A 112245-nucleotide genomic window follows, 5' to 3' on the forward strand; every position below is an offset into this window, starting at 1 on the left:
CTCAGACGAATATTTCGAGTTGTTACCAACAGAATGACGAAATTAGTGTACCCCCATCCTATGGTGGAGGGTATAAAAATATTAGAAAATTTGGGACAAATATGAAACTTAATTTTAGTGTAAGTGTACCTTATTGTATCTACGAGAATTCATATCTAGTATCATTTAATTATATCAGACAAGCTTGCTTTACTGTTTAGTTGTCTTACCAATACAGTCCCTTTTAAAACTTGTATCGAAAACACACCTACAATACGGGTTGACTTTAATATTTACGTACTATTTCTATATATCAATATTTATACATAATTTAAAAGCCATCATCTGCTTCTTCTTCTATTATAAACGTTTTTAGTTACATCAATCAATTAATATACACAAACTATATTCGAGTAAATATCATTATATTAGATTACAATTCATATACATATACAAATGCTTAACAGAATATGGTGATATTGGTAAAACAAATAGTAAATAAATAAATGGAATAAATAAGTTAGTGAAGTACTCGTACATAATGACTGTGTTCACATATTGACCGAGCCTAACAAGCAATGATTATGAGTGGCTTACATTGCTACCGTAACAAGTGATGGGTTTTACGTATGAATGTATGTTTCGTTTACGAGTATTATTGGCAAATGGTGTTTGTTTATCTGAACAAAAAGATTGATTATAAATAATAAAAAAATTTTAAGAAAATAAATATTTCTTTTTTTTAAATACATACTAAATAACATATTGACTTTATGTAGAGGCAAATGATAAGTTTTTTGCATTCAATCTACGGTAAAAGGACCTTCTTTTGTGGTAAAATCAAAAACTCTTTAGTTGCAAAAGTGTTTCGATAGCCGCAAACGATGGTTCGTGCACCGGATCAATAATTATTCTCTGATGTCTCTCCTACCAAAGAGAAAGGGTGAGTATTTGAGCATGTAGACCAGTGGTTGGCAAAAATACTCACTCTTTTGTACATTACCTTGTACGTACACAAGAAAATAATCTCAAGCAGATCCATAGGCTAGCAAATAATTGCAATTGTGGACTTGTCACTGGTATAGATACATTCTCACACACAACATTTTTTCCTTTTTTGTTTTGAGTGAGCAAAGAGCAGTCAGTATATTGAGCAGCTCGGAAATTGACAACTTTTATAGTTTCGGTACAAAAATGCTGGTATGCCCAATGACAAAAATCATTAGAGCAACACACAAATGGCTGCCAGGTACAAGAAAAAATAATAAGAATTTTTACGTTGTTTGGTAATATTTACGCGATAAAGAAATATCCATCACAAAGTAGGTATTTAATTGTGCGAAAACAACAACATTTCTGTAGCATAACGAATACCGTAGATCATAATACAAACCAAAAATGGAAGGATTTAAATATAATTGTGTATTAAAACATCGAATAAATCCAAATATACTCCAAAAGAGTTTGAATTACCAACTGAGATCTCCTTATAATTGTTGAAAAAATTGGGTTTGAATTGTTACAACATTAAATTGATCTTGGCATCATTTTCAATATGCACAATAAATTATATATAGATAAATATTGGGTTGCAATTACAGAGTCACAAGCTGTGAAAAAATTTGTCAACACCGACTATATCTAAAATCCGCAATTACTTTTTGGGCAACCCAATAATATTAACTTCGCAAATAGACTGGTTGTTGGCGCCCGTGAATAAATGAGAATTATCTAAGAACATACCGCAAGCAGAATTGTGCTCTCAATGGCATGCAGTTTGCGTCGTTTACATTTTCTAAATGTGCATTTTTTCCTTTCCCGCGAAGGAAACTATGGCATAATGCACGTATAACCCATTTTAAACGTTTGAAGTTTAGTTAATTTATAAATAAAGAAGAAATAGTTGAAACCCCGAATAACATGTTCTATATATCAAGAATGAAAGGCATTGTCAGGGTAAAACTTTATATTTGTCACAAACTCTCACAAGAATTTATGGTAAAAAAATATACTTTTATCGTAAACAAAATCCAACGTTTTTCACAAAAGAACTTTACTTGTGGAAAATTTTCTTTGTGCAAAACGAATTATTTTTTTGCGTGTAGTTGGTGAAACATTTCAGTGAATGTGAATATGAGGTGTACATTTTTGTTCGATTAATCGGACACGAAATGTCCTTGTAAAAAATCAAACAAAGGAAAATGTTTGATTTTTAAGACAATAAATATTTTTATGCGGAATAACAACTGCATTGCGGCGCCTTGAATTCCTGAGTGGATGCTTTGACATTTAGCAATGGCCAATCTCAGCTAAAAGTTATCTAATATATGAGTGAAAATAATCTGCAGGCTGTGAACGGTGAAGCACTGGGAATACACCGAGAAAAAACATTATATCTGCAGTTCCCAACTTTATGTGTAGCATCAAATCACCATAAGAACGTCACAGCAACAACCAACAATACACTGATTATATAAAACAACTAGCTGTATCCGGCCCACTCTGCTGGGCCTTTATTAGAACCACACCAAAAATAAGTTTCTTACTTACTACCATATATCTCCCCAGTACAATTCGTTTATCTACTACCAAATACCATTTCTTGAACCCCATATAGCCATGATTGACAAATAGTCACATTTTGGTTGCTGTTTTGAGGGGTTCGCAGCTTCCTATCACATTAACCTCATTTATAATACCACATTTGTAATCTACTCCCGAAAACCTTTTATTTGAGTCTCATATTATCATGACCGTCTAAAATGCCCACTAGGGACGGTTTTCATTTTGGGTCGGTCAATGATCATATTCGTACTCTGCTCTCGAATACCTTTCATTGGAGTCCCATAGTTTTGTCCCCATAGGTCCACTTGACCAGATAAACACTCTCTATGCATATCACGGCCTAACTTAACGCATGTTTATTTTTTACATTCTCACCCATACTTATTTTATCGCTAGGGCATAACGACCAAAAGGGTCTTCGAGTGAACTCAACTTCATGGTGGGTTACCCATTCTACCTACCAGTAACCCAAGTCGGTAAGATCGCGAACAGTCTTGGATTGTAAGAAGGAAATTAAGGATGGTACGATCCGCATCGATTGGTTGCCGGGCCAAAGCGGAGTAAGGGGGAATGAAAGAGCAGACATTTTGGGTATGAAGGACTGCCGTCAATAAACATGGTTAACCCTAAGCCTTTCGGGTCGACGCAGTCCGAGATACGTGGTAGGACGACTGAAATCCTATGGGGAGATCCGGATGGTGAAAATACGAGGCTATAATTGAAAGGAAGAGGAAGGATGTCAGTATAGCTTTCGCTATCATAACGGGACACATAGGACTACAAGCTCACTTATGCAAAATCGGCGCGGCAAGTGATAGCATATGTAGGAATGTGGGGAGGATAATGAGACGTTGGAGTATTTCCTATGTTATTGCCCGCTTTCGCGGCTAGAAGATACCGGCACTTAGGTGGGGATGCAATACAAGACATGAACCAACTTGGAGGCGTGGTATGGAAAACATTTGGGGATTTTGTAAATACCACGGATTTCCTGACTTAGATTTTCTTCTTTTCGAGGCTACTTTTTATACCCACCACCGAAGTATGGTGGTATATTCATTTTGTCATTCCGTTTGCAACACATCGAAATATCCATTTCCGACCCTATAAAGTATATATATTCTTGATCAGCGTAAAAATCTAAGACGATCTAGACATGCCCGTCCGTCTGTCCGTCTGTCTGTTGAAATCACGCTACAGTCTTTAAAAATAGAGATATTGAGCTGAAATTTTGCACAGACTCTTTTTTATCCATAAGCAGGTTAAGTTCGAAGATGGGCTATATCGGACTATATCTTGATATAGCCCCCCATATAGACCGATCCGCCGATTCAGGGTCTTAGGCCCATAAAAGCCACATTTATTATCCGATTTTGCTGAATTTCGGACAGTGAGTTGTGTTAGACCCTTCGACATCCTTCGTCAATTTGGCCCAGATCGGTCCAAATTTGGATATAGCTGCCATATAGACCGATCCCCCGATTAAGGGTCTTAGGTCCATAAAAGCCACATTTTTTATCAGATTTTACTGAAATTTGGGACAGTGAGTTACTTTGAGCCCTTCGACATCCTCCGTCAATCTGGCCCAGATCGGTTCAGATTTGGATATAGCTGCCATATAGACCGATCCTCAGATTTAGGGTCTTAGGCCCATTAAAGCCGCATTTATTATCCGATTTTGCCGAAATTTGGGTCAGTGAGTTGCCTTAGGCCCTTCGACATCTTTCTTCAATTTGGCACGGATCGGTTCAGATTTGGATATAAAGCGCATTTATTGTTCAATGTCGCCGAAATTAGGGACAGTGAGGTGTGTTGGGCTCTTCGATGCTGATCTTTAATTTGGCTCAGATCGAACCAGATTTGGATATAGCTGCCATATAGACCGATCTCTCGGTTGAACAATGACTTGTGCTTATAAGCATTTGGTCTAAATCGTTTGATATGTCTATATAGCTGCTATGGGGCATAAGGTATGCATTTTTCACTGGATTTTGACGAAAGGTTGTTCACATATATACCCGAGGTGGTAGGTATCCAAAGATCGGCCCGGCCGAACTTAACGTCTTTTTACTTGTTATTATTTATATTGCACAACAAGTCGATTACTGACTTAGGTGTATGTCTTTAGTGGCATGGGGCGGATTTATATGCACACCCTCTTTTCAACCCAACTTAACCTACACCGAGATAAAAGTTAATACCAAAAGTGCTAATTTTAATACCATTCGGTATTAATAGTCAAGCAACTTCGTATGGCACAAAAACAAAACCGGATGATATGGATGAAACATAAAATGATTATTACCGTTTGGCACTAACTTTATTAACGAACTGGTTTTAATGGTTTTAATACCAATCTGTTATTGGTTTTAATACCAGACCGTTATTGGTTTTAGTACCAAACCGCTATAGATTATTCCAATTAATACCAAATGGTATTAAAAATCTTTGACTATGACGCGAACAAAATAATACCAGACGGTATGGGCAAAGTATCGTCATTTTAATATCAGTGTAACCTAACCTACCCAGAAACATATGACCGAAGGACCCAACCCGCCCAACACAATTGAGATCTAAGCATCAGACTCCCCAATCTATGTTTACCTACTGGGAGTAGGACTTCAATGTGAAAAAGAGACTTGTTCGCTCTTATTTCACTAAAATATACAAAAATCTTATCATTGCCAATACTTAACATAATAACATATTGCAAATTTTAATATCAACTTTAATAGAATAAAAGAAATGATATAGGGTTTTGTTGTTGTATTTTGGTTTTATCACATAAATAGTTTTTGTTTGTATTACTAAATACACTGTAGTTATTCTTCAGACTCATAGCTGGCTTACAAACGCATAGAGGAAAGTCTACATTTATTGATATTCCTAAATGTGCTTGCACATATCTCACACATATACCATAGTATGTTAGAGCTGTATGTGCAAGTGTTTCCTACTAAATATTGTGGGGTAGTAGTTGATAACCGTAGTAGTGGTCCTAGTAATAGGGACAGCTTGTGATTGTACTACTCTCCACATTTACTACTTACATATCGTCGAACTTCAATCGCTTTCATTGCTTCATCTCCATCTCTTTGTGGGAAAGCAAATTGAGATTGAGTGCACACCTCTCTCCCCCCTTGTTGCCTTCTCTGCTCTATACCCTTAATCCACTTGTGGCTTCGATGGTAGTGGTGATGGTGATGTTGGTATACGGTTCGGTTTTTGGCTTAAGGTTAACCGATACGATAAACTTGATGTGACATGCTGTGGGTTTTCGCTGTTACAGGCAGAGCGGGGGTGTTACTGCTTGCAGCTGCGCTACACATAATAAGCATTGTAGGGATTACGCTTCTCCAGACAGGGCAGCACACATTCGAGCGTATTGCGAAATGCTTCTCGAAAATCTCGATTAAAATAAGCATAAATGAGTGGATTAAGTGTTGAATTGAAATAACCAATCCAAAAGAGTACGGCCACCACGACATCGGGACAAGGACATGCAGGACCACACAGCGATGTAATGACATACCTATGGAAGAGCGTAATAGAGAAAGCATATAAGTTTATTAGATTCAGTGCAATTAATATTTAGTTGAGGGGTGAATACAGTTAAGATATATGTGAGTGTGAAGTGGTTAAGGGGGACACTTTGTATAATGGTTAACTTGATATGCTGCAGCGTTAATTGAAACCATTTAAAGCTTTTAGTTTCTATTACCAAATAAAAATTTATAGTTGTATTAATGGTAAGTTTGGAGGTTTCTAAAACCAAAATAATTTAAGCGCCAAATTCGATAAGCTTCAGTTATAAGTTGAAAACCAACTGGCCAAAATTCCGAGGACTACTCGGAAGAAGACTTGGGCAGATAATTTGGATTGTCCAAGCATAGAAGACATTGACGACAATGTCTACAGAATTACTGCAGAACCAGTGGAGTCTTTCGAAGATAGTTGTCCTCTTCGAGAAAGGAAATCAACTCAAGAAAAACCCTGGATGATCGGAGAGATTCGCAACATTGGAACAGAGGTCCGCTGACTTTATAACAGAGCACGTCGTAAAGAAGCGGAAGTATATTGGGATGTGTATGTTACACACAGCTCAAGGAATACAATAAGATTGCCAGAGCGGCAAAACATTCCTCCTGGGAGCTTTTGTGCGACCAGATCGAACAGGTCGATATCGTTAATGATGCTGCTAAGATGAAAAAGTTTCTCTCAAAAACCCATGTCCTAACTAAAACGTGGAAGTGAGAGCAGAGACAACGGAGGTCATGTTGAGGCATTTGATGAAAACGCATTTTCCACAGGATACGACGGGACTCCCGGTTACACCGGAATATTGGAATAATGAGGTTGGTCGAAGGTTTATCATAACGGAATTTATGGCAAAGGAAGCTTTGAGGAGCTTCAAACCATTTAAATCACCCGCATCTGATGGAATATTCTTTTTACTTGTTATACCCTACACCACTAATGTGGTACAGGGTATTATAACTTAGTGCATTTGTTTGTAACACCCAGAAGGAAGAGAGATAGACCCATTGTTAAGTATACCGATCGACTCAGCATCGCTTTCTGATTCGATTAAGCTATGTCCGTCTGTCTGTCTATTTTATTTTGTGTACAAACTACAGGTTGCAATTTTCATCCGATCGTCTTCAAATTTGGTATAGGCATGCTTTTTGGCCTTGAGACGAAGCCTATTGAAATTGGAGAAAATCTGTTAAGATTTGGATATAGCTGTCATATATATGTTCGTCCGATTTGCAGTAATACAGCAATAAAATGGTCATTTGTTAACCGAATCTCTCGAAATTTGGCAAGGAGGATTTTCTTATGACTCTCGACATTTCATTGAAATCGGTTCAGATTTAGATATAGCTCTCATATATATATCGCCCGATTTTCATTCCTAGAGCCACTACAAGCGCATTTATCGACAAATCTTCCCAAAACTTCGTACAACTCTTTTCTTGATGACTTCTACAATGTTTGTAAAGTTTGGTCAATATCGGTTCAGAGTTAGATATAGCTCTCATATACATATATCGCCCGATTTTAACTCCAAGAGCCACTACAAGCGCTTTATCGACCAATCTTCCCAAAACTTCGTACAACGCTTCTCTTGATGACTTTTTCAATGTTTGTACAGTTTGGTCAATATCGGTTCAGATTTAGATATAGCTCCCATATATATGTTCGCCCGATTTGCAGTAATACAGCAATAAAATGCTCATTTGTTAACCGAATCTCTCGAAATTTGGCAGGAAGGATTTTCTTATGACTCTCAATATTACTGGTGAATTTCATGGAAATCGGTTTAGATTAAGATATAGCTCTCATATATATATATATATATATATCGCCCGATTGTAACTTCTAGAGTCACAGCAAGCGCATTTATTGACCAATTTTCCCAAAACTGCGTAGAACGCTTTTCTTGATTACTTCCTCAATGTTTGCAAAGTTTGGTCAATATCGGTTCAGATATATGTTAGCAAGATATATGTTGCAATAAAACGGTCATTTGTTAATTGATTCTCTTGAAATTTGGCAGGAAGGATTTTCTCTTGACTTTCGACATTACTTGTGAATTTCATTAATATCGGTTCGATGTTAGATATAGCTCATATATATATAAAAATCGGGCGATATATATATATATATATATATATATATATATATATATATATATATATATATATATATATATATATATATATATATATATATATATATATATATATATATATATATATATATATGTATATATATATATATATATATATATATATATATATATATATATATATATATATATATATATATATATATATATCGCCCGATTTTTACTTTTAGAGCCACAGCAAGCGCATTTAATGACCCATCTTGCCAAAATTGTGCGAAACGCTTTCTTCGACGACTGCCCCTGTATCTGAGAAGTTTGCTCTAAATCGGTTCAGATTTAGCTATAGCTTCCATATATATGTTTGTCAGATTTTGGGTGATTTTCAATAATGTTGTATAATTTGTCAACCGTAGTTATTAAGGTTGGAAAATATTTACTCGAAATTTGATATGGATTGCTTAATAACCCATCTGAAAAAATTGCTTCAGAATTGGATGTAGCCCCCACATTGTACTGATACGATAGGTGTAGGGTATTATACAGTCGGCACCGTCCGACTTTTGCCTTTCCATACTGGTTTTATTTTGTGTCAATATTATGCAGAATCCATTGTGGTGAGTTTCAAAGATTCGGCCGGGCCGAACTTAGCACATTTTTACTTGTTAACACTACATCATGCCACAAACGCAAACAATTTTTAATCATTTCCCCCCCACTACCATAGCAAACTTCACACCTACCTGGACTCCAGCAAATTTATTTTGCTTTATTTTACTATTTTTGTTCATACTATCTATAGTCGATACTTACCATAGAAAAAATGGCAACCAACATAGTAGAAAAACACCCATAATGATGCCTAGCGTGCGAGCCGCTTTATGTTCCGCTTTCCATCCTTTAGTGGGTCTTACGCTGCCACCTGCAAAAAGGTCACAAATATAATTAATACAAAAGATGTTGCTTCAGAATTTGCACTTATTAAATCCCCCATCCTCTACCCAAACACTTCTTTTGTTTGGTTTTTATTAAAGCATCAGCTGGTAGAGGTGTTGTAGCATTTAATATTTTGTCGTTTTAGTAAAAGAGAAATGTGTGTGAACATCCTTTGGAAGGAGCTTTGTTTTTTCTACAATAGATAGCTTAGTACTTGATATAGTGTAGGAGGGGAAAAAATGTTTGCTGTTTGTACCAAAATAATTTTTTTTCTAAATGTTTATAACTATTGGAAAAAGTTGTTATTTACCTCCTATAGGGATTTTGTAAGCAGCATGGAATTCCTGATTTAAATTTTCTTTTCTGAGGTTACTTTTACAGCGCCCAACAAGCCGATTACTGGCTTTGGTGTATGTCCATAGTAGCGTGGCACTGCTAACCTAACCTACCTCCTATAACATAAATTAAAAATTAAGCTAGAAATAAGCTTTCGAATATATTCGCGGGAAAATTTACATCATTACGTCATTAACTGAATACGAGAATGCTTCAGAGGTATATACCCGATATCAATAAAATTTGGAATAGTGAGGTGCATGGTCATCTCGACATACTCACCCGATTTTGTCTAAATCGTACTGTATTTGGGTGTAGCTGTATATAGATTTCCACGCACGGCCCCTTTGTTTTTATGGAGGATTAAGAATCTCTCTTTTGTTGTAAAACCAAAAACTCAAAAGGGCTTCGATAGCCGTAAACGATTATTCGTTTACTGGACCAATAATTACTCTCTGGTGTCTCTCCAGCGTGGTGAGTATTTGAGTGTATAGACCAGTGGTTGTCAAAAATACTCGCTCTATTGCAAATAACTTGGAACGTACACAAGAAAACAATCTCAAGCAAACCCATAGGCTTACAAATAATTGCAATTGTGTGCTCGTTCCTGGTTCCTTTTTTGTTTGACTGACAACCCGGTTGAGTAGAATAATGATGGTATGTCCAATGACAAAAATCATTATAGCAACACACAAAAGCTAAGAAACAGGTGAATAAATTGTGTATCCCGTGACATAAATATAAGGGAGAAGGACACGCCACAGAGGGGCATTTTATCGCCACTCCTATGGGTGACCACCATAAATGACCTATTACGGATGCTGACTGAGGAGGGAATTGAACCCGTCTGCTACGCAGACGATGTTATAATACTTCTTAAGGGTAAGGATCTGAATGGGCCGTAGGCTCGAAATGGGGCCTGAATCCGAGGATGGTCCACTGGCTCCACTAACTGATACCCTCCTACGCCACAGTAGTTTGGTGGACTTCTATGAGAAGCCACCATAAATGACCTATTACGCATGCTGACTGAGGAGGGATTTGAATCCGTTTGCTACGTAGACGATGTTATAATACTTCTAAGGGGTAAGGATCCGAACGAGCTAAGCAGAAGAGCCGAAGAGTCTTGCATATGGCACACGACCGGGCTAGACCCAGGGGTCTTAATGTTAACCCAGAGAAGACAAAAATCTGCATGTTCACGAGGAAGACGAGGGTGGGCCAAATTGACGCACCACTTTTCCTCAATAGAATAATTTCGATAACTGACAAGGTCAAATACTTAGGTGTGATCTTGGACCGGAAACTGAATTGGAAGTGTCACATTCAGGAGCGTACCGAGAAAGCTCACAGATGTTGGGCATTATGTAGATGGGCCATAGGCTCGAAATGGACCATAGGCTCGATGTCGCCGAAATTTGGGACAGTGAGTTAAGTTAAGCCCTTTGACATACTTCTGCATTGTCGCACTGATCGGTCCAGATTTGGATATAGCTGCCATATAGACCGATCGCTTGGTTTCAGGTTTAGGGGCCATAAAAAGCGCATTTATTATCTGATGTTGCCGAAATTTGGGACAAAGAGTTAAGTTAAGCCCCTCCACATATTTCTGCTATGGGACATAAGGTATGAGTTTTGCACCGGATTTTGACGAAAGGTGGTTTACATATATACCCGAGGTGGTGGGTATCCAAAGTTCGGCCCGGCCGAACTTAACGCCTTTTTACTTGTTTTGTTTTCGATTTCGCTGAAATTTGAAACAGTGAGTAATATAAGGCTTCCCGAAATCTGACCTAAATATGGATTACATCGGTCTATATTTAGATATAGCTGCCATATAGACCGATCTCCCGATAAAGGGTCTGAAGCCCATAAAAGCTTTATTTATTGCCCAATTTCGCTGAAATTTGAAACAGGTGGTTGTTTAAATCCTTCTGTCATTTCACCTTAATATGGTTCAGATCGGACTATATTTAGATATAGCTGCCATATAGACCAATCTGCCGATAAAGGGTCTGAAGCCTATAAAAGCTTTATTTATTACCTGATTTCCCTGAAATTTGGAACAGTAGGTTATTTTAAGCCTCCCGACATCTGACCTTAATATGGTTCAGATCGGGCTATGTTTAGATATATCTGCCATATAGATCGATCTCCCGACAAAGGGTCTGAAGCCCATAAAAGCTTTAATAATCACCCGATTTCCCCAAAATTTGAAACAGTAGGTTATTTTAAGCCTTAAATATGGATTACATCGGACTATATTTAGATTTCCGATCTCCCGATAAAGGATCTGAAGTCTTAAAAAAGCTTTATTTATTATTTTATTTCGCTGAAATTTTAAACAGTGAGTTGTTTTAAGCCTTCCGACATCTGACCTTAATATGGTTCAGAACGGGCTATATTTGGATACAACTGCCATATAGACCGATCTGCAGATAAAGGATCTGAAGCCCATAAAAGCTTTATTTATTAACCGTTTTCGCTGAAATTTGGAACAGTTCGCAGTTTTAAGCCTCTCAACATCCGTCCCAAATATGGTGCAGATAGGACTAAATTAAAATATAGCTGCCATATAGACCTGCCGATAAAGCCCATATATCTTTTTTTTTATCCGATTTCACGGAAATTTGAAACAGTGGGTAGTTTTATATCTCCCGTCATCCGTCCCAAATATGGTACGGATCGGACTATATTTAGATATAGCTGCCATACAGACCGATCTCCCGATTTCGCTGAAATTTGAAACAGTAGTTTTAGGCCACCCGCCATCTGACCCACATATGGCAAAGATCGCACTGTATTTAGATATAGTTGTCATATATGCCGATTAAGGGTCTGAAGTTCATAAAAGCTTTATTTATTACCCGATTTTGTTGAAATTTTAAATACGAAATTCAACAGTGACTTAGGTTTATTAGACCACTCAATGTCGTTGCCGAATTTCGGTGCATAAGTTATCCAATTTTCACCGGATTGTGACGGAAGGGGGTTTTCATATATACCCGAGGTGGTGGGTATCCAAAATTCGGCCGGGCCGAACTTAATGCCTTTTTACTTGTTTTTTTAGTATTTAGAGCGCACAACAAGTCGATTACAGGCTTAGGTGTATGTCCATAGTGGCATGAGGCGGATTAATATCTGCACCCTCTTTTCAACCTTACTTAACCTAACCTAAGGGGCATTGAATCCCTACCCATTCTTCGCGATATGGAGCAGATAGGATTATTTAGGAGTTGGATATAGCTGGCATACCGAACCATTTCACGCTCTACATTCTTGAACCCATATAAAGCCCATTAATTTTCCAATTTTGCTGAAGTTTTCAATTTGTGTTAGATATTTTGGATCGTACTTCGATGTGGATTCATAAATGTTGAATTTTTTACCAGATGTTCGCGAAATGTGGTTTATTGATGCATTTATTCGAGGTGGTGGGTATCTAAAGTTCGGCTCGGCTGAACATTATGCATTTTTACTTCATGTTTATAAACTCTAGATTTATTCACTTTACTTGGGGATTTTCATCTGTAGTTTGTCATAATATAATAGTAATAATTTGTTGGTGCTTTTACCACATAAGTTGTAGTTCTTGATATAACAGCAAACATTTTTACCTGTGTCAAGTCATAAATATCCTATAGTGTAAAGTTATATACAATAGAATTAAGAGTACATTTGTGTGTTAACCGAAGAGTAAAGAGAGTATCTAAGTGTGTGTGAATGTAAAGTTTATTATATTCTTGACAATATTTAAGTTAAAATATAAACATGTGTAATACGTAACTGCTTAAGTAATAAAATTTTACTACTAATGAAGAACTTAAATGATGCATGCCAAGCTAAGGGTATTGTTTAGAAATATTGCAACTATTCATGGCTACTTTTACGAACTAAGATATGGAAGCAAGCTATTCACAATGTGTAACTAGTGTTATTGTGTTGGCATATGGGGGGATATTGGGAGTGATTTCTATTGTCCATTGATGCAATCCGGATAATAGAAAGATAAACAAGAATTACTTATAGTTTTAATAAGGCATCATTAACAAGTTGATCATTACTGGCATATGTTTAGGAAACAATGATAGTTCAGCTAAAGGATGCTGGATGTAAAGATGATGCTTTATTGTGAGAGCTTAGGATGCTCCATTGTTAGAAATTACAGTTATAAATCAAGAATAGGTCTCATGAATTACATAACATCATCTTCCATTTAATGAACAAACTCAACATGCTAATTAAGTTGTGTTTTTTTGTCCCCCTTAATCCAAAAGGTACTACCCAAAAATATAAAGTGGACCGATCGGGACAATATGGATTTCAAATGATAGGTATTCAAGAGTAGAGTACGAATTTCATAAAAAAAGTTGGGTCCAAGTACCTGGGGGCCGCCCCAGCCCCAAAACCCTTTTAAAATAGGTTTATTTGACGATCATGACCATGTGGGACTCGAATGAAAGGTATTCGGGAGTAGATTACGAATATGACCAGGAAGTAGGAATAGGCTTTATAATTTATTGATAACGGAAGGGGGCGGACCCTCCACCATTACCCCAACAACACCATCCAAAATCAAAAGTTGACCGATTATGACAATATGGGTATCAAATGAAAAGTGTGCGGGAGTAGATAATGAATCTGGCATACAAAGTCATGTCGAAGTATAGGGGGTCACCCTACCCCCACAAAAACGCCCAAAATGGGCACATTAGCCAATCACGGATATATGGGACTCGGTTAGTTTGTTCCGTATAGACTGTAAAAGGGCAGAACCGATTTTCTCGAAATTTTCGCATAATGTTAAGGTTGGTCTGGAAGGAACCATAGGCTATATAATTCTTCGTTATCGGAAGGGGAACGGACCCTCCCCCTTATGCCAAAAACACAACCCAAAACCAAAGGTGGACCGATCGGGATAACATAGGCATCAAATGAAACCTATTGGAGAGTAGAATACGAATATGGTTTTAAAATTTGAGTCTAAGTACTCATCGGGCCGCCCCAACCCAAAACTCTCCAAACAGACATATTGGACGTTCATTTCAATATGGGGCTCAAATGAAAGATATTTGGGGGTAGATTTCGAATCTGGCATACAAATTAAGATTGAAGAATATTAGGGCGCCCGGTAGCCGCGTTGGTAGCGTGCTTGGAGTACCAGTGCAGGGGTCGTGGGTTCGATTCCCGCCAGAAGCCTTGGTCTGTCGCTACTGTGGTATAACAATGAACATAAAATTGTCTGAGTGAGTCTGTAAAGGACTGCCACTCTTACCTAACCTAACCATAGGGGGGTCACGTCACCCCTCAAAAACGGCATTAGACCCATTATGACTATATGATACTTGGGTGAATCGATTTTCTTAAAATTTTCATAGATTGTATACGTTTGTCTGGAAGGATACATAGGCTATATAGTTTTTAGATATCGGGTGGACACTGACCCTTACCCCCTTACCACAAAAGAGCCACCCATATACGAAAGTGGTGCGATGGGCACAATAAGGGTATCAAATCAATGGTATTGAAGACCGGAAAACCAATAAGGTATTAAAATTTGGGTCCAAGTACCCAGCGGGCCTCAATCCCTAAGCTTCTCTAAACAGATATATTCGAAGTTCATGTCAATATGGGACTCAAATGAAAAGTAGTAGGCAGTAGATTACAAATATGGCATAAAACATTAGGTCCAAGTAATAGGAGTTTGCCCACCCCCAAGTACCCCCAAATGGGCATATTAGCCGACCATGGCTATATGGGACTCAAATAAAAGGTATTTGGGAGTAGATTACGAATATGACATTAAAACTTGCGTTCCAGTCTAGGTGGCGCTTTTCCTCCTAAAAATACGTCAAATGGGCTATTTGACCCATATGACAATATGGGACTCAAATAAAAGGTACTTGAGAGTAGAAAACGAATTTGGTATTCAATTTTGGAGCCAAGTGTTTTGGAATATGCCCTAAAGCACCCACTAAACTGAACTTCATTTCCGTTGGGAATAAAGAACGAATTTGATATCTGTTATCAGTGCAAAGTGCCAATGGCCGCCCCAGCCCCAAAACACCCTCCAAACGGTTCAGAATTACCGGCCATGGCAAGTGTCCCCACCCAAAAAAGATATTAAACAGTTAAAGAAGGCGTAGCGGAGCGGGCCCGGTTCTGCTAGTGTTATATATTTTCAAAACATGAGAGAATTTGAAACATTGACAATTGTAGGATATTGTGTACGAAGGTTGACATGTTTGCACGGAAGTAATTTTGGGATACTATCGCCAGCCTGGGTGGTATGGTACATGGTATATATAATATACCTACAAGAGAGCGATTGGTAAATGTTGGGGGTTTAGACCGCGTATCATGCATTGGGTATATACTGCAGTTGTCAGACTTAAAATGCTATATGGTGTTGTGGTCTGGTGGACGGCGCTTCAAAAGTCCACCTATTGCTTAATACTTAACCGGATCCAAAGGATGGCTTGTTTGTGCATCACAGCCGCACTGAGGATGACACCTTCTGATGCACTGCATTTAATGCTACATCTTATGCCTCTGGACATTGTGGCTACCCAAATTGCAGCGACCACTGTCGTGAGGTTAAGGGAGCTTTCTCATTGGTCATGTGGCGGCTACGAGCACTATTATTCTTGATACAATATTCGATTTTCCAGGCAATGTGGATTACAATCTGCCTGAGCCGCTTTTTGATAAAAAGTACTGTATCACTATTTCTGATAGAACCGATAGTAATAGAAGTTACATGGACTTCTATACGGATGGTTTCGAAACTAAACGACCAGGTGAGCTTTGGGGTTGTACTCTAAAGATCTAGAACTGGTCATATCGAAAAGCTTACCCAACCACTGCAATGTGTATCAAGCGGAGATCCTTGCAATTAAGGAAGTGGGGGAATGGCTAAAATATAATGTCATTACGACGATTGGCATACATATCTTCTCAGACAGCCAGGCAGCCAATAAATCCTTGGAGAACATATTTCTAAACACAAAAAACGCCCTCAATTTTCGCAGATCTCTCCACGAGATGGCTGAACAGTTCAAAATTCACCTATTCTGGGTGCCGGACCAAAAAGATATCCCGGGGAAATGTAAAGCGGACGAGCTTGCGAGACTAGGAACTACTCTAGACATTCCAGGAATACTGGAATCAGTAGGTATGCCTCTAGCGACATGTAAGCTAAGTTTTCAGGACCAGGCCTGACAGACAACCAACGGTAGATGATCACAATGAGGGGGCTGTGAGCATTCCAAAACTATGTGACCTAATCTAGTTTTGAAGAGGTTTACCGCTTTGCTGTCATTGGCTAGAACTAACGTCTCAGTCATTGTGTCCGTCATGGCAGGTCACTGTCTAATCGGAAAGACAGACTGACAGACTGAAGGTTGCCAGCAACGACTTTTGCAGAAGCTGTGAGGACATCGAAAAAAAAGAGACTATAGAACACCTTCTGTGTGTGTGCGTCCCGCACTAGAAGTAAGAAGGAGTTGCACATTAGGTTCTCATTTTTTTAAGAATCTGTCTGATTTACTGGATGTGAACATTCGCAAGTTATTGGTTTTTTTAAAGCGATCTGGATGGTTCAACGGTAGGAACTAGAGGGTATCCTCCTTCTTCTGTTCCTGTTTTATCACAATGGACGAAAACGTTTAAGTGAGTCTGATGGCAGACTATCACTAAAACCTAACCTAACCTATTGCCAACTTTAGGGTCATTGTGGAACCAATTCGTATTTAAACCTTTAGAATCTTTTCCTCAATAAATTCTTTTCCTTGGACCCTACAATTTCCGACCCTACAATTTCCGACCCTACAAAGTATATATATTTCGGATCGTCGTAAAATTCCAAGACGTTTTAACGATGTCGATGTGGGTCTGTCCGTCCGTCTGTTGTACTTACTCTAGAGCCTTCAAAAACTGAGGTATTGAGCTGAAATTTGGCACAGATACGCCGTTGTGATGCACGCTGGTTAAGTTCTTGAACGGGCCAAAACGTACCATATTTGGATATAGCTGCTATATAGACCGATTTTCCGATAAATGGTCTAATGCCCATAAAAACATAATTTTTCATCCGATTTTGGGGAAATTGGAAACAGCAAGTAGTTTTGGGCTTCCCGACAACTGACCCAAATATGGTTCAGATCGGACTATTTTTAGATATAGCTGCCGTATAGACCGATCTAACGATAAAGGGTCTGAAGCCCATAAAAGCTTTATTTATTACCCGATTTTGCTGAAATTTTAAACAGTGGGTTATTTTTAGCGACATATGACCTAAATATGGATTAGATCGGTCCATATTTAGATATAGCTGCCATATAGACCGATCTCTCGATAAAGGGCCTGAAGCCCATAAAAGCTTCATTTATTACCCGATTTCCCTGAAGTCTGAAACAGTGAGTAGGTTAAGACCCCCCCCCCAATATCCGACCTAAATATGGTTCAGATCGGACTATATTTAGATATATCTGCCATATAGACCGATCTGCCGATAAGGGGTCTGAAGCCCATAAAAGCTTTATTTATTGCCTGATTTCGCTGAAATTTTAAACAGTAAGTTTTTCTGAGCCTCACGACTTCCGACCTTAATATGGTTCAGATCGGTTTATAATTGGATGTATCTGTCAAAAAGACTAATATTTTGTTCTACAAAATTGAATAGTGACATATATAAATGAGACCACTTAATGTCCGTGCCGAGTTTGGTTGCTTAAGTTATCCATTTTTCACCAGATTGTGACGAAATGGGATTTACACATACACCCGAGGTGGTGGGTATCCAAAGTTCGGCTCGGCCCAACTTAAGGCCTTTTTACTTGTTATTTGTTTAGTTTGGTCATCTAAAATCGCCAGTAAAGTTATATTGGATCAATAAGCCGGTTTCTTATGCTAGAAGAAAAAATGCCCCTTTTTATTAAGCTTAGCAATACAATTGCATCCAAAAAGGGATGCCTACGACAAATACCAAACCTGGTAATTATTTCCAACTAAAATTAATTTCACATTTTTGCTTCATCTCTCCCAACTTTTTGGGTTAAGGTTTCAAAATAAATGAAATCACTTTAATTAATAAATGCAGTACTCTCCCGCACAATTAATCCAAGTGTTAATGAACTATTCTACAATGAAGGCGAAAAAAAAGAACAAAACGAAATACAACCTACAGCTACTTGAGTGAGGAGCAAACAAATCTGTAATGATTCACGTACTGTGCTGGTGTATTGTAATAAGTCATCATCATTAGCACGTTGCAAATAAATGGATTTCTTTTGTTTCAGACAGAGCGCCCAAAGGGAATAGAGATGAAATTAGCAAAAAAAAAAAAAAAAATGAATGAATCAAAATAGCAACTAGTAATGACTGGTGATTTGAATTGTCCATTATTGAACTGCTGTAGTTAGGAGAATAGCAGCTGTGCTCTTGTTTACCAGCGTGAAGACTAATGATTTCAATTCATTATTCTTGAGGTTGATTTCTCTTTCTTTCTTTCTTCTGTGTGATACTCTCATTGCTAACCATGATGAGAAATGAAACAAATGATGCTCAAATGATTAGTTTGCAAGTGACGGCAAAGTGTTCTATTTCACTTGATTTATTAAGAGGAGACATAGACAACTAGAGGCAGAGGGTTTAAAGTGAAAAATTGAAGATTTTATCAAAAATGTACCAAACAAATGAAATATTTTATCATACACATTTTTAAGAGGGTGATGTAGGAGATCATGGATGCCAAGTAACGATTCTGAGTAGCTTCCACCTAGAAAAGTCGAGGCTTAGCATGGTTCCTCCATCTTACCTCCTCAAGGTGTCATCTAATACCGGTTGAAGCAATCAATCCAACATGTGCTGCGAAGTGATCATGGTTTTACAGTTCTGGAGATCGAGCGAAAGTCGGATTGAGGCTACACCGTCTTTTACTAAAATAATGATACTATAAATGAAAAGTCGACCTATGGACACCTTTAAAAAACCAATGGCCATTATCAGTGTTTTTCCCCCATTTGGGGGTGGCTGGGAACTGGCAACGTATATTGTAGTAAGCGATTTGCTTTACTAAGCGATTCATGATTTCATGACAGTAAGCCCACTTATAGAAAATCCCCATCTCTTTATATATAAAACTAGCTGAACCCGTCCCGCTACGCGGCGCTTCCTTTGACACCATATGAATTATAACTTTCTTTTCAATTACTCTTCTTTGCATTCACTATGCTACGTAAAGGGTGATTTTTTTGAGGTTAGGATTTTCATGCATTAGTATTTGACAGATCACGTGGGATTTCAGACATGGTGTCAAAGAGAAAGATGCTCGGTATGCTTTGACATTTCATCATGAATAGACTTACTAACGAGCAACGCTTTTAGACTATTGTGGAAGCTTGTCCCAGGGTAGGAGGGTTAAAAAATAACACCGAAAACAGTCGAAGGTTAGTCCCTATATTTTATTATTCGAAGGACAGACAACTTGTTAAAACAGTAGCGGAAAGCATATGATCAACTTTGAACACACTCCATATAGACTCAAAAACGGCTAAACCGATTACCTTGAAATTTTCACTGCTTGTGTAGGTTGGTCTGGAAGGAAACATAGGCTATATAAATTTCTGATATCGGAAGGGGGGCGGACCCTCCCCCTTACCCCAAAAGTACAACCCAAAAATAAAAGTGGACCGATCGGGACAATATGGGATTCAAATGGAAGGTATTCAAGTAACTGGGGGCCGCCCCAACCCCAAAACCCCCCTTAAATAGTTTTTTTTTTGGACGATCATAGCAAAATGGGACTCAAATGAAAGGTATTCGGCAGTAGATTGCCAATATGATCAGGAAGGAGAAATAGAATTTATAATTTGTTAACTTTGGATGGGGGCGCGAGGGTCCATCCTTTACCCAAAACACCACCCAAAATTAAAAGTGGAAAGATCGGGACAATATGGGTATCAAGTGAAGGTATTGGAAAATAGAATATGAATATGGTATTAAAATTCGGGTCTAAGTACCGATCGGGCCGCCCCAACCCCAAAATTCCTCCAAACAGACATATTGGACGTTCATGTCAATATGGGCCTCAAACGAAAGGTATTCGGTAGTAGATTATGAATCTGCCATACAAAATCAGATCGATGTATAGGGGGTCCCCCTTTACTTCCCCCCAAAAAACGTCTTTAATGGGCATATGACCCATCATGACGGTTTTTTTGTTTGTTCCGTAGAATGAAAAACGGCTGAACCGATTTTCTTAAAATTTTCATAGATTGTGTAAGTTTGTCGGGAAGGAAACATAGGCTATATAATTTCTAGATATCCGTTAAGGGCGGTCTCTCACCCTTACCCCCAATTCAAAACCACAAGTGAACCGAAAGGCAAATATGGATATCAAATGAAAGGTATTGAAGGCAAGAAAACGAATATCGTATTAAAATTTGGGTTCAAGTACCCAGCGGGCCTCCCCAACCCAAAATCTCATCTAAACAGTTTATTCGACGTTCATGTCAATATGGGCCTCAAATGAAAAGTATTCGACAGTAGATTACAAATATGGTCTAAAAACCTAAGTCCAAGTAATGGGAGGTCGCGCCACCCTCAAGTACCCCCAAAATCTTTCGCCCTCGTGTGGTAAGGTTTTCCTGTTTTCGGAATGAAAATAACCTTCGTGTCCCTCCATCCCACAGGGCTTTATGTGACATGCTAACATGACGCAGAGTATATCTCCCTAAGCCAAGGAACCAGTCTATCAGACACAGATTGTAATTCAACCGGTGATATATCATAATGGCCTGGCGACTTAAAGGAGTCGAAACTTTTTGTCGCCCAAAGGATTTTCGGCTCAGATACAATTTCCCTAATAACCTCCGACGAATGCAAACCAGTGACAACCTCTTCTGTCTCCACGTTGCACATTGGAAAATTTCCCGGGAAATGTGTATCAACGAGTAGTTCTAGTGTTTCCTCACTAGACATTGTCCATACATTCTCTGACTTCTAAATATACCTCACTGTAATAGGTCTCGACAACAGAATCTTCCTTAGCCTAGAGGCCCCAGATGTATCCTCCACGGAGCTGCAGAATTCTACCCAGGATTTGTACCGAGCCTTTCTCAGCTCGCCCTTATATTTTCTTAGCTCAGCCTTATAGATGTCGCAATCGTATGGTGCTTTTGTGGCTTTCGCTCTGTTGGAGAGTTTTATGCAGTCCTTCCCGTAGGAAAGAGGTCACTGTAGCGCAGAGGTTAGCATGTCCGCCTATGACGCTGAACGCCTGGGTTCGAATCCTGGCGAGAACACAAGAAAAACTTTTCAGCGGTGGTTATCTCCTCCTAATGCTGGCTGCATTTGTAAGGGACTATTCCATGTTAAAATTTCTCCCTAAAGAGGTGTCGCATTGCGGCATGCCGTTCGGACTCGGCTATAAAAAGGAGCCCCCTTATCGTTGAGCTTAAAATTTGAATCGGACAGCACTCAGTGATATGTGAGAAGTTTGGCCCAGTTCCTTAGTGAAATGTTCATTGGAAAATTTGCAATTGCTTCCTTAGACCAACCAGCTCTGGGGTCCACCATGGCGTTTGCTGTTTGCCCCTTGGCTTGGCACTAGGACATGCTGACACAAGCGAGTCATTCAGGGCCTTTGTGGATAGTAAAGCTATAAAAGCGCATATCAGATGAAAGGTATATATGGGCGCTATATCTAAATATGAAAAGATTTTTATACCCACCACCGAAGGATGGGGGTTTATTCATTTTGTCATTCCGTTTGCAACACATTGAAATATCCATTTCCGACCCTAAAAAGTATATATATTCTTCATCAGCGGAAAAATCTAAGACGATTTAGCCATGTCCGTCCGTCTGTCTGTTGAGATCACGCTACAGTCTTTAAAAATAGAGATATTGAGCTGAAACTTTGCACAGATTCTTTGTTTGTCCATAAGCAGGTTTAGATGGGCTATATCGGACTATATCTTGATATAGCCTCCATGTTGACTGATCAGCCGATTTAGGGTATTAGGCCCATTAATGCCATATTTATTATCCGATTTTGCTGAAATTCGGGACAATGGGTTGCGTTAGGCCACACGATATCCATCTTTCCATTTGGCCCAGATCGGTTCAGATTTGTATATAGCTGCCATATAGACCGATCTCACGATTTATGGTCTTGGGCCCATAAAAGTCGCATTTATTGTCAGATTTCGCCGAAATTTGGGACTGTGAGTTGTGTTAGCGCCTTCGACATTCTTCTTCAATTTGGCCCAGATCGGTTCAGATTAGGATATAGCTGCTATATAGACCGATCTCTTCATTTAAGGTTTTGGGCCCATAAAAGGCGCATTTATTGTCCGATTTCGACGAAATTTGGGACAGTGAGTTATGTTGAGGCCTTCGACATCCTTCTTCAATTTGGCCCAGATCGGTTCAGATTTGGATATAGCTGCCATATAGACCGATATCTCGATATAAGGTTTTGGGCCCATAAAAGGCGCATTTATTGTCCGATTTCGTCGAAATTTGAGACAGTGAATTGTGTTAAGCTATTCGACAACTTTCTGCATTTTGGCCAAGATCAGTCTAGATTTGGATATATCTGCCATATAGGCCGATCTCCCGATTTAATGTTTTGGGCCCATAAAAGGCTCATTTGTTGTCCGATTTCGCCGAAATATCGGACAGTGAGTTGTGTTGTGGGTTTCGACATCCTTCTTCAATTTGGCCCAGATCGGTTCAGATTTGGATATATCTGCCATATAGACCGATCTCCCGATTTAAGGTTTTGGGCCAATAAAAGGCGCATTTATTGTCCGATTTCGACGAATTCTTCTTCAATTTGGTCCAGATCGGTTCAGATTTGGATATAGCTGCATATAGACCGATCCCTCGCTTTAACGTTTTGGGCCCATAAAAGGCGCATTAATTATCCGATTTCGACGAAATTTGGGACAGTGAGTTGTGTCGTGGCCTTTGACATCCTTCTTCAATTTGGCCCAGATCGGTTCAGATTTGGATACAGCTGCCATACAGACCGATCTCCCGATTAAAGGTTTTGGGCCAATAAAAGGCGCATTCATTGTCCGATTTCGATGATATTTGATACAGTGACTTATGTTAATCATCCGTGTCGTATATGGTTTAGATCGGTCTGTATTTGGATATGGCTGGATAAACTGCTATGGGGGCATAAATCATGCATATTTTTACCGGATTCTGACGAAAGGTGGTATACCCAAGGTGGTGGGTATCCAATCGCCTTTTTACTTGTTTTCATAATATTTGGGTCAAAAAAAAAAAAAAAAAAATACATGAGCAAAATTTTACGGTAATCGGGCAACAAATGCGACCTGACCTTTATTATAAGAATACATGGACAGACAGACTGGCGGACAGCTAGGCGGACATGGCTAAATAAAATCAGGATGTAATTCTGAGCCGATCGGTATGCTTGAAAATGAGTGTAGCTTTTATTTCTTTTCAGAGTTGCAAGCAAATGAACAATGCTACATATACCCTGTTCCACAATTGTGGTGTAGGATATAATAATTTTGAATTGACTTACACTTGAATGACATTACACTACCAGTCAATACCAAACAATATGTTGTTGTGTAGTTTAAAAATATATCTTTGAAAAAAAATCGTTTTTAGGCCTTTATTTTCCATAACAATATCATTATTTTTCCATGATAACACTCAAATATTTTCAGACATTTGTGCAGACTATTAAAAGTTTCCCAAAAATCTTTTATTTTATACTTCTGGCAAATTTAACCCTTTTGCCAACACCTGTAGGCAAGCAAATACAATGAAATCTTGGCTAGAATTTTCTCTTTCAAATCATTAACATTACCTTTATTGTTATAAGGATTGCTAATGTCTAGGATTATCATTATTAACATTATGGTTATTATTTTTGTTGTTTTTATTATTATTGCTATTAAGTAGTTGTACATAATTAAATGCGAATAGAGATAGAGAAAGAAAGAGAGGGGGAAGAGCATTACATAAACATCAACGACAAGCAAATGCAAATAAAACAAACGGTAATTCATTATGGCTAAGGCTTATTATGGCTAAGCAGGGAAGTTGTAGCGTAGCAAGAGTCAGTAAGAGAAAAAGAGAGAGAAAAAGAGGGGGGAGAGTATGAAAGAAATGCCAAAAAGTGAGTAAGAAAGATAAGCAAAACATTTGAAGAGAATGAAGGATTAAGGCAGTATTTTTAAAATTCACTAAAGTTACAGCAAAACTCAACAACTGTTTAATATGACAAATAAATAACAACAACAACAATCTTTGGGGGAAATACAAAGAAAAATTAATGAAAAAATTAAGTCAGTTAATCAGAAACCTAGGGTAGCTCAAATATATATGGTAACTATTGTACTAATTAAACATTGAACAAGTTAAAGCAAGCTAAGTTCGGCCGGGCCGAATCTTGGGAACCCACCACCACGGATTCTGCTAAAATATGGGAACTATATCAGGTTATAGACCGATTTGAACCGTATTTGGCATAGTTGTTTGAAGTCATAACAAAACAATACATCCAAAATTTCAGACAAATCGGACCAACATTGCGGACTGTAAGGGATCAAGGAGTCAAATCAGGATATCGGTTTATTAGGGAGCTATATCGGGTTATATACCGATTTGAACCGTACTTGGCACAGTTGTTGGAAATCATAACAGAACACTATGTGCAAAATTTCAGCCTAATTGGATAAAAATTTCGGCTTTCCAGGGGCTCATGAAGTCAAATCGGAAGATCGGTTTATTAGGGAGCTATATCTGGTTATATACCGATTTGGACCGTACTTGGCACAGTTGTTGGAAGTCATAACAGAACACTAGACGCAAAATTTCAGCCTTATTGGACAAAAATTGAGGCTTGTAAGGGTTCATGAAGTCAAATCGGGAGATCGGTTTATATGCGAGCTATACCAGGTTATAGACCGATTTGGACCGTGATTAGCACAGTTGTTGGAAGTCATAACAGAACACAACATGCAAAATCGGACAGCCCAATCAGACAAAAATTGCGACATCCAGGGGCTCAAGAAGTTAAGTCGGGAGATCGGCTTATATGGAAGCTATATCTAAATCTGAACCGATATGGCCCATTTGCAATCCCTATCGACCTACATCAATACTTAGGATCTGTGCAAAAATTCAGCTTAAAGCGTTCGACCGCTATCGTGATTTCGTCAGACGGTCGGACGGACATGGCTAGAACGACCAGGCCGAATCTCATATAACCTTCCCCATAAATCGCATTTGTCAAGTTCTTTGCCCGGTATCTCTTTATAGACAAACAAATGATATTGGATAAGAACTGCTATGATATTGCAGCTATATCAGGTTATAATTCGAGCCATAATTGATTTGGGTGTTAAAGACAACAATAGGTCTCATTGTGCAAAATTTCAACCGAATTGGATAAGAATTGCACCCTAGAGGGTAATGAACTGATTCAGACTATATTTGACACTTTGATTAGAGGTCATAGATACAGTGACTGTGCCAAATTTCAGCAAAATTGGATAAGAATTGCGCCCTCTAGCGGCTTAAGAAGCAAAGTGGGAGATCGGTTTATACGGGAGCTAGATCAGGGAGCTATATATTTATTAGGGAGCTATATTTCACCCAGACCCAATAAGAATTGCGCCCTCTAGAGGCGAAAGAAATCTTTGGGCGATCAAAATTTTCGCCTCCTTTAAACAGACAGCACATGATATTGTCTCAATAGTCGTACTACCAGTTTTGTCACAGGCTTTGAGAGATATACTTAGCTTGTATAGGCATGTCACATATGTCGGTGGGATGGAGGGCTACAAAGGTAATTTTCCTTCTAAAATAAGGAAAACCGTACCAAACGAAAGCAAAATAGTTTCGGCAAGCATGGGATATGTAGATCTACACAGATGGCTCAGTAGAGGGACATACCAAAGACATGCACTGTTTCCACTTCTCTGGAATATAGCCATAAATAATTTACGAGGGCGGTTTCAAAACTAGCCGACCTGACATATAGATGGCGGTGGTAGTATGAAATATAAATATTTTCGTGAAAAGTCAAGAGTCAAGAGTCAATAATAAGGGTACTCCTTTTGATAGCCGAGTCCGAACGGCGTGCCATAGTGCGACACATCTTTGGAGAGAAGTTTTAACATGGCATAGTACCTCACAAATGTCGGCAGTATTAGGCGGGGAAAACCAGCACTGATAAATTTTTCGGATGGTTTCAGCAGGATTCGAACCCAGGCGTTCAGCGTCATGAAAAAAAGTGGCAACCTTCGAAAATGTATGTTTTAGGATTCATACTATCGTGGCTATTGTAGTAAGGGGAAATTTCACAGGACTCTACTTCAGGAAACCCTACGTTGGATAGCGAAATGGTCGGCTGAAAATGATCTAGGTGTTCATCCACCTAAAAGAGAAGATGGTGTTTTCAGCAGGAGAAAAAGGAACCTCTTGCCCTATACTTGCCCCATAATATGAGAATCGACTGATATAGAAATATAAAAGAGTTGCGTGACTGCCTAACTAAATGACTGATTTTCGTCCAGCCCAAACGATTAAAGCTAGAATCATGAAATTTTACACGAATGTGGGTCTTAGATCTTAGGCACGGGATAAGGCTGAATTTGGTGATATTCGTACGTTTAAAAACACCAAAAAGTACGAAATGGTACATATTTGCTAAGCACGAACGGAAAGGCCTAGAATTATGTTACTGGGCTCAAATTAATGAGCATCTCGAAAAAATAAGGTATGGTGAAAAATTTTAGAAAATCGTATCGGAAGTGGGAGAAATAGTACGTTTAGTACCGGAATTGGTACTATTCTTTGTAAGTTGAACCGAGCTCTGAATTTTGGAAATTTTTATACCCTCCACCATAGAAAGAGGGGTATACTAATTTCGCCATTCCGTTTTTAACACCTCGAAATATGCGTCTTAGACCACATAAAGTATATATATTCTGGATCGTCATGACATTTTAAGTCGATCTAGCCAAGTCAGTCCGTCAACTAACTTTCGAAGAAGTAAAGCTAGGTGCTTGAAATTTTGCCAAATACTTCTATTAGTGTAGGTCGGTTGGTAATGTAAATGGGCTAAATCGATCCAAGTTTTGATATAGCTGCCATTTATACAAATTTTGCGTCTTGACTTCTTGAGCCACTAGAGGGCGCAATTCTTGTCCGATTTGACTGAAATTTTGCACGTGGTGTTTTAGTATCACTTTCAACAATTGTGCTAAGTAGGGTTCAAATCGGTTCATAACCTGATATAGCTGCCATATAAACCGATCTGGGATCTAGACTTCTTGAGCCGCTGGTGGGCGCAATTCCCATCCGATTCGGCTGAAATTTTGGACGAGGTGTTTTGTTATGACTTCCCAGAACTGTGCTTAGTATGGCGTAAATCGGTACATAACCTGATACAGCTGCCATATAAACTGGGATCTGGGATCTTGACTTCTTGAGCCTTAAGAGGACGCAATTCTCATCCGATTTGGCAGAAATTTTGTACAACGGCTTCTCCCATGACCTTCAACGTACGTGTCCTATATGGTCGGAATCAATCTAGAGCTCGATACAGCTCCCATATAAACCGTCTCCCGATTTTGCTTCTTGAGCCCATACATGGCGCAATTCTAATCCGAATGGAATGAAATATTACACAATGACTTCTACAATGTTTAGCATTCAATTAAATTATGGTCCGAATCGGACTATAACTTAAGATAGCTCCTTTAGGATGACAGTTTTTATTCATTATTCATAATTAGCCTAAAAAGAGATACCGCGCAAAGAACTCGACCAATGCGATCCATGTTGGAGGGTATATAAGATTCGGCCCGGCCGAACTTAGCACGCTCTTACTTGTTCTATTTGAAAAATTCATTCAAAGAACTTGACAAATGCAATTCATGGTGGAGGGTATATAAGATTAGGCACGGCCGAACTTAGCACGCTTTTACTTTTTACATTTAGGTACTAGAAATAGTACCAAAAAGGTACGAAATGGGTGAACTTTATACGGGGCGGATGGCTAAAGGTAGAATTTTGAAATTTGACTTAAAAAACATCTGGTGCAATAGGCTCAGGGTGAATAGAAAAAATGAAAAATAGTACTGGTAACGGGAGGCAACGTACATTTAGTACCGCAATTGGTACCATTTAGTATTTTCATTACAGATGGAGGATGGGGTCTGAAATTTGGCATGTAGGTTCAACTAGAAAATAATTGAAAATAATAATAATAATTGATACAACTGAGAAATATATGATAGGTGACTTAATGACCTATTAAAAATGTATACATCTTGGTACCAAAATTGGTACCATGTTCAGAAGGAGCTAGAGGTCTGACATTTGGATTTGCATGTACAACTAGGAAGAATATGATGGATAACTAAATAATCTATTCACAACTCGTACATTTTGGTACCATTTGGTACTAATTGTGGTGTAATTGGTACCTTGAAAGAATATATTGGGCAACTGTAAGATATGTTTTTTTGTATATTTAGATACTCAAACGAACAAAATGGTACTTTTTTAACGGAGTGAGCTAAAGCAGTCAAAATTAGGATACGGTTACACCATCAAAGTAAATATTGGGCGGTTGGAAGATTTGTCTTTGATTGATACATTTCTTTACAGATTTCTGAAATTTTATACGCAATTATTACAAAACTTTAACATCTTACAAACTGAGCAAATGCCTATGTTCTTGAAAGTTCTACACCAAAAAGGAGGTATCAAAAACGGGATGCTTGTTTAAATTGCAATTTTTATTTTCCATTTTGTCTTCATATTTATGGAATTCTTTATTTATCTATTTAAGTATTAAATGTATTTGCGTTGCATTTCAACTCTTTTGGTTCACTGTTTGCAGACGAATGTTAAGGGTGAACGTGTTCTTTTGCCTGAATAGCACTATAACTAGGATTTATTATATTATTGCATTCTCACTCACTTACGCACCACCATACATTTCCACAATACAATAATGTATTTGATCAAACTCCCACGCACGCACTCACGCATACACCTTATTCTTATTACTAAGTACTGCTATACTTTACTACAATGCGCTACCACTACTTCTCTATGAGTGTATTTGTGTTTATGTTTGTCTAGTGTTAATGCATTCATTGATGTACAGCAAAAGCATACAAAAGTAGAAAGCTTGTACGTGCGTGCTCTTTAATGAGATGAGTGCTGTAGCCATGCTAGAGTAAGAGGTGTGAGTATATAAAAAGAAAATGCGAAATAAACCAAGCAAAGAAGGAAACAATAATGTAAGCTTTTATTTAAGCATTACTAGGCGTATTTATGCTAAATGGAGTGAATTGCATTCACTATGAGTAAGGAATATTGTTCTATTATTGGAATAGGCAGAAATACTCGCAATTTTTATACCCACCACCGAAGGATGGGGGTATATTCATTTTGTCATTCCGTTTGCAACACATCGAAATATCCATTTCCGACCCTATAAAGTATATATATTCTTGATCAGCGTAAAAATCTAAGACGATCTAGACATGTCCGTCCGTCTGTCCGTCTGTCCGTCTGTCTGTTGAAATCACGCTACAGTCTTTAAAAATAGAGATATTGAGCTGAAATTTTGCACAGATTCTTTTTTTGTCCATAAGCAGGTTAAGTTCGAAGATGGGCTATATCGGACTATATCTTGATATAGCCACCATATAGACCGATCCGCCGATTTAGGGTCTTAGGCCCATAAAAGCCACATTTATTATCCGATTTTGCTGAAATTTGGGACAGTGAGTTGTGTTAAGACCTTCGACATTCTTTGTCAATTTGGCTCAGATCGGTCCAGATTTGGATATAGCTGCCATATAGACCGATCCTCCGATTTAGGGTCTAAGGCCCATAAAAGCCACATTTATTATCCGATTTCGCTGAAATTTGGGCAAGTGAGTTGTGTTAAGCCCTTCGACATTCTTCGTTAAATTGGCCCAGATCGGTTCAGATTTGGATATAGCTGCCATATAGACCGATCCTCCGGTTTAGGGTCTTAGGCCCACAAAAGCCACATTTATTATCCGATTTTGATGAAATTCGGGACAGTGAATTGTGTAAGGCCCATCGACATCCTTCGTAAATTTGGCTCAGATCGGTTCAGATTTGGATATAGCTGCAATATAGATCGATCCTCCGATTTATGGTGTTAGGCCCATAAAAGCCACATTTATTGTCGGATTTTGCTGAAATTTGGGACAGTGAGTTGTGTTAGGCTCTTCGACATATTTCTTCAATTTGGCCCTGATCGGTTCAGATTTGGATATAGCTGCCATATGGACCGATTTCTTGATTTATGGTTTTGGGCCCATAAAATTCTCATTTATTATCCGATGTCGCCGAAATTTGGGATAGTGTGTTAAGTTAAGCCCCTTGACATACTTCTGCAATATCGCACAGATCGGTCCAGATTTGGATATAGCTGCCATATAGACCGATATCTAGGTTTTAGGTTTTGGGGCCATAAAAGACGCATTTATTGTCCGATGTCGCTGAAATTTGAGACAGTGAGTTTGGCTAGGCTCTTCGACGTCCTTCTTCAATTTTGCCCAGATCGGTCCAGATTTGAATATAGCTTCCATATAAACCGATCTCTCGATTTTAGGTTTGGGCCAATAAAAGAGGCATTTATTGTCCGATTTCGCCAAAATTTAGGACAGAGCTTTGTGTTAGGCTCTTCGACATTTTTATGCAACTTGGCCCAAATCGGTCCAGATTTGGATATAGCTGCCATGAAGACCGATATCTCGATTTAAAGTCTTGGCCCCATAAAAGGCGCATTTATAATCCGATTTCACTGAAATTTGACACAGTGACTTATATTAGGATTTTCGACATCCGCGTCGTATATAGTTCAGATCGGTTTATTTTTAGATATAGCTAGTGTACTTATTAGTATTTGGTCCAAATCGGAACATATTTTGATGAAACTGATATGGGACATAAGGTATGAAATTTTCACCGAATTTTGATGAAAGGTGATTTACATATATACCCGAGGTGGTGGGTATCCAAAGTTCGGCCCGGCCAAACTTAACGCCTTTTTACTTGTTTTTTTTTTATATTTTTGTAATGAATTCGTATTTTTATACCCACCACCATAGGATGGGGTATACTAATCTAGTTATTCCGTTTGTAAGACCTCGAAATATTGATCTAGGACCCCATAAAGTACATTATATATAATCTTGATTGTTATGACATTCTGAGTCGAACTAGACATGTCCGTCCGTCTGTCGAAATTACGATAGGGGTCGAACGCGTAGAGCTAGCTGCTTGAAATTTTGCAATTATATTTTATATTGATGGAGGTCGTTAGGGGTTGCAAATGGGCCATATCGGTTCAGATTTGGATATAGCTCCCATATAAACCGATCTCCCGATTTGACTTCTTGAGCCACAATTTTCATCCGATTTGGCTCATATTGTGCACGTGGTGGTCTGTTATGATTTTTAACAACTGTGCCAAGTACGATTTTAATTGGTCTATAACATGATATAGCTCCCATATAAACCGATCTCCCAATTTAACTTCTTGAGCCCCTGGAAGCCTCAATTTTCATTCAATTTGGCTGAAATTTTGTACATGGTGTTTTGCTATGACTTACAATAACTGTACCAATTTTGCACATAGTGTTCTGTTATGATTTTAAACATTTGTGCCAAGTACGGTCTAAATCGGTCTATAACTTGATATAGCTCCCATATAAACCGATCTCCCGATTTGACTCCTTGAGCCCCTGGAAGCCTCAATTCTCATTCAATTTGGCCGAAATTTTGTACTTAGTGTTTTGCTATGACTTACAACAACTGTGCCAAGTACGATCCAAATCGGTCAAGAACCTGATATAGCTCCCATATAAACCGATCTCCCGATTCGACTTCTTGAAGCCGCAATTGTTGTTCGATTTGGCTGACATTTTGTACATAGTGTTCCGTTATGACTCTAAACATTTGTGCCAAGTACGGTCTAAATCGGTCTATAACCTGATATAGCTTCCATATAAACCGATCTTCCGATTTGACTTCTTGAGCCCCTGGAAGCCTCAATTTTCATTCAATTTGGCTGAAATTTTCTACGTCGTATTTTGTTATGACTTGAAATATCTGTGCCAAGTACGACCCAAATCGGTCACTAATCTGATATAGCTCCCATATAAACCGATCTCCCTATTTGACTTCTTGAGCCCCTGGAAGCCTCAATTTTCATCCAATTTGGCTGAAATTTTGTAAATGGTGTTTTGTTATGACTTGCAATAACTGTGCCAAGTACGATTCAAATTGGCCAAAAACCTGATATAGCTCCCATATAAACCGAACTCCTGATTTGACTTATTGAGCCCCTGGAAGCCGCAATTTTAATCCGATTTGGCTGAAATTTTGCACATAGTGTTCCTTTATAACTTCAAACATTTGTGCCAAGTACGGTCTAAATCAGTCTATAAGCTGATATAGCTCCCATATAAACCGATCTCCCCATTTGACTTCTTGAGCCCCTGGAAGCCTCAATTTTCATCCAATTTGGCTAAAATTTTGTAAATGGTGTTTTGCTATGACTTTCAATAACTGTACCAAGTACGGCCCAAATCATTCAAGAACATGATATAGCTGCCATATGAATCGATCTCCCGATTTGATTTTTGAGCCCTTACATGCCGCGATTTTTATCTGATTTTCTAAAATTTCGCATATAGTGTTCTGTTATGACTCTCAACAACTGTGCCAAGTATGGTCCTAATCAGTCAATAACCAGTTATAGCTCCCATATTTTAGCAGAATCCATGGTGGTGGGTTCCCAAGATTCGGCCGCATTTACTTGCTTATAGTTAAACCTTAATTTATGTTTTGGGTATACCTTTATTACGTTTAACTGCTAAAAGTTTTTCCAAGATATTTTAAATCTAATTCGAATATGTAGCCACCTCTTAAGAAATCCGAGAAATGTCTATCAAACATAAACCAACTGCAATGATGTTGGTACACCCATGCGTATGAGCTATTTTGTGTATTCAATGAATAAAGTATACGACACAATGTACTCTCCTGCGAAGCCATCAAAAATATTGGGAAAAATGGTTGAATTGAAAGCAAAAAGGGCATAGAAGTTTGTCATACATGTGCCATTCGAAAACTAAACAAATTTCATAGTGCTCTCACTTTGAATGCTTGGCAGCAATGAAGAAGTAGCGAAGGCAGTTAATTTTAGAAAGTAAACAGTTCTTGCTGTAAAAAATTTATAGAAAAAATGGGAAAAACTTAGCATCGATCCAAAAGTTTTAATCTTGAAAAAGTCTGTTAGATCCTTCACTATTTTTAAAACTTCTTAAAGTTTTTATAACCCTTTCCACTTACAATTTCAAAATGTTATGCTTTCCTTAACGGTTTTCCTTCAACACTTTAAAGTCTTGACAAGTTTAATACTTTACTCAAGCATTTAGAACATTTAGAAATGTGGATATTAAACAGAAAACTCAAAACCCATTTCAATGCAAGCTGTTGCTGGCTAGCTTAGCTTACTTGTAAGTAAGCATCCAAGTGAATGTTCAACGGATATCAAGTAGCAGGATGTTAGTTACAGCTTAAGCTTATTTTGTTTTTTTTTGTTATTTATTATTTGGTGGTAAACAATCCTCCTTTATGTCCCCATAAGCACTTTGTGTTTCTCAAACGTCTGTGTCGTGGCAACTTTTGCCGCGATTGCAATTGCTAGGATGGCAAGGATCAACAGGATGACGAGCGGAGTATAGTAAAGAGGATAAGATTTAGATGTAGCAATAGGGGATGCAAGATGCTGAATGCTGGATGCTGAATGCAATGCTCCAGTAGTCATTGTAGTTAAGCAACAGTGTTATGGTATTAGTGCGTTTTTGATGGAACATAAATAAATAATAAAAGCAGATGCATTTAAAGTGAATGTGTTGTTAAATGCAATCTGTTTCAATTCTAAACGTTTACGATTGTGAGCAAAGCCAACATGACAGAGGGGAAAAGAACAAGCCAAAAAGTAACTAAAAGTCAAGTAAAGAATATTAGGAAATACATAATTACAAAGAAGAGGATGCAAGAAAGATGAATGTTATTTTAAAATTAGTAGCAACAGCAGCATATTGGCTAGTTAATGGGAAGAATGTGATCACATTTCCCAAGTATTTTGTTATAAATAAGAAAAATAGTTGGGAGGTGTATTCAAATAGCCGTATCGATTTTTATATGGAAGTTGCTCTTGATTGACTCCAATTTATGAACTTAAACGTGGAGTTTTGGGAATCTACTTTTCAGGTTTTCATCATTAATTGGGTACAGAGTAGATAACACAGAGTAAGTGGTGATGATGTGTTGAATATGCATCAGAAAAGATGATACAAGGATTGGCTGATCTGAACTTTTCTATTCCCATGGATTGTTTGGGAAGCTTATGTTGATGGCAAAACAGGGGATTATAAGAAAATAAAATAAAATAAAATAAAATAAAATAAAATAAAATGAAATAAAATAAAATAAAATAAAATAAAATAAAATAAAATAAAATAAAATAAAATAAAATAAAACAAAATAAAATAAAATAAAATAAAATAAAATAAAATAAAATAAAATAAAATAAAATAAAATAAAATAAAATAAAATAAAATAAAATAAAATACAAATAAAATAAAATGGGAGCTATATCAGGTTAAAGGTCGATTTAGATCGTATTTGGCACAGCTTTTGGAAGTCGTAACAGAACACTGCATGGAAAATTCATTCAGCCAAATCGGACAAATATTGAGGCTTGTAAGGACTCAAGGAGTCAAATCGGGAGATCGGTTTATATGGGAGCTATATCAGGGTATAGACCGATTCGGACCGTACTTGACACAGTTATTGGAAGTCATAAGAGAACACCACATGCAAAATTTCAGCCAAATCGGACAAACATTGCGGCTTGTAAGGGGTCAAGAATTCAAATCGGGAGATCGGTTTATATGGGAGCTATATCCGGTTATAGACCAATGTAGACTGTACTAGGCACAGTTGTTAGAAATCATAACTGAACACTACATGCAAAATCTTAGCCAAATCGGACAAAAATAATGGCTTTCAGAGGCTCAAGAAATCAACTCGGGAGATCGATTTATATGGGAGCTATATCATGTTCTTGACCGATTTGGATCGTATATGCATGTTGTTGGAAGTCATAACAGAACACTGTGTGCAAAATTTCAGACAAATCGGATGAAAATTGAGGCTCCCGGAGGCTCAAGAAGTGAAATCGGTGGATCGGTTTATGTGGGAGATATATCAGATTATAGACCGATGTGGACTATACTAGGTAATGTTATTAGAAGTCATAAGAGATAACTATTGTATATTGAAAATTTCACGCAAATCGGACAAAAATAGCGGGTTGTAATGGCTTAACAAATCAAATCGGGAGATTGATTTATACGGGAGCTATATCAGGTTATAGACTGATTTGGACCATACTAGGCACAGTTGTTGGAGGTTTTAACAGCACACTTCGTGCCAAATCGAACAAAAATTGCGGCTTTCAGGGGTTCAAGAAGTCAAATCGGTAGATAGGTTTATATGGGAGCTATATCTAAATATGAACTGATATGGCCCGTTTGCAATCCCCAATGACCTACATCAATAGTAAGTATCTGTGCAAAATTTCAAGTGGCTAGCTTTACGCGTTCGATCGCTATCGTGATTTCGACAGACGGACGGATAGGGCTAGATCGAGTCAGAACATCGAGACGATCAAGAATGTATATAAACTTAATGCAGTCTTAGACGAATATTTCGAGGTGTTACAAACGGAATGACTGGATTAGTATACCCCCATCCTATGGTGGTGAGTATAAAAAGGAAAGAATTACATAAAATAAATAAATTAAAAGGATGGGGGAATACAAATTTCGCCAGAATTTCTTTTGAAACATCTCGCAATATTCGTGTAAAACTTTATAAAGTATACGTCATGATCAAGAATACGTCATGACATTTTACGTCGACCTAATCATGTCCGTCCGTTTGTCCGTCAGTCTGTCTATCCATTTGTCTGTCTGATTGTCTAAAGCACGCTTACTTCGAAGAAATAAAGTTAGTGACTTGAAATTTTGCACAAATATTTCAGTGTCAAACGGGTCGGTTAGGATTGTAATTGGGTTTTATAGAGGAGGTGGGAGTTTTGCCTTATCAACAGATCTTGGATCAAGAGAGCGCAATTCCTATCCGAATTAGCTGCAAATTTGTATGAGCTGTTTTGTTATAACTTCCAAAGCCTGTGCTGGCTGGCATAAAACACATCTCAAATGTTGACTTCTTGAGCCTCTAGAGGGCGCAATTATTATCCGATTTGCACGAAGGGTTTTGTTTCGATTTGCAGCATCGGTGCCTTTTATGGTCTAAATCGGTTCATAAACTGATATAGCTCCCATATAAACCGATCTCCCAATTATATTTCTTGCAGTGCAGCTGCACTTTTCTTTCAATTTGGATGAAATTTTGTATAACGGCTTCTAAGCAACATACATGTCACATACATAAAAAGCAACATACATGTCAAATATGGTCTGAAATGGTCCATAGCCTGATACAGCTCCCATATATATCGATCACCCAATTTTACTTCTTGAGCCCCTTAAGGGCGCAATTCTTATCCGAATTGGCTGAAATTTTACACAATGACTTCGACTATGGTCTCCAAAATTCAAATCAATTATGGTTCGAATATGGCCGTTCTTATCTATTATCCTTTGTTTGCCTAGAAAGCAATACCTGACAAAGAACTCGACAACTGCGATTCATGGTGGAGAGTATATAAGATTCTGCCCGGCCGAACTTACCGCACTTTTACTTGTTTAATTTGGTTTTATCCAGCCTGTATATTGATATTGCTTCGATATAAATCGATCTTCTGATTTTTAATTCTCATTTTCGTTTGGGATATAGTTGTTGAGAAATTGACTATAGTATCGTGTTGCTATTATCGATAGTTTGTCGGCTCTACTTAAGCGACTTAGAATGGGGTTCGAATTTTTTTATGGGACTATGACCCTAATCTGTTTATGGGACTATGACCCTAAATTGTAACATGGGTCTATGTGACTGGTATATCTGAATGTAGTCCGATCCAGATCATATTTCAGCGAAATTTCAGCAAAATCAGGTAAAAAATGTGGTTTTTATGGTGAATTGGCAGATCGGCCTATACGACAGCTACATCTAAATATAGTCCGGTCCAGTCCATATCTGAATCGAATGTCGGAATTTTTGATACAATTAACTGTTTTATTTCCAGCGAAATCGGACAATTAATTCCCGTTTTAATGGACTTGAGACCCTGAATCGGCAGATTGGTCTATAGGGCAGCTATATTTAAATATAATCCGGTCTGAACCGTATTTGGGTCAGATGTCGGAAGGCCTAAAAAAATTCAAAGTTTTAAAATCGGGTAATAAGCAAAGGTTTTATGGGCTTCAGACCCTTGATCGGCAGATCGATATGTATGGCAGCTATATCCAAATATGGTTCGATTTTGCCCATTCAAGATCTTAACCTGTGTGCAGCGAAAAGACATATCAGTGCCAAATTTCAGCTCAATATCTCAAATTTTCAAGGTTGGGGGGGTGCTAACCCCACCTCCCTTTCTACGTTTATTATGACAGCTATTTTTAATAAAGGTTCTATCAGGACCATAGAACGAAAGGAGGCTTAACCCATTTCACTCTTTCAAATTTCGGCGACATCGAATTATAAATGCGGCTTTTATGGGCTTTAGACCCTTAATCGGCAAATCGGTCGTTATGACAGCTATAACTAATCGGATGTCGGGATTTTTAATACAACGCACTGTTTTAAATTTCAGCGAAATCGCAAAATAAATGCGTCTTAACTCTATGTCGGCAGGCAGGTCTATATGACACCTATATCTAAATATGGGGCGTCTCGAACCATATTCGGGTCGAATGATGGGAGTCTTGAAACAACTCACAGTTTCAAATTTTAGTGAAATTGGGTAATAAATGTAGCTTTTATGGGCTTAAGACCCCAAAATCGCCAGATCGGACTGTATGGTAGCTATACCCAAATATGGTCCGTTATGGCCTTTTCACGAACTTGACTTGTGTTTACAAAAAACAACGAATCTGTGCCAAATTTCAGCTCAATATCATAATTTCTGAATCCTGTAGAGTGATTACGGACGGCCAGATGGACGGAATATACCCCCTATCCTTTGGTGGTGGGTATAAAAATCGATACGGTCTAATGGTAAGCAGTCAGCTGTTCGCAAAACGAGCATAGTAAAGAATATCATCATAATTATTTTTGCTACTATAAATGTTAATAGTAGTGGTTGTGATGGTGGTGGTGGTGGTGGTGATAGTGACAGTGATGGCTAACCGTGGTAATTGTAACTAAAAACGAAATTAAAATCTTAATTGATGTTATTGTTGTTGCTGTTATTGTTTGTTTGTTTGTTTGTTGCTTCATGTTTTCAATGTTGATGCTGAAGTTTTTTTCTTGGTTGTTGCTGTACTTTGAGTTTTGTGGGTGAAAATGCAACAACATCAACACAAATGTTGTCGTCGCTACGAATGAATGTTCAACGTTTTTGTTGTTGCTGTTTATTTTTTTTTTGTAGTTTGTTTGTCTTATGTTGTTGTCGCTTTTTCTAATTCTCATAACTCACCATTGGCCCCACACTGACATCCGGTTGGGCGGTGCTTCCGGTTCTTCCGGTTCAACCAACGACTCGAAGAATTCCAAAAGCTTAACCTCTGTGCCATTGACTTTGTCTTAGACTTTCGCATTTGCTTGTCGAGACCGTTACTTTCCTTTTCGTGTTGTTGAACTTTCAAACTGGCTCCACAATAGAGGCATTTGCTGCGTTGGCCCTTGGAAGTCAACGCACTATTGGCACTGAAGGTTAGACACTTGGTGACACCGCCGCCAATGCCGCCGCTGCCACCAAAGCTGCCGTCGCCATTACCACCAAGGCCATTGTGGTGTTGCTGGGTGACCGCATTGTGGTCCAGCATTTGTTCGACTTCTTCCTCGTCGACAAAGATACAAATGCCGCCACGTCTTTTAAGCGAAGATTTGCTCGAGAAATCTGGTTCGAATTCTTTAGCACAAGGGCCAACATCAAGATTTGACGATGTTTTTGTTATTTCATTGGTTTTTGCAAAGTTTTTTTTGGGTTTTCATCGAATGTCGCAACGGAACACAACGCAATATTTTGGGGTTGAGAGGTTGGTTGATAGGTTGTTCGGTTGGATAGTTAGTTGTTGGTGGGTTGATTGGTTGATAGTAGGGTGGAATTTTTTACAGATTTTGGTTTTTTGTTTTCGTTTTGGTTTTGGTTTTTTTTTCGATTAAAATATATACAAAAGAAAGTTGGAGGAATAATAACAATATGGTAATTGAGTTGAGATTTTTGTTTATCGCTCTTCAATATTTACAAACAAACTTATAAAAGTAATTATTTTGTTTTGTTTTGATAAAACTGAGAGTAGAAATGACATTGTAACGAACGTTTGCATGCTGAAGACAGAGTAAGGCAGGCAATTTATGAAACATAGTTCAACTGCTCACAAACGATTGTTATTTTGTAGGGATTTTGTTTGATTTGAAATGATGGCATGATTGAGAAGAGGTAGAAAGAGAGACAGAGAGAGAGCGAGAGCGAGATAGAGAGTTGGAGTGTTGAGTTTAAAAAGGAATATTCTGCTTTACTGGTCTGGGTGAGTTTCATAAGCTGGCCGCAACATTAATTTGACTTTCTTCTTGAAGAAACTCAGAATCTGAGGCGTATTGTTGAGTCAAATAGGGGGCCTACGTGAATCGGAGAATGAGTCAAAATGAGAAAAGAAAAGTGTCGAAGGAAATATTTCATTCATATCTATTTATATGCTCCAGAGAGGTAAGTTTTGAACAGAGGCGGGTGAATATGCCTTAAGACTTTCAAATTTTTAAGTTTTGGTGAAACTGTTAACATTTATTTTCTTGTTAGTGGAAATCTTCTGCAAGCTTTGTGTTTGTGATGCATGGTGTCAAATGAAGAACATTCTGGAGTAACAAGATTAAAACCATTGAATCGATTTTTATTAAATTTGGTATGGGTTGTATTTTATTCGGGTGTTGGGGGTTATAAATATTTTAGGGTAATCATTGAGTATTCTATTGGTTTGCCCAAAAAGTAATTGCGGATTTTTCAGGTCGGCCAAATGAAGTTGATGAAGACCAAATCAAAGCATTAATCGAATTGGATTGTCATGTAACTGAGCGTGAGATAGGAGAGAAGTTAAATATACCAAAATCAACCGTTCATTATCACATAAAAAGTCTTGGACTGGTGAAAAAGCTTGATATTTGGGTACCACATGTATTGAAAGAAATTCATTTAACAAACCGAATCAACGCTTGTGATATGCACCTTAAACGCAATGAATTCGATCCGTTTTTAAAACGAATCATAACTGGAGATGAAAAATGGATTGTTCACAACAACGTTAGTCGAAAACGATCATGGTCCAAGCATGGTGAACCAGCTCAAACCACTTCAAAGGCTGATATCCACCAAAAGAAGGTTATGCTGTGTGTTTGGTGGGATTGGAAGGGTGTGGTATATTTTGAGCTGCTTCCAAGGAACCAAACTATTAATTCGGATGTTTACTGTCAACAATTGGACAAATTGAATACAGCCATCAAGGAGAAGCGACCAGAATTGGTCAATCGTAAAGGTGTCATATTCCACCAGGACAACGCTAGACCGCACACATCTTTGGTCACTCGCCAAAAACTGAGTGAGCTTGGCTGGCAACTTTTGATGCATCCACCATATAGCCCTGACCTTGCACCATCAGACTACCATTTATTTCGATCTTTGCAGAATTCCTTAAATGGTAAAACTTTCGGCAATGATGAGGCTATAAAATCGCACTTGGTTTAGTTTTTTGCAGATAAAGGCCGGAAGTTCTATGAGCGTGGAATACTAAATTTGTCAGGAAGATGGAAAAAGATTATCGAACAAAATGGCAATTATATATTTGATTAAAGTTCATTCTAAGTTTTATTAAAAATGCATTTACTTTCTTTTAAAAAATCCGCAATTACTTTTTGGGCAACCCAATAGTAATTCATTTGGGAGCTGTAACAAGTAAAAGCGAGCTAAGTTCGGCCGAGCCGAATCTTATATACCTTGCACCATGGATCGCATTTGTCGAGTTCTTTTCCTGGCATCTCTTCTTAGGCAAAAAAGGATATAAGAAAAGATTTGCTCTGCTATTAGAGCGATATCAAGATATGGTTCGGTGTGGACTACAATTAAATTATATGTTGGAGATCTGTGTAAAATGTCAGCCAATTCGAATACGAATTTGGGGGCTCAAGAAGTAAAATAGAGAGATCGATTAATATGGGAGCTGTATCAGAGTTTAGACCGATTCAGACCATAATAAACACGTATGTTGATGGTCATGAGAGGATCCGTCGTACAAAATTTCAGGCAAATCGGATAATAATTGCGACCTCTAGAGGCTCAAGAAGTCAAGATCCGAGATCGGTTTATATGTCAGCTATATCAGGTTTTAAAACGATATGAACCTTATAGAATACGTCATGCAAAATTTCAGCCATATCGGATAGGAATTGTACCCTCTAGAGGCTCAAGAAGTCTAGACCCAAGATCGGTTTATATGACAGCTATATCAGGTTATGAACCGATTTGAACCATACTTGGCACAGTTGTTGGATATTATAACAAAACACGTCGTGCAAAATTGCATTCCAATCGGATAAGAATTGCGCCCTCTAGAGTCTCAAGAAGTCAAGACCCAAGATCATTTTATATGGCAGCTATATCAGGTTATTAACCGATTTGATCCATACTTGACACAGTTGTTGGATATCATAACAAAACACGTCGTGCAAAATTTCATTCCAATCGGCTAAGAATTGCGCCCTCTAGAGGATCAAGAAGTCAAGACCCAAGATCGGTTTATGTGGGAGTTATATCAGGTTATTGACCGATTTGATTCATACTTGACACAGTTGTTGGATATCATAACAAAACACGTCGTGCAAAATTTCATTCCAATCGGATAAGAATCAAGAACAAAGATCTGTTTATGTGGCAGCTATATCAGGTTATGAACCGATTTGAACCATACTTGGCAAAATTTCATTCCAATCGGATAAGAATTGCGCAGTCTAGAGGCACAAGATGTCAAGAACCAAGATCTGTTTATGTGGCAGCTATATCAGGTTAAGGACCGATTTGAACCATACTTGGCATAGTTGTTGGATATCATAACAAAACATGTCGTGTAAAATTTCATTCCAATCGGATAAGAAATACGCACTCCAGAGGCTCAAGAAGTCAGGACCCAAGATCGGTTTATATGACAGCTATATAAAAACATGGACCGATTTAAACCACCATACTTAGCGCAGTTGTTGAAAGTGATACCAAAACAGCAGCTAGCTTTGCTCTTTCGAAATTTAGGGTGCTTTCGACAAACAGAGGGACGAACGGACGGACGGACCATGTAACTACTCGAAATATTTGGAAATTTGGCACAAGGATCTATGTTAGGCTTTCAGACATCCGTTCCATATATGGTTCAGATCGGTCCATATTTGGATATATCTGGCATATATACCAATCTCTTTGGGCTTCAGACCCTTTATCGGCAGATCTGTCTATATGGCTCTATATAAAAATATAGTCGGGTCCGAACCTTAATGGAGAGGAATGTTGGGAGACTTAAAGCTACGCACTGATTAAAATTTGTCTGGAGGCTTAAAATAATTTACTGTTTCAAATTTCAGCGAAATCCAGTAATAAATGCAGCTTTTATGGGCCTTAGACCGTTAACCGGCAGATCGGTCTATATGTCAGCTATATCTAAATATGGTCCGATTTGCCCCGTTCAAGAACTTAACCTGCGTGTAGCAAAAGGACGCATCTATGCCAAATTTCAGCTCAACATCGCAATTTTTTAAGGGAGTTGGCGACGAATGCCCATGCAGCATTGTGGAACTGCGAATCGGTGGGTAGGACGGCGAAAATCCTATGGGGGGATCCAGATCGTGAGAAGACGAGGCTATTACTGAAAGGAAGTAAGAAGGAGGTCAGTATAGCTATGGGTATCATGACGGAACACACAGGACTACGGGCTCACTTATGTAAAATCGGTGCGGCATGTGATAGCATGTGTAGGGCATGCGGGAAAAATTATGAGACGTTGGAGCATTTTCTTTGCCATTGCCCGGCTTTCGCGTCTAACAGATATCAGCACTTAGGTGGGGACGCTATAGCAGACATTGAACAAACTTAGGGGAGTGGTATGGAATCTATTAAGAATTTTGTAATTAGCACGGAATTTCTAATTTAGATTTCCTTTTTCGAGGTTACTTTTTTTGTGCTTAGAGCGCACAATAAACCGATTACTGGCTTAGGTGTATGTCCATAGTGCCATGGGACGGATTAATATCTGCACCCACTTTTCAACCTAACCTAAGCTAGCCTAACCTACATATATACCAATCACTCAAATGAAAGGTATTTAAGATTAGAAAAACATATCTGATATCCAATTTTCGTACCAAGAATTTGGGGGACCACCCCAACCCCCAAAACACCCCTAAATCGAACATATATACCGACCATGACAATATGGGACTCAAATGAAAAGTATTTGCGAGTAGAATACGAATTTGACATCCAAATGTGGGACCAAGTTACTGGGGTCCATCCCTTCCCCAAAATACCCCCCCAAGAGGACTTAATTACTGACCATGGGAATATGGGGCTCAAATGAAATGTCTTCGGGAGTAAAGCACGAATTTGATATCAATATTCGGGAAAGGTGTCTATTGGGCCACACCACCCCCACAACACCACCCAAATAGTAAGTTTTTCTGACTATTGCAATATGAGGCTTAAATAAGAGGGTTTTAAAGTGGAACACAAATCCGATATATATTTTCAGGGCCATCTCACTGAGTGGCCGCCCATCTCCCAAAACACCCCCCAATAAAAATTTGGTATCCACATTTCGGGTGGGGTACCTAGGGGGGCTGCCCCCACCCTAAAACCTACCAAACATATATTTACACCAATCACAACAATATGGAACTCAAATGAAAGTTATTTAGGATAAGAAAACGTATCTGATATCCATTTGTCGAACCAAGTGCTAGGGGGGCCACCCCAATCCCCAAAACACCCCTAAATCGGACATATTTACCGACCATGGCAATATGGGACTCAAAAGAAAGGTATTTGCGAGTAGAATACCAATCTGATATCCAAATGTGGGACCACGTTTCTGGGGGTCCTCCTCTTCCCCAAAAACACCCCCCAAACTGGACTTATTTACTGACCATGGGAATATGGGGCTTAAATAAAAGGTATTTAAATGTAGAATACGAATGCGATATTTAAACCTAAAACCAAGTGTTTGGGGGCCGCCCGTCTCTAGAAACACCTCTCAAAGAGGACAAATTTACGTCCATTGCAATATGGGGCTTAAATTAAAGGTCTTTAGGAGTAAAGCACGAATCTGATATCAATTTTTGGGAAAAGTGTCTATGGGGCCACCCCACCCCCATAAAACCACCCAAAAAGGGCGTATTTGCTGACCTTTGCAATATGGAGAGGAAGAGGTATTTTAGAGTGGAACACGAATCTGATATGTATTTTAAGGGTCAAGTCACTGAGTGGCCACCCCATCCCCCATAACAACCCCCAACTGGGACGTATTTGCTCACCATGACAATTTGGGCCTTAAGAGAGTGGAGTTCGATATTGATAGTTGTAAGGGCTCATACCCCAAACCGGACATATTTGATACCCAATGGGAATATTCTGATCAAATAAATGATATTTTAGAGTAGAGCACGATGCTGATATATTTTCATAACTAAGTGTTTGGGGTACTATCCGCCTTAGTCGTCCATATTTACCAACCATTTCAAATGAATGGTTTTGGGGAGTCTACTCCTTGCCCAAACACCCCACAAACAGCAATTATTTACTGATCATCGAAATATGGGGCTCAAATAAAGCGATTAGAAAGTAGAATACGTAAGGTGATATCCAAAGGTGGGACCATGTATTTGGGGCACCGCCCCTTTACCAAAACGCCCCCAAAGAGTGAGTAAAAATTTACCGACCATGGAAATATGGGGCTCAAATGAAAAGTATTTGAGATTAGAAAACGAATTTGATAACCAATTTTGAGGTCAAGTGTTTGGGAGATGCTTCATCACACAAACTTCCCTTAAACCAATGACAGTATTGGGTTTTAACATTTAATTTTTACATTTAATGGTATTTGAAAGTAGAGCACTATGCTTATATTTTCTTCAAGGCTTCGTGTCTATCTTACACCCGAAAAAAAAAACCTCTAAAGCGGACATACATATTTACCGTTCATGGCAATATGGGGCTCAAATGAGAGGTATTTAGGAGTTGAGCACGAATTCATCCCACTTTCGGTAGTCCACACTGGGGGTCCTCACCACCCCGTAAACCCACCGATCACCACCCTAGAGGCCATCCCACTCCCAAAATCCCCATGGGAATATCGGGCTCAAATAATGTATTTTAAGAGTGGAGTACATCTAATATCCAAACTTAAATGTACAATAAGGGTTATATATGGGATTCAGATAAAGGCGAGTCAAGCGATATATATATACTAATTTTTCGTAGCATGGTATTTTCTAAAAGTTCTTTAATTGTCGAAAATAAAGCAAATATAGTTTTGTTCCATATAAAATAAAAGAAGGCGCAGCGGAGCCGGGTTCAGCTAGTATTGGGTTGCCCAAAAAGTAATTGTCGGTAATATAGTAGTAATATAGTCGGCGTTGACAAATTTTTTCAACGGCTTGTGACTCTGTAATTGCATTCTTTCTTCTGTCAGTTATCAGCTGTTACTTTTAGCTTGCTTTAGAAAAAAAGTGCGCGAAATTTTGTTTACATTTGTTTTTTTGGCGTCAATTTTAATATGGGTTCCACATGTATTGAAAGAAATTCATTTAACAAACCGAATCAACGCTTGTGATATGCACCTTAATCGCAATGAATTCGATCCGAAAAACGAATCATAACTGGAGATGAAACGAATCATAACTGGAGATGAAAAATGGATTGTTTACAACAACGTTAGTCGAAAACGATCATGGTCCAAGCATGGTGAACCAGCTCAAACCACTGCAAAGGCTGATATCCACCAAAAGAAGGTTATGCTGTCTGTTTGGTGGGATTGGAAGGGTGTGGTATATTTTGAGCTGCTTCCAAGGAACCAAACGATTAATTCGGATGTTTACTGTCAACAATTGGACAAATTGAATACAGCCATCAAGGAGAAGCGACCAGAATTGGTCAATCGTAAAGGTGTCATATTCCACCAGGACAACGCTAGACCGCACACATCTTTGGTCACTCGCCAAAAACTGAGTGAGCTTGGCTGGGAACCTTTGATGCATCCACCATATAGCCCTGACCTTGCACCATCAGACTACCATTTATTATTCTTAGCAGAACTCCTTAAATGTTAAAAATTTCGGCAATGATGAGGCTATAAAATCGCACTTGGTTCAGTTTTTTGCATATAAAGGCCAGAAGTTCTATGAGCGTGGAATACTAAATTTGCAAGGAAGATGGCTAAAGGTAATCGAACAAAATTGCAATTATATATTTGATTAAAGTTCATTCTAAGTTTTATTAAAAATTCATTTACTTTCTTTTAAAAAATCCTCAATTACTTTTTAGGCAACCCAATATTTCTATAAGGAGCGATAAAATGCAAATCAATGAGTGGCCTTCGATTGAAGATTTAGTTCGATTATATGGAATCACCTTCTTACTTAAGTCATTTCCGAACGGCTTGCCATTGAATCACTCCTGTAAATGGAATGCCTGATAAATGTTACTTGCATTTATGAAAGTTGCTATTTCTGATGTACTCGCTAAGATTTAAATCTTTATACAGCGTCATTGGTCATACTACCTTTGGCAATAGTGGCCTTCTCATCTAACTAGATTTATATTTTTAAAGAGCAGCCGTTTGAACAAAGCTCTACATTTCTCCTCCCATTAGGATGATGGATACATAAGCGAATTTTAATCTAAGATTTTAATCATAAACACTTAAAATTAGAACAGCTTAAAATCAGAAACGCCTTAGCAAGTTCCTTAATTTTTAATGATTTTAATACAGACAAAATACAACCTCAGATTCTGAAAACTTCTTGGGGAATATTTATTAACAATTAAAAGATATATATTTTCTCATTTAAACATTTGGAACTAAAAAAAAAATAGCAATCGCCACATATTTGATACACAATTATTCAAATGAAATTTTCAATCACAAACTGAGAAACTACGAGGACGATGAACAAGTAGACAACACTGGCAGCTGCGAACATTGAGGGACAGAACAAAGGATTGATCGAGGAAAGAGAAGGAATGAAATACCAAACAAAGGTGAATAAAACTTAACGCCCTTATTCACAAAACTTGAGGTAGATTTGAAATAGGTTTATTTAATAGATTTCCTTTATAGAACTGTCAAAATGAAGCTATTCTAAGGCTTCTTAAAGTTTTGTGAATAAGACCGTAAAATTTTTAGAAATGATAAACAGAGTTTTATGAATGTTCTTACTTCTGGAAATTTTGGGATTGATAGACCAGCAGCTTACTAAACTACAGACAGAATGAGTTGCATGGAAACATGAAACAGAGCTAAAGAAGCTTTGCTGTGATGGTAAATGTTAAGGTTAGTGTAATATGCAAATGATAAATACTTTGACTATGCCACGACTAATGAGGGAAGAATGAGTAAATGGATTTAATGTCACTAGTGTAGGTGATAAAACATAATTTTCTCATAATATAGAACATAAATCACCATTAATATTTGTATAAATATGCGTAGATATAATAAAATAATATTTTCTTAGATATATACATCTATACATATTGGTCAATTATGCATGAAATCGTTTCATGGCAATTAAAGTAGAAGATATTTTTTTGGATACTAAAATTGCAAGACTTCTTCTTTAATTAAAGAAATAAGAATTAATAAAGAGTATGAATAACACCCATGTTCTGCTATCAACATTAAGTTAACGTCTCAATGTCGTAATGTTATGTCATATCATAAAATATTGGGTTGCCCAAAAAGTAATTGCGAATTTTTTAAAAGAAAGTAAATGCATTTTTAATAAAACTTAGAATGAACTTTAATCAAATATACTTTTTTTACACTTTTTTTCTAAAGCAAGCTAAAAGTAACAGCTGATAACTGACGGAAGATAGAATGCAATTACAGAGTCACAAGCTGTGAAAAAATTTGTCAACGCCGACTATATGAAAAATCCGCAATTACTTTTTGGGCAACCCGATAGTTAGCAGTGAATAACATCCATCCATATTTAAGAAAATATATGTCGTCTCAAGTTATGGATATAAAGTGACTGCACCCTAAAGAGATGAATTATCAGGGAAAACGACACCATTTTCCACCGAAAAGGCACCTGTTTTATGTTTAATCTCTGTCAATGTTTTCAAAATAATTGCCTAAGAATAAATAGAAATGCTCCAGAAGAGTAATCAATTGTCTGTCAGAAGAGAAACACAACTAACAACAACAAGTAATACCGTGATAAGTTCGACCGGGCCGAATCTTATATACCCTCCACCATGGATCGCATTTGTCGAGTTCTATGCGCAGTATTTCTTCTTAGGCAAACAACGAATATTGAATAAGAAGTGCAGCTACATCAAGTTATAGTCCGATTCGGACCATAAATGAATGCTGAATATTGTAGAAGTCATTGTGTAATATTTCAGTTCATTTGGATAAGAATTGCGCCCTGTAGGGGCTCAAGAAGCAAAATCGAGAGATAGGTTTTTATGGGAGCTCTATCAAGCTATTGATCGATTCAGACCATATAAGACATTTATGTTGACGGTCATGAGAGAAGCCGTCGTACAAAATTTCTTACAAAACGGATGAGAATAGCGCCCTCTAGAGGCTCAAGAAGTCTTGATCGCAGATCGGTTTATATGGCAGCTATATCATGTTATGTACCGATTTGCGCCATACTTAGCACAGTTATTGGAGGTCATAACAAAACACCTCATGCGAAATTTCAGCCAAATCAGATGAGAATTGCGCCCTCTATGGGCTCAAGAAGTCAAGAAACAAGATCGGTTTATATGACAGCTATATCAGATTTTGAACCAATTTGACTCGTACATCACACAGTTGTTGGAAGTAGCACCAAAACACCACGTGCAAAATTTCAGTCAAATCGAATAAGAATTGGGCCCTCTAGAGGCTCAAGAAGTCAAGACCCATGATCGGATTATATGGCAGTTATATCAAAACATGGACCGACTTGAACCATACTTCACACAGTTGTTGGAAGAAGCCAAATCGGGAAATCAGTTTTTATGGGAGCTGTATGAAGCTATTGATCTATTCAGACCATATTAGACAGGTATATTGAAGGTCATGAGAGAAGCCGTTGGACAAAATTTCTGCCAAATCGGATGAGAATTGCGCCCTCTACAGGCTCAAGAAGTCTTGATCCCAAGATCTGTTTATATGGCAGCTATATCAAAACATAGACCGATTTTCGCCATACTTAGCACATTTATTGGAAGTCATAACAAAACACCTCATGCGAAATTTCAGACAAATCAGATGAGAATTGCGCCATTTATGGGCTCAAGAAGTCAAGAACCAAGATCGGTTTATATGACAGCTATACCAGATTTTGAACCAATTTGACTCGTACATCACACAGTTGTTGGAAGTAACACCAAAACACCATGTGCAAAATTTCAGTCAAATCGGACGAGAATTGTGCCCTCCAGAGGCAAAAGAAGTCAAGACCCAAGATCTGTTTATATGGCAGCTATACCAAAACATAGACCGATTTGGAAGTCATAACAAAACACTTCATGCGAAATTTTAGCCAAATCGAATACGAATTGCGCCATCTAGAGGCTTAAGAAGTCAAGACCCAAGATCGGATTATATGGCAGCTATATCAAAACATGAACAGGGATCGGATAGTAATTGATCCCAGATCGGTTTATATAGCAGCTATATCAGGTTATATACCGATATGCGCCATACTTAGCACAGTTATTGGAGGTCATAACAAAACACCTCATTTCAGCCAAATCGGGTAATAATTGCGCCGATGTCACTAAAATTGTCGCAGTTGTTGATGGTCAAACCAAAACACCTCATGCAAAATTTCAGCCAAATCGGGTAATAATTGCGCCCTCTAGCGGCTCAAGAATTCAAGAGCCGAAATCGGTTTATATTGGAGCTATATCAGGTTGTAAACCGATTTAAGTCATACTTGCCGCAGTTGTTAGATTAGGTTAGGTTGAAAAGGTTGCGGATAGTGTAATGCTCCATTCGGAGTAGCTGCAACGGCAGTCGCCTGCAATCAGCGATATCGAGCGGAGAAACTTAGTGAGACCAAGATCAAGATCCAGCACCGGCTCTTGCACAAATACAGAGTGTCTATGATGCTCGACAATACCAGGATAGTTATTGGCGCTTTTAAATAGCCAATATCCACCCAGTTCCCGCGGCAATCAGTCCTTTGGACCGTAACGAGCCTTTTCACCTACAGGAGCTTGACGAGGATCGCCACCTCCAAATGAAAATGTGGCTAAAACAACAACATGAACCGATTTCGACCATACTTGGCACAGTTTTTGATAATCAAACCAAAACCCTATGCAAATTTTCAACCAAATCGGGTAATAATTGCGCCCTCTAGCGGCTGAAGAAGTCAAGATCCAAGATCAGTTTATATGGGATCTATATCTGGTTTTGGACCGATTTGCACCATACTTTGCAGAGTTGTTGGAAGTCAAAATAAACCACTTGGTGCATAATTCGGATAAGAATTGCGCCCTCCAGAGGCTCAAGAAGTCATCATCCGATATCGGCTTTTATATCAAAGCTATATCAAAACGTGGAACGATTTGGCCCATTTACAATCCCAACTGACCTCCACTTATAGGAAATATTTATGCAAAAATTCAAGCACCTAGCTTTACTCCTTCAAAAGTTAGCGTGCTTTCGATAGACGGACGGGCAGATTGACGGACATGGATAGATCGACTTAAAATGTCATGATGATCAAGAATATATGGACTTTATGGGGCCTCAGACGAATATTTCAAGGTGTTATAAGCGGAATGGCGAAGATGGTATACCCCATCCTATGGTGAAGGGCATAAAAAGTTCTAAGTCGGAAATTGAAAGACTTCCTATGTTATTTCGCAAATTCTTTAAGTTGTAAATTGGGAGACATTACACTCAGAGAAATTTGTTAGTAAAAACAGCAAAAATGTTTGCTGTTACCGCAAAAAGTCTGCTGAAAGTGGGACAGCAGTATTTTTTTGTTGAAACAGCAAACATTTCCTGCTGTTTTCAAATGGTGAAATGTTTAAGTAACAGCAGAAAAAATAATTAATTACTAATTATATGGTGTTTAGAAGTTAAAAAATTTTATATTTATTAATTCAAAAGTTTAAAATTTCTAATTTAATATCAGCAGACAGTGTTTGCTGATATCAGCAGACAAATTTCTCTGGGTGTAGTCATTAGTTATAAGCCAAATGCTAAAAGCCATAAACCCTACGGCGGAAGTTAGGTCATAAGTAGTAAATCCTAAGTATTAAGTAAAAGCTCACAAATGGTCAATTTGAAAACGTTGCCTTACTTTCCTATGACCATTGCCTCGATTTCATGCATAATGACCCTTATTTATCTATTATCACAAAAAAATTAAGACATCAATTTAGAACTTTTGTCCTTGTCTGGTACTCACTTGCTGAACTGGTGGACACCCTGCCCATGGGTATGTAACTGCGACTATCACTATTGTCCTGGGAAAAGTTAATGACATTTACATCATAGGTTACCACCGAGGCCTGCCTTTTTCGTATCGTTTGTATGCCTTCATAGCCGGTGAGCAAGGAGCTGCGTTTGCGGCCGCCACCGCCATTGATAGTCGTTGTTGTGATGGTCGTTTCCGGTTCACTATCATGACGTTGGCATAATGGTGATGCTAAGTCTTTCTCCTCTCCTGCTAAAGAGCCGCCACTGCCACCTAGGCCACTGCCACCTAGGCCACTGCTGCCGCCACCACCACCACCACCACCACCACCGATGCCAATGCCACCTGCGCCACTACGCATTGAAGTGGGCGATAGGGTGGAGTCTAAAATAATTTCCGGTTTTGGTGAAATGTTGGCAGCTTGTGAGGCAGTTCCCAGGTTAGAGGACTGCTGTTGTTGTTGTTGGTGTTGATGTTGGTGCTGTTGGCCGGCACCAGGCACAGCCAACGTGGTGAACACATCCAGCGACACCGTTGAGGTATCACTGACCACAAAATGATTTGTAGCTGGTGTGGTTAGTGGAAAACTGGAGTGTGTGGTGACTGTGGTGGCCGGTGGTGAGAGGAAATAAACATTAATGCTGTTGCCACCCACCATGCTGGGCGTTGCGGAGAAGGAGGTCTGCTGCAGTGCTGCATTGGGCGACTTGCTGAGCGGCAAGTTGATGGCCGAATTGAAGTTGGGTGTTATAGGTGGTGACATTAGGAAATTGCAGCTGTTCTTGTTGACCAGTATTTGGTCACTAAGAGTGCTCATACGCTGCTTGATGGACTCTTTGCGCAAGGCTGTGGCCTCATTGGATTTATGCGATTTCTCGGGCGAATCCTTGTGAAAGGATTGTTCGGTGGAGGGAAAGCTAAGGGAACGAAACAGTTCCACCAGCTCTGAACTGGATTTCTGAGAACTTTGAGACTTCTCTGGTATTGTAGAATTGGTGTCCGATCTGAGAACCTCTGGTATAGAGGTATCCATCAGAGAGGAGGGCGACAGTGAGGGAGGAGGCGTAGAGGGTATTAGAGGTGATTCGTTAGAGGTGATATCTTTCAAAAAGGAAAGATCATCGGGACCCACTTCCTGCACCGTGTTGGCTCCCAGGTCGATGAGTTGAATGAGGGTGTTGGCATGAGGTGCTGTTGATATGATATCCCCTTGCTGCAGTATCTGATCATCCATTTGCTCTGCCTGCTCATTGAGCACATTTATGTCCAGCAGAATGTCTGGGGTGTTATAGCGACTGCTGGAATCCACACTATCCCCAAAGAGGCGTGGCAAATAGACATCGGAGTCAGTGTCGCTGTGCTGTCGCGATCTCAGCTCATGTTTGCGCTCCTTCAGACCTCCATTGTAGCTGTGGGAGAGTTTGCGGTTGCGCGATCTCTTAAAAAGCTGGGAGCGGCTGGGTTTAATTTCCTCAGAGGTGGCCTGATGGCGTTTCTTTTCCAAAGAGAAACATTCGGTGCTGGATCTTTTGGTTTTGGCCAACAAGGACTTGAGATTGAAGCCTTTGCCGCCTCCACTGCCACCTCCTCCTACCTCCTCTTTGGGTGTGGAATAAACGGAACTGCTTTCCTTGAGGGCTTCCAATTGCTTTCTTTTTATTTTCAGATCCTGATCCTGACTTTTCAAGAACTCAGAATCACTGGCTGCAAAGGGCTTCTTGCCAGCTGCGGAACTCACCTGCTGGCTGCGATAACTGTTCTCACCATTCTTCATGCGTATGAAATCGGTCTCACTTAAGGCGGGATATTTGGGCCCACCAAAGTAATCCTGAGACTGTTGACTCTGCTCCTGTTTATCCTGCTGGCGCTTATAGTACAAATAGTTATCCTCGATGAGACGCTTGAGCTCCTTGTTATCCTCCGACATGGGTATAAGGGTGGTGGGAGCGGCAGTTTGTTTTAATTTAATTAAATAATCGTTGCATTCGCTGTCATCGCTATTGGCCATGCCACCGCCATGGTCTCCACCACCGCTGCCCCCACTGCCACCAAATATACTCTGATATTGATCAGAATCACAACCATTGCGATAGAAATTGGAGCCTTGTCCATGCCCCACCGAATCCCCACTGGAGGGTGAGGCATTCGAAAATTGCCTGACACCTCGCCCGTCATTCGTCGCCATGGCATTCGGTATTGGTATGGCAATCGTTTGCTGCTGCTGCTGCAAATCGTTTATCGCATCCTGCCAAATTTGTGGGTTATAATGGATGACATCCTTATTGGCACAGGGCACTTGTAATTGCTGTTGTGTCGTGGTGGCATAGTGCAGCGCTATCATCGATGGTGCACTATCGGTGTGGGTGACCTTTTCATAGCGTTCCTGCTCCAGATCACGCAAATCGATGCTGCTGCGACTCAGTCGCCTAGGCGGTGGTGATGGCACCCGCAGCTCATCGCATTCATCCTTGTCATCGTCATCTGTTTGTGGTATTTCCTGGAAATAACACAAGAGAGGCTTAACACAATTTTTTTTTTTTAGTTTTGCTTGGGTTCTCTTCAAAGTTGAAAAATTGATTGAAACCTTTATAAGGAAAAGGGAGGGGGGGACACATTGAAATATGAACATGAAGCCAATCAATGGGGCCATATGTTCAAGTGGATTTTGCCAAAAGGGACTGCATGCAGTGCATGGTAGATGGTCCGCACATGCTTACCTCAAAATGACTTATGGCACTATGAGTCTCTTCTCTCGTTAGGGTTAATTCACAGTCACTGGGATGTAAATAGTTAAGATTTGTGGGCTGTTGGGTATGACCCATGTGTACACTATTCAGCAAAATATTTGAACTGGTGCGGCTTAAGGCCTTGCGTTGCCTAACCGCTTCTCTGAAAAGGTCAATGGATTATGGTTATTAGTTACGATTATTGGCAGGGAGAGTTTTCCATGGCCTTTTTTCCCTCATTCGACATACTCACTTGTATATCCTAAAATACATCACCAACATCACAATGCCCGGTATCCAAAAGCTTACCGAACTCGATATTAGGGCATAGGCTTTATTCACCACAAAGGAACATTGATCGGGATTCAGGGATATTTCTTTCAAATGCTCTGCCGTTGTGTACCAACCCAGAAATATTGGCGTGAATGAAATCAGGGCTGGCAGTATCCATACGTTGGCCAACATAAAGCAGACCGTTTTGTGCGTCATATTTAAGGGATATTCCAAGGGTCGTACAATGGCATAGTACCTGAAAAAGAGATGAAACGTAAAAAGGTAAATTAAATAATTCTTTGATTTCTTTATATGTATGTAAATTTAAATTTTAAAATATTATATCCACCACTGAGAGCGGGGGCTTATCGGTCTGCATGACAGCTATATCCAATACAAAGCACTGTCCCAAATTACGGCGAATTCGCACAATAAATGCGCTTTTTATGGCCCCATAACCCTAAATCGAGAGATCGGTCTAATGACAGCTATTCAAATCACGACCGATTTAGGCCAGATTGACGAAGGACATCGAAAAGCCTAACTTAACTCACTGTCTCAAATTTCAGCGACATCGGACAATAAAAGCGCCTTTTATGGCCCAAAAACCTACAACCAAGAGATCGGTCTATATAGCAGCTATTTTCAAATCTAGCTCGATCTGAGCCATATTGCAGAAGTATGTCAAGGGGCTTAACTTTACTCACTGTCCCAAATTTCGGTGACAACGGACAATAAATGCGCCTTTTATGGGTCCAAAACCTTAAATCGAGAAATCGGTCTATATGGCAACTATAGCCAAATCTTGACCGATCTGAGCCAAATTGAAGAAGGATGTCGAACGGCCTAAGACAACTCACTGTCCCAAATTTCAGCAAAATTGGATAATAAATGCGCCTTTTATGGGCCCAAAACCTTAAATCGAGAAATCGGTCTATATGGCGGCTATATCCAAATCTGAACCGATCATGGCCAAATTAAAGAAAGATGTCGAATGGCCTAAGACAACCCACTGTCCCAAATTTCAGCAAAATTGGATAATAAATGTGGGTTTTATGGGTCGAAGACCCCATATCGAAGGATCGGTCTATATGGCAGCTATATCCAAATCTGGACCGATCTGAGGCAAATTAACGAAGGATGTCGAAGGGCCTAACAAAACTCAATGTCCCAAATTTTAGCAAAATCGGATAATAAATGTGGCTTTTATGGGACTAAGACCCTAAATCGGACGATCGGTCTATATGGCAGCTGTAACCAAACCTGGACCGATCTGAGCCAAATTAACTAAGGATGTCGAAGGGCCTAACAAAACTCACTGTCCCAAATTTCAGCAAAATCGGATAATAAATGTGGCTTTTATGGGCCTAAGACCCTAAATCGACGGTTCGGTCTATATGGGGGCTATATCAAGATATAGTCCGATATAGCCCATCTTCCAACTTAACCTGCTTATGGACAAAAAATGAATCTGTGCAGAGTTTAGGCTCAATATCTCTATTTTTAAAGGATATTTCGGTGTGTTGCAAACGGAATGACAAAATGAATATACCCCCATCTTTCGGTGGTAGGTATAATAAAGTCCGATCTGCACCATAAGCAGCAAGGATTTGAAGGGGTCTTATACAACTCACTGTACCAAAGTTCATCCGATTCATCCTTTAATCGCAAGATGAACTTGTATGAACCCTACTCGGGACGGAAGGGTCTACTACAGCGAAAGCGAGTAATAAATTTGGCCTTAAAGGGCCTATGACCTGCATTGGTCTATATGAGGGCTAAGTCAAATTATAGTCGTATATGGCTCATCTTCGAACTTAACCTCCATATGGACAAACAAATATCTGGGTTAAGTTCAGCTCAATATCTCCTCCACCATAGGATGGTGGTATATTAATTTCATCATTCCGTTTGTAAAACATTAGACCAAACAAGTTACAGTTGAACCTCGATTATCGGGCTCGCTGAGCACGGAAAATCGAAAACACGGTTAATAGATTTAATTTCTTAAATTTTATTATTTATGTGTTTTTATTGATTTCATGTGATACCATACAGTGTTTCTATGATTTTAATATAAATTGGTATATAGAAAGCTTCTTAGAGTATATATGCATAAATATTTAAAGTATTTTTGCAATGTTGTTTGTTTTTGCGCGTGTATTCTTAAATTGCTTTGGTTAGTTTGTATGCGATGTACCTGTATTACATTTTTCTCTGAAATTTATTGACTACTATTGTTTTCAAGATATTCCAATATAACACGATATACCTTTGTTGTTTAAGCTAATGGGGGATTTCTGATTTCTTTTGAGTTTCCTTCGTCGGATTCTTCGGAATCCCCATTAGTGTTGTATTCTTCGCTTTGGTTAGATATATATATTACGCCATCAGATACAAGAACGCAGGATGTGACATCACCATCGACCCTCATCTACTTTGAGAGATCATTAATTGAACATCCAGGCGTTATTGCGATGTTTGATTGTATAAAGCAACAAAATTCCCCTTTTCGTTATCGTGGGACAAGAGAGCCATTGGCAAAAGTTTTGGTTTTAGACCGCGCGTCATGCAATGGACATATAATGCAGCTCTCAGACCTGTAATGCTACATGGTATTATGTTTTGGTGTACTGAACTTCAAAAGTCCACCTACTGTTTAATACACAACCGTATCCAAAGGATGGCTTGTTTGTGCTTCACAGCCGCACTGAGGACGACATTAACGAATTTAATGCTACTAATGCCTCTGGACATTGTGGCTAGACAAATTGCTGCGACCACTGCCGTGAGGCTAAGGGAGTTAGCGAAATGGCTAAGATATTATGTCATAACGACGATTGGCATACATATTTTCTCAGGCAGCCATTAAATCCCTGGAGAACGTATTTATGAACACAAAAACCACTCTCGACTGTCGCGGATCTCTCATCGAGATGGCTGAACGGTTCAAAACTCTCCTGTTCTGGATGCCGGGCCACAGAGATATCCCAGGGAATTGTGAAGCGGACGAGCTTGCGAGACTAGGAACCACCTAACACATTCCAGGGAAACTTGGAATCAGTGGGCATGCCTCTAGCGATATATAAGCAAAGTTTTCAGGGTCAGGCCCGAAGGATAACGAATGATAGATTGTCACAAAGAGCGGGCTGTGAGCATTCCAAAACTATGTGGTCTAATCTAGACTTGAAGAGGTCTACCAGCTTGCTGTCGGTTTCGTTAAAATTGCCAAATGTGAGTTGCACGGATCCTACCGATATCTGCACTGAATATGGTCTATATCTGATCATATCAAGATATAGCTTTCCTATTGAAAGGTCTGCCGGATTTTGCTGAAATTCAGAACAGTGAGTTGGAGGCCAACGTGGCGCAGAGGTTTGCATGTTCGCGTCTGACGCCAATTGCCGGAAAATTTTTCAGCGGTAGTTATTCCCCTACTTATGCTGGCTACATTTGTGTGGTATCCTGCCATGTTAACATTTCTCTACGAAGTTGTTGTTGTTACCACATTTTCATGTAGAGATGGCGATACTCGTCAAGCACCTCATCATGTGAAGATGCCGATCCTAGTCAAGCACCAGATCGCTGCGGGAGCAGGGTGGTCATTGGTTATTTAAAGGCGCCAATCACTCGCCTTTTTATATCGAGTATCATATGCACTCAGTAATTGGCAAGAGCCGGTGCCACTCGACCTTTTGCTGAGACTCTCAGCTCTATATTCCACTATCCGCAACCTGTTGATATTCCACTATCGGCAACCTGTGAGAGTAAGCTTCTAAATCGTAAGATCGGTCTTTATGGCAGCTATTGCGGAATGGACCATATTCGCCTTGAACATTGAAGCCCTATTACAACTCTACTACTTCTAAATTTCTTCTGGACTTTCCATTAAGGAACAGGGGATACCTTTCTCTAATCAATGAGTGCAGTCTGATTAATGCTTCAGCTCAATGATAAGGGGCCTCCTTTTTTGTGCCGAATCCGAACGGCGTACCGCTTAGCTATACGATTTGGTAGAGACCCGGTACGGGATAGCTGGGAGCATCAAACAGGCAGGAGTATTGTGGTCCGAGCTACCGGGCTCGCAGCTAAGTTTCTCGTAACAGCAATGAACACCACACAGGTCGGACTGCAATGTTCCAGCCTGAGTGGTGCTTTCAGCTTTCCCGTGGCGGGTCAATACAAAGTCGTATCGCTAAGTGGCACGCCATTCGGCATCGATACAAAAAAGGAGGCCCTTTTCATTGAGCTGAAGCATTATTCGGTATCCCCAGTATCCCCTGTTCCTTAATGGAATGTTCAGGGGAAATTAAGTAGTAGTAGAGTTGTAATAAGGCCTTCAATGTTCGAAGCGAATATGGTCGATATCGCAATAGCTGTCATAAGGACCGATCTTACTATTTAGGGGCTTAGTCCAGTAAAAAGAGAATTTTTGACCAAATTCGCCGAAATTTTAATCTATGACATGTATAAAGTCAAGGTCTCAAACAACAATGTTCCATATGAGCCCATGCAAATGCAAATTTGTCCATGAAAGTTCATTCCATTAAGGAACAAGTACAAGGCCAAAATCCGTTTTGGACGAACCTAATGCGTTTTTAATTGTCTTTATTTGTAACTACTGAAAAAGGTACAGCAAAAATATCATTCAAATTTGTCATAATATTTTTGTTATAGCTGTACACTTAGACTAAAATTAGTTGTTCTCACTAAGTAAATGAGAAAATTACTTGTCCACGTTGTTAAATTACATTAATTTTTCTTTTTGTTTGGCAAAATTCCTCGACACTTTATTTACACTTTTCTTTGTTATTCGAATACCTCTGCGGAAAATTGTGCTAAATAGTTGCCGCCTTGGGGAACTATTAATCATTCCCGGTTGAAAGCATTGTTTCTTAGTTTTTGTTTACTGTATGTCTATTTTGGGATGTCTGCCTTCATCTCTGTCTCAGTCTTAGTCTCAGTCTGTGTTTGTCTGCATTGTTTCTTCCTGATTACCATTAACATTTCCGTTTCCTTTGTTTGTTGACAAAATGATTATTGTTGCTACCAAGGGAACTTAACAATACAACAACACTTTTGCTATTATTTAATGTGTACGGAATTACGTAGAATAATTTCCCTCATTTATTGTTAAGAGCCACACAATGAGAACGGAAAACGGCAATTATCAGGAGGAAGTTTAAATCATCAATTAAAGTTTTGAGCAAAGTAATTGGTTGTTAAATGCTTGTAAAAGCATTTTAGCTTGTCGCAACACCGTTAAAATTTTTTCAATTTTTTATAGGAATATTGTTGATGATAAGTCTTCTTCAGAACAAAGATGATGTAGTTTTTAGTTAAGGATCCAATTAGTTTTTCAATAAGTCGATTCCAATTATTGGGTTGCCCAAAAAGTAATTGCGGATTTTTCATATAGTCGGCGTCGACAAATTTTTTCACAGATTGTGATTCTGTGATTGCATTCCTTCTTCTGTCAGTTATCAGCTGTGATTTTTAGCTTGCTTTAGAAAAAAAGTGTAAAAAAAGTATATTTGATTAAAGTTCATTCTAAGTTTTATTAAAAATGCATTTACTTTCTTTTAAAAAATCCGCAATTACTTTTTGGGCAACCAATAGTATGATAAACATAGTTAGGGAACATCTTCTTGTAGAACCCTTTAATCTTTCAATATATAAAAACGAATTTGTGTTTCTTTGTTTTTTGTTCCGTATAGACTTAAAAACGGCTGAACCGATTATCTTGAAATTTTCACAGAGTAGGTTGTAGGTTGGTCGGGATAGAAACATAGGCGGACTCTCCCCTTACCCCAAGAGTACTACCCCAAAATAAAAGTGGACCGATCGGGACAATATGGGATTCAAATGAAAGGTATTCAGTACGAATAGAGTACGAATTTTATAATAAAAATTGGGTTCAAGTAACTGGGGGCCGCCCCAACCCCCAAAACACCCTAAAATAGGTTTATTAGACGAACATGACAATATGGGACTCAAATGAAAGGTATTTGGGAAAAGATTACGAATATAGTCAGGAAGAAGGAATAGGCTTTATAATTTGTTGATATTTGAAGAGGGCGGACCCTCCCCCCTTACCCTAAAAACACCACTCGAAATCAAAAGCGGACCGATAAGGACAATATGGATATCATGTCAAAGGTACTGAAGAAAAGAATACGAATATGTTATCAAAATTTGGGTCCAAGTACCCAGGAAGTCGCTCTAACCCCAAAACTTCTAAAAGCAGACAAATTGATCGTCCATATCAATATGGGGCTTAAATGAAAGGTATTCGGGAGTAGATTACGAAGCTGACATACAAAATCAGATGGAAGTGTAGGGGGTTATCGCAATCACCCAAAAACGCTCCAAATGGGCATATGACCCATCATGACTATATGAGACTGGGTTTGTTTGTTTGTTCCGTAGAATTCAAAAAAGGAAACATGGGTAATATAATTTTTATACCCTCCACCAAAGGATGGGTGTATACTAATTTCGTCATTCTGTTTGTAGCACCTTGAAATATGCGCCTAAGACCCCATAAAGTATATATATTCTTGATCATCATGTCATTTTAAGTCGATCTAGCCATGTCTGTCCGTTCTTCCGTCCGTCCGTCCGCTCGTCCGTCCGTCTGTCTGTCGAAAGCACGCTAACTTTCGAAGGAGTAAAGCTAGCCGCTTGAAATTTTTCACAAATACTTCTTATTAGTGTCGGTCGGTTGGGATTGTAAATGGGCCATATCGGTCCATGTTTTGATATAGCTGCCATATAAACCGATCTTGGGTCTTGACTTCTTGAGCCTCTAGAAGGCGCAATTCTCGTCCGATTTAACTGAAATTTTGCACGTAGTGTTCTGGTAGCACTTCCAACAGCTACGCTAAGTATGGTTTTAATCGGTCCATGCTTTGATATAGCTGCCATATAAACCGATCTGGGGTCTTGACTTCTTGAGCCTTTAGTGGGCGCAATTCTTGTCCGATTTAACTGAAATTTTGCACGTAGCGTTTTGGCATTACTTTCAACAACTGTGCTGAGTATGATTCAAATCGGTTCATAATCTGGTATAGCTGTCATATAAACCGATTTTGGGTCTTGACTTCTTGAGCCTCCAGAGGGCGCAATTCTTGTCCGATTTGGCTCAAATTTTGCATGAGATGTTTTGTTATGACTTCCAATAACTGTGCTAAGTATGGCGTAAATCGATTTAGAACCTAATATAGCTGCCATATAAACCGATCTGGGATCTTGACTTCTTGAACCTCTAGAGGGCGCAATTCTCATCCGATTTGGCTAAAACGGTTTCTGTATAACGGTTTCTCTCATAACCTTCAACATACGTGTCTAATATGGTCTGAATCGATCAATAGCTTGATACAGCTCCCATATAAACCTATCTTCCGATTATGCTTCTTGAGCCCTTACAAGGCGGAATTCCTATCGAAATGAACTGAAATATTACACAATAACTTCTACAATGTTCAGCATTCATTTATGGTCCGAATCGGACTACAACTTGATATATTGGGTTGCCCAAAAAGTAATTGCAGATTTTTCATATAGTCGGCGTTGACAAATTTTTTCAACGGCTTGTGACTCTGTAATTGCATTCTTTCTTCCGTCAGTTATCAGCTTTTACTTTTAGCTTGCTTTAGAAAAAAAGTGTAAAAAAGTATATTTGATTAAAATTTATTCTAAGTTTTATTAAAAATGCATTTACTTTCTTTTAAAAAATCCGCAATTACTTTTTGGGCAACCCAATAGCTCCAATAGCATAACAGTTCTTATTCAATATTCTATGTTTGTCTAAAGAGATACCGCGCCTAGAACTCGACAAATGCGATCTATGGTGGAGGGTATATAAGATTCGGCCCAACGGAACTTATCATGCTCTGGATATATATGGGAGCTGTATCAAGCTATTGATCGATTCGAACCATATTAATCACGTATGTAGAAGGTCATGAGAGAAGCCGTTGTACAAAATGTCTGCCAAATCGGATGAGGATAGCGCCCTCTAGAGGTTCAAGAAGTCAAGATCCCAGAACGGTTTATATGGCAGCTATATCAGGTTCTGTACTGATTTACGCCATACTTAGCACAGTAATTGGAAGTCATAACAAAACACTTCATGCAAAATTTCAGCCCAATCGGATGAGAATTGCGCGCTCTAGAGGCTCAAGAAGTCAAGACCCATGATCATTTTATATGGCAGCTATATCAAAACATAAACCCATTTGAACCATACTTGGCACAGTTGTTGGATATCATAACAAAATATTTCATGCAAAATGTCATTCAAATCGGATAAGAAATACGCCCTCTAGAGGCTCAAAAAGTAAAGACCCAAGATCGATTTGAACCATACTTGGCACAGATGTTGGATATCATAAAAAACACGTCGTGCAAAATTTCATGCCAATCGTATAAGAATTGCGCCCTCTAGAGGCTCAAGAAGTCAAGACCCGAGATTGGTTTATATAGCAACTACATCAAAACATGGACCGATTTAAACCATATTTAGCGCAGTTGTTGGAATACCAAAACACCATGTGCAAAATTTCAGTCAAATCGATCCAGAATTGCGCTCTCTAGAGACTCAAGAAGACAAGACCCAAGATCGGTTTATATGGCAGCTATACCAAAACATGGACCGATACGGCCCATTTACAATCCCAACCGACCTACACTAATAAGAAGTATTTGTGCAAATTTTCAAGCGGCTAGCTTTACTCCTTCGAAAGAGTGCTTTCGACAGACGGACGGACGGACGGATGCACGGACGGACATGGCTAGATCGACATAAAATGTCACGACGATTAAGAATATATATTCTTTATGGGGTCTCAGACGAATATCTCGAGTAGTTACAAACAGAATGACGAAATTAGTATCCTATGGTGGAGGGTATAAAAACCTGGTTTCTATTGTTGGTGACGGGTGCCGCGGGGAAAGCGCCGCGGTCTATATATCCGCCAAATGTATATATAGACCAATCACGGCAATATAGAGCCATGTGTTTGGGGTACCGCCCCACCCCAAAATAATTCCCTATTATACAAAAGCTGTTTGGGGTGGAAATTTATTGATTTTCGGGAAATTTATGTTAATTTTGGGGACAAAGACCCTGGGGTCCACCCCACAGTCAAATACTACTTGTCTACCGATCATGCCATTATGTGACTCATATGGAATGTTTCTGAAAGTAGAACACGAATCTTTTATTTACTTTAAAGGCCATGTGATCACCCCCCGAAATACCCCCTAAACCCGAAATATTTATCAATTCAGTAATATGGGACTCAAAAGAATAGCATTTGGGAGTTGAGTAAAAATTTGCCCAGGAACCGAGCAGGGGCAAACTTCTCACACATCAATGACGATTCAAGTTGATAAGGGACCGTTTTTTTAGCCGAGCGCGAACGGCGTGCCGCAGTGCGGCACCTCTTTGTGGAGAATTGTTTACATGACCATGCATGGCATAGTACCTCGCAAATGTAGCCAACATTCAGAGGGGATAACCACCGCTTTAAATTTTGTCCGAAGTGCTCCCCAGGATTCGAAAGCAGACATTTAGCGTCATGGCCGGACATAGGCTACATTAGCACGAATTCGATATCCACATTCTGGATATTAGAAAGTTAAAGAAGGCGCAGCCAAGCGGGCCCTGTCCAGCTAGTACTATTATAATTCATACCAATTTTTTAACTCCAGGCTTATTTTTTGATTACCAAATTGAATCTCTGAACTCATTAATTCAATTTTAATAAGTATAACATAGTCAATTGCCTTTTCTGTTCAACAAACCATTCAAACCGTTTAAACCTTCCTACCTTGACATTAAATACACTCTAATTGATCTCCTTTCCACTTTTCCTCTTATATTCTCCATTGAAATGAAAACCCAAAAATCCTCTCAAATTGCCATCAACTTTTAAAACTAACATTAATCTCTCTAACAAAGACATTCAATCAAAGGAGAACCATTTTTAAAACCAAATCCCCTATTGCATATCAACTGGCTGATCAAAGTCAATATTGGTGAATAAATCCCTTTTAAGTATACATTGCCATTGGTTGCCAGCTCATTGCCTTTTCAGATAAAACCCTTAAAACAAGTCCTAACTAAACCCAAAAGAGAAACTTCCAAGCTTCATTCAATGAATTAACATAACAATCTGCAGCAAAACCAAAAACAAGCTATCAAGGTTTTTCTTTTAGTCTTTTGCCTCCTGTCCATTGTCATTACCTTGTATTTGCAACAAACATAAGGAGTTTTTTGCATAACAATGACGAGTTACATGAATTCTTGGAAGGATCTGTATAGTTAGTTAGTTGCCGGCTTTTCATCACAAAGGCACATTGGAAAACTTGATACCTTGAATTTGAATGTGTGTGATGACATGGATTTTCAAATGCGATATTGTTAGGGTTTTATAACCACCACCGAAGGATGGGCGTATATTCATTTTGTCATTCCGTGTATAGTGCATAGAAATATCAGGTTTTTGACCTAATAAATTATAAATGTATTATTGATCGTAGTAGAATTTTAGGCCGCTCTAGTTATGTCTGTCAGTCTGCATGATGAAATCACGCTACAGTCTTTAAGAAGAAAAATTGTGCTAAGTATGGCTGGGCCAAATCTTGTGTACCCACCACCATGGATTCCGCTTAAAAATTACCTTTGTTAACTGAGTTTGTGTTTAAATTATTTTGGTCTCCAGAAGTCATATCGGGATATTATCACCATATTGATCGATTCCGATAAAACTTGGCACTGATGTTGAAAGTCATATGAAAGAGATTTAGGCCAAATTTCAACCACATCGGATGAAAATTGAGGTTTTTAAGGGCTGAAGAAGTCAAATCCGGGGATCGGTTTATATGAGGGCTGTATCTGTTTATAGACCGATTCGGATCATATGTGGCTTGGATGGTGGAAGTCATTACAGAAGTCTTTGTTCCAAATTTCAGACAAATCGGATGAAAATTGAGACTTCTTGAAGTTCAAGAAGTCAAATCCGGGGATCTGTTTATATGGGGGCTATATCTGTTTATAGACCGATTCGGATCATACGTGGCATGGGTGGTGGAAGTCATAACTCAGGTCTTTGTTCCAAATTTCACCCAGATCGGATGAAAATTGAGGCTTCTAGGGGCTCAAGAAGTCAAATCCGGGGATCGGTTTATATGGGGGCAATATCTGTTTATAGACTGATTCGAATCACACATGGTATGGTTGTTGGAAGTCATAACTCAGGTCTTTGTTGCAAATTTCAGCCAAATCGGATGAAAATTGAGGCTTCTATGGGCTCAAGAAGTCAAATCAGGGATCGGCTTATATAGGGGCTATATCTGTTTATAGACCTATTTGGATCATACGTGTCATGGAAGTTGGAAGTCAAAACTCAAGTCTTTGTATCAAATTTCAGCCAAATCGGATGAAAATTGAGGCTTCTAGGGGCTAAAGAATTCAAATCCGGGGATCGGTTTACATGGGGCCTTTATCTGTTTATAGACCGATTCGGATCATATGGGCCATGAATGCTGGAAGTCAAAACTCAAGTCTTTGTTTCAAATTTCAGCCAAATCGGATGAAAATTAAGACTCAAATCCAGGGATCGGTTAATATGGTGGCTATATCTGTTTATAGACCGAATCGGATCATACGTGGCATGGATGTTGGAAGTCATAACAGAAATCTTTGTTCTTAATTTCAGCCAAATCGAATGAAAATTAAGGCTTTTAAGGGCTCAGAAATTAAATACGAGGATCGGTTTACATGGGGGCTGTATGGATGGATGGATGTTGGAAGTCATAGCACATGACTTTGTTCCAAATTTCAGCCATAACGGAAGATCGGTCTATATGGCAGCTAGAGGTATATATGGCAGCTAGAGGTCTATCAAAACGCACTGTTTCAAATTTTATCCAAATCGAATGAAAAATGCTCATTTTATGGGCTCAATACTTTATATGGGGAGATCGATCTATATGGCAGCTATATGCAAATATGGTCCGATCTGGACGATATTAAACAAAAAGGTTTAGAGGGGTACCGGAATTCGCTGTGCTAAATGTCATTAAAATCGGATGAACAATTCTCCTTTATAGCCTCATTACACTATATCGGGAGATCGGTGTATATGGCAGCTAAATCCAAATATGCTCCGATCTGGACCACATTTGACAGGAATGGGTAGGAGTCTACCAAAACACACTGTGCCGAATTTCATCGAATTCGGGTAATAAATGGATCTATTACGGCCTCAATACCAATATATCGCGAAATCGGGTAGTCGGTGTATAGTGCAGCTATATCCAAATATTGTCCGATCTGAACCTCATTTCACTGAAATGGGTAGAGGTCTACCAGAACTCTATGTGCAAAATTTCATCGAAATCGGATGAAAAATTTATTGCCTCTTGACTTTAAGTCGGGAAATCGGTCTATATAGAGGATATGTATAACTAAAATCTGATTTTATGAGATCAGAAGATCCGATTTGTGTACAAAGAATACGAAGTGGTTTGGAAAATATTTTTGTACCCAAGATATCTGAAAAATTATAAATACCCAGTTTTTGGGCATAAATGGGTAAATACCCAGGAATTTACACAATTTACCGGGTAAATACCTTTTGGGTATTTACCTATCGCTCATCTCTAGACATGTACTAACTGATTTTACCGAAATTTTTGCACCCAGTACAGTTAATACACTTGATATCCATACCAGCTATGGTTTAGATCGGACTTTAGCACCATATATATTCTGATCTCCCAGTTTAAGGTCTTGGGACCATAAAAGTCGAATACTGTGTCTGATTTCGAGTTGTATTTGACCACTCGATATCCGTGCCGAGTATAGTCTAGATCGGACTTTATTTGAATATATATAACCGTATATACCGATCTCCATATTTAGGGTCTCAGGTCCATGAAAAGTGCATTTATTAGCTGATTTATTTGAAATGTAGCACAGTAAAATGTGTTGGGCCCCTCGACATTAGTACCAAGTAGGGTGAAGATCGAATTATATTTTAAGGTTTTGTTACGACGCACAGTGGGATGGAAAAAAATAAGTGGAACGTTAGAGATATTTTCATGAAATTTTACATGGTTATAGCTGAGCTGTTTTTCAGTTTATATGAAAGTTTCAGGACCCTAGAAGTCCCAGGAGCCCATTGGTGGGCCTTCAAAGTTGGTCACTTTGGGCCTACAAAATTTTGTTCGGGCTGTCAAAAGCGCATTTACGGTACGATTTTCAAAAAATTTTGTTTTCACAAAAGAGAAAAATAAAATTCAAATTGAAAATATCATAAAGCCGTTTTGTAGGGATTTTAAGCACTTTCCAGCAAAGAAAACAATTTAAAGATCGGACCATAATTGCGCTTTTGACAGCCCGAATAAAATTTTGTAGGGCCGAGGTGAACAACTTTGAAGGTCCACCAATGGGCACGTAAATTTTCAAAGAAGTAAAGCTGGGTGCGTGAAATTTTAGATGAATACTTCTTATTAGTGCAAGTCGGTTGGGTTTGTAAATGGGCCAAATCGGTCCTTGCTTTGGTATAGCTACCATATAAGCCGATATAGGATCTTGATTTCTTGAGCCTCCAGAGGGCGCAATTCTTATCCAATTTGGTTGAAGTTTTGCACCAAGTGTTTTATTTTGACTGCCAACAGCTCTGCCAAGTATGCAAAGCATGGTTCAAATCGGTTCATAATCTGATATAGCTCCCATATGAACCGACCCCAATATTGTCTTCTTGAGCGGCTAGACGGCGCAGTTATTAGCCGATTTAGGCCAAATTCGGCACGGACATTAAGTGGTCTAATAAATACAAATCATTTTCAATTTTGGATTATTATTGACCTCTTTGGCTGCTACATACAAATCTGGACCGATCTGCACTATATATTGGGTTGCCCAAAAAGTAATTGCGGATTTTTTAAAAGAAAGTAAATGCATTTCTAATAAAACTTAGAATGAACTTTAATCAAATATACTTTTTTTACACTTTTTTTCTAAAGCAAGCTAAAAGTAACAGCTGATAACTGACAGAAGAAAGAATGCAATTACAGAGTCACAAGCTGTGAAAAAATTTGTCAACGCCGACTATATGAAAAATCCGCAATTACTTTTTGGGCAACCCAATAGTACATGGATGTCGAGAAGTCTAACATGAGTCACTGTGTCAAATTGCAGCGAAATCGCATAACAAATGTGTCTTATATGGAGTATAGACCTTAAATCTAGAAATCGGTCCATATGGCAGCTATATCCGAATCAGAACCGATCTGGGTTATCGTCAAGAAGGATTTCGAGGGCCTAATACAACTCATTGTCCTAAATTTCAGCGAAATTGGACAAAAACTGCGCCTTTTATGGGTCCAAGAGATTAAATCGAGAGATTGGACTATAGGGCAGCTATATCCAAATCTGTACCGATCTGGGTCAAATTAAAAAAAATATGTCGAAGGGCCTAAAACAACTCACTGCCCCAAATTTCGGCGAAATTGGACAATAAATGCGCCTTTTATGGGCCCAACATCTTAAATCGAGAGATTGGTCTATAGGCCAGCTATATCCTAATCTGAATGATCGGGGCCAAACTGAAAAAGTATATCTAGTGGCCTAACACAACTCACTGTCCCAAATTTTATCAAAATCGGATTATAAATGTGGCTTTTATGGGTTTAAGACCTTAAATCGGCAGATCAGTCTATATGGGGGCTATATCAAGATATAGTCCGATATAGCCCATCGTCGAACTTAACGTGCCTATGGACAAAAAAATAATCTGTGCAAAGTTTCAGCTCAATATCTCTATTTTGAAAGACTGTAGCGTGATTTCAATAGACAGACGGACAGACGGATGGACATGTCTAGATCGTCTAAGATTTGTACGACGATCAAGAATATATATACCTTATAGGGTCGAAAATGGATATTTCAATGTGTTGCAAACGTAATGACAAAATTAATATACCCCCATGCTTCGGTAGTGGGTACAAAAATGGGGTATGTTATTGGGTTGCCCAAAAAGTAATTGCGGATTTTTTAAAAGAAAGTAAATGCATTTTTAATAAAACTTAGAATGAACTTTAATCAAATATACTTTTTTACACTTTTTTTCTAAAGCAAGCTAAAAGTAACAGCTGTCTTCTGTCAGAAAGAATGCAATTACAGAGTCACAAGCTGTGAAAAAATTTGTCAACGCCGACTATATGAAAAATCCGCAATTACTTTTTGGGCAACCCAATTCCATCTGTGAAAATCGGTTCAGCTGTTTTTGAGTCAATAGGTAACACACATAACCAACCAAGCCCAACTATTTTATATTATAGATTTTCTCCAGTGCCCAAGTAGACTTGACAACATTCTCGCTGTACCTGTTGAAAGGTCCTACTGTTGCACTTCCTCTCCATCGCCGTTCTCCACCGAGGCGGAAGCTAGTTGTTGTGGTTGTAGCCACATTTTCATGTGGAGGTGATGATTCTCGTCAAGCTCTTAGTGGTGAGCAAGCTCCTTCCGTCCACAGGTTGCCCATTGGTTATTTAAAGGGGACAGGGTGCCCATTGGTTATTTAAAGGCGCCAATAAATTGTCTTGTCATATTGAGCATCATAGGCACTGAGTATTTATGCAAGAGGCGATGCCGCCCGGCCTCTCACTGAAATTCTCCGCTCGATACCGCCGATTGTTCGCGACTGGCGTTACAGCTACTCCCTGTGAAGCATTCCACTATCCGCAAGCTGTGGACGCGCCCGATAGCTCGCAGCTAAGCTTCTCGATCGAACCTCATTGTTCCAGCTTGTGTGGTGCTCACAGCAATCCCGTGCCGAGCGAAATTCAGTATTTATCTAATGATATCCCATTTCGATCTAACGGCCGGCCTACATAACTCCCAACATCTTTTGACACTTCCAGTTCAGTTTCTTACCCAAGATCACCCACTGGTAGTTGACTTTGTTGGCTATCGTTTCAATTTTTTTCACAGCTTGTGACTCTGTAATTGCATTCTTTCTTCTGTCAGTTATCAGCTGTTACTTTTAGCTTGCTTTAGAAAAAAAGTGTAAAAAAGCATATTTGATTAAAGTTTTAATAAATGCATTTACTTTCTTTTATTAAATCCGCAATTACTTTTTGGGCAACCCAATACTTCTTCTATTACAACCCGTAGTAGGCTATTTATGGTGATGACTTGTACGGGTGGCGACAGAGCTCCTTGTGGGGTGCCCTGTGCCATCCATTCCCTTATCCTTATGTTATGGGATCCACAATTTATTCATCTATTTCTTACGAAAGGGCTTATCCAGTCTCTATGGATCCGGAGGACCGGGTGTGGGTCTAAAAATTGTTTCAGTTTGCCTGCCTTCAAGCCCCTTCGATGTAAATGCACATTTTGGCACCGAAAGATTTTGCTATTCTATGCACAACCTCGTACATAGTGGTCTACACCAACCTCCTTTTGACAGCATGCTGTTTGTATCTGAGAAATTCGCTAGGCTGGAGTGTATAGTAGAGCTCCATGGTTTTGAGTAGAAAGAACGTATGGCACATTGGCCTTTAGTGCTGCATGCCTTGACTTCTCGAGCTTGGATATAAACATCATCCTTGCCTTCTGCCAAGACTTCGGAGTATATGGAAGTCCTAGGCATGAACTGATACCGGCTAAATGAGGCGGCTGATACTACGGTTCCTTCCGTAATTGTGGCAGTAATATTCCGTCGGGTTCTAAAGACTTAAATCTGTTAGTCTGTTAGCTTTTCAAGGCTTCCTTTATTATAAAGTCCGTCATGCTAAGTTCTAGGCTAACCTTTTTGTTTCTTAATTTTTTTTTTGAATAAGAGCACTTTTATGAATCTCTGTTTTTCCAGTATTTGTGTGTAGTTGTGTTTGTGCCCATGCGTGTGTGTATAATAAACATTTCAGTCCGTATGTTTGTATGTATATCCTGTTGTGTAATATGCAAGCTACGCCTGTTGCATTTGCCAACTTACCTGTCCACTGAGATGCAGCACAAATGCAAAATACTCGCTGTCGAAAAGTAAACATCGAGACTGTTGTAAACATTACACATGAAGGGGCCGAACATCCATTTGCCGCCGGACAGCTCCACCGATGCATTAAATGTCATGGCACAGAGGGCAACCAACATATCCGCCATGGCCAGTGATACGACAAAATAATTTGTAATGACCCTGCAAAGGAACGTAGAAAAGGAATGAAAACAACAACAACAACAAAATCAACAACAACACAACAAACTACATGATGTGCAATGTGCGATGAGGAAAATCAAGAGATGACAAGGAAATACAAACAGTGTCGTTCCTGATTACACATTACACATATACGAATACATCGTCTTTTTTCGATTACAATGTGTGTAAGGGACATCATAGCAAATAGGACATGAAAGGAAACAAATCGAAAAAATGTAAATGATGATGTTGTTCGACCTGTTGAACAACAAATGAGATAATGTAAGAGACAAGTGACAGCATGCATGTACAACAGGTATCCTTGTAAGGATATGCATAAATGTATTGCATTACAAGATGCTGTCATAGGGGAGAGTATAATAACTTCTCCAAGTATAATAACTTCTTCATTTCATTACTAAGTCTATTTGGCCATGTTCATCTGTCTGTCTGTCTGTCTGCTCATATGACGAAAATGGCCTCTTTGCCTTGGAAGTATAATTTTAATTATATTTCTTAAATGTTAGACTTTTGTGGGCGACATGAGGTCCGATACTCTGATACAATTCTTAGACCAGATCCTTGGGGACTGCTAAAGAACTTTACTTCTTTAATTGGCCATTACAGAAAATTTATTCCTATAGCCGAATGTAGAAAAGTTGTCCAAGCACCTCGATCTTCTGCGCTTTTCCTCCAATTTCTGGCAACCAGTTTCGAGATGTCGTTCTCCACTTGGTCACTCCATTGGAGTTTTGGTCTTCCCCTTTTGCGTTTTCATTTATGGTCGCCTTCAAAAGGATTCTTTGCTAGAGCTTCTTCATCCATTCTGACAACATGACCTAGCCAACGCAAACGTTGTATTGGGTTGCCCAAAAAGTAATTGCGGATTTTTTAAAAGAAAGTAAATGCATTTTTAATAAAACTTAGAATGAACTATAATCAAATATACTTTTTTTACACTTTTTTTCTAAAGCAAGCTAAAAGTCACAGCTGATAACTGACAGAAGAAAGAATGCAATAACAGAGTCACAAGCTGTGAAAAAATTTGTCAACGCCGACTATATGAAAAATCCGCAATTACTTTTTGGGCAACCAATATTTTTAAGCGCTGTACAAAGCTATCGTCGTCATACTGCTCGTGGATTATACGTCGTCTAAATTCTCCATTTACGCAAACTGCTAGGGAACAGGTGGAAAAATTATAGATCCCATGATTTAACAATGGGAGTCCACTGTGGCGCAGAAGTTAGCATGTCCACCAATGACGTCTAACGCCTAAGTTCAAACCCTGGCGTGAACAACACAAACATTTTCTGCAGTGGTTAGCCCCTTACTAATGCTGGCTAAATTTGCGAGGTATCTTGCCATGTTAAAACTTCCCTACGAAGTGAAGTGGTGTCGCTATGCCGTACTCCGTTCGGACACGGTATTAAAAAGGGTCTCTTATCACTGATCTTAAAATATAATTGGACTGCACTCATTGAAATGAAAGAAGTATCCCCTGTTTTTCAAGGGAAATTTAGTTTTTACTATGACATAAGAATGAGGGGAAGGGTTGCACAGGGCACGCCAGAGGTAGGTTGTTGTTGTTGTAGCAGTTCTGTTGCCCAAAAAGTAATTGCGGATTTTTCATATAGTAGGCGTTGACAAATTTTTTCAACGGCTTGCGACTCTGTAATTGCATTCTTTCTTCTGTCAGTTATCAGCTGTTACTTTTAGCTTGCTTTAGAAAAAAAGTGTAAAAAAGTAATTTGATTAAAGTTCATTCTAAGTTTTATTAAAAATGCATTTACTTTCTTTTAAAAAATCCGCAATTACTTTTTGGGCAACCATAGTACATCCCCTCTCCTAGTTGTGGTGTGTATAATTATCAAGCTATTGTAAAACATACAAAGTTTGCTTCAGCAGCTATACAAAACATCCTGAAATGCTTTTAATTTAACGTCATTCACAGCATATAAGCTTAAAATTTTCACTCAATTAAAATGGCTACTCAACATGAAAACTTCAAATAGCCAATGTCAATATAAAATTGAAGTTAACAAGGAAATAAACGTAACATTAACGTAAACGCGCTAACATAAAAGCCACTGTCATGGCTACCGCACAGCCATGGCCATTGGGTTAAGTTAAGAGAAAGAGTATGTGGCAGTTTTGTTGTTGCCGTTGCCGTTACCATTACCGTTAGCGTTGCCTTTGCAACTGCAAATGAAGTTGACACACTTGAATGCTTATTACATTTTATGCTTTTCCAGGACTTTATCCACAGGGTGATGTCCAACAGCTAGCCTGTGGGTGCTTGTAAGAATGTTTGTTCACCTCTTCCGTTGGCATCTGTTGAATGTGGTGGCCCAGTGCGGAAAGTGTGTCATTCACTTTACTTGGTCGATGCGCATTTAGCTGTCATGCCATGGCAATGAGTAGTCTACAACAATGATCCATGGCCCCCTTAATGCAACAAAAAGTTTTCTTCTGTATTAGTACCATGTTTCTAGGCGTCAATTTTTCTTTTCTTCTATTTGGCTAAAGTTTTCCTTCTGGGGGGGAGGGAAATGGATGTGCCTTTTGGTCATTATTATCATGACTTTGTTATGTTTTAATATTCGGATATGAAGATGAACATCCGGGATTTATGGGCACAGAAAAAAAGCAACGTTGTTTCCTTTGTGAAGGGTCCCCACTAAGCTGGGAAAATTGAATTTTATGCCCAGATTAACGTTTGATGTCCTTTTTGCTTAGGGTTTTTGTTTTATGCGTAGTTAGGAAACTGGAAACGCCCTCCCATTGAGAGTTAATTTAAAAAAAGGAAATATTTTAAGAAATAATTGGTATTTAGGAAATGGGAATAAAACACCAGTACTTTTAAGAAGGGCGTTTCATAGGGATATGAAGATTTTACCATTTTATTTAGACCCATGGATGGCTTTGATATGTGTGCGAAAGGGGTAACTTGAAGTGGGGCAATTCTTCAAAGTGGAACAAGAGGAGTAAGAAGTTTCGCACCATAAAAGACAGCAGGATATGGTCAATGAATTTTTGGACAAGTGGATTTTGATGAGTTGAACCATCGCAAAATCGGTATATTGCGTTGTGGTAAATGCAGCAAAAGGTATGATAACTAATTGTGGTTAGTGCCTGAACGAGAGATTTCGGAAGGCATGTCGAGAATAGATATTTCCGCTTTGAATGAACCAGTCTTAGTGGACACTGGAGTTAAAGGTGCTCAAGAGGGAAAGTAGAAGCCTGGTGGTGAGTATCATGGAATCCTGAGCAGGTTCAATGAACCAATCTGAGTGGACACCGGTGTTAAATGTGCACAGGAGGGAAAGTAGAGGGCTGGGGCTAGTATCATTGAATCCTGAGCAGATTCAAGAAGATGACGAGGGAAGCAAAGGGGAGTTCCTGGGCGAAGTTTTGCGGAGAATTGGACAGCACTTATAAGGCATCTAGGTTGCGTAAAGTGCTCTCGAAATACGTGAGCATGGATGAGGTAACCCACACCAGGAGACTATAGAACTATTGATGAAGCCTCATGTTCTCAAGAGGGAAAATAGAGGGCGGGGGTGAGTATCATGGAATCCTGATCAGGTTCAATGAACCAATCTGGGTGGACACCGGTGTTAAAGGTGCACAGGAGGGAAAGTAAAGGGCTGGGGCGAGTATCATGGAATCCTGAGCAGATTCAAGAAGATGACGAGGGAAGCAAAGGGGAGTTCCTGGGCGAAGTTTTACGGAGAATTGGATAGCACTTATAAGGCATCTAGGTTTCGCAATGTGCTCTCGAAGTACGTGAGCATGAATGAGGTAATCCACACCAGGAGACTGTAGAACTATTGATGAAGACTCATTTTCCAGGTAACCAGGAAGAGGTCAGCGATCAAGATATCGTAATGCCCAAAGTAACTGCATCTACGGAATACACTATTGGTAATCAACCCAGGCTATGTGATAGGATGGTCCTCGTGGCACTGTACCTATCGAAGGGATTCGACACCGTCAGTCATGCCAAACTATTTGAGGACATCGCTAAGACGTCCCATGTGATAGGACGGTTCTCGTGGCACTGGACCTATCGAACGCATTCGACACGGTCAGTCATGCCAAACTATTGGGTTGCCCAAAAAGTAATTGCGGATTTTTCATATAGTCGGCGTTGACAAATTTTTTCACAGCTTGTGACTCTGTAATTGCATTATTTCTTCTGTCAGTTATCAGCTGTTACTTTTAGCTTGCTTTAGAAAAAAGAGTAAAAAAAGTATATTTGATTAAAGTTCATTCTAAGTTTTATTAAAAATGCATTTACTTTCTTTTAAAAAATCCGCAATTACTTTTTGGGCAACCCAATATATGAGGACATCGCCAACACCTCCCTCCAGCCAGGCCTGAGACGCTGGGGCGCACATTATCTGTGTGATCGCCAGTCATTTGTGGAATATAGAGATAAGAAGTCAAAGCATCGTAGTGTGAAACAGGGAGTTCCCCAAGGCGGGGTGATATCTCTGGCATTGTTTAACCTCTACCTATCCTCCCTCTACAGATGGCATAGAGATTATATCATATGCGTACGATTGTACGATCAAGGCCTGAAACGCTGGGGCGCAAATTATCTGCGTGATCGCCAGTCATTTGTGGAATTTAGGGATAAGAAGTCGAGGCATCATAGAGTGAAACAGGGAGTTCCCCAAAACGGGGTGATATCTCCCGCACTGTTTAACCTCTATCTATCCTCCATTCCACCCCCTCCAGATGGCATAGAGATTATATCATATGCGGACGATTGTACGATTATGGCATGAGGCCCCCCACCCATTGTTGACATCTGCCATAGGTTGAACGTCTACCTCAACGAAATTGCCTCATATTTCGCTGCAAAAAAGCTGAAGATATCTGCCTGCAAATCCTCAGCCACATTGTTCATTACAAATAGGCGTGAGGTGAATGCCGAGCTGACGGTAATGGTCGATGGAGAAATGATTCCGACCACCAAGTGTCCCAAAATACTTGGCGTCACATTTGACAGCTCTTACACATTCTCTCCACATGCCACAGCAATTTGCGATAAAGTCAAAAGTAGAAACAAGGTCCTCAAGTCACTTGCTGGCAGCACTTGGTGTGCAGACAAAGAAACCTTGTTGACCACATACAAAACAATTGGCCGGTCTGTAGTAAGTTATGCAGCGCCAGTGTGGTAAAGTCGCGGCTGGCGGCGAGCGTCGGATCTTGGAGCCAGCGGCTCGCCACAACGAGGGAAACGTGCGCAATTCCACAAAACCCATGCCAGTAACCTGCCCCCGGAAAACGATGAGGACTACTATGAGAAACAAAGGAATTGTAAAAACGGACCCCCCCAACGTTGACGACCCACGCAAACGAAAAAAGGACCATGATTTCCGGATCTACAACTGGAATGTCCGCACTCTTTATAGAGAAGGTGCAGTATACGCGCTGGTGGATGTGTTAGAGAAGTACAAGGCAGATATTACTGCCTTATAGGAAAGGCGATGGACTGGGAATGGCGTCACTACAACACCAAACGGTGACGAGCTATACTATAGCTGCCATAAGACGAGGCATGAATTTGACTGTGGATTTGTGGTTAATCGGAGACTGAAACACCTTGTCTCCACCTTTACTCCGGTGGATGAAAGGCTAGCCACAATCCGCATTAAAGCCAAATTCTTCAACATCAGCCTCATATGTGCCCATGCCCCGACGGAAGACAAAGACGAGCAAGGATATTTTCTACGAGCGCCTAGAGAGAGAATATGACCGCTGCCCCGCCCATGATATTAAAATCGTTCTGGGAGATTTTAATGCGAAGATAGGACAGGAAGAGAGAGGAGAAACGTCTATTCCGCAGAAAAAAAAGGAAATGGAAAGACGTGATTGTAAGCGAATTGAGGTGTACAGGAGTCAGAATGAAGTCCGGAAACTCTACCAAAGAATTAAACATCAAACCGATGGCTTTGATGCAGGCACATCCTCCTGCAGAGAGAGAATAAGGAAATGTGGTAACTGACACCGATAACATGCTGAGGATATGGAGAGATCATTTTACCCAACTGCTAGTTTCCGACGTTGGCGGCGAAGAGAATTTCGCAGAACCAATCCCTGATGATGGTATAGAATGTTTACCTCCTAGTCAGAATGAGGTCCAAGTAGCAGTGACCCGACTAAAGAACAACAAGGCAGCAGGAGCCGACGGGTTACCCGCTAAACTATTTAACACCGGAGGCGGCACGCTGATAAGGCGTATGCATCAGCTTATCTGTGCAATCTGGCTAGAAGAACGAATACCCGATGATTGGAACCTCAGCATACTATGTCCCGAACACAAGAAAGGAGACAAGACCGAATGTGCCAACTACAGAGCAATAAGTCTCATCAAACCGATGGTTTGGGTGCAGGCACATCCTCCTGCAGAGACAAAGAAGGAAATCTGGTAACTGACACAGACAACATGCTGAGGATATGGAAAGAACATTTTACCCAATTACTAGTGTCCGATGTTGGCGGCGAAGAAGATACCGTAGAACCAATCAATGATGATGGTATAGAATGTGAGGTCCAAGTAGGAGTGACCCGACTAAAGAACAACAAGGCAACAGGAGCCGATGGGTTACCCGCTGAACTATTTAAGACCAGGAGGCGACACGCTGATAAGGCGAATGCATCAGCTTATCTGCGCAATCTGGCTAGAAGAACGCATACCCGATGATTGGAACCTCAGCGTACTATGTCCCGTACACAAGAAAAAAAGACAACACGGAATGTGCACTACAGACAAATAGGTCTCCTCCCCATCGCATACAAGATACTCTCGAGCGTACTGTGTGAAAGATTAAAATCTAAAGTCAATGAGACAATTGGGCCCTATCAATGCGGCTTTAGACCTGGTAAATCCACCCTAGACCAGATATACCCACTGCGCCAAATCCTGGAAAAGACTCGAGAAGGACAAACCTACACCTACCATCTCTTTGTTGACTACAAAGCCGCCTTCGATACTCCTTTACTTCAAAGGTATTTCAAGCCATGTCTGACTTTGGTATACCTGCAAATTTAATAAGACTCTGCAGGATGACACTTGCTAATACGCGTTCCTTAGAAAGAATAGCAAAGAATCTCTCGGAATCATTTAATACCAAACGAGGTTTCAGACGAGGAGACAGCCTATTGTGTGATCTCTTTAATATCCTGCTGGAGAAGATTATACAAGATGCAGATGTGAATAGATATGACACACTAATCACAAGAGAACAAATGCTACTCGCCTATGCTGACGACATCGACATAATAGGTCGGTCACCGGTCATAATAGGTCGGTCACCGGTCATAATAGGTGGGTCACCGGTCATAATAGGTCGGTCACCGGTCGGTCATCGGAGTCAGTGAAAATGGGTCTGACAGTAAATGGAGATAAGACGAAATGGATGGTTTCAACTCCCAAAAAGCCTTGCACAACCGAGCTGATAAAGAAAATGGAGAAAGGTGCGAACCACAACTTTGAGACAGTCAATAACTTTATCTACCTCGGCACCGCCGTAACCGAAACGAATGACACCAGTTTTGAGATTAAGCGAAGAATAATACTGCCAAACAGATGCTACTTTGGATTAAATAAGCAGTTTAGAAACAAGACCACTTCTCGACGGACGAAGATAACACTATACAAGACACTGATACTACCCGTGCTGTTATATGGTTCTGAGGCATGGGTACGTACTTGTGAAAGCAGATGAGGCAGTGCTTGGAGTATTTGAGAGAAAGATTCTTCGTAAAATATATGGACCAGTTTGCGTTAATAGAGAATATAGGTGACGTATCAACCACGAGCTGTATGACGACGATAGCATAGTTACGCTCATCAAAATACAACGGTTGCGTTGGCTAGGTCATGTTGTCAGAATGGATGAAGAAGCTCCAGCAAAGAAGTCTTTTGAAGGCAAACACGGTGGTACACGCAAAGCGGGAAGTCCATAGGCCCAATAGATGTCTCCCACCCAAAGGTGGGAGACATCTCGAAACTTGGTGTCAGATATTTTAGAATGAGCGCAGAAGATTGAGCTGTTTGGAATGCTATTCTACGTTCGGCTAGTGGAACAAATGTTTTGTCATAGCCAATTAAAGTAAGTAAAGTAATCTGAGCAAAATTCCACCGTTAACGTGATTTCGACAGGCTAACGGACATGGCTAGATCGACTCAGAACGTCGAGACGGTCAAAAATATATATATACTTCATGGGGTCTTAGACGAATATTTCGAGGTGTTACAAATGGATTAGACTAGATTAGTATACCCCCATTCTATGGTGGTGGATATAAAAATTTAACTTGTCCTAACAAATTTAATTAACATAAAGTTTATTTTTGGTAATATTTTCCCCTTTGAATGATTGATAATCCCTTGAAGTGTTACACCTTTTGATAAATAAACAGCAACGTCCCTCGCCCAATCTAAAAATAATTCCCAGAACTGTGTCAGGGCTGAGAAGAGGAAGTAGAGACGATTACAACAATGATTGTGTGTTTTATCATATTACAAATTCATAAATTTCATTCAAAGAAATTGTTGCATTTGCAGTAATCCAATCTGCATTTATATCCTGTGTCGAATCGAATGTTATTTCCGGTTGCATCCGTTTACAAACGTCAGCTGGAGCATGTCTTCATAACTAGGTCACTAGCATTTATGTCAGCTAGTCTAATGGGAGTAGTAGTAGTACTAAGAGTGGTAGTGGTGTTTGTTCCAATAGCCGTCTAACTGCTCAATGCATTTTAGTATTCCATCTGCCCTTTGCAGTTGCCTGCCCTAGTTTAGTTTATTCTTGTTATTCCTTCCATCATTTCGTCTAATGCCATTACCAATTACACAGTATATTGCAAGTAAATATAATTTCTTCTCCTACGTCTTCGTCATGGAAGAGAAGAATGAAGCCGTGTACAATGGTGACGGCACCGACGACAACGACAACGACGACGGCACTATTATCCAAGACCAAGAAGTAAAGGTTACTCTTGCTTGTTGTTGTTGAGTCTGCACCTTCACATTACCTTCGACTTGTACTTGTTGGACATGGCCTTAATGCGGCATGGCACATTGAAAGGCAAAGACATTGGCAACGAATCATGGGCAATGTGTAATGTGGGTGTTATAAGGATCGAAAACCCTCATACGGATGTGTAGATGGTTTTGAAAAATACTATAATTTGATATATGCTGCTGAATGGTGCAATCAATTTAAATTGCTCGTTTATAGCAACAAAAACCGTTCGTTATAAGTAGCATGATTAAATAGAAGATTGGTAGTGCTTTTAGTTTGCGTTGCCAATGTGTAGGTTTTGTATTTCAATACAAATGTGTTCCATTTATAACAAAAACAAGTACAAGCGTGCTAAGTTCGGGCGAGCCGAATCTTATATACCCTCCACCATGGATCGCATTTGTCAAGTTTCTTTCCCGGTATCACTTTTTAGGTAAACAAGTTATGGGCTTAGCGCAGTTGTTAGAAATCATAACTTTCAGCTAAAACGGATAAGAATTGCGCCCTCTAGAGGCTCAAGAAAACAAGACCCCAGATCGGTTTATATGGCAGCTATATCAGGTTATGAACCTATTTCAACCATACTTAGCGCAGCTGTTGGAAATCATAACAAAACTTCTCATGAAAAATCATAGCCAAATCAGATAGGAATTGCGCCCTCTAGAGGCTAAAGAAGTCTTGACCCTACATCGGTTTATATGACAGCTATATCAGGTTATGGGTCGATTTCAACCATACTTAGTATAGTTGTTGGAAGTCATAGCGAAACACGTCATGCAAAATTTCAGTCAAATCGAATAGGAATTGCGCCCTCTAGAGGCTAAAGAAGTCAAGAACCTACTTCGGTTTATATGACAGCTATATCAGGTTATGGGTCGATTTAAACCATTCTTAGCACTGTTATTGGAAGTCATAACGAAACACCTCATGCAAAACCACAGCCAAATCAGATAGGAGTTGCGCCCTCTAGGGGCTAATGAAGTCAAGACCCTACTTCGGTTTATATGACAGCTATATCAGGTTAAGGGTCGATTTCAACCAACTTAGCATAGTTGTTGGAAGTCATAACGAAACATCTCATGCAAAATTTCAGCCAAATGGGATAAGACTGCGCCCTCTAGTGGCTCAAGAAGTCAAGACACCAGATCGGTTTATGTAACAGCTATATCAGATTATGGGTCGATTTTAACCATACTTAGCACAGTTTTTGGGAATCATAACAAAACTTCTCATGCAAAATTTCAGTCAAATCGGATAAGAATTGCGCCCTCTAGAGGCTCAAGAAGTCAGTATCGCAGGTTATGAACCGATTTAAATTATATTTGTTGGAAGTCATAACAAAACACCTCATGCAAAATCACAGCCAAATCAGATAGGAATTGCGCCCTCTAGAGGCTCAAGAAGTCAAGACCTCAGATGGGTTTATATGACAGCTATATCAGGTTATGGGTCGATTTCAACCATACTTAGCGCAGTTGTTGGAAATCATAACAAAACGCCTCATGCGAAATCAAGAAGTCAAGATCCAAGACCGGTTAATATAACAACTATGTCAGGTTATCGACCGATATCTATAACAGGTTATTTATGGTGGTCACTCATAGGTAGTGGCGATAAAAAACGCCCCTGTGGCATACTTTGTGCTACTTTCTCTCTTTTATTTATGTCATGGGACCCACAATTTTTGACCTTTCCTTAGCACATGGTTTATCCAGTCTCTAAAGACCGGGTCTACCCGATATTGGTCTAAGGAGTGGATCAATGTGTTGGTCCACACATTGCTAAAAGCTCCCCCGATGTCAATGCATACCGGCAGTGTGTAGGAATTGCGCACTCTAGAGGCTCAAGAAGTCAAGACCCCAGATTGGATTATATGACAGTTATATCAGGTTATGGGTCGATTTCAACCATACTTGGGACAGTATGCGAAATTTCAGCTAAATCGGATAGGAATTGCGCCCTCTAGAGGCTCAAGAAGTCAAGACCCCAGATCGGTTTACATGTCAGTTATATCAAAACATGGACCGATATGGCCAATATACAATCTCAACCGACCTAAGAAGCATTTGTGCAAAATTTCAAGCTGCTAGCTTTTCTCCTTCGAAAGTTAGCGTGCTTTCTATAGACAGACAGACGGACGGGCGGACAGTAGACGGACGGACATGGCTAGATCGGCTGAAAATGTCATGACGGTCAAGCATATCACGAATATATATCTAAGACCCCATAAAGTCTTAGACGGGTATTTCGAGGAGATTCTAACAGGATGACGACTTTAGTATACCCCCATCTTATAGTGGAGGGTATAAAAATTGCAAATGTCTTTACAAGTGGTTGCCGATTTTTTTATACCCTACACCACCACTGTGGCACACTGTAAGATTGTGCATTTGTTTGCAACGCTAAGAAGGAGAAGAGCTAGACCCATTGATAGGTAAACCGATCGACTCAGAATCACTTTCTGATTCTAAACAGTGAAAGTAGAGATGAAATAAAAACAGGTAAAAGAGTGCTAAGTTCGGCCGGACCGAATCATTGTCGATTTCTTTGCATGGTATCTCTTTATAGGCAACCAAGAAATCGCCATGCTATTGGAGCTATATCAGGTTATATGCCGATGTTGGAGACCCTAGTAGAGGTCATTGTGGAAAATTTTAGCCAAATTCGATAATCATTTCTATAGGGACTCAAGAAGTAAACTCGGGAGATCAATTTATAAGAGAGCTATATCAGCTTTTGAACCGATGCTAACCATATCAGGTTACAGACTGATTCGAACCATTCTTGGCTTGGATGTTGAAGACCCTAGTAGAGGTCATTGTGGAAAATTTCAGCCAAATTTGATAAGCATTGAGACCTATAAGGACTCAAGAGGTAAACTCGGGAGATCAATTTATATGAGAGCTATATCAGCATATGAACCGATTCAGACCATGTTGACACGTATGTTGAAGGTTAGAGAAGACATTGTTGTGCAAAATTTCAGCCAAATCGTATTGGAATTTCTCCCTCTAGAGGATCGTGAATAATAATTGGGAAACCGGTTTGTGTGGGTGCTATATCAGGTTGGATACTTGGCATTTGTAATGAATGTCATAGAAAACGCCACAGTACAAAATTCCTGCCAAATCGGATATGAATTTCACCTTAATTCGGTTTAGAGAAAATGTCACTGAAATTTAGTCTTGAGAGAATATCTTACTGACATTTTGCTTTTTAGAAAACATTTCAATGAAATTTTTTATAAATACTCTTTATAGAAAATTTCATTGACAAAGGAAATGGTGCAACGTCCCATCATCTTCCCCCCATGCCCTACACATGCTATCACTTGCTGCACCGATATTACATAAGTCTGCTCGTAGTCCACTACACTGCAAGACTGTTCGTGACCTTACCGTCCTGGTTGTTATTGTCCTTATGGCAATTTTACTGTCCGCAAAGATGTGCACACTCGACGTCCATGCGTTAGCACCATACCACCTCACGTGGTATGGTACTGACTGGTGAGGCAGTCTAAAACAGATGTTAGTCCCTGGGTTCTCAATGCAGACCCCCAGGCCTACTCTGTCCTCTAGCTTTGATCCATCCGTGTAACATGATCTTCCAGATGACAATACTAGGGTTCCGTCAATCCAATTGTGTGCCGCTGGCAGCAGTGCCCCACACTCGACCTCAAGGTTTATCTCAGGTATCCGGTCGGAAACCTCTTCCCTTCCTTCCAGGTTTCCTATCGTCGCCTCGATTATACCACGATGGTATGAGCTACTTCCATACTCAATCCATTCTCCCATCGCCTTAAGTCTCATAGCCGCAGTGGCTACCTCACACTTAATCTGTATGTCAATGTGTCGCGTATATAGAATAGTCTCCAGTGCCCTTGTAGGCATGGTCGTCATCGCCTATCGGTATTTCGGTTACAAACGAAATGACGAAGTTAGTTTAACCCCATTCTATGGAGGAGGGTATAAAAACTAAATGAAATGAAATAAAGCTGACTGGTCAATTTCGCCCTAAAAAAATGTTGTTTCGAAAAATTCATTGGAGGGGCAAGACCTGGACAGATTTTTTTGTAGACAATTTTGTCTTTTGGAAATGTAACATTGACATTTATTGAATTTTGTCTTTAAAAATATAATTTCTAGATGGGTCTGGTCTCTTTGGTATCTTAACAGAGATTTTTAATGATATATTTTCTTTACAGAAATTTTCTCTTTAGAAAAACTTTTGATAGAAAAAACTCCCTCAAATCTTGTCTTTAGAAAAAATGTCATTGAAATTTTGTTAATAAAAACATTTCATTGCAATTTTGTCTATAGAAATAATATTATTGAAACTTTGTCTTTAAACATGTATTGGGTTGCCCAAAAAGTAATTGCGGTTTTTTTAAAAGAAAGTAAATGCATTTTTAATAAAACTTAGAATGAACTTTAATCAAATATACTTTTTTTACACTTTTTTTCTAAAGCAAGCTAAAAGTAACAGCTGATAACTGACAGAAGAAAGAATGCAATTACAGAGTCACAAGCTGTGAAAAAATTTGTCAACGCCGACTATATGAAAAATCCGCAATTACTTTTTGGGCAACCCAATATAATAGCGTTAAGTTCGGCCGGGCCGAACTTTTGATAACGTCAAAATCCTGTGAAAAATTCATACCTTATGCCCCATAGCAGCTATATCGAAATATGTTCCGATTTGAACCAAATACTAATAAGTGCAAGTCATTGTTCAATTGTATAACAAAATGTTGGTCTTTTTAGTAGCTATATCTAAAAATAAACCGATCGGGGTAAAGTTGCAGAAAGATGTCGAGGTCCCAACACAACTCATTGTCCCAAATTTCGTTGACATCGGACAATAAATGCGCCTTTTATGGGCTCAAAACTTTAAATCGAGAGATCGGTCTATATGGCAGCTATATACAAATCTTCATCGATCTGAACCAAATTACAGAAATATGTCGAGGGTCTTAACTTAACTCACAATCCCAAATTTCGGCGACATCCGTCAATAAATGCGCCTTTTATGGGCCCAAAACCTTAAATCGAGAGATCGGTCTATATGGCAGCTATATGCAAATCTTGACCGATCTGAGCTAAATTGAAGAAGAATATCGAAGGGCTCAACACAACTCACTGTCCCAAATTTCGTCCCAATCGGACAATAAATGCGTCTTTTATGGGCTCAAAACGTCAAATCGAGAGATCGGTCTATATGGCAGCTATATGCAAATCTTGACCGATCTAGGCCAAATTGCAGAAATATGTCGAGGAGCTTAACTTAACTCAATGTCCCAAATTTTGGTGAAATCGGACAATAAATGGGCCCTTAATGGGACCAAAACCATAAATCGAGAGATCGGTCTAAATGGCAGCTATATCCAAATCTGGACCGATCTGAGCCAAATTGAAGAAGAATGTCGAAGGGCTTAACACAACTCACTGTCTCAAATTTCGGCGATATCGGACAATAAATGCGCCTTTTATGGCCCTATAACCTTAAATCGAGAGATCGGTCTATATGGCAGCTATATCCAAATCTGGACCGATCTGGGCAAAATTGCCGAAAAATATCGAGGAGTCTGACACAACTTACTGTCCCAAATTTCGGCGACATCGGACAATAGATGCTCCTTTTATGGGCTCAAAACTATAAATCGAGAGATCGGTCTATATGGCAGCTAAATCCAAATCTATACCGATCTCGGCCAAATTCAAGAAGGATGTTGAAGGGCCTAACATAACTCACTGTCCCAAATTTCAGCAAAATCGGATAATAAATGTGGCTTTTATGGGCCAAATACCCTAAATCGGAGGATCGGTCTACATGGCAGCTAAATCCAAATCTGAACCCATCTAGGCCAAATTCAAGAAAGATGTCGAGTGGCTTAACGCAACTTACCGCCACAAATTTCGGCACAATCGGATAATAAATGTGGCTTTTAGGGGCCCAAAACCTTAAATTGAGAAATTGATCTATATGGCAACTATATCCAAATCTGAACAGATCTGAGCCAAATTGACGAATGATGTCGAAGGGCGTAACACAACTCACTGTCCCAAATTTCAGCAAAATCGGATAATAAATGTGGCTTTTATGGGCCTAAGACCCAAAATAGGAGGATCGGTCTATATGGCAGCTATAACCAAATCTGAACCGATCTAGGCCAAATTTAAGAAAGATGTCGAGGGGCCTAATACAACTCACTGTCCCAAATTTCAGCAAAATCGGAAAATAAATGTGGTTTTATGGGCCTAAGACCCTAAATCGGAGGATCGGTCGGTCTATATGGCAGCTATATCGAAATCTGAACCGATCTGGGACAAATGGAAGAAGGATATTGAAGAGCCTAGCACAACTTACTGTCCCAAATTTTGGCAAAATTGGACAATATATGTGACTTTTATTGGCCTAAGGCCCTAAATCGGCGGATCGGTCTATATGGGGGCTATATCAAGATATAGTCCGATATAGCCTATCTTCGAACCTGCTTATGGTCGAAAAAAGAATCTGTGCAAAATTTCAGCGCAATATCTCTATTTTTATAGACTGTAGAGCGATTTTTACAGAAAGGAGGACTGATGGACAGACGGACGGACATGGCTAGATCGTCTTAGATTTTTACGCTGATCAAAAATATATATACCTTATAGGGTCGGAAATAGATATTTCGATGTGCTGCAAACGGAATGACAAAATGGATATACCCCAATCCATCGGTGGTGGGTATAAAAATATTTCGAGGTGGGGCCTGGACAAAATTTTTTGTTAGAGAAATTTTCACTACAATTTCGTCTTTGGAGAAAATTTCATTGAAAATTCCATGGAATACGCGGACACGCGAACATCATCCGGCACCACAGTATTTGGTGTATGGTGTAATTACAGCTTCCTTTTCACTATTATTTCTGGTTCTTCCATTATTCGACATTATGAAGTACTGGGTGGCGTATAAGTGTTGATACAAAAATAAATCATACGCAACATGGTACACGAGTTTTATTTACAACAGTTGCCGTTTAAGGGGCATTATGGGAAAAGAAAACGCTGCCAGAAAGATTGCATAGCTTTATAACTTTTCTTATATAAATGTATCCTTTACAAATCTCCCGTTTCTACAAAATATTCCAATGGCATACAAAAAAGCCACAGACGATTATGTTATCAATAATTATGGCTGCAAGGTTGGTATATAATCAATCGATCACGTGTTATCCTTGTCTCTTTCTCCATCACGTCTGTCTAATAACAACCAACTAGCAGATACTTACCGCAATTTACGATTACGTTGCACGGAAATTATAACCAACGCATTGCCTAGAACGGCTGCCAGAATGATTGAAAAGAATATAAAGCCTTTTAAAATGACTACGGACAAGTCCATCCAATTATCGTCGTCGTTGATGCCATAGCTGTTACTGCTGCTGCTGTCATCGTCGACGAAACTAGCATCCAAAGGGGAATAGGACGAAAGCAATGAGGTGGAATTCTCCTGTAGACTAAAATTGAATGCTGTGCCAAAGTAACTGCCATTATTGATGAAGACACTGTTCGATGGCGACGAGGAGGAGGAGGCAGATGCAGCGGCCTCTGCAATGGAGGTGGTACTGTAACCATCGAGGTAACTGTACGGTGTGGAAAATAAATTCTCATCTAAGGCATTGTTGGTAACTGAAGAAGAGGAGGAGGATGATGATGACGACGACGACGAAGATGAGGAGGAAGAGCCGGCGGCTGTTGCTGCATCGGCGGCATCATTGAAGGTGCCCGTTGTTAAGGCGGAAGTTAATGTTTTTACAGAATCATTGAAAACGGTGGGCGATGAAGTCGATGTCGATGTTGTAGTTGTTGTTGTTGTTGCCAACGTAGATGACGATGTTGGTGAGGCCTCCATAGAGGCTGTTAGTGATGGCGTTAAGGAGGATGAGCTCGATAATGATGAGTTGGATGACGATGTATGCGAAATAGCACCATTGGCAGCATTGTTTAACATTGGTATTGCGGGTTTGTTGGACAACGACGATGATGAGGATGACGAGGATGCCTCGATTACATTGTTAACTTCATCCTTTGCCATGCCTCTCGTTGCTAGGGTGGTTGTTGTCTGGACTGCATTTTGAGTAACCACTGCAGTGGCGGTTGTTGCTTCATTATAATGTTGCTCTTGCAATGAATGCAAATGTTGCTGTTTGAGGGCTCGTGTTGTTGTTGCTGTTTTTGCTATTACTGATGATGATGACGTTGGTGTTGATGTTGTGGTTGTTGTGTGATGGTATGTGTTTTGGCGGCGTTGTTTGGCAGTGCTACCGCTGTTTAATGTTTTAATTGTTGACGCCGCTATCGATTTCAGTGTTGATGATATTTGAAATATTCTGATATTTGATGGCGTCTCAAAGAGCGACGTCATAGCCGCTGTGCCCACGTTATAATAGACGTGGTGTTGCCTTACTCGATATTGTATCTGAAATTGGTTTAATAGAAATGTATGGGTTTGCTATTAAAGGCATATCGTAAGGATTTAAGAAAGAATTATTTGATGTAATGGTAGAAAAGTTTTTAAATTGGTTATTTGTATGAAATTGAGAAAATTTTTCATCGTCATTACCCGAAAATGTTGCTTTTTTTATTTTTAGAGAAAACGACACAGATTCTGGTTTCGAAAGATCAGCTTAAACCATATAAAAATGGTTCTACCTTCCGAATGATAACAGTGCCAATAGGTTAGGAGGTCTAGATGCCTGCAGGTAAATGCCAATTTTGCCCATGAAGATTTCACTAGGCAACAGGGGCAAACTTCTCACATATCATTGAGTGCAGTCGGATTCAAATTTAAGCTCAATGAAAAGGGGCCGAAGAAGTTTTAAATGGCATGGTACCTCACAAATGTTGCCAGCATTAGGAGGGGAAAGCCACCGCTGAAAATTATTTTCTGATGGTCTCGCCAGTATTCGAACCCAGGCGTTCAGCGTCATAAGCGAACATGCTAACCTATGCGCTACGGTGCTGCCTGCAGGTACTGCAGATTAATCTGCATCACTTAGAAGCAGCTACAAACGAACTGCTCGGAATTATGGCAAGAGACGCCACTGATGTGGCCCTCAACCAGGTATCTCTACACAAAATGAAGGTAAGATTGGAATCTGTATCGTAACCAGTAAAAATCTTATCCTATCTGGGAATTGTCATTACAGCAATAAGGATTTAATGGTATTGGCACAGTAGAGGCCAAGCAAACCATGTAGCCTTAAAGTCAAATGGTGACAAACGCCCCGACAGTTACGAAGGCCCTGATCAAATGGGCATCAATACACACCAAAATCTATGGGGTACCCCAGATACGACCATCAGAGGTGAGTCACTTTACGAAACAATTTTGTGTACCAACTATTTTTATCTGCAAAAGAGGGAGAACCCCATAAGGACCTATATCGATTGGTAGTGCATGATCCGATTACAAAACGATGGGAGTTTCTAGAAAGACTTGTGGTTCTGACAAACAGCCTTACTCCAGCAAAAGAAGACCAATCCAATACACCGTGGAAGTATCGATAGAAACTTCCGCAACCCACATTACGACGATGCTCAAGGGAAACAATAGAGTTTGACATACTATTATCTCCATTTAACACCATCGCTTGCCTCTGTACAGCTCCAAGTAGGATCTCGAAGTTGCAGGAAGGAACTTGAAGCCCCTGCTCATATATGCGAGTTATACGAGGAGGTGAACAATTTCTTCTACGACACTTTGAACACATGTCTGAGCAACGGACATCACATTGTCTCTTAATGTGCTGAATGCCAAGAGCCTCTGACTGAAGTACTGATGGAGTCTTATCCTTCTAGGCAGAAGACACCATCGGTGGCATTGTCTCGAAGAAAACATAGTTTGACCGATTCGCACATTCAGAAATCCTACTGCAGGTTTTCAGGGAAACCGGGGTGGACTTGGACCGCCTTCGGGATAAAACAAAAAAAATGAACCTCAGAACAACCAAGGATTATAGGTCCGTCAGTTTGTCATTGTTTTTTTCAAAAACAGGGGAAAGACTGCTAGACCTCAAGGACAGGTCAGAGGAGACGGCCGTCCATGGCTTTCCTGAGTATCGAGGAAGCATTAAAAAACGTGAACGTGAACAACGATAGTCGATGAAGGGAGTTCCATCCAAGTATTGATCAGAGGCCAACGTAGCGCAAAGGTTAGCATGTCCTCCTTTGTCACTGAACGCCTGGGTTCGAATCGAGAACATCAGAAACAAAATGCTGAAAAATTTCACTGACATTTTTCCTTTAGAGAAATTTTACCGAAATTTCGTATTTAAAGAAAATTTCACGGATATATATATAAAGAAAAATTACTGACATTTTGTCTTAAGAAAAAATTTCACTAAAATTTTGGTTAGAGAAAATTTCACTGAAATGTTGGTTAGAGAAAATTTCACTGAAATTTAGTGTTAAGAGAAAATTTTCTTGAAATATTTTTTTTTAGAAAATTTCTCTAAAATTTTGTTCTAACAAATAATTTTCCAGAAAATATCTCTAAAATATTGTGTTAAGAAAAAATTTTACTGAAATTTTGAGTTAAGAAAAAAATTGTTTAAAGTTTTGTCTTGAAAATTTTTTTTTTTTTGAAAATTTGTTATTGGAAGGAATATTACTGAATTTTTGCCTTTAGAGAATTTTGCCTTCAATGAAATTTTTTCGTTTTCACTAAAATTTTGTTCTCAAAAAAATTCACTGAAATTTAGTCTTTAACGAAAACTAGCTACATCATGCCCGCTCCGCTGCGCCTTCTTCCGTTCCGTTATATGGAACAAAATTGTCCTTTGTGAAAATTGGTCTCGAAAGTGGGTAGCAACTTCGTGCTATACTCTCCAATATCTTTTATTGGAGCCTCATATTGTAAATCAGTAAATAAGTCCTTTTTTAGGGAAGGGGTGGACCCATTTAGTAGGAGACTGAAAAACCTTATCTCCAGCTTTACTCTGGTGGATGAGACGCTAGAAAACAAAATTTTCAACCTCAGCCTATTTGTGCCCATGTCCTGACGGAAGACAAGGACGAGCAGACCAAGGATATTTTCTACGAGTGCTTAGAGAGAGAATACGACTGCTACCCCGCCCTTCATATTTAGAGAAAATTTCACTGAAATTTTGTCTTTAGAGAAAATTTCACTGAAATTTTGTCTTTAGAGAAAATTTCACTGAAATTTTGTCTTTAGAGAAAAATTCACTGGAATTTTGTCTTTAGAGAAAATTTCACTGAAATTTTGTCTTTAGAGAAAATTTCACTGAAATTTTGTCTTTAGAAGAAAATTTCACTGAAATTTTGTCGTTGGAGAAAATTTCACTGAAATTTTTTCTTTGGAGAAAATTTCACTGAAATTTTTTCTTTAGAGAAAATTTCACTGAAATTTTTTCTTTAGAGAAAATTTCACTGAAATTTTGTCTTTAGAGAAAATTTCACTGGAATTTTGTCTTTAGAGAAAATTTCACAGGAATTTTGTCTTTAGAGAAAATTTCACTGAAATTTGTCTTTAGAGAAAATTTCACTGGAATTTTGTCTTTAGAGAAAATTTCACTAAAATTTTTTTGCCACCATAAATCTTGTCTTTGGAGAAAATTTCACGAAAATTTTGCCAGAAAAAATTTCACCGAATTTTTTTCCTTTTCAGAAAATTTGAGTGAAATTATGTCATTAGAGAAAATTTTGCCATTTTCCTTCATACGATATTTTAAACACTTAATTTTAATGGAACCATAAATTCCCTGCCACCCATCAAGACATTAATAATCCGTAAATCTTATATCCCTGATTACTTACTCTGATGTATCACAGCAATTTCCGTCTGAAGAAATTAATGAAGGCGTTGCACGTTATTGATGAACTCGCGTGGGAGACTTTGGTAAGCATAATGACATGATGAGTGAAATCGAAAAATTGAAACGTCTCGCGTAACCTTTAATAACGATGATTGTCTGCAATGATTTGTGGGATTTGATTGTAGCGTTTTTAGTTGTTGTTCGTTTCTTCGTTCTTTCGTTACAGGTTGTGGAGGCTTATAACAAAATAATAGCAGATAAAGTGACGGAGAATGGTAATCAAATGTTTTTTTTTTCTTCTCGTTTTGTTTAATGCGTTTGTTGTTGGTTTTTCTTTTTGTTTCTTGCTTTAATTGTGTAAAACAATAGTTTGGTTTTTATTCTTGGCGGCAGAGGGGTGGGAAGTGGTACAGCCTTTTTGTTGTCACTGGGGCGATTTATTAACCGAGATAATGATTGCAATCATTTTCATTACGAATTGCTTTGTTCTGAGAAATTTCCCTCCGCCTAGTGCCAAAGCCTCTTAACTAACCTGAGCTGGTGGTGGTGGTGGTGCTGGCGTAGTAATTTCACAGTTTATTTTATCCTGGTGGTGTGCTCATTTCCTCTTATCTTTTCTATTGGTGTTGTTATTGCTGGACCTATTGACAATAAAGTACTTGTTGTGCAAGTGAGAGTTGTTCATCGAAATGGCTGTAATCTTCATTTGCATCTTCTTGGAATTCTTCATCGTCTTTTTTCCCATCATCATCTTGGTAGTGGATTTGTTCATTTTCTTTTCTATGCCATGGACTTTGGGTTTTCCATTTCCATTTTCCTGCCTTTGGCTGTTGCAGATTCAGGGAAAAGAAAACGGCAGAGACCACAAAAACCAGATCTTCATCAGCAGTGGCGCATCATCGCCAACAACATCATAGACTTCAATGGGACCATTTATATTTTCCGTTTTAGTATCATCATTTTCTATGTGCTTGACTTGTATTCAGACATCCATCATTCATTTATTGGGGTGTTCAATGGCTCTCTACGGTAGTACGCACTGTTGCTATGTTGTGTTTGCCTAGGCCGTTGTTGGTTTTGCTGCGCATATCTTCACTTCCGTTTCCGGTGCTTGTCTAAATTTGATTCGTTATATGTGAATGGGGATTTAAGCGAAGCCAAATTATTTCATAGACTGTTGCTATTTCCCTGCTCCCTTTCCCCTTTCTGGATCCTCCTTAATTAAAATCAATGAATCTGTAAAAGAAATAGAATGTAAGGCAAAAAATAAGTGATGGTAAAATGTTTTGCAATGTCTTAGTAATTTGCTTTTGTTGATTGCATGACTTTCAGATATATGCGTTCAATTTTCCACCCACAACATTTTCCTCTCCTTGGTAGGGGAAGCAGCGAATCTTTGTGAGATTCTTTGCCTTAATAAGCTAATTATGGCTGCCGAGTGAGAATATCAATCAATTTTGATGTCACCTTCCTTTGGTTGTGCTTCATGTCTCTTGGCATGTTTTCTTGGTATTTTGATTTGCCAAAGCAACAGACGTAAGCCCTAAAAGAATTTTTGCCATCACTTTGGCGGGTGGGGCGGTGAATTAGACATTGGATAATTAATTTTTGTGTGTGTGTATGAGAAAATGAACATGTGTTGCAGGGAAATTAAGCAATTCACCAAAGACACGAATTAAGGGAAATCTGTGTTTTATGCCAAAAAAATGTCTTAAGGTGTGGGGGACTGAAAAATAGGAAGCAATGTCAATGGCGTAAGATAAAATTTCACTAACATGCCTTCTAAAGAAAAACTTTTGTTGAAATATTCTTTAAAACCAAATATTTAGTGCAATTTTCTTTGGAGACAAAATTTTAGTAGGATATTTTCAAAAGAAAGTTTTCGAAGAAACTTTTACTTTGAAAAAATTTTAGTTAGAAAATTTTAGGCAAAATTTTAGTAAAATTTTCTGCATAAAAACAAAGATCAGTGAAAATTCATCTATAAAGGGGAAGTTTTATTGGCATTTTTCTAAAGACAAAATTTCAGCACAACTTTTATAAGACAAAATTTTAATAAAATTTTCCTTAAAAAAAAGGTTTCAATGAAATTTTCGCTAAAGACAAAAATTTAGGGAAATTTTTTCTAAAGAGAAAATTTCAGTTAAATTTTCTCTAAAGACAAAATGTCAGTGAAATTTTTTTTTTTAATTTCCAAATTTTAGAGAAATTTCAAAAAAATTTCCCTAGCGAAACTTTTTTCTCAGTGAAATTTCCTTTGAAGACAAAATTTCAGTCATATTATCTCTAAAGACAAAATTTCAGTGACATTTTCTCAAAAGACAAAATTTAAGTGAAATATTCTTCAGAGACAAAATTTCGTTAAAATTGTTTGTGAAGACAAAGTTTCAGTGAAATTTTCTCTAATGGACAAAAATTCAGTAAAATTCCCATTGACATATGTTGGTGGAATTATCTCTAAAGACAATATTTCAAGGAAATGTTTCCTAAAGACAAAGCTCCAGTAAAATTTTTATCGACGAAATTTCAGTAAAATTTTCCCCTAAAGACAAATTTCAGTGAAATTTTCTCTAAAAGATAAAATTTCAGTAAAATTTCCTTTTAAACCAAATATTGGTGAAATTTTCTCTTCAATATTTCAGGGAAATATTTTTTAAAGACAAAATTTCACAAAAATTTGTATAGACGAAATTTCAGTATAGTTCAGTGAAATTTTCTCTATTAACATAAATATCAGTGAAGTGAAGACAAAATTTTCGTAAAATTTTCTCTGGTGAAAAAATATCAGTAAAATTTTTTCTAAAGACAAAAATTTAGTGAAATTTTCTCTAAAAGCCAAAATTCAGTAACATTTTTTTTTAAACCAAATGTTGGTGAAATTTTATCTTAAGACAATATTTCAAGGATATATTTTCTAAAGAGAAAATTCCACCAAAATTTTTATAGACGAAATTCCAGTACAGTTCAGTGAAATTTTCTCTAAAGACAAAATTTCAGTGAAATTTTCTCTAAAGACAAAATTTCAGTGAAATTTTCTCTAAAGACAAAATTTCAGTAAAATTTTCTCTAAAGACAAAATTTAAGTGAAATTTTCTCTAAAGATAAAATTTCAGTGAAATTTTCTCCAAAGACAAAATTTCAGTGAAATTTTTTCTAAAGACAAAATTTTAGTGAAATTTTTTCTAAAATATTTTCTTTGCCAAAACCACCCTAGGGATACCTCAGCGAGATCCTTCTGATTGGAGAAATACTACTGCCCCAAGAAGGGAAACCTGTGCCCTACTGGACTCGGACATGAGCAGAGCGAGTGCTTGACCATATCCTCTCACCTTCTGTGCCCTACAGGACCCGGACATGAGCTGAGCGAGTGCTTGACCATATCCTCTTCTCCTCCTTGTCGTCCTTCTCCTCCCCGTCCCCCGTCCTTCTCCTCGCCATCCCCAATCGTCCTCCTCCCGTCACCCATACTACTCCCTGTCCTTCTCCCCGCTCTTCTCACTGTCCTCCTCTCTGTTTTCCTCCCCGTCTTCTCCTTCCCGCCTTCTCCTCCCCGTCTTCTCCTCCCCGTCTTCTTCTCCCCGTCTTCTCCTCCCCGTCTTCTCCTCCCCGTCTTCTCCTCCCCGTCTTCTCCTCTCCGTCTTCTCCTCCCCGTCTTCTCCTCCCCGTCTTCTCCTCCCCGTCTTCTCCTCCCCGTCTTCTCCTCCCCGTCTTCTCCTCCCCGTCTTCTCCAACCCCGTCTTCTCCTCCCCGTCTTCTCCTCCCCGTCTTCTCCTCCTCGTCTTCTCCTCCCCGTCTTCTCCTCCCCGTCTTCTCCTCCCCGTCTTCTCCTCCCCGTCTTCTCCTCCCCGTCTTCTCCTCCCCGTCTTCTCCTCCCCGTCTTCTCCTCCCCGTCTTCTCCTCCCCGTCTTCTCCTCCCCGTCTTCTCCTCCCCGTCTTCTCCTCCCCGTCTTCTCCTCCCCGTCTTCTCCTCCCCGTCTTCTCCTCCCCGTCTTCTCCTCCTCGTCTTCTCCTCTCCGTCCCCCGTCCTTCTCCTCCCCGTCCCCCGTCCCCCGTCCTTCTCCTCGCCATCCCCAATCGTCCTCCTCCCGTCACCCATACTACTCCCTGTCCTTCTCCCCGCTCTTCTCACTGTCCTCCTCTCTGTTTTCCTCCCCGTCTTCTCCTTCCCGCCTTCTCCTCCCCGTCTCCTCCTCCCCGTCTTCACCTCCCCGTCTTCTTCTCCCCGTCTTCTCCTCCCCGTCTTCTCCTCTCCGTCTTCTCCTCCCCGTCTTCTCCTCCCCGTCTTCTCCTCCCCGTCTTCTCCTCCCCGTCTTCTCCTCCCCGTCTTCTCCTCCCCGTCTTCTCCTCCCCATCTTCTCTTCCCCGTCTTCTCCTCCCGTCTTCTCCTCCCGTCTTCTCCTCCCCGTCTTCTCCTCCCCGTCTTCTCCTCCCCGTCTTCTCCTCTCCGTCTTCTCCTCCCCGTCTTCTCCTCCCCGTCTTCTCCTCCCCGTCTTCTCCTCCCCGTCTTCTCCTCCCCGTCTTCTCCTCCCCGTCTTCTCCTCCCGTCTTCTCCTCCCCGTCTTCTCCTCCCCGTCTTCTCCTCCCCGTCTTCTCCTCCCCGTCTTCTCCTCCCCGTCTTCTCCTCCCCGTCTTCTCCTCCCCGTCTTCTCCTCCCCGTCTTCTCCTCCCCGTCTTCTCCTCCTCGTCTTCTCCTCCTCGTCTTCTCCTCCCCGTCTTCTCCTCCCCGTCTTCTCCTCCCCGTCTTCTCCTCCCCGTCTTCTCCTCCTCGTCTTCCCTCCCCGTCTTCTCCTCCCCGTCTTCTCCTCCCGTCTTCTCCTCCCCGTCTTCTCCTCCTCCCCGTCTTCTCCTCCCCGTCTTCTCCTCCCCGTCTTCTCCTCCCCGTCTTCTCCTCCTCGTCTTCTCCTCCCCGTCTTCTCCTCCCCGTCTTCTCCTCCCCGTCTTCTCCTCCCCGTCTTCTCCTCCTCGTCTTCTCCTCCCCGTCTTCTCCTCCCCGTCTTCTCCTCCCCGTCTTCTCCTCCCCGTCTTCTCCTCCCCGTCTTCTCCTCCCCGTCTTCTCCTCCCCGTCTTCTCCTCCTCGTCTTCTCCTCCCCGTCTTCTCCTCCCCGTCTTCTCCTTCCCGTCTTCTCCCCCCGTCTTCTCCTCCCCGTCTTCTCCTCCCCGTCTTCTCCTCCCCGTCTTCTCCTCCCCGTCTTCTCCTCCCCGTCTTCTCCTCCCCGTCTTCTCCTCCCCGTCTTCTCCTCCCCGTCTTCTCCTCCCCGTCTTCTCCTCCCCGTCTTCTCCTTCCCGTCTTCTCCCCCCGTCTTCTCCTCCCCGTCTTCTCCTCCCCGTCTTCTCCTCCCCGTCTTCTCCTCCCCGTCTTCTCCTCCCCGTCTTCTCCTCCCCGTCTTCTCCTCCCCGTCTTCTCCTCCCCGTCTTCTCCTCCCCGTCTTCTCCTCTCCGTCTTCTCCTCCCCGTCTTCTCCTCCCCGTCGTCTCCTCCCCGTCCTTCTCCTCCCCGTCCTTCTCCTCCCCGTCCTCCTCCCTGACTTCCTCTCCGTTTTTCCCCGTCCTCCTACTCATTCTCAGTACGACAGCCTCCTCAGTATTCATTACGAGAGATTCCTATGTGCGCTGTAATATGGCTAATCTCACAGTCCTATTCTTCTCTGCCGACCTTTTCTCTCGCTATTCCCTCCCACTCCTCTCAACGCAGCATCCGCTTCCACACACACCTCCACTCCTCACTCCCACTTTTACCTCCCACTCTTCTCTCCCACTCGTCTCTTCCACTGATCCCTTTCACTCCTCTCTCACTCCTCTCTCAATACTGTATCTCACTTTCTAATTCAAATATCTCTCCGACTCCTCTCTCCACCTGTTTCTCCCACTCCTCTCTCCACCTGTTTCTCCCACTCCTTTCTCCTCCTCGGTTCTCCCACTCCTCTCTCCGGGAAAAGTGAAGTCCGAAGATCCTTTCTCAAATTGGTCCCGATGCCATGAAGTCTATAGTATCGCTAATGGAACCGTGGCCGTACTCGCTCTTTTTCATCATGTCAATTTTCTCTGCCTAAGCGCAAAATTGGCTCCACCATAATTCCGATGCAGGAAGTCTTTGCAATTTTTTGGAACTTGCAGTTATGCGTCCTCTTCTTCACAGCCTTCCACCATACCAGTGACCCATATGGCAACAATGGCCAGTAAATTTTATTTTTTCGAACTTCTTCCTGCGGAAGTAGTAGGCACACAGTACCTACCGGTTTCTTTGCACTGCATTCCCGTCCAAAGAAGGGACATTTCTGAAAATTTTCTTATGAATAATATACTCTTTAAAATAAAACATTTTTTGAAATTTTCTGTAAAAATCTTTCATGGCCATCAAATTTTAAATTCATTTTAAACCCTATCATCACAAAAGATTATCCTTATTAACCTCGTTTTTGCCAACTTCACAGATTCCTAAGCCGTTTTAACATGCAAAAAAAGCTAAACAAACTCAGTGAAATAATTTTATTAAGATTTTTAAGTGTGAACTTTTATGATGTATCCTTTGTAAAGGCAACGGCCACATTTAAAATAAACACTTTGTTGCTGTAAATTAAAGCGATCCTCGTAAAAAATAACTAACCCAGTTGAGCATAAAACATAAACAACATTGGATTATGGAAATAAAGTCAAAAGAGGAGAGAAGACCCAACAAGAAAAAATAAAAACACTGAAATACAAAATGGTCACGAAAGCAAACGCCATCAAAATCATTTTGTATGGGGGAAGTAAATAATCAGTGTTATGAAAAGGCATGAAAGCGCACTTCTTTACGGAAAAGGGACTACACTGGGTTCGTATTCTTTAATTAAATATTTCAGGAAGTTTTGAGATTGTTTATCTTTGTAAAGTGAAAAATCTTAAGAGGGCCTTAGTGACTTCATAGTTTGCATTCAAAAAGTCTCTGAAATAGACAAACAGTTTTGACAACATTTGCTATGGAGAAAGAATTTTGAAAAATGTCTTAAAGAAATGAAAAGGCAACATTTGCTATTGAGAAGAAATTTTGGTGAAACTATCTTTAAATTTTTTTTCAGAAATAGTTCCTATTGGTATAGGTTGGTCGGGATTGTAATGGACAATATTAGACCATTTTTTGATATAGCTGCTATCATCGACGTAGCCAGAATTTAATTTCGAGGGGGACTCACCCCACTGTGATCCAAATCGAAAAATTCTCAAAAATCTCGTGTAACTTTGAAATGGATAAAAACACTCCAAATTTTTTTTATGGAATATTGCAGTCACCACTGGGTCCAGGAATGGACACATCGGCGGTGATATTTCGTCATAAAGCAAGCGTTAAGCCTTGGATTGTTAGTTTTATAGTAAAATTGAACTATTCAATCAATGCTGTTAAAAATTTCCGTGAATTGGCTTCATTATTTTGATCACAATTTTTATTACCACCACCGTAGGATAGGGGGAATATTCATTTCGTCATTCCGTTTGCAACATATCGAAATATAAATTTCCGACCCTACAAAGTATATATATTTCGGATCGTCGTAAAATTCTAAGACGATTTAACGATGTCCGTGGGTCTGTCCGTCCGTCTGTTGTAATCACTCTACAGCCTTCAAAAATTAAGCAGAAATTTTACACAGATATGTCTTTTTGAAGCACGCTGGTTAAGTTCTTGAACGTGCCAAATCGGACCATATTTGGATATAGCTGCTATATAGGCCGATTTTCAGATAAAGGGTCTAATGCCCATAAAAACTTTATTTTTCATCCGATTTTGCTGAAATTTGAAACAGCGAGTAGAGTAAGGCTTCCCGATAACTGACGCAAATATGATTCAGATCGGGCTACCATATAGACCGATCGCCCGATAAAGGGTCTGCAGCTCATAAAAGCTTTATTTATTACCCGAAATTTTAAACAGTGGGCTATTTTAAGCCTCCCGGCAACTGACGCAAATATGGTTCAGATCGGACTATATTTAGATATAGCCGTCATATAGATCGATTTCCTGATAATGGGTCTGAAGCCCATAAAAGCTTTTTTTATTAACCGATTTCGCTGAAATTTAAAACAGTGGGTTATTTAGGTCAGATGCCTCCAGACATCTGACCTAAATATGGTCCAGATTGGATTATATTTAGATATAGCTGACATATGGACTGATCTCCCGATAAAGGGTCAGAAGGTCATAAAATCTTTATGTTTTATTCGATTTCGCTAAAATTTGAAACGGTGAGTAGTTTCAGGCCTCCCAACATCTGATCCAAATATGGTTCAGATCGGACTATATTTAGATATAACTGCCACATAGACCGATTTGACGACAAAGGGTCTGAGGTCCAGAAAACTTGATTTATTATCCGATTTCGCTGAAATTTGAAACAGTGAATTGTTTTTTCCAATCTAAATATGGTTCAGATCGGACTATATTTAGATATAGCTGTCATATAGACTGATCTGCAGATAAAGGGTCTGAAGTCCATAAAAGCGGTATTAAACGATTTCGCCGAAATTTGAACAGTGAGTTGTTTTAAGCCACCCGCCATCCGAACCAAATATGAGACAGATTAGACTATATGGATATAGTTCTCATATAGAACGATCTTCCACTCCGCCTATGACGCTGAACGCCTAGGTTCAAATGCTGGCGAGACCATCATAAAATTATCAGCGATGGCTATACCCTCCTAATGCTGGCGATATTTTTGAGGTACTATGCCATGTAAAAACGTCTCTCCAAAAAGGTGTCGTACTGAGGCACGCCGTACGGACTCGGAGGTCCCTTATCATTGAGCTTAAAATTTAATCGGACAGCACTCATTGATACGTGAGAAGTTTGCCACTGTTCCTTAGTGGAATGTTCATGGGCAAAATTTGCATTTGCAATCCCATAAAAAGCAGATTTCTTGTCTGAAAATATTACTTGCATATGAGTTCTCGGGACCTGCATAAAAAATATATATATACTATAAAGTATATGTATTCTTGATCAGCGTAAAAATCTAAGGCGATCTAGCAAATGTCCGTCTGTCAGTCCATCTGTCCGTCCGTCTGTTAGTCTGTTCGCCCGTCTGTCTGTCCGTCCGTCTGTCAGTCCATCTGTCCGTTCGTCCGTCTGTCCGTTCGTCTGTCTGTCCGTCCGGCTGTATGTCCGCCTGTCCGTCCTTCCGTCTGTCCGTCTGTTCGTCCGTCTGTCCATCGGTCTGTCTGTCCGTCTGGGCGTCCGTCTGTCCGTCCGTTTATCCGTCCGTTTGTACGTCCGTTTGTTCGTCCGTCTGTCCGTCCGTCTGTCTGTTTGTTGAAATCACGCTATAGTCTTTAAAAATAGAGATATTGAGCTGAAACTTGGCACAGATTTTATTTTTTGTCCATAAGCAGGTCAAGTTCGAAGATGGGCTATATCGGACTATATCTTGATGTAGGCCCCATGCAGACCGATCCGCCGATTTAGGGTCTTAGGCCCATAAAAGCCACATTTATTATCCGATTTTGCTGAAATTTGGGACAGGGAGTTGCGTTAGGCCACTTGATATCTTTCTGTCGCCGAAATTTGGGACAGTGAGTTAAGTTAGTTCCTCCGATACATTTCTGCAATTTGGCCCACATCGGTCCAAAGCTGGGTATAGCTGCCATATACACCGATTTCTCGATTAGAGGCTTTGGACCCATAAAAGCGCATTTATTGTCCGATATCACGGAAATTTATGACAGTAAGTTACGTAAAGCCCCTCGTCATACTTCTGCAATATGACACAGATCGGTCCAGATTTGGATATAGCTGCCATATAGACCGAGCTCCCGATTTAAGGCTTTTGGCCCATAAAAAGCGCATTTATTGTCAAATGTCGCCGAAATTTGGGACAATGAGTTGGGTTTGGACCTTGGATATCTTTCATCAATTTGGCTCAGATCGGTCCAGATTTAGATATAGCTGCCATATAGACCGATCTCTCGATTTAAGGTTTTGGGGCCATAAAAGGCGCATTTATTGTCAAATGTCGCCGAAATTTGGGACAGTGAGTTGTGTTTAGCCCTTGGATATCTTTCTTCAATTTGGCTCAGATCGGTAAAGATTTGGACATAGCTGCCATATAGACCGATCTCTCGATTTAAGGCTTTGGGGTCATAAAATGCGCATTTATTGTCCGATTTCGCCGAAATTTGAGACAGTGAGTTAAGTTAAGACCCTCGACATATTTCTGCAATTTGGCCGAGATCGATCAAGATTTGCATATAGCTGCCATATAGACCGATATATCGATTTAAAGTCTTGGCTCCATAAAAGGCACATTTCTAATCCGATTTCACTGGAATTTGACACAGTGACTTATTTTGGGCTTTTCGACATCCGTGTCGTATATGGTTCAGATCGGTTTATTCATAGATATAGCTACTAAAAAGGAACAACGACTTGTATTTGTTAGTATTTGGTCCAAATCGGAACATATTTCGATATAGCTGGTATGCATTTTTCACCGGATTTTGACTAAAGGTGGTTTACATTTGTACCCCAGGTGGTGGGTATCCATAGTTCGGTCCGGCCGAACTTAATGCCTTTTTACTTATTTTTGTTCCATTTAGTTGGGACCTTTATGTTTCTTTTTTAACTTTAAATGTTCCCCTTAATTTAAGATAATTTTTTTTAATTTTCAAAATTAAGTTTTTTTGACAACAGGCACAAGTCAAATCATCATGCAAATATTAAACTTCTGATTTATTGCTTCTTCTTTGCAGTGACCATTCAGAAACCAAACTTGGTTAGATGGCAGGATGCATGAACCAATGGCCTTAAAGATTTTCATTTGATGGCAACATGAGGTCTTGCATGTCGTTCGTGTGTTTATCTTTACTTGTTTGAGTAGGCCGGCAGCAAGGATAAAGGTTCTGTTTGGGCTCATGTTTGCTTTTAATTGCATTAAAGTTGGCCATTTGTTTCTTGTTGCTGTTGTTGTTGTTGTAAAAGAGCCATGTTGCCTTAGTTCCAGATACTTAAGTGCTGCTTTCGTTACTTGCTACCATAGCCCAACATTTCACATAAAATCCTTTTTTAGAATCGCCTACTATCCCAAACTTTCTCGGCACAAATGAGAACATATGCTGTGTGTGTGTGTGGAACTACTACCAATGCAGAGTAAAGTCAATGTGGGCTTTAGAATGCAAAGGGAGAAATATTGTCAATGGAGTGTAGTGCAGTCAACAACAATAATTTGGCAGACTAGGACTCATTTAACAGAAAGACTTTAATAGGATTTGTAGAAATTGTAGAGAGGAATTGGAATGAAAAGAATTTTCTTTTCTATAGAAATCTCATCAATCATACTCAAAATGGAAATGCAAGTTAAATATTTTCCCTTCACAAGAATATGATTTTAATGTAAATATTTAATAAACTTTATTTTGGATTTTCTGTTGTTTTTACGCTTTTATACTTTGACCTCTACACAACTTTTGCAGACGAGCTTGAAATTGAATTCGGCAAAAGTTGACTGCCCAGTTCATTCCCAGCTAACCTCTTAAGTAAATGACATCCACACAACTTTTACAGAAGAGCTTGAATTTGAATTCAGCAAAACCCGACTGCCCAGTTCATTCCTGCTTAGCCTCTTAAATAAATGAAGAAATTAAATGCGAATATAACAAAAGCAGGAAATAAGCATCTGTTACGTCCAAAGGACCCTGGGCACAGGCAATGCCGCTTAACATTTGCCCTGTCTTGCCAAGTGGAAATTCTTGTTTGCTCTGTAATTGTTTCCAGCAATCTGCAAAGCAAACAATTGTCACTCCCATGGTCTCTTTAGCGGTGGAGCGGCGGACACATCCATATTTGGCCCCTTTTTTTCGCCCTGCCACAATACGATTCCAATTGCAGTGTAAACAGCCCAACGAATGGCAAACTGAGAGCATTGCGAACAAATACTACATTCCATCCGGATTAGATTTCTGTCTGCCATCATCATTATTATTAGCTTGGCTGTAATCTTTGAGTCTGAGCCTAACGAGGGAATGTCTCCGACTTATATTGTCTCATTTCTTTAATCATGATTTGGTCAACAAGCGCTGCTTTGTTAATATTTAATTAAGGCTTTGAAGTACTTTTTCGCCAGCAATCACAATTGACCGTACAAAATTTATCAACACCAAAAAGGGTCTAATGAAATCAAGAGATAGATATTTCCTTTTTCCAGACTCAAATGCGAATGGATATTTAGTGATGGCAGAGAATGTCCAATTTTTTTAGTTTTAGAATTAATTGGAGTTTTAAGTGTTTGCAGTTTGGACAAGGGATAATTAGTTTTTATTGCATGGGCAAAAGAAAATAATCCAAAATGAAGAAAAATATGATAAGGACTTAAGATTCTGTGGATGTGAGGAAGTTGGTTCACACATATTGGTGAGCGGTCACTGATACAATGTGACTATGAAGACGGCTATACGTATGTTTGATTATTCTCAAATTTGGGCGAAAGATGACGGTCATTCTTGAGACCAGGCTCAACTGGATGATAATGCAAAAGATATACCTTCAGACGCTAGCACTCAAACATCTGATGCTATGAGTACTGAGAAAAAATTGAAGAGGAGGAAGAAGAATAGCGAGTAAAACGGCATTAAGTTCGGCCAGGCCGAACTCAGGATACCCACCACCTCGGGTATATATGTAAACCACCTTTCGTCACAATCCTATGAAAATTGGATAACTTATGCACCCAAATTCGGCACGGACATTGAGTAGTCTTATAAATATAAGCCACTGTTAAATTTTGTATTACAAATTTCAACAAAATCGGGTAATAAATAAACCTTTTATGTGCTTCAGACCCTTAACCGGCATATCGGTCTATATGACAGCTAGACCTAAATACGGTCCTATTTTTACCATATTTGGGTCGGATGGTGGGTGGCCTAAAACTACTCACTGTTTCAAATTTCAGCGAAATCGGATAATAAATAGGGCTTTTATGGGCTTCAGACCCTCTATGGGTTGATCGGTCTATATGGCAGCTATATCTAAATATAGTCCGATCTGAACCAAATTTAAGTCGGATGACGGGAGGCTTAAAATAACCCACTGCTTCAAATTTCAGCGAATTTGGGCAATAAATAAAGCTTTTAAGGGCTTTAGACCCATTATCGGGAGATCGGTTTATATGGCAGCTATACCTAAATATAGTTCGATCTGTACCATATTTGGAAACTATGTTAGGAGGTCTGAAACTGCCCACTGTTTAAAATTTCAGTGAAATCGGTAAAAAAATAAAGTTTTTATGGGCTTCAGACTCTTTATCGGGAGATCGGTCTATATGGCAGCCATATCTAAATATAGTCCGATCTGAACCATACTTAGGTCAGATGTCGGGAGGCTTAAAATAACCCACTGCTTCAAATTTCAGCTAATTTGGGTAATCAATAAAGCTTTTAAGGGCTTCAAACTCATTATCGGGAGATCGGTTTATATGGCAGCTATATCTAAATATAGTCCAATCTGAACCATAGTTGGGTGCTATGTTGAGCGGTCTAAAAATACTCACTGTTTCAAATTTCAGCGAAATCAGTGAAAAAATAATGTTTTTATGGACTTCAGACCCTTTATCGGCAGATCGGTCTATATGGCAGCTATATCGGAATATAGTCCAATATGAACCATACTTAGGTCAGATGTCGGGAGGCTTAAAATAACGCACGGTTGCAAATCAAATGAACTGATTTGAACCATACTGATTTGAATGAACTGATTTGAACCATACCATACTAGCTTTACTCCATCGAAAGATCGAGAGATTGTCTACACGACAGCTATAAAATCTGGACCGATCTGAGCCAAATTGAAGAAGGATGTCGAGGGGTCTAACACAACCCAAGGTCTTAAATTTCCTCGAAATCGGACAAAACATGCCACTTTTATGGGCCTAACACCTTAAATCGAGAGATCGGTCTATATGGCAGCTATATCCAAATCTGGACCGATCTGGGCCAAACTGCAAAAAGATGTCAAGGGGCCTAACACAACCCACTTTCCTAAATTTCCTCGAAATCTGGACCGATCTAGGCCAATATGCGAGTAGCCTAGCATAACTCACTGTCCCAAATTTCAGCAAAATCGGATAATAAATGTGGTCTTTATGTGAACCTTAAATCGGCGGATCGGTCTATATGAGGGCTATATGAAGTTATAGTCCGATATAGTCCATCTTAGCGTGATTTCAACAGATAGACGGACGGACGGACATGGCTACATCGTCTTAGATTTTTGCGGAGGAGCGTACTGAGAAGATTTTGGGCACTATGTAGACGGGCCATAGGCTCGAAATGGGGCCTGAATCCGAGGATAGTCCAATGGCTCTACAGGAGCGTGATTAGACCAATACTTACTTACGCCTCAGTAGTTTGGTGGACTGCTATGGAGAAAAGGTTCAACATAAAGACCATACAACAGGTTCAGAGAACATGTTGTCCTGGCATAGGCGGAGTGATGACGCCCACTAGAGCACTGAAGGCTATTCTAGATATCCGACCCATTGAGGGGTCGGCAATAGGAAACGAGGAAGAAAGGAAAGGAGTTTCCCATCGGATACCTGAGATGAACCTTTAAGTCGAGTGCGAGGCACTGCTGTAATCGGCGCAGTCTTGGATTGACGGAACCATGACGGTATTGCCATCTGAAAGATCATGTTACACGGTTGGATCAAAGCTAGAGGATAGAGTGGGTGTAGGTGTCTACGCTGTAAACAGTGACTGACTCCGTTTTCCACTGCATGGCCATAATAGGCGAAGCGATGAGGACCACACCCACTAGGGCGCTGGAGATTATTCTAGATATCCGACCCATTGCCATAGGAGATTAAGTATGAGGCAGCCACTGCGGCTATGCGACTTGAGGCGATAGGAGAATGGATTGAGGATGGGAGCAGCTCATACTATCGAAGTATAATCGAGGCGACAATAGGAAACCTGGAAGGAAAAGAAGAGGTTTCCGATCGGATACCTGAGATGAACTTTGAAGTCGAGTGCGAGGCACTGCTGTCATCGGCACGGTCTTGGATTGACGGAACCCTAGTATAGCCATCTGGAAGATCATGCTACACAGATGGATCAAAGCTAGAGGACAGAGTAGAACCAGATACTGAGATCTGTTTTAGATTGCCTGACCATAATACGGTCCTACAGGCGGAGATCCGGGCGATCATGGAATGTGTGAGGTGGTGTGGTGCTAACGCGAGGACGTCGAATGTGAACTTCTTTACCAACAATAAAATTGCCATAAGGGCAATAACAACCAGGACGGTAAGGTCACGAACAGTCTTGCATTGTAAGAAGGAGATTAGGGCCTTCTCTGAGGATGGTAAAATTCGCAGCGTTTGGGTGCCGGGCCATAACGGATTAAGGGAAAATGAAAGGGCAGACGATTTGGCGGTGAAGGCCAGAGAACTGGCGTCAATAAACTTGGTTAGCACGAAGCCTATCGTGTCGACGCAGTTCAAGTTAAGGTAGTGGGCGACGAATGCGCATGCATCATTGTGGAATAGTGAAACGGCGAAAATCCTATGGGGGGATCCAGATCGAGAGAAGACGAGGCTGTTACTGAAAGTAAATAAGAAGGAGGTCAGTATAGCTATTGTTATCATAACGGGACACATAGGACTACGAGCTCACTTATGTAAAATCGGTGCGGCAAGTTATAGCATGTGTAGGGCATGCGGGAAAAATAATGAGATGATGGAGCATTTCCTTTGTCATTTCCCGGTTTTCGCGTCTAACAGATACCGGCACTTAGGTGGGGACACGATAGCAGACATAAACCAACTTAGGGGAGTGGTATGGAAAACAATTAAGGATTTTGTAAGTAGCACGGAATTGCTAACTAAAAAATTTTCTTTTTAAAGGTTACATTTTAGTTTTTAAAGCGCACCAACAAGCCGATTACTGGCTTAGGTGTATGTCCATAGTGTCATGGGGCCGATAAATATCTGCACCCTCTTTTCGACCTAACCTAACCTTTATTGGATCGGAAATGAATATTTCGACGTGTTGTAAACGGAATGACAAAATGAATATACCCCCATCCTTCGGTGGTGGGTATAAAAATCGTCATCAAATACTGAAGCCAAAACGCCCAAAATATTTAATAAAATAATTGAATCGCTCAATCTTACTCTTAAACTAAGATATCCTAACAAAACGATCTAATCGCCCTATAAATTTTGTTTCAGCTGGCAATAATCAGTTTGGCTCTTGTTTCATAACCAAATATCTCCGCCGATAGTTCGCTTCGTGGACACATTACAATTGGCTAGTTGTTCATAAGAAAATTTGCAATATTTTTATCAATTTCAAATTTCGGTCTGCCCCTAAAAACCAATCTCCCGATTGCACTTTTTGAGCACCTATAGGGCGCAGTTCTTGTCTGAGTTAGCTGAAATTTTGCACAATGACCTCCTCCATGATCTTCAATATATTGGGTTGCCCAAAAAGTAATTGCGGATTTTTTAAAAGAAAGTAAATGAATTTTTAATAAAACTTAGAATGAACTTTAATCAAATATAATTTTTTTACACTTTTTTTCTAAAGCAAGCTAAAATTAACAGCTGATAACTGACAGAAGAAAGCATGCAATTACAGAGTCACAAGCTGTGAACAAATTTGTCAACGCCGACTATATGAAAAACCCGCAATTACTTTTTGGGCAACCCAATACATGCCAAATATGTTTTGAATTGGTTGTTAAGATGATATAGCTCTCATATAAACCGATGTCTCCATTTTACTTCTTGAGCCCATATAAGACGCAATTCTTATCCGATTTCGTTGAAGTTTTCACCCAAGCTATGTGTGGACCCCACGGTTTCGAAACCTGATATAACTCTAGTAGCATAGTTATTCTTATCCATTGTCCTTTGTTTGCCTATAAGGAGATACCCACCCGAGAACATGATAAAAGCCTTCCATGGTGGAGGGTATATAAGATTCGGCCCGGCCAAACTGATTACGCTTTCACTTGTTTTTGTTTTTTCCTGCAAGCTTTAATATTTAATAATTATTTGCGATTTTCATTGTCAAGTCTATTAAACTTCACAGTTCTATGGCAGGCTTCTAATATTTTACGTATTTTGCAAACTTGAAGTTATTTTTAGCATTTAATTGACTTCAATAAACAAATGACACTTTTCTTCTTTCTGCGAAAATCAATTTTCATGAGAACTTAAGAATTTCCAATTACAATTGAGTGATTTCCCACACACAGTTGTGATTTTTTACATCATTGCGTCGTTCTTAGAATAATAGCAGCCACGAATTATGCCGTGTTTCAAACACATTTCACCACAAACACTTTTCGCATTGTGGGATGTTGTGATTTATGAGGTGTGGTTTGTTTTTTTTTTTCTCTCGCTATGGCGTTGAAAGCAATGCTGACAAGGCAAAAAGTTAGATTTTTTTGTTTTTGATAAAAGAAATTTTTGTGACAACAACAAATGTCCATTCATACTACTACTGCTGTAATGGAGGTTCTTCAAAAATAAATAAACAACCAAAAAAAAAGAATATTTCATATGCCGGCACCCTTCAAAATATATCCCTTTACGTATGAGATTTATTTTTTTTTTATTTAATAAAAGAATAAAAAACAGTTACACGTGTTTGTGTTTGAATATTATATGTATGTGCGTGTATGTGTGTGTCGATATGAGGATGTGCTCATAGTACAATAGAAATTTTACAGACTCTTGTCAAGCAAACATTTTTCAAAAGTCAGACTGATGTGTAAAGCCACGTAAGCACTTTAATAATTCCTAAAATAACAAACACACATACACACGTACACTCACACATACTACTTTGTAGTGTACGTACAACCGCAAATTCTACGTTAGACTGGCATACAAAGTATACGATATAATATTCGAAACTCAAAATAGCAAACACTTGCCCATACATACATGCATGTAGCATAGAAAAACTGTCTAGAGGGGTTAAGGGGCATATTAAAGGGCCTTTATATGTAGACATGGCTAAAGAAAAACAAGTAAAAGCGTGCTAAGTTCGGCCGGGCCGAATCTTATATACAATCCACCATGAATCGCATTTGTCGAGTGCTTTTCCCGGCATATCTTCTTAGGCAAAAAAAGGATATAAGAAAAGGTTTGCTCTGCTATTAGAGCGATATGAAGATATGGTCCGGTTTGGACCACAATTAAATTATATGTTGGAGACCTGTGTAAAATGTCAGCCAATTCGAATAAGAATTGCGCCCTTTGGGGGCTTAAGGAGTAAAATAGAGAGATCGATTTATATGGGAGCTGTATCGGGCTACAGACCGTTAGGGTGGGTTTTGTTTTTCCTTAAATCGGTGCACCCATCTCAGAGATCTCGAGTTTTTGAAAATGGGGGTAAGTGGGAGGGTCCGCCCACCCCGCTTCAGATATCAAAAAGATACCCTATTAGGGCATAACGTGGATAACAAAAAAAAAAAATTATGTAAGGATACATGTAGGTACCAAAAAGTAAAAAACCTTACCAGCAATGAACATGAGAGAGCTAGATTTTTGGAATGTGACATAAGTGGCTGGCTTAATCTGAAATGCGTTTTTGGGGCAAATACCCCAGGACACCCTAGGGATTAATTTTTGTAACTTTTGAGTTCTCCTAGAGTTTAAATAACTTTGTTTGGCGTATTCATAATCTACTCCTACATAAAGGGTGATTTTTTTGAGGTTAGGATTTTCATGCATTAGTATTTGACAGATCACGTGGGATTTCAGACATGGTGTCAAAGAGAAAGATGCTC

At 39.5% G+C, this 112245-nt stretch overlaps 1 protein-coding gene across 1 annotated transcript; it reads right to left on the reverse strand.

Moving 5' to 3' along the window:
- Positions 1 to 5539: 5539 nt before the first annotated feature.
- On the reverse strand, positions 5540 to 89828 carry LOC106091331 (octopamine receptor beta-3R). The gene is made up of 9 exons (XM_059363098.1): positions 88930 to 89828; positions 72408 to 72608; positions 55376 to 55651; positions 55114 to 55285; positions 52742 to 54893; positions 52388 to 52684; positions 39189 to 39623; positions 8990 to 9098; positions 5540 to 6079 (listed from the first exon to the last, which is right to left on the reverse strand). The coding sequence occupies exons 1-9, from the start codon at positions 89733 to 89735 to the stop codon at positions 5869 to 5871; spliced, it is 4659 nt and encodes a 1552-aa protein (XP_059219081.1). The 5' UTR covers positions 89736 to 89828; the 3' UTR covers positions 5540 to 5868.
- Positions 89829 to 112245: the final 22417 nt, after the last annotated feature.

The sequence above is a fragment of the Stomoxys calcitrans genome, chromosome 2 (assembly GCF_963082655.1).
Source record: "Stomoxys calcitrans chromosome 2, idStoCalc2.1, whole genome shotgun sequence".
NCBI classification, from domain to species: Eukaryota; Metazoa; Arthropoda; class Insecta; order Diptera; family Muscidae; genus Stomoxys; species Stomoxys calcitrans.

Excerpts from the sequence above, each read along its gene's own strand:
- LOC106091331 (XM_059363098.1), bottom strand. The coding sequence starts at position 89,735 with ATGGCAAAGGATGAAGTTAACAATGTAATCGAGGCATCCTCGTCATCC. Across the intron at positions 54,894-55,113 it reads GTGCCATAAGTCATTTTGAG|GAAATACCACAAACAGATGA; the intron begins GTAAGCATGTGC and ends TGTTATTTCCAG. Across the intron at positions 39,624-52,387 it reads GGTGTCCACCAGTTCAGCAA|AATTCGAACCAGATTTCTCG; the intron begins GTGAGTACCAGA and ends CTTGTGCTAAAG.